We start from the raw sequence: 114,245 nt of genomic DNA, 5'->3' as shown, positions 1-114,245 counted from the left end.
TAATGTCTTTAAATCTATTTGTATTGATGCTCCAGGGCCCATCTAGTTTTTTTTCATTAGGGGAACATTTTGGGGAGCATCACTGAATTAGATAAACAGGGATGGTGGTTAGACTACTAAGGGCGTTGGTGGTTAGGTGGAAGGGAAACTGAATTGAAAATAATGACATATGAGCCTATCATGTGTAAGGTCCATCAATGTAGCAATCGGTAGCAATCCTAGAGACACTAAAATGCGGGCTGTGGGGTAGGGAGGGGGCAGCCCCGCCCCACTTCCGGGTTAGATTCTGTTCCTTTAACCTTAAAAGTTTTAAACAATGGTTCTTTATTTCTGTCTGAAACTTTTTAAGAGATATCGTTATATACCAATATAATACGCAGTAAGACGTTAACTCCTCCTCGTCATGCCGAAGATAGAATTAATCAACTACTAGTCTTTGCGTACGTTGTTGGGCAAACACTCATGGGATATCATAAAACAGAAAACTTCGTAGATTTACAGGTAAAGCCAGATGCAGCTAATAAAAAACGGCTTTGAACCACATTGAGACACAAATAGTATACGCATTGTTTTCTTAATTTAGAATGTGCAACATTAGGTTTTTTGTAATAATGAAATGTGAGGGAAACTCCTTATAAATTTGTCCACTCACTGAGTTTACGTGGCTTTAAAACATTTCGCCTGTACATTTGGTTGCCCTGGCAACTCGAGTCTGACGTCATCGCCCCGGTGCGACCCTGCTGGTGTGCCTTTGATTGGAGGGAAACCCCGTGGATGAGCGGGAGAGATCATCAGCTGTGTGACCGGGAATCAGGAACAACATCGTCTAACGACACTAACAGGTTAGTTCACATTTATTCACTACGGATGATAGCTGACGTTTTCGACGAAAAGTAGTTAAATTTGCACCGTGTGCTTTGGGGGCCCTTTTAATTCTGCATGAATCGTAGCTACCGGGACTGTAGGGGAAGCCAGTGATGCGCCGCCGCTCAGTCATTGTTCTGCGCTTTCTGAATGGGAAACGTTACTGCACATCAACCCGTCTATTTCTTTCACTCGCTGTGTTTAGAAGGCAGCTTTCGGGTGTAACAAATTAGCTTTTGTAAATTAAGCGACCTAAAATTAATTCCTAACGGGCGGAAAACCTACAGCTCTGGTTTGTTTTCCGGGAAGCGAAAAAGGGCGTTCACTTTGGACTGAACTAAGCTAGGCGCTTTTCATTCAGTTTAACTGAATCGGTGGCACCATTGTTTGGCCTTATCTAGCCATCGGCTGCGTTATTAAACTGTTTTCTACGTAAAACACCGAAAATAGAATGCAGGAAGGCTGTTGTTTATTGTCTGTATCCTAGCTGTGCACAGTAGGAGCCCGGTGGGCAGGTGTGTGTGTGTGTGTGTGTGTGTGTGTGTGTTAGTGAGACAGAGAGAGAGAGACGTGAAACTGGGTGGCCGACATTCCTCAAAAGGGTGCAGGTGTCTGGCAAACCTGACTCACTGATGGTGTGATGTTTGACATGCTGGTCTCATAGGTCTGGTGCGTCTGCGTTTTTACAAGGCTGTAAGCTGGTAAGCAGTCATTTGCAAATTTGAGTTTATTGTTGCACTGTAACAGTACTGCAGTTATCCCGAGATGAAGCAAGGGAATTTTAAAATCTCCTAGCTAGTAATTAGCTTAACTTACTTGTGAAATAAATTCAGGTAGTGCAGTGGGTGCCTCAGGGCTCTGATCAGAACAAGATCAATATTGATCATGGGTTACTGTATACACTTCCTGTCCTGGATTTAACCTTAACTTAGAGCCAATAATTCGTTTTTTATGTTGTGTAACCTACAGCTGACATGATTAGGCGAACTGAGACATCACTGACAGAAAATTAATCTGCAACTATTTTCATAAGCGATTTATAATTCTTGTCATTTATCAAACAAATGCTAAACGTTCACTGGTTTCGACTTCAATAAATTGGAGGATTTGCTGCACTTCTGCAACTGTTCTCAGTCATTTTGTTACAGGTTCCATCTAATTTTAAAAGGAGGATTTCCTGCTTCTGTCTCATATGTGGTAGTTAAGTGAATATTCTGGGGTTTTGGTTTGTTGGCCGGGAAAAAACATGCACTTTTGAGTAGGGTTGCTATAGTATGAGATTTTTACAGTATGATAACCTCAAAAGATCACAGAATTATATTAATAATATCATTATTATTTACAGTTACAATGGTCTTTTTAAAGGAATGAAAATAAGTTATTTCCTGGCTGAACTAAAGCTTTATTATAATTTCACAAAATGTACCTATGTCCTGACAAAATCTTTTTTAATGGAAGTATGTATAAAAATTAAATAAAGATGCACAGGCCAGATCCTCCATCCAGTTTCAATTTTCTTTTTAATACTATAGATAAGCCAATGAATATGGTACAATAAATGTCAGTTTTCATACTGTGGTATGTGTTGAAACGGTATACAACTACAACCTTCATTTGAAGACTATAGTTTCTGCTCTGGGAAATTGTGAGGTACATTTTCCTCTTTTGTGGCATTTTAAAGACAAAACAACTTATTGATGTGTCGAGATAATATACAGATTAATCGATAAAGCTGAATCAGCATTCACACTAATTAAAATTATTCACAGTTGCAGCCCGGCACATTATCTTGAATAGGTCACGGTCTGTTTTTTTTTTTTTTTTCTGTGAAACTGATGTCTGTTTTTTTTTTTAGTATTTCACAACATCTTAAATCGTATTATACATGAAATGGATAAGTTCCATTTCTAAATAAGGCAACCAGAAACAATAGGATGTATAATGAAATATTGTGGCCGTACTGCAACCAAGTGTTAAATTCATTGTGCTTTTTTCTGTCTATTAAAATGAATTCGTATGGAGAAAGGCTTCCTGAAGTAAAACCTCTGTACATATAGCCAGGTTCTCTTGTTGTGTTTCTAACCACCTTCTCTTGTTGTATTTCTAATGACTTGGATGCCAAGTGAATTTAGACACCAGTATAAATCAAGTCTGTCCCAAACTGAGTGCAGATGAGCCAAAGCTGGCTGAAACCCAAAAAGCTGGAATGCACACACACCCAAGAGACGTACTAGTGAAAAATAAATGTCCCCAAGCGTTGCGAGAGACTATAGCAAGATTATAGCAGAAAATAATGTGATGCTCACCAATTTACCAAATGTAATATTCTCCAGCTATAAGAGTGTGGTCAAAGTATTTACTCCCTGATGCCTAATTGTTATTTTTTTTTGTATGTTCAAAAGTACGTTTACATGCATACCAGAAACGAGGTTTCTTTGAGAAATCAGGTTATGCTGGAGGGTATGCAGGAAAACGGGTTCACATGCACATCCTTCATTCAGTTTAAAAGATCAAATCCCTTCCCCCTTCCCCATCATGTTGCTCCTCTTTTTCTCCCCTACTTCCTGCCCTCCCCCAACGCTCCTGTCTTCCTAATCTGTCTCCTGTCCCCTTTTGTTTTGCCCTCTCCGACTCCTTTTCCTCTGTCCTTCCTTCCTTAGCCCACACAGGAGCCATGCCAGACAAGGAGGAGCAGGTACAGAAAGCCAAATTGGCCGAGCAGGCTGAGCGCTATGATGACATGGCCACAGCGATGAAGGCTGTTACAGAGGAGGGCTCGGAGCTTAGCAACGAGGAGCGAAACCTGCTCTCTGTTGCCTATAAGAATGTGGTAGGGGCTAGGAGGTCCTCCTGGAGGGTGGTGTCCAGCATGGAGCAGAAGTCTGATGACAGTGCGAAGACCGCACTGGCCAAGGAGTACAGAATAAAGATCGAGACGGAGCTGAATGACATCTGTAATGAAGTACTGGTAAGTAGCAGAGAAGGGGGTAGATAAGTGGAGAGAGTAGATGCTTGCATCGAGATAAATGGATGGGAAGACAATCAGAGGGTGCAACCAAGTGCTCATTATTAAAATGTCAAATGTTGCTTTGTAGAAATCAAAAGTGAAAACTATACTTACAGGGAGAGCTAGCTATAGCTATATACTAGAACCAAAGCATAAGAAAGCAAAAATATTCCAGATATGCTCGCTGACTTCTTGCACTGTTCATGTCATTCGGAGCTAGAGTCTCCATAGTAGTGATTGGGGTTTGAGCTGTAGTATCGAGGTCCCTCCCAACTAGTCACAATGGGGCAATCGAGTTGTTTTGGCTCCACTTTTGTGGTGCTGTCATGTCCTTCTTTATATACAGTCAATGCAGGCATCCAGTTAGAAATATACATAGTTTTTTATATTTTAAAATAATAAAATACTTACTAGAGTTTGTGTGCGACATCATCAATTTGTCTAGAGGACATGCAGGACCAAGACCAAAAACTAATGTACGCATGTGTAGTGGTCCACACAACACAGAAAGAAACAAACAAGGAACCATTTTGGATCCGATATCCAGTTCTTGCAATGCATCCATGTTCGGGGCGCACACAGAACAATGTTCTTCAATGGGAAGCCAGTGAGGGATCATGCCTTTGTTGGCTGTGGTGCCTGTGTAAATGCCAAGGGAATGCTAGGGATTTATCTATCTGGACACCTCAAATTTGAGAATCAAAATGTGGAAATAACTTATTTAAGGATACAATTCAAATGTGTTTGTCACATAGCTGTTCTGAGCATAAAACTACTTGTCTAGTTTAATATTGCTTTGCTTGAGTCACAGTTCTTCTGTGTGAATATCCAATATCTGTGCCACTGATTACCCTCAGTAACCAGGAAAATTTGCATTTTATACAGGCGTAATATAGTGGTTGTGATCGTGTTATGCCTTGGTGTTGCTGGAGCATTCACAATATGTGTAAGACTAGCTAAAGCTTCATGTTTGAAATCATCCTACCACCTAGAATAGTGATGCTTTAAGCAAATTAATGCTCCCTGGCCCAATGGATGTTTGAATATTTATACATCCATACAGATGGATACATCCTGTATTTGCACATTCACTGCCACTCCAAACCTTTGAACTAAAACAGACAACTTCTAAGTGAGTTTCTGTATTTATTTATTTTAAAGATTTCCATTCCTTTCAAACATGCTCCACTATCAACCTGTCACAATTGTTGGGCTCACTCACTCCCATTTAATTCCACAGACACAAACTTTAGAGACCTCTTACACATTTTGAACAAGAGGCTGGGTATTTTGCAAAGTTGTGTGAGAGTATATGGTGGTGGCTGTCTTTAATTTTTATATATTTTTAGTGCATTGCCCCGTTCACAGTGGCTGCGGTGACACCTCCCTCCGTCTCACATTAAGCATATAAGCCCCGCCCAACGTAGCGGCTTGTTCTGTACTGTAGTTTATTCAAAGTTTATTAATTCCAAACATGTCGTGTCCAAATTGCACCAAATGTGACTGCTCTCCCTTGGGTCCGCTGCACCACACCCGCCGTATGTGAGGTTGATTGGATGAATGGTTCACTACATAATCAAAATACTTAAAAACACACTCAAAGATATTCCTGATAAGACAAGAATGGCCTTATTTCTGATATCCTTTTTGTTTCTGAATTTTTTATCTTTTTAATTTTAATCTGAAATCCTGAATCACACTAGGATAACACTCTGTTAATCACAAGACAGACAAAGCAAATATAGTTCTGCTGCTCTGCACGCTATAGTCAGTCAGTATGTTGTCTTCCTTTCTTAAATCTGTTTCACTTATAGTGTTTGTTTTAATTAGTGGCTGGTTTAGGATTTAATTTCCTTAAATCGTCTTTACCTTAGAGAATCAATGCACACGATGGGATGGAGAAAAGACCTAGATAATTGCTGACAATGATAAGGTTAAAGGACTGCAAGAAATGAGCAGCCTGCAACAGTTCATGGCCACAGGCTCCAAAGAAATAGGGGGCAGCATAATAAATCTTGCAATGTCCTCCAAAAATGTAAAACTAACATCCCAAGCTTCCAACCTTGCCTCATCTTATTAACAGTAATGCCAAGTGGCTACAATATGGTGAACTGATGGACACTGTTCCAGGTTTGTGTCGTCCGTTGCTCTAAAGATAGTTTTGGCTAAATAGCCAACATTGGACGTTAACAGTCAAAAGAAACAAAAGAAATGTTGAGTTCAGCATCAAACTGCTAAGCTAGCATAGCAAGTTAGCATGTTCATTTTAGTAGATATCTCACACAATACATGGATGTTTTTGACATAATGTCAGAATTGTTACTACTTAATATTTTGTTGATAATGTTAGTTAATTTTTTTGAATGTTTTAAACTACAAATCTGGCCATATCTTACACATTGCACCATTTTAAAGCTAATATGCTGACTGTTGTCACAAGGTTCAGGTTGCACACTTAAACCGACCTCTCCTGCCCCAGGGGAGAAGCACTGCTGTGCACGGGTTATCTCTCCAAATACTTGTGTCAAAGTTGTTATCTCATGAACTGACGTTTTTATCTGCTGGTGCAGTTGTGTTGAGTTCCACACATTTCAGCACTTATGATTCACACTTTGACTTGCAGGAGCTGCTCGACAAACACCTGATCCCCAGTGCCACGCCTGCTGACAGCAAGGTCTTCTACCTGAAGATGAAGGGAGACTACTACCGCTACCTGGCTGAGGTGGCCACTGAAGAGAACAAGGAGAGTAAGTAAAGCAGACCTCTGTGTGTCCTGTAACAGTTGCAGTCATTTTGGAGTTTTTTTTTTTTCAAATTGCTAATAACCTCTCCATCTATCTCTTGTACAATCACTTGAGGAAATCAGACGGCATCATGCTCAGGGTTCCTGAGCAGTATGCTAGACCCATCAAACATGTTTTTTTTTTAAAAGTTTAATGCTGCCCTCTACTGCTAAAAATGCACGCTGCTTTGTGATCAAGCCCTTTGTTTCTAGTTGCCGTCTGTTGGGAGGATGAGGTGAATGTGTGCTGATTAATGGTCCTTAATAATCTTCTTTAAGATGAGGAGACCAGGCTTGCTTCAGGTTGTGTTCTTTGGTGTTGGACAGAATATAGACACCCTCCTGGTCCCCAAACCTCCTACTGTCAGCCGAAAATGCAGGCGAAGGCTGCCGCTGGGTTGTCATGGCAACAGGAGCAGCACCAGGGTGTTGGCTGAGTCTGGTTTCTTTGGTTGGCTGTGGCAACCTGAACTGCCTGGGAGATGTTTTTTTTCAGTCTCAGATTGTGTTGTAGGTCATACAGTGTCTTTAAGTTGTGTATTTGTAATCCTGTAGCATTAGTGCAATCAACAGGGGGGTTTGTCACCTTTGCTGGGCAGTTCGTAATCCATAGTTTCCAATCTTGCCTTTGGCTGTTAATAATAAACACAGAGGTACATGTACACATGAGACATTGCTCCTCTAAAATGTATTGCCTTTATCTCAACAATTACAGCTAATATTTCTTTTTGAAGAGAATTGTTATCTTGTTTGAGTCGTGTGTTTTTTTTTTTTTTTTTTTTATTTATATTTTTCCTTCTGATTTATTAATAGGGATGGGGATCATTAATTTTTATCGATACCACTATTGATACTTTACTATTATTTAGTGATGGTTATTTGGTAAGTCCAGACCCAACATGCAGGCATGAGGTAGGCCTGCACGGTATGAGGAATATATTCAATGTGCAATAACGTTATATATTAAGATCTCATATCACTTACGATAAATAAACATATATTGAAGGGTACATATTAACTGCCTGGTTGTTTTTAATTTAATATTTTATTTACAGCTAAATGTTGTTTCTAGAGCAGCAACATTAATGTTTACAACAGCAAAGTAACTCAATAACTTTATCTGACATCACTCACAAATAGTGACGTTCAGAAAGAACAACATCAGTCTGTATCAGTCCCTCCTCCTCTCTCGCTGGCTGCAGGTAAGTTACCAGGTAGGAGGAGGAGCGGCTGGTTTGTCTCAGCCAGCAGTTTTTAAGACTACAGATCAGTCTGTGCTCCAGACAGACAGCTTTCTATTTAGCTTGTTTTTAACATTTGGCTAATGCCAAGCTAGCGTTAGCAGTGTTTGTATAAAACATACAGGATGAGATACTGAGGACAGAGATGATTAAATTAACCAGCCACTGTGTGTCTGTGGGTGGGGGGTGATTTTCTTATCCATTGCATTTCAAATTAAATTAGATTTGACACTCGAACGTTACATCATAGCCCGCAAGTCTCGATAGCAGTATCTATAAGCTCAAACCTTATTGATTTTTCGGGTTTTGGAATATTTTGGAACCGGGTCTCGATCCCCATCCCTATTTATTAATCATAATATTAACTTATAGTACTTTTATTGTCTTTTCTGTTTGGGGTTCATGTTGCTGAAATAATCATTTTTCTATTGCAACTCCCAGTGTATTTTGTCTTGTAAAAAAAGCTAAACATTCATGGTTTCCAGCTTCTCAGTTGGGAGGATTTGCTGATTTTTATTGTCTTAGGTGAAAAACTATATTTGTCTGGTTTTTAAACCGTTGGTTGGGAAAAAAGGGAGGGGAATTGTGATGGCTAATGAATAACTGCACCCCACCAGACAGTTTGCCTCACAAGCTGGCTTGGATGTCATGTTTATAGGAGTTAAAACTGTATGCAGGCTGTTTCTGCAGGTTCAATATGTATAAATATTGGCAAGGGTGGCTGTGATTTGTAAGAAATCTGAGAAGCAGTAACATGCACCATCTCTCACACACACACACACACACACACACACACACACACACACACACACACACACAGCTGGTGCACAATGGCACATTCTGTAATCCAGGGCAGTTACAAAGTAATGTGAACAAGAAGTCTTGTTTTTTCCATTTGAAATATCTGCTTCCTTATTGGTCTATCTCCCTATGTGTAGCCATCATCGCCAGCTCACAAGAAGCCTACCAGAAGGCCTTGGATATCAGCAACCAAGAAATGCAGCCTACACATCCCATCCGCCTAGGCCTCGCTCTCAACTTCTCGGTCTTCTACTACGAAATTGTCAACTCACCTGAGAAAGCCTGCAAATTGGCCAAGGAGGTAAGAAAGCATCTTCTCGTGTTTTATTTTGGTTTCTCTTGGATTCCATTTCTGTTTGTTTCGTCTCCATTTATTTGTCCCTTTTAAAAGATGAATTGTCCAGAATCTGGTAAAAGGAATGATATGAGGTGGTTTTAATCGCTGAGGTGTTCATTACGAGACTCCTCCTGCTCCAGTCACTGTACCCATCCAGTCACAAGATGAATGCTGTAGGCCTTCTTTTTTTTTAACCCTAACCAATTAACAATTGCACTGTTCTTTTGAAGTGTCCCAGTACGGTTTGTCCTTTGAATTTTCTTGGCATTGACCTGGATACAATTAGAAATGGCTTTTGGATTTAAATGAGTAGTTTAACATTCTGTGAAATATGATTATTTTCTTTCTTGCCTAGAGTTAGTTGAGCAATTAATTGGAGTTCTTGACAATGAAAACCACAGTCTAACTTTCCTCATTAAAATTAAGCACAGCACAAATGTACCAATTTATCTTGAACCCTATTAATGGCTGCTTGCTATTGTGTTTTATTCATTATACTCATTATTTTGCCCTGACAGTATCAACTTAAATCCATCTCATGTTGGTAAAATTACGCTTTTGGAAACTTGCACACTTGTTTTAAAAGCATTGACGGCTGTCTGTCTCCTCCAGGCCTTTGATGAAGCCATCGCCATGCTGGATTCCCTGAACAGTGACTCCTACAAAGACAGCACCTTGATCATGCAGCTTCTCCGTGACAATCTGACTGTGAGTGTCTCATCTTTATGTCCCTGCATGTTAGTGGCGTCTTACACTCTCACTTTCCACTGTCCCTTGCCTCTACACTGGTTTTGTTTCACATTGATCCTCAAACTCAACGAAATATTTAGAATGCAGAGGTTTTTCCTGTGCTTCTTAGCGGGCACTAATCCCAGTGTCCCCTTGCTTTTATTGCAGCTGTGGATGTCAGACGCCCAGGGTGAAGGCGAGGGTGAGGGAGAGGAGACGGAGCAGGCAGCTGAGAAGAACTGAACTGAACTTCAGAAAGAAAAACAAGACAAACACACATTTTTTACCTCTCACCAGCCTAAGTTGTGTGTGTATGTGTGTGTGTGGTTGTGTTTGCACATACATGCACAGATATGTATGTTTACACTCCACTCACAATGTGTAAAGTACAGTATGTGTGTGTGCAGATACTTAAGTGTGTTAGTTGTATGAGCACCTCCACAGAGAAAGAATGGGATAGATCTTTTTTTATTTTTATTTTTATTTTTGAACATTACTCATTGTGTGAACCAGTGGGTGTTTGTTTTTGTCCATTGGTTTAGTCCAGATGAAATCCCTCCTTTAGATCGAAATCAGCCCCATGCTCGTTAACCTTATTCATTGTAGCAAACTGCTGCTGTTGCAGGAAAACACAAAGAACCTCTAACTGTAATTTTGATAATTTGTATGTTTTTACTTGAACTCAACATTTACGATCTTTGTGACACTTGGGTTGACAAAACTCCTTTTGAAGCACAAACTGTTAAATGAAATAAAAAAATAAATAAAATGGCCACAGTGGTCTGAATTCACTAAATTTTAGGTCTCATCTGACAATATCAGTGATCATATAGATGTCAGAATTGACCTTGATAAAGATCTATTACCATATTGCTTGTATCCATCCCGCCCTGTCAGTGTCCAGTGTAGCAGGTAGTGGTTTTAATGGATGGTACATGTGTCATGGCTCAGTGGGTTGTATGTGCATTCGGGCAGAGGAAAGGTTTTTTGTATGAATGGCCACTTGCGAAAAACTGTAGTTAAACTTTTTAGTTGATAGTTTTTGTTGAGAGGATTACATTCCATTTTGCTGACACCTTTTCACTCTTTGTGAAATGCGTAGAATATAATTTCCTGCAGTTTTCCATAACACATGACATGGTATAGACAGCCTAAAGATAAAGTGAACAACTTGACAAAATGGCTTGATACTGTAACTTTTGATATTTTCTCTTTTCAGTGCAGAGGATACTTTTGCCATGTGCTTTTATGTGACTTTCTACTCTATTTCTATTCAGGGGTGTTTGTATTTTCTTTTTGTGCATTTTATTCCCTTTTGACTCCTGGAATGTATGTGGTTCTCAGTATAGTATGGTGTGAGGGGTTAGCTGTGCTTTGAAACTGGCAGTTTTGCTTAGGTTTTAGCTTGAACCAGGTGGTTTACAGTAACATTTACCTTCCTTGAAAGAACATTGTGAAAAGATAAAACTAAACAGTGCTAATTATAAACTGACTATTAAAATAACTTGGTAGACAGCTACGTTATGACCACTTAGTAGATACAAAGTAGTGCCAGTTTCTTATTTTAAAAAGATGGGATGCAGGATTCCGAATTTGCAAGTTACACTCTTGGGTACATTATTTGGTTATGTGCTTTCATGTAAGTGGAATCAAAACATTAAAATCAAGTGTGCCATTCTCAACGTGTCTATTTGCTCTCTGTACACGTGGAATTGTTGAACACAAAGTGGTTCTACTATTTACCATACCAGCTGGGAGTGGTGTCAGCTGCTCTCACTGCTCTCACAGCTAGGAAATGAGGTCTGTCTCATTCAGGTGAAATGGCTGTTAGTGAGTGTCCTCATGCACACAGACAAGAACATCCTTCATTGAATGCGTTTAAAACTACATCTTTGTATGATCTTTACAATCTTGACTGGTATGTTGGACAGAAACTCATGTATAACCTTAGCAATGAACATATAGTTTAAGTTTAACACTTGAACAACACAATGTAACTCCAAGTCAGTCACACTCCTGTGAAATCAAACTGTCCACTTAGGAAGCAACACTGATTGACAATCAATTTCACATGCTGTTGTGCAAATGAATAGACAACAGGTGGAAATTATGGGCAATTAGCAAGACACCCCCAATAAAGGAGTGGTTCTGCAGGTGGCGACCACAGACCACTTCTCAGTTCCTATGCTTCCTGACTGATGTTTTGGTCACTTTTGAATGCTGGCGGTGCTTTCACTCTATTGGTAGCATGAGACGGAGTCTACAACCCACACAAGTGGCTCAGGTAGTGCAGCTCATCCAGGATGGCACATCAATGCGAGCTGTGGCAAGAAGGTTAGCTGTGTCTGTCAGCGTAGTGTCCAGTGCATGGAGGCGCCATCAGGAGATGTGGAGGAGGCCGTAGGAGGGCAACGACCCAGCAGCAGGACCGCTACCTCCGCCTTTGTGCAAGGAGGAGCAGGAGGAGCACTGCCAGAGCCCTGCAAAATGACCTCCAGCAGGCCACAAATGTGCATGTGTCTGCTCAAACGGTCAGAAACAGACTCCATGAGGGCCCGATGTCCACAGGTGGGGGTTGTGCTTACAGCCCAACACTGTGCAGGACGTTTGGCACCAAGACCACCAAGATTGGCAAATTTGCCACTGGCGCCCTGTGCTCTTCATAGATGAAAGCAGGTTCATACTCCAGCATGACTGGTTTGGCGGTGGGTCAGTAATGGTGTGGGGTGGCATTTCTTTGGGGGGGGCCGCACAGCCCTCCATGTGCTCGCCAGAGGTAGCCTGACTGCCATTAGGTACCGAGATGAGATCCTCAGACCCCTTGTGAGACCATATGCTGGTGCGGTTGGCCCTGGGTTCCTCCTAATGCAAGACAATGCTAGACCTCATGTGGCTGGAGTGTGTCAGCAGTTCCCGCAAGAGGAAGGCATTGATGCTAAGGACTGGCCCGCCCGTTCCTCAGACCTGAATCCAATTGAGCACATCTGGGACATCATGTCTAGCTCCATCCACCAACGCCACGTTGCACCACAGACTGTCCAGGAGTTGGCGGATGCTTTAGTCCAGGTCTGGGAGGAGATCCCTCAGGAGACCATCCGCCACCTCATCAGGAGCATGCCCAGGCGTTGTAGGGAGGTCATACAGGCATGTGGAGGCCACACACTACTGAGCCTCATTTTGACTTGTTTTAAGGATATTACATCAAAGTTGGATCGGCCTTTAGTGTGGTTTTCCACTTCAAATCCAGACCTCCATGGGTTGATAAATTTGATTTCCATTGATGATTTTTGTGTGATTTTGTTGTCAGCACATTCAACTATGTAAAGAAAGGAGTATTTAATGAGATTATTTCATTCATTCAGATCTAGGATGTGTTGTTTTAGTGTTCCCTTTATTTTTTTTGAGCAGTGTATATTAATGTATTCTAATATTGAAGCCAAAATGGCTTTTTGCACCCTCTGAATTATCAGTCCTGAAGGAAAAAACTCACTGTTGAATTGTGGTTTAACATTAAGTTACTGCTTTGAGGATAAACTAACAACATTCTTATGGTAAATACTCTTAATCATTCTCAGCAAAATTATGATCCAAAATTATGATAGCAGCTGAAGAGATGCTTGCTTGAGACTTTGCTATATTGACAAAAGATCAGGGAGATGATTGAAAAACTAGCTTACTTGATAAACATCTTTATTTTCTTTACCTCCCTTGGTTCTGGTGAATTAAAAGTCATAGTTTAGGATGCAGAGTTCTGGTTTGGTTTTAGATAGAAGCATGCGTTTCACCGACAACACTGCCCTCTGCAGATGGCTGTGAAGAGCCATGTTGTGATGCATCTAGATGGAGTGGTAATTGGCTCATTTTCAAGCTTGACACATGACTTGACTCTTTTTAATCTATCTCTACAGAAACCAAGAAAGGATTTGTCTCACATACAGCACACTGCTATATATTTAAAAGTAATTGTAAGCCTATCACATACAATATCAAAGGGGTCTGTCTTCAAGTGGTAGGTCCATTTCAGTTACATTTGTGAGAAATTTAGCTTTGATCAACAGCATTTAAGGACAATAACTTATCCAGTGGGGTGATGTGGCTCTGTGTTTTATTCTCACACTGAGAGCAGCTGATAAGGCTCCCCTATTCTTTAAAATAAGAGGGTACATTTAAAGTATAAGGGCTTTTGTATGTGATGCAATCCTGCATATCACGTTTGCTGAATGGCCAAACATTCTTATCAAACGAAGAATGACCTGCGTGGTGTTACAGTAAAGTGTCATTCCTCCTAAGGCATGACCAGCCCGTGCCCAGTACTGTAGGCTATTCAGCTGTCGGGGTGGTTGTGTGACTATCGGCATTTTCTTCCAGGCTGCTGTAGATCCCAGACACTGCGAAACGGGAGGAATTCAAGTCGTCCCCATACAGCACCTCTAAACAACTGAGTATTGTAGTCAATTTCAGCCTGTAACACTACGTTTTTACATGATTTCATCATCATGCGTACAGCTGTGGTCAACGCCCCCTTGTTGACTTTTTTCCCCACTATACTCGAAAATGATTGGTCCATTTCAGTGACGCAGCCTCCAGTATATATAAGACAACTTTCCCGTTGTTCCCTCCCCCTCAAACCCGGCTGTTAGTGCTGTGAGAGTGCGTGTGTGCTCCTGAGCTCGCTCGGCACACGTTCTATAAAAAAAAATAAAAATATAAAAAAAAAATTCAAAAGCTAAAAAAAAAACCAAAAAATCATTTTTCTTTCTTTTTGTAACAACTCGGTGAAGCTGGAGTAGACACTCGAGGACGGGACGGTAACGTATAAGAAAGGGCTGCCTAACGTTAAATCGAACGATAACGTATATTTTATTTAGTCGACGTGTTAACGTTAACTGGTTCAGAAGCGAGGCCAAGTAACGTTAGATTTGCTTTTTATCATTGTGTGTAGATTTGAGTGACAGTTTTAATCCCACTAGAAGTCGATATTGGTCATTTTAACACATTCATCTTATCCATTTTACTCCCAAAACACTAACAGACAAATCAACGGTTGGTAGCGTTTACCATCAGCGTTCTGCCCCGAACTGACGTGACGCCAGTGGCCGTTAAAGAGCCAAACATTCGTAACGTTACTGTCGCCGAAAACTTTTTTTGCGTTAGGAAATTCAAGCTTCGTCCGAGTACTACTTGCTAGCCTCCACAGCCAACGAGAATGAACCCCAGTGCACCCAGTTACCCCATGGCCTCCCTTTACGTCGGGGATCTGCATCAAGATGTGACTGAGGCCATGCTGTATGAGAAATTCAGCCCGGCCGGAGCTATCCTGTCGATCCGGGTCTGTAGGGACATGATCACCCGGCGTTCCCTTGGATACGCCTATGTCAACTTTCAACAGCCGGCGGACGGTAGGTCATTTATAATACCGACTATAATGTGTGAAAATTAGTGCCTGTTTTAAGATGACAGTCGATGACAAGTGAAAGCTTGCCTCTTCCCACTACACGTGACTGCGGCCGACATATTGTCTGTGGGGTCGCCTCATCTGAACCTCCCCAGCAGTGGCGTAGCAGAAAAGCACTAAAGTTAGGTCCGCTCTGCCCACCCCACCCTAGTAATGTAGCAGTGGACTGCTAGCTGCCAGCTGAATACTCAATGCGTTTTTTCTTTATCTCTGTTATGTCAGGACAACACCCCAACTGTTCAGCCTAGAGCTGACAGAACAGTTTTAATTAAATCTTCCCACAGTGTTTGGCAGTCAGTTTTGTTTTGATATGAATACTCAACTTTATCTGTAGAGATAAAATGGTATGTCACTTTATAAAAATGTTAGGATATGTCAGCCTTTCATGCCCAAGTAGTCAAATATCTACCTCCCACAATACATTTTCTGTGTTCTATGGATATAAACCATAGAAACTCAGTTCTGCATTTGCCTTTTGGTGTTCTTGGGAGTGTTTGTGGGGTGTTTTTTTTTGCTAAAATATATCCTGTTGAGGCTCTTGCACAAAGAGCCTCTTTATCTGCCAAGTATTAGTGGTGGGGCCATATAGATAAAATCCTCTATTTGGTGGTGGATGTCATTTTATATGCTGATAACATTATCAATGTATGATGTGATGTACATTTTCTGAAATTCCATTGAGAAACCAGACATAATGTGTTTTTTTTTTTTTGTTTTTTTTTGTTTGTTTTTAATTCAGGGAATTAAAATCCTGAAAAATATAGGTACCCCATCACTTCAGTACTCCACCAGTTCAGTAATACCATAAAGCAATGGGGGCTTAATATAAAATGACATGTCAGTGTATTGATTAGTCTAGTGACAGTGAATTCTTTAATGTTTTGGGTCACTTTTTGATGACTGACCGGTGACAGCATGGACTTTGGACCATCATTTTCTTGAGCAATGGCCTGGGGAGAATAATGTGTCATAAGTTTGATTACCGCATTGTCTGCTCAAGCAGCTTTGTCAAATTCAGTGCTTCCTCCATAGTAGGTTGCACTGGCCGAAATGGCTGCAACAGTGACTCTGTAGTTCATGGGCCCCACATTTCTTCATCATGGATTCTGGGGATAAATATGTACTACAGACAAAAACAAATTGACCTCAAAGGGACATTTTGCACACCTTGAAGACTAACAGTAATGTAAATATGTTTAACCACCATGACAGCATGGACTGTGGACTATCTTTTTATTTAGAAAGTTTCTCCCGAGACCATTTTTGACATTGTTTGATTTCCAATGACCTTTAAAGTTGGCAACAATTGAATATACAATTCAAAACATTCCCTGTCTCTCTCTGCTGCTCGTGTCACTCTAAGCTCTTCCCACCAAACCCACTGGCACAAGAAGCTCACAGCGAGAGCCTTGCCAAGACCCCAGCCCTCTCACTTTGGACCTTTCCGAAACTAGACCCTTGTCACTTCCACTCCGACAGGGAGTGAACTCTGGTCGAGTCACCATCCAGGCCAAATCGAGTTCCCTAACCTGCGTAGGGTTTAAATACAGCGACAACTTTTGGACGAACTACCCTCTCTCCCCAGCATAAATAGGATCTGACGTTACCGCTGCACTCACTGCTATAATATGTGTATCCAATAAACAACAGTGGTATTAAGATTCAGGATTGCTGTTGAGGAAGTGTGTTTTTTGCAATAACGAAACTGAAAGCATTTGTCTTTCATTTTGTGTTCATTTCGAACATGACTTTATATATTTACGAAAAATAAATATTATATTCTTTTATGAAAAGATTGATATTCATTTTAAAGAAAAGCTTATATATTTGAACCTCTTTAACTTAGCCTATGAAAAATGTTACATTCACAAATACAACATTTCAATACAAATCATATGGGCTACGTTGTTAACCTGTGAATGGTGACGTGACAATGTTAGTGTAGTTTCAAAATAAAAAATCCTACATGTTAATCGGCAAAGTCACATGGAACGCAAATTGAAAGACGGGTCCCCCGTCGTGCAGCAAAGTGTGTTACGCACCTTCAACAAGCCAGCATCGGTGCTGTCTTGGCATTTGAGGGTTTAACAACCCACTACCACTCCGCCCACATGTGGCGGACCCTCCGCATGAACGTGCAAATGGAGTGGAAGTATGTAGGTAGAGGGAGTAGCAAGCAGTTTCGGAAAGGCCCATTGACTCATCTTCTCAGTGATGCCCCTCCAACACTTTGCGTTCCAGGGCAGAGCGTCCCAGGCTTCACAGCTGCAGCATGGTCTAACAGCAGGATGAGAGGCCCCATCTCAAAAGTTATTCCCCACTGTTTGTCATCATACTCATGTAATTGAGCTTGGCTGAGTGAGAACATACGTGTGAGGAGGGGGGCTGCTGCTCCTGGCTCTGATTGGTTGTTTTTAGTCAGGCCAGAGGAACCAGATTTTATTTATTTTTATAGATTATCTGTCTCATGTACTACTGTCAGGATATAGTGACGTTTCAACAAAGATGCCAAACAGTTAAGTTACCTCCTGAACCTAGAAACCCCCTCAAGACCCCCAATATCAACCCCATCTTTTAACATGTGTCATGTCCAGCATTTGAAAATTTAGATATACTAAATAACCTGAACCCTATTCCTGTGTTCCTTCCATCAGCTGAGCGTGCGTTGGACACCATGAACTTTGACGTGATCAAGGGGCGGCCTGTGCGCATCATGTGGTCGCAGCGTGATCCGTCACTGAGAAAAAGCGGCGTGGGAAACATCTTCATCAAGAATCTTGACAAGTCCATCGACAACAAGGCTCTATATGACACCTTTTCTGCTTTTGGCAACATCCTGTCATGCAAGGTAAAGGACTAGTGGCCAAACCAACCTTGTTGTATCCAACCTGAAGCAGGTGGATGGTAAACTGTCATTGCTATAGTATAGTATTGTGAGTGAAGGTAGTGTTTGCATGCGTGTGAAATATGCTTTGTAATTGTCATGCAATATAGAGAACTAACAGATCAATCACCCTGCAGATATGATATGAGAATGATCATATTATTAAATAAATAATGCATGAGTTGCCCTTAAACCAAACAATTTATTTGTATGTCCATTAATATTAGAATTTATTCCCTGAGTAGCTCTGCAACAAACAATATTCATGAGCAGTAATGGCTAAAAATGGGAGCTAGGCTTTTAACAGTCACACAGTTGAAGAAATTCTAAACTTGGTTAATGCAAAAAAACATCACGATAGACAGTCAGTTTAAGAGAGGTGTCTGATATTTCAGGTGTGTTCAAAACGGATAGTTCAGGTTTAATATATTGTTACTGCATGTGTGTGGCTTAAAAGTAGCATGTTTTCTTTCTCAAAGGTGGTTTGTGACGAGAATGGCTCTAAAGGCTACGGCTTTGTGCATTTTGAGACTCAGGAGGCAGCCGAACGAGCCATTGAGAAAATGAATGGCATGCTGCTCAATGACCGAAAAGTGTAAGTGAATGTTTTTAACTAGTTTTTAAAGTGTTTTGGCGCATACTTATGTGTAAAATAGAAAGAGACTATTTGTTGAATGAATTTTTATACCTGGTTTGATTGCACAATGATGCTTGAGCGCTTTCAGCAGTTCCAGTCCATGTTTCTTTGCAATGATGACTGAGTAAACAGATTTGTGACAAATGGATAGTTGCCCTGTCATTTTCATAAGTCATTTGTTCTACAGTGTATTCCTCTAATTAATGTAGTTGATGTGTATTAAAACTTAAAATGTCCATTTCAACACAGATTTGTGGGTCGCTTCAAATCTCGCAAAGAGCGCGAGGCTGAGCTGGGTGCCCGAGCCAAGGAGTTCACAAATGTCTATGTTAAAAATTTTGGTGAAGATATGGATGATGAGAAGCTGAGGGAACTCTTTAATAAATATGGTCAGTAATGTTGTCCGTATTTCAAATATCTCTTTAAAATAACTTGGTCTTTTCCTATAATATACAGTGTTTTGATCATCTGTAGTAAAACATTATGGGCAAAACATGGTCACTAAAGGTTCTAGCTCTTGTCTAGGAAACGCCATGAGTATTCGCGTCATGACCGATGACAGCGGAAAGTCTCGAGGCTTCGGGTTTGTCAGTTTTGAGAGGCACGAGGACGCCCAGAAAGTAAGTTGTACCATCAATTTTCTAGTGACCACCTGGCAATGTCCGCCAGTTTCTTACCTCTGAGTTGACTCTGTTTGCTTGTTCGCTACAGGCAGTGGATGAGATGAATGGGAAGGAGCTGAATGGCAAGCTGATCTACGTCGGCCGTGCCCAGAAGAAGGTGGAACGACAGACGGAGCTGAAGCGCAAATTTGAGCAAATGAAACAAGACCGCATGACCCGCTACCAGGTCAGTTTCCTCTTGTAGTGCAAATTCAACTCATTGTGCCGCAAAATCCGTTATAGCTTGATGTTAATAGAGACTATGCGTTGATGTCACTCCCCCTTCTGGAACACGCTGGACTGAGTGGCAGAACATCTGTTACCATGGCGGCGTTTAGCAAATGGGGAGTAAATTATTTAGATTATTTGCTCAAATTAAAGGCAGTTGGTCTTGACAGTGATCCTTACCAGTGGTCCAGCTCTTCCCCATTTTAGATGTGGTGTTTGTGTTTTTAGCTGATTCAAGCTAACACCGTCTTTCTGCCACTCAGTGAGCGTAACTGCGTTCTGTGACGTCATGCGCATACCCTCTGTAAACCTTCAGTCATATTGTCTGGTCAAGCATATTGAAAGACTGCAGCTTTGTCAAATTCAGTGCTCCCTCCATAGTGGGTTGCACTGGCCAAAATGGCTGCAACAGTGAACCTGTAGGTCATGGGCCCCACATTTCTTCATCATGGATTCTGGGGATAAATATGTACTATGGACAAAACATTAAATTAATATTAAAGGTGTTATGGAAATAAAGTGAGGCAGGTTCAGGTGTGATAAAGAAGTTTAGGAGCTTTTGTTTATTGAGCCCGGCTGGGGTGACCCAGTGCCAGCGTACAACACATGAGCACATGCAACGCCAACGCGAAATCTGAATCTGACATTTCCTGGGGATTTTTATCCTTCCTAGACGTACAGAGATTACTGCTTACACAAGTTAACATAACTCATGTGTGTCATTCAAACCACATGCAACAGTTTTACATAGAACCAGTCAGTCTGTAATGAAGTAAAATAAAGAGAATGAGTTGCCTAACAAATAGATAGGAGTGCATCTTTATCAAGACCATTAGTCAGTCAGTCCACCAAGCAGGCAGAGAGGAGAGTCTGTCTGATCTACTGTTTTGCAGAGTTACTCGCTGTCATCTTTTGGCTTACTTTAGCTCAGCAACTGACCCTAACATGACCTGGGGAAACCTGTGTCATAGTACCCCTACAAAAGGGACATTTTAAAGTCCTTTGCCATTTGATTATTCCTGAATAATATGTAGTGTGTTCAAAAGAAAACACAAAAGCTAACACAACTTTTGTCATATCTTCAGGGTGTCAACTTGTATGTGAAGAACCTTGATGATGGCATTGACGATGAACGTCTGCGAAAGGAGTTCTCGCCATTCGGCACCATAACTAGTGCCAAGGTAGGAACGCTGCTGTTTACTTATCTTCTGTAATGAATAGATTGCTGCGAAACTGCTTCCATTTACCTGTACTGATTCTCTGTGTGTCCAGAATCATTTATTAGTTTCATCTCGCTCTCAGGTCATGATGGAGGGTGGGCGCAGCAAAGGCTTCGGCTTTGTCTGCTTCTCGTCCCCAGAGGAAGCCACCAAAGCGGTGACAGAAATGAATGGACGCATTGTAGCCACCAAGCCTTTGTATGTGGCTCTGGCCCAGCGCAAAGAGGAGCGTCAAGCCCACCTGACCAACCAGTACATGCAGCGCATGGCCAGCGTGCGCGCAGTGCCAAACCCAGTTATTAATCCCTACCAGCCAGCCCCGCCCTCTGGCTACTTCATGACGGCCATTCCTCAGGCCCAGAACCGTGCTTACTACCCAGCTGCTGGGCAGATGGCCCAGCTCCGCCCAAGCCCACGTTGGGCCACCCAAGGTGTCCGGCCACAACGTGAGTATCTTGCCCCTTTTTTTTTTAATGTGTCCTTCTGTCATTGTGTATAATTACTGTCAATTGAAAAGCACCATAAGATGCAGTCAAAAAAAAACCCAGTTGTTTGTACTTGTACATGAAGCCACTATGTTGGTGTGTTCACAGACTTCCAGAACATGCCGGGTGCCATGCGTCCCTCAGCACCGCGTCCTCAGACCTTCGGTGCCATGCGGCCTGCCTCCCAGGTTCCCCGCATGATGTCCACCCAGCGTGTCGGTCAGTCACTTACACTCAATCAATAGTCTAACTGCACAGGAAATGCAGCTCAACTGTATGGCTGCTACTTGTGTCTTTGTGTTGAGGTTTCTGTCCCCCACCTCCTCCTACAGCCGCTCAGACCATGGGCCCCCGACCAGCAAACCCCACTGCTGGAGCAGCCCCTGCTGTGCGTGTAGTCCCTCAGTACAAGTACGCTGCAGGAGTCCGCAACACCCAGCAGCACATGACTGCTCAGCAGCAAGTGACCATGCAGCAGGTAGGATACACATTTCTTTTATAGACCAGGCCTACTGAACTGTTCTGCCCTCCATGGGTGGAAATGGTTAAATTTTGGATGTGCATTTAAAAATGTTCTGGCCACCCCCTCCCCCCCCCAGCCTGCTGTGCATGTTCAGGGCCAAGAGCCTCTGACTGCGTCCATGCTGGCTGCTGCTCCACCACAGGAACAGAAGCAGATGCTGGGTACGTACCATTCATCCCCTGCCTCTCACTGTACCCAGTATGTACAATACTACTTAACCTTAACTTTCTTTCCCCATTTGGACTTAAATCCTCTCCATCTGCCTCTCTAGGTGAGCGTCTGTTTCCACTGATCCAGAACATGCACCCGAGCCTGGCAGGAAAGATCACCGGCATGCTGCTGGAGATTGACAACTCTGAGCTGCTCCACATGTTGGAGTCCCCAGAGTCTCTCCGCTCGAAGGTCAATACTTGGTCTCTATCTTTACTAGTTAGGAGTCATTGTTTAGGACACAGAGGTGAATCTTTTTGGGCGCTTTGAGATGATGACATGGTGTTGCTAACACTGAAGTATTTTCTTTTCCAGGTGGATGAGGCAGTGGCTGTGCTTCAAGCCCACCAGGCCAAGGAGGCCGCACAGAAGACTGTGACAAATACAGCTGGTGTCCAGAGTGTCTGAATCCAAGGTACAACCCATGTTCCAGAGCTGCTTTAACAAGCAGAGTATACTCATCAAAAGCCTTGTTCTTCCAACTGTAACTTTAGATCTACAATTAGTCTCAGGTTTAACATAAGGCCTGTGTGAGGTTTTTTGTTTGGGTTTTTTAAGCAGAACTGCTTGTTTTGGTTGATGGTGACATGAAAGTTGAATGCGAGTTTGAAAATTGCTTGCAAATTGTATGGCAAAGGGGGTTAAAAATAATCACATCCCTCATTATGTTTTTGTTTCGTATTCACAGGAGTGGGGAACCTTGGGACTAGCTTCACCGATGGAGAAAAGAATTAAACAGTGAAAAAGTTGAAAATACACAAAACAAAGTAAAAAGAAGTCAAATAATATATTAAAAATACCATGGAAACAAGTCTCCAGTCAGGCCTGTAATGAACCAGGCCTGGTTTGCTGAGTTAAAGAGAAAATGCAAAAAAAAGAGAAAAAGATAAAATAGAAAATGATCATTTTATGAGGGTTTTAAAGGAGAATTGTGACAAAACAAGATTGAAAGCATTCCTTTTTGCCATTTTATCCCTTTTAAATGTTTGGGCTATAGATGCCTGTTGTGAAATTTCCCTTGACCTTTGCTTGCTTGAATAAAACTTAAAATAATTAAAAATAATCAATTTGTGTCCGTTGTTGGCTGTGAAATTACACATTATCAGAATAAACCTGTTCCCGTCGCTTGTACTAGTGGATGACTCATATGGGTTGATGGCAGATCTATATTGCCGATATCAAAACAAAGAAAAGTCATGTATAACTATCCAACGAAGGTTAAAATCAAGGGCAACTGGACTTGGTTGAAGATACTGGAAGACGTTTTGTCCCTCATCCAAAGGACTTCTTCAGTTCTGACTGACTGGCAGGGAAACTCAGCTATTTAACCTCAGTGGGGTCGTTATCCCGGGTCATCGATACCGCTGGTTCGTTAGTGTTCCTTGTTGCTGTGACGACAGTCGTTAAGACTACCTGTGGCCAAGACTGAACGACCATCGTTGGTATCTTCACCTGAGGTCAATAGGTTACGTTTGTTGAGTAAGTGGGGGATAAGTGGTGGCGTAGACCACCACGCCACCACTTATCCCCCACTTACAATGCTGTCCTTTATCACTTCCTAGGAAACTCAACAAACGTAACCTATTGACCTCAGGTGAAGATACCAACGATGGTCGTTCAGTTGCCCTTGATTTTAACCTTCGTTGGATAACTATGACCTGGATGACTGAGAATCTTCATAGACGTCATGTATAACTGCAATCGGCGAGGAAAATTTGAGTCTAATATACATTACATGGTTATCTTCGCCAGTAACGCCGTGTTTTAGATGGAATGTTGATTAATTAGTAAAATAGAAGTCTACTGTGGGTTATGCTGTAGATTTTAGAATGTGACTGTGTTTAAGGGAGAGTGGGGTACAGTTTGTCAGATGCCAGTAATGGTTTTAGATTAGATTAGCTGTCATTTAGGATGGTAGAAATATGTTCACCACCTTCCCAAAACTCACAAAGGGGTGCGCAAATGTCGTTCCACAGCAGCCGCACTATGATGCCTGCAGATGTGTCTGCATACATTTTTTTTTTGTATATTGGCCTCATGAGTGCCGATATCTGCCGAAGCCAATTATTTTAAAAATGCCAGCTATCAGCCTGAATTATTCGTATCAAGTCATACCAACTTGATCATGAGATAGTGTTTCTGATGCCTAAATCAAAATAATTAAGTACTCCGATTTTAAAGCAGTCAAAATAATAAGCACAAATCAAACACACAAAGTAAACCTGACACTGTGAGGTTGTGTTACAAGTTTTAATTGTGCCTAGGGACAGAGAGATGACAATGTCAATGAAAACAATCACTAAAACACATCTTGAGCTGTTGTACTTCTGCCTGCACGTTCAGGCCAGCCATTAAATGCAAGCAGCTCCATTAACTCAGTCCAGGAAAGAGAAGATGGTGGCGAGGAGGCACTTTTGCATCTTTTGGAAAGTACAAGCTTAGTTGCCAACAGCCCTGACCTGCTCTGTCAGCCTCTGAAAGATGGCCTCCACCTGCTTCTGGAAGTTATCCACCATGGGCTGGATCTGAGCCTGCACGTTGGCAGCCAGGGGCTTGACCTGCTCCTCGACGCTGGTGGCAACAGTCTTCAGCTGCTCCTGGATCTGAGCAGCCAGGGGCTCCAGCTGGGTTTTCTTGTCTGCCATGAAGGTCCTGTAGGGTAGAACGTCATAAATGAACATATATTAAAAAATACAATGCACCTGTTTGACCTACATATCACTCTGTTAGTAGCATGTGTCTTGGGCTTCTGATAAACTGGTAACATTTTGATTTCTTATGCTTGCAAAAGACAAAGTGAGTGCAGGTGGTTCTGTGAGAAAATTGATTTCTTAACATAAGCTTTCACAGTTAGAAATACAAATTTAATATTAAATACTGTACTATTTGCGTTTTGTGTTAAAGGCAGAAAACCCGCCATACATGATTACTGACAGGGATTGACAGGTGGTGGAAGCACTCAAGTAATAGTAATAAGTAAGTAAAAGTAGCAATACTATAAAAATACTCTTGTTACAAGCACATGGTTTTATTTCCTCTCCGTTTGTTTTAGGATTGATTTTATATTCCCATTGATTACTTCCAAGGGTCTGCATGACCTGGCTCCAGATTATATGTCTTTAAATTCCTTTTATTGGAAAGCATACCCTGACTTTAACTGAGCTGCCTATTTATTTTATTGTTTTCATTTTATTTCTTCTTTTATCCTGCTTATTTTAATGTTAATGTACAACATTCACTGTTGTATTTATTTAATCTTTCTCTCTGTGTCCCTGTGAAGCACTTTGTTTAAATAAGTGCTCTATCAATGAAGTTTATTATTATTATTATTAATATAAAATTGACTTCTAATATCAAAACTAATATACCCATTATACAAAAACTTGACCCTGTGACTATTACATATATTATATTAATATTACTCATGCATTACTGTTGTAGCTAGTCAACATGGAGCTAATTTTAACTACTTGATATATTGCTTAGTACTTCAATTTATAATAATGAATCATATTGTATAAAGTGATCATATGTTTTGTATGCAAAATCTTAGGTAAGCGCTTTCCCTCTGAAAGCAGAAATAGAAACTAGCATAAAATGGAAATTCTGAAGTGAAGTACAAGTACCTCAGATTTATTCTTAAGTACAATACTTGAGGAAATGTACTTATTCCACCTCTGCATTTACCTGCATTGACTTTTATGCCTACCTAATAAACATTGAGAGTTACAGTAGAAGTTCCAACTCTTAAATTTACAGACAAGGTCCAGTGTGGTCAGCAGCAAATAGATATTAATCATCCTGCACGTGAGTCATGACTAAACTTTCACTTTATATGTAGAGGTGTTCTCTGTACTCACTGAGCCTGGTTTGCCAGGTCCTGGTTGCGGAGGATCTCGGTCAGCTCCACAGTCATTTTGTTCTTCATCTCCTCAAAATACTGACCGAGCCTTTCAAGATCAGCAGCATCTTGTGCAAAGCTTCCTGTGGGTTCCCAAAGGTCCAAGGGGATGGGGAAAGAGTCAGTAAGTTGTTTTTTACAGCTGTGTGACAAACCAAAATACTTTTACACTCTCAAATTCGGAGAACTTCAAGCAACTGTGTGAAGGTCATACCTTGTGCCAGAGCAAGCACGACGACGGCTGCGATGAGGGAGAATTTCATGGCTGCTGAGTGGAGAAGACCTACAAAAACAAACATTTTCTTATTATTCTGTACGTTAATATAGTCTATGTTCCTCCCTTCATTTTTGCTCTATTGCTGTGTAATCATTCACATGTTACTACATGTGACAGTTTTTTGCCATCATCCTTGAGTTCATCTTTAATTTTTGGGAACAGTGTTTTCAAACTTCCCTGGCAATTAAAATTTTTTAAAACCCAAATACCAAACATTGGCTCTATCCACGAGGCAGTGTTTCATAAAATGTTTCATAAAACTGTTTTTCAGAACTTGATTTCAGGAAGGCCTCCTGCTGCTCAATCAGATGACTCACCAATAAAAGTTCTTCTAGGAATCGCAGCCTGGCTTTTTGTCATGAAGGAATAAAATAAATATTTTTTAGTCTCTATGTGTTTGTCCAAGCCCCACGCACTAACTTGTAAACTGTATCTGGCTTATCAGCGACATCGAGTCAACAGCTACAATAAAAACCTTGTAAGTCAACCTTGAGTTTGAAAGAATTTGGCACAGATACGTATTCTCAAGGTCAGGAATGAACCTCTGTGTTCAAACATAGATGCTGTTTTTTCATAGCTTTCATTCAAAAGTAGAAAAACTCACATGATTTTCAAACTGCTACACCCCAAAGATTGTTTAAAAACTTTTGCATGACATATTGTTGTTGTTTTTTCATAATGTACTAACCCCTTTTTATTAAAGGCTTTTCATTTTTAAACATCCACTTGCCTGGTATTGTATTTTTTTTTATACCACACACAAAATGTAAAAGAGGGCAGTCTTCCTTAAAAAAAAAAAAAAAAAAAAAAACTAATCACTTCAGTTGTGTTTAAAATTAGACTCTTCTGGATAACACTATGCTGCTATGAATTCAGTAAACACATCAGTTCGTCACTTTCTCTTTTGGGTTATTCATGAATTCTTTTGAAAGTTTTTTAAAAACAAAGAAGAAAGAGGAAATTGGCTTGTCAAAGGTAATCCATCACAGTGGTATGGATCACATGTAATTCATTACTAGAGTCACAGTTAAGTTCACATATCAGTTGTACGTTAAGATCGCAAAAACCAATACTGCATTACCACAATTTTAAGAAATGTAAAAGGTCTTCAACATGCAGTGGCATGTGAAGTGTAAAGTACTGCAGATGTCTTCGCAACAATGTGTTACATGATAAATACCACTGTTAAATTTGATTTTGCCATTTTTAAGCCTAGAATGTTTAACTCTGAGTGTATAAAAATATATCATCTTTTTTGTCTTTCTACATGTTTTGAGCTTTGTGTGTTTTCCCTTTACAACCTCTCTGTTGCATTTGGTGACAGTGCTCATAAACCATGAATAAAGACATTAAATTATATTAATAATATCAAAATAGATTGAACGGGATTATACCATTACTTTACATGAAAGTTTAACATTGAATATGTTAAATATATAGTATATATAATATAATTAACTACATAATTCAGAAACCTCAACACCTTCAGGAGCAAATCCTACACATAGCTGGCTATTTTTCTTTAAATGTGTTTAAATGATTCATCAGTTCTCTCATTAATTCTCAAAGTGATTAAATGGCAAATTTTACATTAAAATTTGTCATTTAAAATGTGTCTCAGTGTATGAAAAGCAGTTTAATCCCATAAGGAATGAGATGAACAGAGTTTAAACTCACCTGTATCGCAGGAGAATCTGGATTGGATGGTGCCTTCCTGTAGGACACTCACACTTCTTATAGTCCCGCATGGCAATGCAACCCTGTCACGATGTGGTTCTGATTGGACAAGATAAAAACAACATTATTGGATGTTCGTGTTGTTAAGGGACTCGCGGGGCTGACCCTTACTGCGCGGTCTGCCACCTGGGCCAAACATACCAAAGTTCAACAGTCCCTCTGCTGACTCTCCAACATGAGTGTACATGTTATCATATTGATTAAATAAAACACTTAATCACCAGTAACATCATCACCATGATGACAGTGAGGGCCTGTTTGGGAGAACGTTGGTGTATTGCTACATCAGCTTCAACAGATAAGATAACTGACAGAATGTTGTAAAAATTAATTGTTTTATTTTGGATGCCTTTGTATGATTGTGTTGTAAAGTATTAGTAAAAAGTATAAATTTGTTACTTCTGTTAAGAAAGGTGATTTAAAAATAAAGTTTATAATAATTTCTATAATGGAATCAAATTTATGTAGGTGGTAGTGTGCTTATGTTTTTAGTCATTTACCTTTTAAATGAGTGATGAGGCTTGTATTCATAAATGATAAGGTGCTTTCCACTTGACTGATGATTGATTGAAGTGATGTGTGTTGTTTAAATGTTTAAAAGTCCATCTAGGCTACACGTGCTGTGGTATGTGGCAGTGGCCCATACCTGCCTCAGTAAAAATAAACATTAAATAAAGGAACGAAATGTAAATGTGGCCATAAAATTATAGTTTCATGTTGTAGGAATCTATCACTCCTCTGGGATCATCATAAGATGTTAACAGCATTTAAATTATGCTCCTTTATATTATCCTCCTTATATTAGTCGTCTCTAATCCTTTGAGACGGCTGTCTGACTGTATGTTCATCCACCACTCACAGACTGAAATATCACAACATTTCACAACAAAATTTCTGCAGAGACATTCCGAGCTCCTAGAGGATGAATGTGTCTTACCATTTTGTCTCCAGAAGGTTGACATTTGTATTTTTTAGTGAAGTGTCTCAACAACTATTCAATGGATTGCAATGAAATTGTGTACACACATTCATGTTCCCCTCAGGATGATCATTGTAATCACTTTGGTCATCCCCATAACTTTTCATCCAGCACCATCAAAGATTTCAGGGTTCAGAGCTCACCTGAGCCAGCCCTAACAATAAGCATTATTAAAGAGTAAAGTCTTAAGCCTACTCCTAAATGTGGAAATGGTGTCTGCCCCGGAACTCAAACTGGGACCTGGTTTCACAGGAGAGGAACTTGGGCTCTGGCTCCCATTCTACTTTTGGAGACCATATAGGAACTCTAGTGGCGTAACAAGATACTATGAGCTCTTTATAATATGAAGGTGCCTGACCATTATACTTATAGAATTATACACTTTGTAGGTGAGCAGAAAGAAATATGACCTCTTTTCCGTGTTCTTGTTAGTACAAATGCCGTAGCATTCTGGATCAACTGGAGAGTCTTATGGGTAAATGGTAAGTACTAAGAGTTAAATCTCCTGTTTAAAGAAAAGCTAAAACCTTGTGTTTTGGTTTCTAATTGTCTTAATTTAATGGACAGAAAATTGAAACCAAACAAAACTATTTTCTAAAGAGAAATAAGACTCCCCTGCGATGGACTGGCGACCTGTCCAGGGTGTACCCCGCCTTTCGCCTAATGTCAGCTGGGATTGGCTCCAGCCCCCCCGCGACCCTGTACGCAGGATAAGCGGTTGACGATGGATGGATGGATGGAAATAAGAGTCTTTAGAAATATCTCAGTCAGCTGTCCTTTCAGGGGAAACCTTGTTTGACACTCATTCATGTGGATGTAAACTTTCTACCTTTGGTTTACATCCAACAGGGTGTTATTGTCTATCTTTATGGTTGTTGTAAAGTAATTAGACCAATTCTCAACCCCACTCCACCCTAGTCAGTAATAAACAATTCAAGATGGGGGGGCTAACAGGGAAAACACTGTGGACATAAACGACTCTCCTATGAGTCTCTGTTCATTTAGTGGAGAAAGCCCCGCACCGGAGTTTTAAAAGTCAGATTCTGCCTATAAAGCTTAGATCAAAACCAGATGTGGGAATGTTTTCAGCCAGCGATTATTCTCTCTGTCCTGAGTCTGTTCACCACTGGCCTGGACTCCCCTGGTGGAAACAGATTTGGTTGTTTATGTCTCTCAAATCCATCCTCTAAAAAAACAACAACAAAAAAACAGAGCTCTAGACATGGAACATTCTTTGCTGTGGTATGCAAGGCATGCAGGGGTGACATAGACCTGGTTACTATAAAAATGTTGCAGCAGGAAGAGGTAGTAACAGTTTGGTAGTATAAAATGGGAAAACATAAACATTGCCAACAAAATGTACTTAGTAGTATCAAGGGACATAGTACTCATTATACAGAATTTCCCCTTTTGAGAGTGTTATAATAATCAGCAGCATTTTAATGTTTTGGCTGGTCGAGGTTGAACTAATTTAATCTAGTTTATATGCTTTAAATTGTGTTGGTTGTTTAATTTGTTTCATATTTCATAAAATGATCAAATATTTTTAATCTGTTGAGTAACTACAGCTGTCAGACACCATTTCTCTTCACTAGAAATTACAGTTATACACATATAGTAGAATAAAAATGTGTAATGTTAAAAAAAAACTTACAAGTATTACCAGCAAAATGTACTTGAAGTATCAAAAGTAAAAGCACTTGTTCTGCAGAGAAATTGGCCCCGTGACTGGGGAATATTTTTTAGGTGGAGCTAGTTTAACTGCTTTATATACAGTCAGGTAGTTTAGTCCAGTGAGGTCAGGCCCCTTTCAAAGGGACACGATAAATCTGAGGGACTTGTGAGATGATTCACTGGAGAGAAAAGAAGAAAATGTTCTGCTATACTCAGCTTTTATTATCTTTTTGGAATTTTCTCTAGTATTTTCTATTTTTTTTAAATTTTTTGATTATTTTAATATGTTTCTTTTGGCTTCAAACTGTTATTGAACTGAAACCATGTAAAAGTTTAGAAGGGAAATGTCTTTTTGGTGGAACTACAATTAATGCCAGAACAATGCATTTTATTTTTCAGCTTATCATATGTGTTTTTATGCAAAATTTTTATCTGAAAAGTACTTAGTAACCATAGCTGACAGTTCAGCTCACTGTGATGAACAAAGAGAGGGGAAACCAGTACATTCAGTATATAGGTCAGAGGATCCCTTATTCTGCTTTAGAGTGCCTAGAAGCCTCCTGCATTAAAGTTGTATCCATCATGTTGCTTGGCGTTGCCAAAACCCCCCGAGTGAATTAAATGGCCCTGCTGAGCAGCAAACACACAGCAGCTCATTCAAACTAAGCCTCAGAAAACGACTGGAGAACAACACCAGCGTCCAAGTGTCACTGAGCTGCATAGCTGAGATTATTAACTGTTGTAATGAAAAGAGAGCACGCCCTCCAGTGAGACAAACACTCATTACAATTGCAATATGACTTGTTGATTTTCCCTTTCAGTTGTGTCTGTGTAGGCTTCTTTAAAGCAAACAACGCTGACAGGCCACATCTCATTTGTTAGATCTTAGACTTTTTTTTCTTGGCTTCTGTGAGACTTTCATAGCCAGATATTCAAATGCTCCCTAAGTCCCGTGGCCTCAGACCAGACCACAGAAAGAATGCAAAATTACACAAGCTCCAGAAACTCATAAAAAAACACATTTAGGAAGCACAAGAGGAGGTCCCATTTCCTCTCCAAGGCTTTGTTCTGCACAAAGTTGGTGGTCCACTTACTCAGACATGCATCAGTGTATCTCTATCACTGTTTCAAAGATCAATCACCCGTTTTTTCTCGCCCTCTTATCGAGTAAACTAAGTTGCTCCGCTTCTAAGTTTTAATCACATGCTTCAGGCTGCAGAGTTGGAGCTGTAAACCCACACTGTAGCTGTACTCTCTTGGTGCCAGAGGAAAACAAGAGGAGGCTCAGGTTTCTTGTCCCGATATTTCTCTGACTTTGAATGTTGCCTTAAGGTGCCGTAGAAAATAGCGGAAATATCACAACTGCATGCATATGTTCAAATTTACGCTATAAAGTAAAAGTGGAACGAACTTTTTTTGACATTTCAGAGTTTGCTCTTTAAGCAATTGTATTAAAACTTTATACCTGCAGCCTCTTTCCCCCTTATTGTTCAGCTTTTACAGCACAAGTTCTTACATTTGACTACTGTACCAGGCCTACTACCTACTATATACAAAGGGGAATTGAGTAAACAATTACACCATCAGTTTCTATCAACAATAAGAAAACTGCAACAGAATTAAAATGTCTAGCACAGTTGGTAATTGAATCAAATATCAAAGGTCTGGTTTTACAAATTAGATGAACATGTTAGCAGTACAAACAAGCATATATCAGTAATATCTGGTGAATAACTATTCTGTAGTTTAATTTGCTTGTTTATCATTTTTTAGTGGCACTGCATCTTCCATCACTAACCGGTGACTGGCTAATAATATTCTGTACAACATTAGAAACACCTTTAATGTAATGTAATTCAATCCAACAATATTAATTATTAATTGGCCTAAACAATTGCAATTACTGACTTTTCTGACCTAATGTCAATAAAAACAGGACACTACAAATGTTACAAATTGCACTTGCTAATTGGATTGGATGAAACACCAAAGGTGTAAAATAGTATCAGTGTTGAGGTCAAGGTCAAACTCAAGGCTACTATTGTTGAGTGTAAATTAAATTAATTTGTTTAATGCATAGTAACACAAAATCCCAATTTTTTGCATCAATGGGCTTTACAATATGTATAGTATATGACATACTTTGTCTTTAGACACTCAATTCAGGTAAGGAACTCCACAGACACACACACACACACACACACACACACACACACACACACACACACACACACACACACACACACAACCTGGAATGGAAAAGAAAAGGGATGAAACCTCAGGAAGAGCAACTATTGAGAGATTGCTCTCTCAGGATGAACAGACATGCGACATATATCCCATAAACAGAGCAGACAGAAAAAACAATTGTGAATCTGCAGTGTGGAGAAACAGAATAAGATTAAGAGAAATCTGTTAATTCTGTGTTAATGTTATAATTATGGTGCTGTAAGCAGCATTTTACTGTTATAGCTGCTCAAAGTAGATCTAGTTTAACTGCTTCATATACAGTTTAGTCCAGAGATTCCCAACCTAGGGGTCGGGCCCCTTTCAAAGGGACATGATAAATCTGAGGGCTTTGTGAGATGATAAACAAAGTTCTGCCACACAAAACTTTCTTTTTGGAATTTTCTCCAATCTTTTCTATGAAGGAACATCAGTGGTAGCTGTAGCCAGTGATTCTCCAAAACAGCAGGTCAGATTGTCTCTCAGTCTCCTCTCTTCCTGCTTGGACTACGCAGCTGCCTTGAGAATGATGCACTTCCATTATTCATTATGCATTTTAGGTAACCCAATGTCAACATTATCTTTATTTTGTTTCATTACTGACTGAATCTATGTAAAGTGTTGCATGTGGCTTGAATGACACAAAACATGACTTTATGTTAACTTAGGTAAGCATTAGGGTCTTGATTTGAACCAATAACCACTAGAATCTTCACACATGTATAGATAACCTTATTTGGACACTTCTTTTTGGCACAATCTCTGTTGGTCTATGATGGATAAATATCCCCATTCACCAGACAGGAAATAGCCTATTCTTCAGATTTGGTGTTTGCATTGAAACATGACAAACACGACAATGTTAAAACTAACTGATTAATGGTACACCAAAAACACACAACAGTCACAATAAAGACACAAACAATGACCTGAAATATAATTATTGAGCACACCATTCACAAAAACATAGACACAGTTACAACAACAAAACCTTAGAATAATAGCCTATAATACAAAAATATTATCATATCAGTGTAGTATGTAGATAATGGACAAAAAACACGGATATCAATGACTAAACATGCAAAAAATCTTTAGCTGAGAAGATCTCGCCTACAATACGAGGGGTCCTTGAAGGCACCATTTGACTGACAATCCCGCAGCCTAATCCAGAGAGTGAGGATGCATAGCAGCAGTGATATGTGTCGAATGAACATCGGCTAAGTAGGCTACTTCTTTCTGCTGTGATTGACAAAACCCTGCAGACACTTTGTTCATTCAGCTCTTACAGACCATTTTTGAACCAGAAACCGTCGGGAGTTGATCGCGGTGTAAATTTCCTCCAGACCGGGACTTCGCAGACGTTACGTTGGGACAATGGAATCTAACGTTATCCCGGACAGTATCCGCCCTCAGCGGCTACAGCCAGGGATTGGGTTCGGTTCGGGACCCACCGGGACTCTCCGCTCCTCTCTCCGGCCCGGGGTGACGGTCCCCATCGCGCCGCTGTTGCCCTCCCCGGCCTCTCTGGCCGCTTCGTGCGGGCCTCCTCCGCCGCCGCCTCCGCTGCAGCTCCACAGCCTGTACGGCGGGATCGGAGCGGGGCTGGGGCCGGGGGCTGCCGGCCACTGTAACCCGGGGAACCCGGCGGTGCTGAAGGAGGCGGTGGAGGCTGTGGTCCGCAGCTTCGCCAAACACACACAAGGTTATGGCAGAGGTAATTTCAGCGGCGATTAAGCTCTGTTTAATGTGGAGATGATGGTGTTAATCTGTGTCATGTTGTTCTGGTGATACTTTGGGAGTTTTGAAGAGCAGAAAGCCACTTCAGCTGCGCCATTTGTTTGGAAGTGTATTAGCAGCGGAAAAAAACAGTAGCAACACTCTTGTGTCATGTTTGGCTACATAGTGTCAAATATAACCACTTTATTTTGTTTTACCATGTACTATGGTGATATTCACCTGATGCAGTATCAACGTTATGTTTTAAAGTTTTCCTCTGATATTTACACAGCTATATATATGTGGGGTGAATCACTTCATTAAAGGAGCTCCTTACAAACAATAAACTATTATGCCCCCAAAATTACCAACGTTCAATTTCTCTTGTTTTACATTGGACACTGTAAAATACTGGTGAAAAATATTACAGTATTATACAAATATTATTTTAGCCTACTAACAAAGGAAAGACAGGGGTTTTAGGCTACATACTACTGTCAGCAAATATGTACAGAGAGTAAAGAGTAAAATCTGTTTATCCAGTATTTTCTTATTTTCTTGAGAAAAATTAAGTTTGACCATCTTTTTAGAGATGACCAAAAATGTTTTGTGTCTCATCCAGACTAAACCTCTTAGTAAGTAGTACCACATGGGTACTATGTTAACTTTATTTATAGAAAAATATAATTAAATTCTCACATTGATTGCTGTTTGCCTCATAATAATAGTTACCCACCTTTTTTAAAAGTATTTTTTTATCAGCAAACTGAAAAGACCAAAAAGCTGCTATAATGTTGGCAGTTGGCGCTAATACGAGTATTCCTGTTAATAGGATTTATTTCCAAAAGATTGTCTCCCCATGGTCTCTGACTAACAGCTTCTTCCCTCCTCTATCCCATTTAGGCTACTTAACACGTCAACGCTGGCAGCACCATAAAGACTGGTTTATCAGGGCGATACTTTTGTCTTAATGTTGCTCCAATTTTGTGATTAACTCTTGGGAAGAAAGGGCTGTTACAGAAAAACACGCATTATGGCAATATTTATTTCCCATACATTACATTGTGTTTTGGGTTTTCTTTATTTTTCTCTGTGGTATAGTTATACTTATGCCATAGAAATTATAAGGCTTAAATTTGCATTAAAAACCACTGTGATTTTTAGTCTGAGCTAGCAACATTGTCACGTCATCCTCTCTGTTTTATCTTTCAGGACATGCTCAAAAACTGATAAAAAACAGACCAAAATGTGTTTTCTTATGATCGTTCTGAAACCTTGACATGCTCAAAAATAACTTTGTCAGGGTCTGAATTTGGTGGTGAGCCAACTTTGGAGAAACTACTTTACATTTTCAATAAAATAGAATACATATACTATCCCGTGGCTCATCATACACCTAGAGCCAAGTTAACTGTTGGAAGGATACTTATGATAAAGAATATGTAATCTGTAATACTTTAAAAGTACGTTATGGATTCTTATATCTTTGCTGAAAGTAATATAGAGCAGCTTGTACTTGAATTGGTGTTTTCAATAGCACATATGTTATTACTTTATAATTGGCTAACAACAAGAGAACAGGTTATAGTTTGACTTTTTCTTTACACAGAGTAAGAGGATTGTAGTTTAGGGACTTATATATTTAATGTCAGTATATATCTCGGCTTGTTTACGGAGGCCTCAATAATTGCAAAGCTGCAGCTCTACAACGTACTGATCAGGCTCCAGACTCAGTACGAGAGCGAGAAGCAGGCTGCCCGTGTTCGAATCAAACAGTGGGAGCTCAGCGGGAAAGAGCTGTGAGGTAACAGAAGTCAAAGAGCCCTAGATAATGTTGGCTGCAAACCCAGATGATCATTTCTGACTCAGTCGACCATTTTTACTGCTTTTCTTTGTTGTTGTTTCCCTTTGGAGGGCAAGAATGTAACTTTAAACTCATAAAGTGTAGAGTTGAGAGTGTGTTTCTTTAAGCAGCTCCTCTGGGCTGATGCAGAATTTCCTCTAAGCAGCCACCTAAATATTTCAGGAAAACGCTCTGGCATCCTTGAGATGACCCTCCCCCCCCTCTTCCCTCTCCACCCTTTTCACCTTTGTGTTTAGAGAGGATGTTGCACATCCATTAACTAGTGGCACTTTAAATGCAAACTTAAAGTATTTAGTATTTAGATTTCTAGAAACCAGAATGTTTTTACGTAAGTGGAGGTTTTTCATAAAAGAAAGTGTTGATATACCACAATGTGACGAGGCTGCTTTTATCTCTGTGCCCCGCAGTAAACGTGGTGGAAGCTTTACAGGAGTTTTGGCAGATGAAGCTGACCAGAGGGGCCGACCTGCGGAACGGAGCTCTAGTTGTTTATGAAATGGTCCCATCCAACAGCCCTCCATATGTTTGCTATGTTAGTCTTCCCGGAGGCAGCTGCTTCGGAAGTTTCCAGGTACAGTGTCTGCATGATAACAGGAGTTTTTTTTAAATTCAAATTTTAATAGGGACAAATGGACATCTTTACTCCACAGATACACTGGCTGTCTTTGGCTTTTCTGATTGTATATCTTGTATTTCTGAATGTATCTGACGGCTTATGCATGTTCTCTTCACTGTTTGACAGTTCTGTCCCACCAAGGCGGAGGCAAGGCGCAGCGCTGCCAAGATTGCTCTGATGAACTCAGTTTTCAATGAACACCCCTCCCGTCGCATCACAGACGACTTCATTGAGAAGAGTGTCAGTGAGGCCCTGGCCTCCTTCAATGTAAGTTACGTATAATAAATTTACAGTCAGTCCATAGGAAGCAAAGTAACAGTATATCTGCAGTATAGTACCACATGGACACATGTAAGATATGCAAGTAGTGCATCTGACTTAATATGTATGTATATGTAATACAATTGGCAACACACACATGAATATTTGCAGCACAGTAGATGTTTTGAAAGTTTGCACAACACATTCCAGTAATTGATGTTTTGAAAAGAACATTAAGGAAGATTAGTTTGCCTTGAATTGCCTCCCAAAATCTCACACTTTTTCCAAGGTGGCTTCTGTATAAAATGGTTTACATAGATGTATAGGTCGTAAATGTAAACCACTGAAACTTTTGGACATTCTTCAAGGAAACATACATCACATATTATTATTACAGCCAACCCCCACTACCAAAAAATGTTTAATTCTGTGTACAACACACATTTTAGATATCCTCTCTTCATTATTTTCTCATCATTATATTCACCCAAAAATCCAGTGTTTGCCGAGCTTTTGTGTGCACAAACAATTTTTAATTAACTAGCTGTTGTTGTTTTCAGGGAAACAGAGAAGAGGCTGACAATCCCAACACAGGAATTGGGGCATTTCGCTTCATGCTTGAGTCCAACAAAGGAAAATCCATGCTGGAGTTTCAGGTGCTTAAACTTCTGGAATGTCTGTGTCGTGTAGCATTTTATGCAAAACAAATGCAGACAAAATAGTGTGGAATTAACGTTGGCGAAGTTTGAGCCCAGGTGCTGTCTTTAAGTGTTTTGCATGTGTTGAGCTGGATTTTGCATACATAAAATTTAGATGTAAAGATAGAGACCAAATAAATGTTTTAAAGAGATGTCTAGTTTGTATGCCAATTGCATTCTGGCGACACCCCTCTACAAATAAACAACATTTCGTGTGGATACATCTTACACTCCGATATTCTGCTTATCTTTTACTTATAGCATGGAGCTTGAGGCTAAAACATATTAACCCTGTGTCTAGTAATAGGAAACAGGAAGTCTGAAGGAAGCATGCATTCTTTGCAATACTGAACTTGCTACATATCGAGTGTTCTGAAGCGAGTTTGATGCCTTATTACTGCTGGCTTGGCTGTGTTTGTGCTTCAGGAGCTGATGACTGTGTTCCAGCTGTTGCACTGGAACGGGAGTCTCAAAGCCATGAGAGAACGACAGTGTTCCCGACAGGTACTGTCATATATCTCACAGAGAGGGTTCAGTTATCCAAGCACAGTAGTAGTTTTCATCGCTTTTTCATCAAGTTTCCTAAACAGAGAGTCAAATCTTTCCCTGCATTGCATGACCGGTCCAGACAGATTAAACATTTTCTCTGCTCACCATGAGCGGGAGCCTTGCTAGAGTGCAGGGGTGAGCTGGAAAACAAGCTCCCGAATTCTAACACAGGCTACCTAAAAGATTGATTTTAAAAATAATCTCTGGTTGTCATTGACGTATCTTCAAATTAGGACACCACCAAATTGAGGTTTACTTTCCCAATACCACATCTGATACCTCAACTCAGGGTATCTGCCGATATCGAGTACTGATCCAATACCAGTGCTCTCTTTTTTACCACATTTAAAATCCCGTGGGAGCAGTTGTAGGTCAGGTAACATGAGGCCAGGGACTGCTGTGGTGCTAAAAACTGAGTTGGCAGCCCACTGCGACTAACTGAATGTAATTGAGAGCGGAAACACTGAATCTTTGAAATACACTTCAAGAAGAAACTGTATTTAATGTGGATTGATCGTTTCTGGCGCTGCTTCACTACTTCAGATTGGAAACACGATCCTTTAGCTGAGAGTTTTGCCAGTCATGGACAGAGATTTACTGAAGTCATGTGTTGATCTCGAATTGGTGAGACCACTTAGCTTTCCCTCTGTGACACTGCTGAACTTATTTTATTTGCAGGAAGTGCTGGCTCACTATTCCCACCGGGCTCTGGACGATGACATGCGCACTCAGATGGCTGCCGACTGGGTGAACCGGGAACAGAGCGTGGCGGCCACTATTGCGCAGGAGGTGGCATCGACAGAGCGAGAACTGGAGGACGCCAGGCTGGCGGGCAGAGAACTGCGTTTTTACAAAGAGAAGAAAGACATCCTGATGTTAGCCGTGGGCCAACTCAGTGCAGCCAACACTGCCACCCTGCCCTCGCACTAAACCTACCGTCCATTTTGGAAACATGCCTTCACACTCCATAGGATTCCTGGTAACAGTATTGATCCCTTCATAGATTTAAAGGTGATGTCATCTGAACTTTTAGGTTTCTTGTGTTTTTTTATGACAACCAGGTAATCAGTCCTTTGACTTACAGTATGCACAGCCGTCCATAAAACACACACCTACCGCTATAGCCGTTACCTCTTTGTGCCTCGTGATTACAGGATACAATTACAGTGCTTTAAAAAAAAAACACCTGTAAACGTGCTTGGCATACCAGCTGACTGAGGTTTACATGTTTGTTTATTTCTTTATTTCATACAGTATTTAGTCAAAGAAGACGTACAGAAACACAGCCTGCCTTTCATCAGTGAATGTACAGGACATACGTTAATATGACCCATCAAACCAAACACATTTGATCAGGGTATGGATCATTCTGAAGTTGGTTTCTTTCATGTTTTGGGTGGGTTTACTTGCACATAGTATTTTGGAGTCTGGCAAGTGAAGCTGGTCAAATGTATGGGTCTTTAAACCTTGATGGCAAATACCCTGTGTCCATGAATAATCAGTATATTTTGTCGCCACAAACACAGCAAGAACAGCAAAGAGACAAAAGTATGTGGAAATCCTCAAATGATACCAAAATTTAAATAAGAAATGAAACATACATATTGGCTCATGTAATAATTTGTGGGTACTTGTCAGCAGGAGACTGATTGCTCTGACAGCAGCTCAGGTTTTTGGAGAAAAAAAATCAGATAGTGAACCATCACTAAGTTATCTTTTTTCTTTTTGTTTGTGAAGGCTCCTGACAACTATTTTAGTGTTCATTGATCGCTTGGTGACCATGACACTAGCTGAATGTATATTTTCAGTGTGCTATCAACTAAGGGATCTGTTAAGCGGTGCTGACATTTAGACTATTGAATTACTCTCGTGATACAGATTGTGTTTGTGTCAAGTGGTTCATCTGGAGGAGTTAAGAGGAGTTGTTGCTTTGTTGACTAAAATGTAGGCCCGGGACCTCAGCATGAACACTGTAGTGACTGGAGGAAAAATGTGGAGTTGATGAATGATTCATCATGTATGAGTTATTGTAGTCAATACAAAACAGTACCAGCACTTGTGGTTTATGTTTTTGACGAACTGGAAGTTCGGAACTTTGTTAGCAGTGCTAGTGTGTGTCCACGGGCTAACAAAAATGTATGAAACACGCACTTATCACCTTTCAAATATTTTTTATGTTGAAAGACCTGAATTCGTTTATACTGTAAATGTGATATCTTTATTTTTCTTTATCTATCTAAAAGTATTGAATACATTATAAGCATGAACGGTTTTCAGTGAGTAGTCTTTTAAAGACCCCATGTAATGGAATTGAGAGTTTAATTGATAATGAGAGGCTCTGGTTGGAGGGAACTGTGGGCATTGAGTTATGTGGGTTAAACAGCAGGAGGGCCTGTCTTGCTGGTGGATTGTCAACATCAGAAACTGATTACACAAAATTTTTGGGAGACGGCAAATAGAAAAAAAGAAGAAGAAGCAGAGATGGAATGTGATGGAGCCAGAACCAATTTTATTATTGTATTCTTGTATCTCTTCCCTGGGATCATTGTGCCTTTATGGAAATTGTAACATGCAATAGTTTGACATGTAAAAAACTCAAAACTTTCATTTCATTTTATGAGGTCTTTAAAGTATGTTCTACTCTGCTTTATGATGTTTTTTGTCATTTCATGTAAAGGTTAAAATATAGATTACATGCTATATTACTGTTACAGTACCTTAAAGGAATAGTTTGATATTTAGGGAAATTCTTGTATTTGCTTTCTGGTGGATAGTTAGCTGAGAAGATTGACACCACTCTCATGTCTGCTGTGCATTACATAAAAAGCAGCCAGTTAGCTTAGTGTACCATTAAGACAGAAAGGTTAGCCTAGCCCTGTTGAACAGTAATAAAATTTGCCTACCAGCACCCCTAAAACTGACAAGTTCATATGCTATTTCTCATTTCTTTAATCTGTAAAAACAAAAATAAGTGTGTAAAAATTGCAATTTGCCTATTCATCGAGGGCCAGTAACTTTCTAGAGTCTAAAGTTTACAGTACATATGTAGTGATATCAATCTTTTCATCTGACTCTCCACCAGAAAGTGAATAAACGTATTTCCCAAATTGTCGAACTATTCCTTAAATATGTTACATGACATTAGATTATGAAGGATCTATTAAATCTTACTACCTTTGGTATGCTTTTCTAATCATTATATAGTGTTTGTTTGGTACTCAGCTTACAAAATATGTGTGCAGCACAAGTAGGAAAATGTTTTTTAAATAATGTTGTCTTCTTGGCAAAGACCCTGCAGCTCTCTTCATGAAATACTTAAAATAGGCCTTTGAACTGATACAGTGAACACTTTGACCTCACAGTTCTGCAGCTTGGATACAACCCTGTTAATCTCACATTTCCCTTTTCACTTTGGTTTACGCCTACTCACAGAATCTCATCTGCAGATATGTTTCTGAATTCATTAGTGGTTGTATCGTTCCTAAAAATATACTGATCTACCAGTGCACTCATGCTAAAGCTCAAATATACAGGGATGAGGCTAGAGATCTTTAATTGTGTGTTTTTGCAATTTTCTTCTAATTTAGATGTGTATTGTGTGTGTGATTTTTGAGTTATCTTCTTACAAATGCCTTTGACTTTTCTTTGTGATCATTATCAGTTAAGGCTTTTTTAAACAATTTATTTTTTCCTATCCATTTTATAAAAACACTTTTTTTCCTTTACTTTGATGCATGTGTTGATTAAGTTTTTTTTTTTTTTATATTTTTCATATTCAATACAGTATTGTTTTCTCAAGGCCCTTATTTTATGTATTTTCTATGAGTATTTTATATTCCATGTTTATACTTTTAGTAGATTTATATGATGTAATAAATTTGCTCATACAAATGTTTATTCATTTGTCATACTTATTTCACTGCTTAGTAAAAGAGTGAATATATGAACCTACATAACTTGGATCAAGTAAATGGATAATATTTTTTAATGGTGGTACAAGCATAATTTACACTAATGAAAAAGTAGCTTTTCACAAACAATTTAAGATGAAATTTACACGTTGTATGTTGTATACACAGGGATACATGCTCCAAATCACATTTGGGCTACAGCTGTGTTTTGATGGAGGTAACATGGATTACCCAGGAAATTTATAAAAGAGAAAAAAGATCTTTGCAATTGTTCCAGGCAACACGTGTTAATATTATGACTGCACATGAATTTCTGGTTCCATACTAAAGGTTTTTTTTCAACAGGAACAATACAGATAAACACTGTTACATAAAAAATAAATATTGTAATGCAAGTGATAATACGAATTCAGTATGGGGCATCTAGCTGAAGCTAATTTCCAGCCCCTGACCCTTGTTGAGCTTTTTAATTAAGGTTCAAACAGGTAAATGGATAAAACAACAGAACAGATGATGTGTGGATGATAGCCTTTGTTGTGGATATGCAGTTGAAACACATTCAGTTCAACATAACAAATAATCTTTGGCTTGCTATAATCTCTCACCTCCACAACCAAGCCTAACCTAAATACATATTGTACGAAGAAAATGAAAAATAAAACCACCTTTCCTCTTTCAGTAAGAATAAGCTAATTTCTCAAATAGTTTACTGTTGCGAAATACGAAAGTAAAAGATTATTTAAACAAATGCAGAAATATTTGGAAGGATTCTTTTATTTTGTATTACTACGTCCGCCTCCGGCACACAAACAGGAAGAGGCGGGGCCTCAGTTAAGGACGCTCGCCGTGCGTTGTTCATTTAACATGGCAGCGGGACCAATTTCAGAGAGAAACCAAGGTAACTGCAACATTGTTATACCTGTTTCAGCCTTTTGTTTCGGTCGTTTTTGAATCTGCTTGTGGGTTACACCTCAGCCTGCTCACCTTGTCGTTTTATGAGCGTCTCTGGTCGCCTGTTTTGCTAACAGTTTGTGGTAAAACCGGTCGATCACATGGAAGTGTTCAGTTGTTAGCTTGGCTTCCCGCTAACTTAGCAATTCAATTCATTTATATTTATTTTAATTTCTTACTGTTTTTGCTGCAGAGTAATATATGTGTAGCGTTGAGTTTTGATTGTTCTAAATGTGTCGACTCTTGTTAACATATTGGACGCAGAGAGACACGTCCTTTTGGCTAACAACTAAAGTTAGCTTAGCAAGCTAACAGTATGTGGCACAACTCGGCGATCACTGACTTAACAAATGATCAGACTTTATTTCTGATAGTACCAAGATTTCGGTCTCGCTTAAGGTGCTTTTACACAGCATTTGATATGTAAAAGGACAACATATCAGACTATTAGGTTACTAATTGTGTAATATTATTTTGATATTTTATAAATTGTGGAGTAATCTCAATAGGGTGTTAACTGTCTTTTCCAAAGAACTGAAACGCCACAAGCTTTCATTCAACATCAGTTAGTATGTAGCAAAGGGATCCTATGATCCTATTGCTTTTATGTGTAACTTTAATCTTAGCCACTAGAATGAAGGTTTTTAATATTATTTTGAGAAATGTTTTGTAAACTTCAGGTCGTATAACATCCAAAACTAGTTATAATAAGGTTACATTTCATTTCTCTTCATGAAATACTTAAAATAGGCCTTTGAACTGATACAGTGAACACTTTGACCTCACAGTTCTGCAGCTTGGATACAACCCTGTTAATCTCACATTTTCCTTTTCACTTTGGTTTACGCCTACTCACAGAATCTCATCTGCAGATATGTTTCTGAATTCATTAGTGGTTGTATCGTTCCTAAAAATATACTGATCTACCAGTGCACTCATGCTAAAGCTCAAATATACAGGGATGAGGCTAAAGATCTTTAATTGTGTGTTTTTGCAATTTTCTTCTAATTTAGATGTGTATTGTGTGTGTGATTTTTGAGTTATCTTCTTATAAATGCCTTTGACTTTTCTTTGTGATCATTATCAGTTAAGGCTTTTTTAAACAGTTTATTTTATAAAAACACTTTTTTTCTTTACTTTGATGCATGTGTTGATTAAGTTTTTTTTTTAAATATATTTTTCATATTCAATACAGTATTGTTTTCTCAAGGCCCTTATTTTATGTATTTTCTATGAGTATTTTATATTCCATATTTATACTTTTAGTAGATTTATATGATGTAATAAATTTGCTCATACAAATGTTTATTCATTTGTCATACTTATTTCACTGCTTAGTAAAAGAGTGAATATATGGACCTACATAACATCCAAAACTAGTTATAATAAGGTTACATTTCATCATAGTAAATCATCATTAATTCAATTGCATGTAAAAACGATAATAAATCTCCACTGCAGGCTACCAGACTTATGTAAAAGGAAGAAAAACAAGCAACACATTTGGTATTTATACATGATAAATGGAAGATTAGCGGCAGCAGTCGCTGCCTTTTATTTTGACTGAACCCAAACCAAGGTTAAAGGCTGGACTGAATGAAATTTATATTAAATTCTTATTAATTTTTTAGATGCCACTGTGTATGTCGGCGGCTTGGACGAGAAAGTGTCTGAGCCATTACTATGGGAGCTTTTCCTGCAGGCTGGTCCTGTGGTCAACACACACATGCCCAAAGACAGGGTCACTGGCCAACATCAGGGTGAGTATCTGCTAATATTCTCTAAAACTGTGTTTTCCAAGGTAGCAACATATCAATCAAGGTAAAAAAAAATAAAAAACAGCCCCACTTTTTTTTTTCTGTCCCTGCTGAATTCCTTTTGTAGATAAATATCAATCATGGAGCTAACCCTTTTCACTCCTCCTCAGGTTATGGCTTTGTTGAGTTCCTCAGTGAAGAGGATGCTGACTATGCCATCAAAATCATGAATATGATAAAGCTCTATGGCAAACCAATTAGAGTTAATAAGGCCTCTGCACACAATAAAAACCTGGATGTGGGTGCTAACATCTTCATTGGTAATCTGGACCCGGAGATTGATGAGAAGCTGCTCTACGACACATTCAGCGCCTTTGGCGTGATCCTCCAGACGCCAAAGATCATGCGAGACCCAGACACTGGCAACTCCAAGGGTTATGCTTTTATCAATTTTGCCAGCTTTGACGCATCAGATGCCGCCATTGAGGCCATGAATGGTCAGTATCTCTGCAACAGGCCTATCACAGTGTCCTATGCCTTCAAGAAGGATTCGAAGGGAGAACGTCATGGCTCAGCTGCAGAACGACTCCTGGCTGCACAAAACCCTCTCTCCCAGGCAGACAGGCCACATCAGCTGTTTGCAGACGCTCCGCCACCACCCAGTGCTCCGACGCCGGTCCTGACGGCAATGGGAAGTGGGATGCCCATGCCAGGTATGAATGAAATACTGTTACACAGGGTAGATGTTAAAACATTTGGATGTTCTGTGGCTCCTCTCTTTTGAGTTGCCCATTATTTAACAACCGCTGCAGTAATGTAGAAAATTTTCAACCACTATTCATCAACATATGTGAAAAGATCCCATTAATAATAAGAGTTATGCAATTTAAACATCTAAACACTGAGGTGCAACCTTGCTTGGTTTGGGACTTTAACCTGCAAGCGGCAATGATGTGATGTGAAGGAGGTGGCGTTGTGAAAAACGCAACATTTGACATTTTCAGAGGAAAGAACAGATGCAAATGATTAAAGTGATGAAAGAATTTAATCTTTGAGATAATTGCCAAAATGCAAACTTATTTTTACAGCATCACCTTGAGGTCAGAGAGTATCATTACATGTACATTAGGGGTGGGAGAATTAATCGATTCTTAGATGCATCGCGATACTGACGTGGAAGATTATGAATCGATTAACAAATGTCTAAAAATCAATTATTAAAAGTTAATTATAACATAATGTTGACGGAACGCAATAGGCGGACCTCGCGGGAAGTGCCACGGCCGGACCGTCTGCGAGCGCACACAACAGAGAGACCGGTGTGCCCCTGTATTTGACACCTACAGAATGAATAACCACCCTACTAAAATGTCACACAGTCATTAATATCAATGCGCACGTGATGATTTTAACTCAGACACTGCGAGCATGGTGACACTCGACGCTCTGCAGCTCTATGTGTATCCTGTGTGAGAGGCCGAGCGAGCGGCAAACGAGACAGTGAAAGTTAGCGGAGGAATCTGTTAGCATTAAGTTTCAGTCTGGTAGTAAACGTGCAGCGTAGGTCACTGTGTGTCCGTTGATAAAAGTCTGTTTCCCCAACGGCTGGAAAAGTGAAGGCTGTTAGACCTAGCTAACATCTCCCCTGGAAAAGAGCCGGAGTTTGGGGACAGAGGATTCTGCGTCACAGCCCCCACCCTCTGGACCTCATCCCCACAGAAATGCTCCCTGTCTGGACACTTTCACAAATCTACTAAAAACCCAGCTCTTTACCAAGGCATTAAATCCTGAATGACTTTTTGTTGTTTTGTAACGATGTGTAAAGCGTCATTGGGTCCTGTGAAATGTGCTAAAATATTTATTTATGTAACGTTTAAGCTAAATTAGTAACTAAGTAATATTAATTATCAGCTGTATGTCATTACTAACTAACCTACTAGCCAAGGGTAGAGAACATCAGGTACAAGCTTAGACTAAACTGGTGTACAGCTCTGTCCTGTGTACACAAACCGTAGGCTATATCCTAATAATTAACTTTTATATGTCTGCTTTCAGAGGAGGCTGATGTTAAAGAAATGGACCATAGAGCTGAGGTTAATAAAGTATATTAGGGATGCAAACAAGTCCTTTTAAGCTAATTAGGAGATGTTTCTTTTGGATTTTAATGTGCAAATTAAATGCTTAGTAATTATCCAGGGATCCTGTATAGAAAAAGTGATGCATCGATAATCGTTCTATAATCGAATCGCAGCCCTCTGAATCGTAATCGAATCGTGAGGTGCCCAGAGATTCCCGCCACTAATGTACATGCAACATTTTCTTTCCAAGTTTTAAAGTTCAAGCTGCACAGACTCTTTTTAGCAGAGAAAAATAGGAAGAAAGTGTCACAGGGTCCAAATAAAATAGAAAACTTAAACTCACTATGATCTGAACAACCCCAATTTCTGCAAGTCTGACTTGGTCACATGGGGATTTGAACCCCGGCACTTCAGATCTCCAGAGTAGGTGACTTACTGAGCTACTGGTGAGATCCTGTTTCCACACACCTTCTCACAAGTTGAGTGACGTCACGTGACAGATCTGGATATTTTTCTCAGTTTAAACTTAAACCGCTCACAACAGTCAAAATACTGGTGAGAAAATTCTGGAAAAAAAATCACACATTCTGGCAGTTTTGGGTGTGTTGTCAATTATTTTGGTGGCATTTGATCCAAACTGAGCAAAAAAGAAAATGTTGTGCATACTGTACAAGTTATAGCAAGATACTGAATATCACTGCAGACTCACCATTTGACCAATCTAAAAACCCTTTGAAACAGAATGTCTTTGATGTTGTTGATTTTTGGTAGCATTTTAAGAAAGACTTGTGTAGATATAGGTGTTAATTGAATTAGCATATTCTGAAAAATATAGTGACTGACTTCTGAATTGACCATAGGTTGCAGTGAGGCAAACGTTTGTCACATATCAGTGGATGTGCTGAAAATTTCAGCTCTCTAGGATGTACTGGTGATTTTCTTAGATTTATTGAAGTTTGGAATGAGAAATGTCTAGAAATTTACATTTGTTGTAATAAGCTACGCCCACTCTGAGCAATCAATACCAAATCAACTGAGTAGTGACCCTTGATCGTACAAACCAAATTTTGTTCGAATCTATGCAGCGAATCACGAGGTATAAACTCTAGTGGAAGAACATCCCAGGACTGTTCAGCGAAGCTCGGACCGAGCATCTGAGTCAAGATTGGTTACAATATTTTAAGCCAATTGTGATTTACGGGCATTTATGTAAAATTGTACGTAAAAACACAAGTAAAACTTTATGAGAAAAAAACAGATTGACGTATGAAAATTCCTTTGATATAACTTATGATCAGCGACGTCCGTTGATGATCCTGCCAAAGTTTCAAAAACATAAAGTTGATAGTTATAGTGCCACCATGAGGTCTGTAGCGCTGTAACGTCCCAGTCGATTAATTGGTCGGTACGTTCTGGTTCGACCAAAATTCTGATTGGTCGATTTTTTGCCGCATTCATTTAATCAGTTTTCATTTCATCAGTTTTGCCGCGCTTCATCAGGTGGAAACCACTAATTGCTAATGGGGGTGTTTTCAGAGCACCCCTGTTTCACAGGTAATAGTCTGTCTTAAGAACACCCCCCTTGTTTTTACTTTTTTGGATTAGCCCAACCCCCGGAGGAGAAGAGAGACAGATAAGTAGGCTATAGAAGGTTTGATGCTAAATAGGCCTATTATTTATCTATAATTAACTGTGAGAGTGTTTAATAGTCCGTCTTCTAACATGTCAACAACAAAGACATCGACAGTGTGGAAGCACTTTGTTAAAATTGACAACGGGAAAAAGGTTCAATGCAAAATTTGCAACCAACAGTTTGCCTTCCACAGCTCGATGACAAACATGACGTACCATCTAAAAGCGGTAAACTTATTTGTTTGCGTTAGGTTGCCCTGTCTCTATTTTGAGTAGGCTATATGAACATATCAAAATTCGAATTATTTCAATGTTTTAGTGTAATAATCATTTTATAAATGCAGGCGCATCCATCCATAATGACGTCATCCCCCAGACACACCCAGAGCACACTGGATTTTAAGCCTCCTTTATCATCCAAACGGAAAAATAATATAACGGAAGGAATTGTTAACTTTATTGTTCAGGATATGAGGCCCATTGCTGTTGTGGAGGGCCAAGGTTTTAAGAACTTGTTAAAAGTTTTGGAACCTGGATATACCGTGTCAGCACGCCACACAATCACGCATGCACTAACCGCAAAATATGAGGGACTCAAAGAGAAAGTATCAGAGTTAATACAACACAGCGAGGGACTGAGCTTGACCACAGATATGTGGACATCTCTTAGAATGGAGTCCTATATGACAGTGACTGCCCATTTCATTGATGGAGACTGGAAAGCACAGAGTCTTGTGCTTGAGACAAAACAAATAGAAGAGGCGCACACGGGAATAAACATTGCTGCGCGACTATCTGAAGTTGCTGATACCTTTGGAATTCAAGAAGCAAAGAGAGTTTCTGTTGTATGTGACAACACGGCTAATATGGCACTCTGTGTGGAAACACTAAAGGAATCACATAATTAAACATTAAAGTGGATGTGCCTTTTGTGTTTATTAAGAGCAAAAACTTTAAGTTAATCTATTCGTGTCTGCCGCCGCTCAGCTGAGCGCTCAGCTGCGCTCTGCTGAAATGATCATAGTGTCTAATAAACTTATTATTATAACATATGACAAAAATAATTGTCTAAATGATGTTGCATATTCCTCAACAATTCTTGTGATGATATCACTAGTTGACAAGCAACATAGTACTATTTTCGTAAATCGTAGGCTATGATATTGCGCAGGTGCACGTGACGCATTGCTGTCAGGGTCGACAGACTCATTTAGTGCAAAATAATTAGATAAAAAACGATTTAATAAACTGCAAATAGCCTACTATTTTTTTTTTATGTTTATTTACAATTCATTTAGGCGGACAACAAGGCTACCAAGTACTGCGCACAGTGCACAGCTGACTAATTTAAAAAAAATAATAATTAAGTCATTTTTAGTCGAAAATTTCAGGACTTTAGCCGACCAAGATTTTCTTTGGTTGATTACAGCCCTAGAGGTCTGTGAGTGCCATTTTATTTGCCTGAGTAGTGGGTGGAATTTGCAACCTATCTGGCAATTTTGGTGAGTTTTCGTGCAGCAGTTTTTGCTGTCCAAACACTTTTAGCGGAGAAAAAGAAGAAAGAAAGAAGAATAATGAGAACAAAAACAACAGGGCTCAGGGCACATGCATGTATGCTGAATTAGCAAGGATGATATTAAACAAGAAAAGTTGATCTATAGGAGAAACATATCGGAAAGCAACACAGAATGCCTGAGAGGCTTACTGCATTGTATTTTGTTATAGTTTTATATTTTGTCACCTGAATTTTGTTTCCCTTTACATAAATACCCATTTCCACTTCATGTAATTTGTCTTGTGAGCTAAGTGTCTCATAACACCCCTAATAGTTATAGATTTGATTAGTTGAATGTGGTGAGGATATGAGAGTAGATAACGGGTCTTACTTTCATCAGTAAGTGAAGTTTGATCTTGGGTGATCTCTGTAGCTAAAAGTGAACACGACAGCTGACAAATGAGCCCCCTTTATGAGAAACTAATGAAATTTAAAAAACTGTAACAAAGGCTGAGGTAGGTAGAATACAGACAGGCTGACTTTGTATACTTACAGGATATGAAATGAAAACTTTAAAATATGACCTGTGTCTGTGCAGGCATGCCACCTCCTGGTTTTCCTCCTGTTCCTCCTCCTGGATCGATGCCGCCATCAATGCCCCCTTCAATGTCCATGCCTCCAAATGCAGGGGGACCAGGCCCACAGGCTGGCGGTGGTGGGCCTCCTCCCGGACCACCACCCTTCCCTCCTGCCAACATGCATCCAGGTGATTGATTGTTAAAGTTTAAAATGTTTCCACAGTGGCTGCAAGTGGGAATTTACGCAAAAATATACGGCCAAAGTTTGACCATATTTAATTGGCCTGTGTGTCCACAAATTTCTGTAATTGATGTTAATGGATATCTTCAAGAACTAAAGGAAAGGAATAAGTCTCAGGTACTTGGAATCAGACACTTTCTCATTACAAACTGTGTCAAACATGCCTCATTGTCTTAAACAGGTATGCCTCAGATGCCCATGCCTCCTCCAGCTCCTCCTGGCATGGTGCCCCCACCTCCTGCTCCCCCAGGATCAAATCAAGCACGGGCGCCGCCACCTCCTGGTATGCCCCCACCCCCGCCTATGGGCATGCCACCCAGAGCGCCGTATGGACCTCCCATGGGTAAGCACTGTGGCGTCTCCTCCAGTCTTTAAGTCTCTTCAGCTTACAAATACTACCTCTATTAATTGGGGGAGAAGCAGTATTGTCCGTAAAAGAACAACTGATAACCTTAATTCTACATATCTATGTTCTTGAGCAGAAACAGATTTAATGTTTTCTAGTAATGGAAGCCTTCACTATAGCTGAAAACTACTTCATATAGTGAAGAAACGATTGACAAGAAGCTTTATAAAATCTGTGTTCCTCTATCATAAAAGATGGTCTGCTGATTTAGAGCTCTGTGGATCAAAGAGGGTCAACTGTTTAAGTTTTGGTCCTGATTTTAGGACACTGTCAGATGCCAGCACTATGACTAAAGCTGCTGTTTGCCAAACTTTCAAAACATGAGAGCTGCACCTGTGGAAGGCATGAGTTGATGGCTTGATCTGTATTTTTTTGTTATTTTTTAAAACACTGTAGCGCTACGATTCACCAGACGCTCACTGCACCATTTGACATGCCTCAACACTGATATCATACAGTCTGACACAGATTGGGACCAATACGTTATTAGATCTCGCACAGTTGCTTTGAACTTGTAAGATTAACATACAATTAGGGTTGGGTAATAAAACAATGATAATTAACACATTGTACTCAATAACAATGTAACAAATGGCCAATAAATATTTGATTAAATTCATTTGAATCACAAACAAATTAGCACTTAATTTTTCTATTAAAATTTATTTTGTTGAGGAAAAGGAACTGAAAAAATATTTTATCACAATAGTTAATGTCTACCTCAAATTTGATAAGGGATCCACTGTTTGGCATTAAGTGTTTGTTATGTCCTGACCATAAAGAAAAGTTTAAAAAACACAATTAACCATCTGGTTTCTTCAACTTTCACTCGGGAGCAGAAATCTGCCTTTAAACTTTAATGAAATAATGATATGAATTTTTTTATCATGATATCATTATTGGCCGTATCGCCCAGCCATATGTGCAAATTACAGTTTCAGCCTTATCTGGAGGTGGGTTGCTGGAAAGGCGTACTTGATCTGCATCCAATATTGTGTAGCTAAAATGTTGTAGAGAGTTAAAATCATTTGACAAGTTGGATCTTAATATGAAGTGAAAAAACATGTGAAACGTTTTCGGGAAAAATTGTGAATCTGGTTTCCTAGAATGGAGGAGTGAAAAGCTAGAATATATAAAAAGCTAGAATATATAATAGACAATTGTTTAAATTCATGATTTCGGTAGAGTGCATTTTTTTCATCCCTTTTTGTATAGTGCAGTGTCTCCAAACTGGCCATTATTCACCATAACTCTGATCCCCTGCATATAAGTCTTAAATTTATGAAATACTGTTTACTATGGTTACCTTTGGCTGCGGTGAGACCACATAGTCAACAATAAAGATTTTTATCACATTATGACCCTCTTTCTCTCTCTCAGGTCCACATGTGCCTCCAGGTATGAGAGGGCCTCCTCCTCCCATGCCTCCACCTGGCTACGGTGCAGGCCTTCCACCTCGTCCTCCATTTGGCTTCCAGAGAGGGCCTCCAATGCCTCCAAGGCCCCCCGGTGTCCTGCCCCGCGTTCCTATGAGAGCACCAATGCCACCGTAATCCATCTTAGACTGCAGAAATGGGCTCTCTTTTTGATTTTTAAAAAACATCTTAAGATCTACTCAAGTTTGTTATAGTGAGAATAATTTAACCCCCTGTTTGTATTTTTTTCGGTCACTGTACAGATGAAGACCTTTTGACAAATAAAAATTTTAGTACATGTTTTGGAATGTTCCCTCCCAGACAAATATTACTTCATGATTAATCGTTTTTTGTTTTGTCGCTCAAAAAGGTTAGGATTTGCTTTACTTTATGTGCCCAACAAATGATTCACCTGCAATTTTAGCAGAGACAAAGATTTAGTGTCTGTAGTGCCAAGACAGCACACACCAGTGATGTGTTCAAAATACAAAGGTTTTCCTTCTCAGTCAGTGTATGTGCGTATTTCATGGTAATGGGCGACATGTCACTGTCAAGGACTGACTTATGCTGACTGGATAAAGGGTTGAGGACTTATGGTCAATTTCCTGCTAAGCCCTGCCCTGTGCAAAGATAATTTTGGTTGATGGCGCCGATCTTGCTCATTTGTAATATAAATGTGTCTCAGTCCCTGAGCTTACCTATCCTAAATTTGGTGTTGATAGTCAAAAGCCTAAAAGTATATGTATGTGACCTTTTTTTGCGTTATGCTTGGTAACAAAAAATCCATTATGGTGGGCTTGTGTAAGAAATTTCACGTCAATCGGACTCATTGTGAGGGGTGTGCCTTTTTCAGTATTAGCGCCATCCTCTGGATGCACTTGCATATCATTTCCAGTTATTGTGCCACGTTTCATGTTTCTATTAATTCCAGCTATGTAATATGAGCTGCGGCATAAGGAAAATAATAATAATGGCTCAGTAATAATAAACAGACGCAAACTCAATTATTAATTTCTTATGTCAATAGAGACAGTTTATTGCACGGGTGACGACATCACTGCGAGAGAAGCTGGCGTTTCTTCAGGTCTTGATGCAGTAGAAGATCAAGAATATGGCGCATGGTAACAGGAGTCTGGTGTGCTGGCACGTGTGATGTCAGTGCACACAACTTGATATTCATGTATACAGACAATCATCTGTAATTTGTAAAAAGGCAAATAGATGAAAGAAAGGTATGCGTGCGAGAATATACAAACAGCCTATATATATAGTGTGTATTTTGTATGAAGGGTTTCATTGTGTGCACAAGCCTCTCATTAGCTCAACTGTAGGCCTATTTGGATCGGGGGGAAAGTGTAAATTGTACGAGATTAAAGGCGCATTAGTCCGTGCAAAGCTGGAGGAAAGTGGAAGAAATGGGCGCAGGTTGTGTGCAGACATGCGCCAAACCCCTCCAGATATGAAGGCGTTAATGCGCTCGTGACGGTTTGCATGAGGGGGAGGGGACCCCGCACATCACTAAGTGTGTGAATGGCGTGGGCTTCTCTTCTCCAAACCGCACAGCATCATCAGTCGGTTCACGGCAACAGCCTCGTACGTATCATCACCCTCCTCCTCCTTTTCCTCACCCTCCTCATCACCATCTCCCGGCTGAAGAGGGTCCACGTCGCAGGAATAAAGGTGAGCATGAATATAAAGTGGATAATAAGTAACTGTTCGCGGCTGGTGGCGTTTTATTGCAGTGTGCTTTTAATTTTTGCATTAAGACATCCTGTGGAAGAGACGATGGGCGTGTTCTCCAACCGTTTCTTTACGCAGCAATTAAGATCGATTTTGTGAAACGGGGCCTATCTATAATCTAATTCAAGTCGTGACAAGCTGCTGGCAGCGATTCCTAAGAATGAGCACAGATGTCAGGATGCAGGCGAGCAGACAATCAGCTGCTATTTGTGGCAGATTTGTATTTGAATCCTGTATTTGTGGGCTGTGTAAATTGGCCTGTTAGCGACAAGGCCTTTTTCTTAACATCAGTGAAGACGATTATGACCGGATTGCAGGCTTACATTAGCACATATTCAATCATACTCTTGAATTCACATTTTTGAAAAATAACAATCCTGCAAGACACCACAGGACGTATATTATGATAATGTTGGAAAGAGCATAATATTTTGTCTCTGCACGAAGATTTTTTGTCATTTCTGTGGCGGTCGTCTGCAGTTGTGAACTCTCCCAGTTGCTTTTGCTTGTATGCATGTGATGTGATGGCTATTTTCCCTGCTTGGCCTTGCAAGGAAGTGGATGCTGATTGATTTTTGAAAGAGGGAGGTGAAAAAAAAAAAAAAAAGGGTTGCTCAAACAAGGGAGAAATAACAACATCCTCCTCATCCTCAGACCTGCCTGCTCTCTTCCGCTGACAGGGTGAGATGTGTGTTGCAGGCGGCACTGGGCTGCAGAGATGCTATCAATTTGACAACGGGACAAAATGTTAAAAGTGGGCTTAAAGCCTTTGTTTGTCTCTAACTAGTGTTTGCCTTTACACTTGATTTTCTTTGTGGATCAATCTATCTATCTCTGTAATATGCTTCAATGACCTTAAAGCACATTCATGATTTTATTGAGCTTTATCTACATATTACTTTCTATAACCATAGGACTTTTTTACACAAGACATCTTGACATGTCACATGTGATGTGTCGCGTCACTTGTGCAGGCTGGCTTGCTGTCACACTGTCATGGCTTACAGGGCCATCATTAATGTTATTAGTAACACCTGTGCTTTTCATGCAAGTATTTTCTCTGTGACTAAGGCTGCTAAGGTTGATGTTGGGTGGAGCTACGCGTGCTGCAATTATGACCAAACTAACTAAACTGCAAAAACATAAAGATCTAGTTTGTCTCAGCCTAACAGGTGCAACAACACAGTCACATCAGAGACTTGTCATGTCAGGAAAAGCATAGGAGTTACTAACTAATAAAATTAGCAATGGCTTTGTTCTATTCAAATGTCCCAGTAACCAATGACACACGAAAACACATATTATTTTACACAGGCGTGTGTGTTATGTTTGCAAAGGATAGTGATTACAAGCCTGCATGAGTCCAAGATATTATTAGGTTAGTGTCCTACAGTTTAGCTTGGCCGACCAGGCCTGTGGGGTTTCTTTATCGGTGCCAGTAAATCTGCTTGTCATGCGGACAGTGAAGGATCTGTGGCCTTAGGACTGGAGATGATGTTGAATTAAACATAAACAAATCAAACGAGTGTTGTGCATTGATCAGGATATAGATGCAGATATGGTTAAATACCATGATACCATTAATTGCTCAAATAAACTAAACTACTCTGTTTACGTTAACTTGGCCATTTTAACAACCTAAAACGCATGTTTGTTGACCCCTGACCTCAATATTTCTAAAATCCTGTCTCTGGCCCTATATATACTGTATACCTGGCACATTGAAAGCTATGTCAGCCCGTTATTACCCGTCAGAACTCGTTTCTGAAACAGGGGTCTAAGTGAGCGTGGTGGTGATGTCTCTCGTTCTGTTATTTCACTGCACCCTGAAATCAAAGTGACATGTTGTTTTATTGCATGTTGACCGGAGGCACAAGTGTCTTAATACAGAAGCATATGCATGTGGGTACTGTCAGTGAACTACACGAGCTGGTACCTTATCAATGTTCTTTTTTCAAAAGGAGATACTGCAGCGGACCGGTAAAATGGACATCAATTTTAAGGCGTATTTCTCTCCATTTCAAGCCTCATTTGATTTAGCACACCGCTTCTCTAAATCAGCAGTTGTTCACTTTTGTTGTTCACTCCATTAAGGGCCGTGTACGGCTTGATTTGATACGCTATATACTTATGGGTTTATCGCCAAACCTGAAATTTAATTGCTTAATCTACTCAAATACTTCCATTTTGTTATGGGATGATGACATAAACAGTGAAGGCCTTACAGTGATGTTCTTTTATTCCAAACCAGTGTCTGATCCTTTGGAGCATTATCTCAGTCACATTACATTTGAGTCATGTTCACGTACTGTAGCTCTTCTCCATGAACTTGAACTGAGGCATTCAGGGCATTTCCGCACTAAGAAACATCCATTAAAAACCACTCTCACTATTCAAAGCTTGATGCCTTGCCCTGTAATTGCTGCTCAGACCCACCAGTGATTCAGCAGTGAACACATGCTGGGCAGATATGTAAATTTAAGCGGTATAGTTTGGAAACACACCATTAAAGTCTGGTTAGCTGGTTTGTTGAGCTGAAGAAAAAGATCTGTTCAGAAAGACATAAATACACTATACGTAATTTGTATTTGCTTTGTGTCTTTATGGTCATTTTGTGCCTCTTTGTTGTTGTTTTGTGTATCTTTGTAGTCGTTTTGTGTCTCTTTGTTGTCCTGTTTGAGTCTTTGTAGTGATTATGTGTCTCTTCTAAGTTGTTTTGACTTTTTCTATTCCTGTTTATGTTTGTAGTCATTTTGTTGTTCTTTGTAATTGTGTTTGACTCTTTGTAGTAGTTTTGTGTCTCTTTGTAGTCTTTTTGTTTCTTTGTGGACATTTTGTGTTTCTTTTAGTCATGTTGCATCTCTTAAGTCATTTTGTGCCTCTTTGTGGTTGTTTTGTCTCTTTGTAGTCATGTAATTGACAATTGGAAAATGCCTTTAGAAATGTGCACTAATGCTTTTGAAGGTACTATCGAATGCCTCTCTAGATAACAAAGGTTGCTAATTTCTTTACATTTTTATTTATCTTTACATTTTCTCCTTAGACATAAGACGAGACTGGTCTCAGTTAAGTGAGCCAAGGAGTCAATTCTTCAAATCTACGAGGTGTATCCTGAAAAAACTGAAGTTCCAGCACGCTCAGGTGGCCTAATTCTTTGACCACTTTTGCATCTTGCAAACCTCTTTAAAATGGAGGACGGCTACCAAAACCGGACTGCCATCATAAAAAGTGCCAAAGAAATTGCCAAAGAAGTCAAGCGGCAAGCATCTAAGAAGGTTGGCCGTTCAGTGGATCGGGTGAGTGATGAGTACAGCAGGCGCTCTTACAGTCGGTTTGAAGAGGACGATGATGATGACTACCCTGTGCAGGGAAGCCAGGATGGAGGCTACTACCGTGGAGACAGCCAGGCGGGCAACGACGATGAGGGCGGCCACAGTGACTCGACAGAAGGTCACGATGAGGATGATGAGATCTATGAGGGGGAGTACCAAGGAATTCCCAGGGCTGAGTCAGGCAAGGGCAGCATGGCTGGAGGTCCAGGCTCGGTGAGGGCCGGTGCTCAGCAGTTCAGAGATATCGCAGTGTCCGAGGGCGAGAGGAGGAAGGACCAGGAAGAGCTGGCTCAACAGTACGAGACCATTTTACAAGAATGTGGTCACGGCAAGTTCCAGTGGACCCTGTACTTTGTGCTGGGGCTGGCTCTCATGGCAGATGGTGTGGAGATCTTCGTGGTTGGGTTTGTCCTGCCTAGTGCCGAGAAAGACATGTGCCTGTCTGAACCTAACAAAAGCATGCTTGGTAAGACTCTTTTACAGGTGATTGTGTTTCCTTCTGTTGTACAGGTTCTGGTTTGGCTGTGTCATGATGCATTTTTTTGTTGCTTCAAGAACAAGGCCGTCTCTATATTTTTCTTATTGTCAACAAATCTCCAAAACCAACAATTAATTCATCCTACTAACAAGTATTGGTGTGTCCGAAGCCTGATAGAGCTTATTCATCTGAGCCATAGAATTTTATTGTTCTCCGAAAATCATTATAAACACATCAGTGAGCTACGCCTTTGTAGTGGGCGACATTTTAATGGTAATGAATGACTCAGTAGAGAACTAAATGCGTATTAATCCGCAGCTGAAAATAGACCCCAACAAATACTTTGTTTGTTTTTGAGTAATGTTTCCTAAAAACTACAGTGCCCAGCTGTTAATGAAATTACTTTTTACTACAAACTAACTATATATTTGTTTATATTTTGAAAGTTTATGTCTTTTTCAAGTGATTTAGGAAAAATGAATAATCTCTGCCAGATCTTTACAGAAATGAAAAAGTTTATTACTATTTTTAAACTGCCTGTCTTAAGAGGCCAGCAGTCAGCAGAATAAGCATGAACCTATAAAGCCAGTACTCTAATGGTAGGACTACTATATGGCAGAAATAAAGAAGACAGGACAGGTTAACACTAAATAAAAAAAAGTTCTGCAGTAAAAATATGAATTAAACAATTTCAAAATCAAATGTTTCAACATACACTGACATTTTCTATGTTTGTGTATGTAGTATGTTCCTGTATAGTAATTTAATTTCCTTTGCTCTCTCCACAGGTCTGATTGTATATTTTGGGATGATGGTTGGCGCTTTCCTCTGGGGAGCTCTGGCTGACCGGATAGGCCGTCGTCAGTCTCTTCTAATCTCTCTCTCCATCAATAGTGTCTTCTCCTTCTTCTCTTCCTTCGTCCAGGGCTACAGCACCTTTCTGTTTTGCCGGCTCCTCTCGGGTGTTGGGTAAATTGAAAAATACTGTGTAAAGTGTTGTAACTTTTTCTGATCTGATGTGTCAGTGACTTCACTTTAACGCTGGGTATGTTTTTGTGTAGTGATGTTCTACAGTACAATCAAGCAGGGCCATTAAATTATTTAAATATATTTGCATTTTAAATAATAGTATTTAAATATATTATTCATTTCACTAATATATACATTTAAAATTGTATGCTCTTTTTGCTGTTTAAAAGCTTATTATCAATCAACACACATAAGTAGTGACAAGCTATGATATGAAAATGAGTACCTACAACTCTCCATCTAACAGCTCACTGTAGCTGCTCCTTCTTGTTCCATTACTCCTTTATTTCATGACAAAAAATGCAGAAAATGACAGTTTGCCTTGTTATGTAGACGCATTTTGGATGAAATTTAACAGTTAGTGTCAAGCTCACTAACAAACACATGTTGCATTTTCTGTGACTATTTCATAATAAAAGTCAACTCGTGTTTCGCCAGTTAAATGCTTTTATTGTGAAGTTGCAGCAGTAGAACATCCAGGGCGTAATACTACAGGTGTAATCAACATTTTGTTACCTCATTCGGCAATAGATACAGACATTTATTTATATGACTTCAACCTTCAAAATGTGTAATCTTGTAATCTATCTGAACTGTTATACATCATTGAGTTTAACAGTGGAAGACTAATTCCAGCATATAGTAAAGTTTCTGAACACTTAGAGTTATTACTTCATTAAAAACAGCAGTTTCTCTGGTTTAGTGAAGTGGCAAATTGAGACGCTGGAATCCATTTATAGTCAAATCAATTACTTTCCCTCAGAGCTTCTGTTAGTTAGTGTTGCAGCATGGTGATGGAGTAATGCAAGCAAACAATGTTAAAGCTTTAGTGACCAAACAAAACAACCAGTGCAGTAAATTAAAGGCTGGAGAATCAATGTGTGGTGCCTCCACTTGTAAACAGCTCATTTGCTCTAGTTTTGTATTCAGGAGTTTGAAGAAATTTGCTCACTCGCAGTACTATACTGTGTCTGTCATATCCATAATACAGTTATTTAAAGTAACCAAGTGTATCAGCATGTTATAAAGAGCATGCATATGGTGTTTCAGGATATTTAGGATGCAAAAAATAAACTTACCTCTTATTTCTTTGTAAAAATTTTGTTAATCTTACAACCTAAACTCTGTGGTATCTCTAGATCTCAGCTCTTAAACACAAGGACAGTTCAACTCTGGGCTCAGCTGTTTTCTTATCTTTGCAGGATTGGTGGCTCAATTCCCATCGTGTTTTCCTACTATTCTGAATTTCTGTCCCAAGAAAAGCGTGGTGAGCACCTCAGTTGGCTCTGCATGTTCTGGATGATTGGGGGAATATACGCATCTGCCATGGCCTGGGCTATAATCCCGCATTATGGTGAGTACAGAAAACTATCTCTCAGTTTTTAAGGTTATGGTTATTTACCTTTGCACTGTCCAAGCTAGCCGATGATCCAAAATGACACCACTCATGTCTGTTTGTCTATTAGATATAAAGCTATATCCATTTAGCTTAGCATAAATACTAGAAACAGGGGGAATAAACTAGCCTGATTCTGTCTAAAGGAGTAAAGCTCAGTATATAACTCATTTGTTTGAACTATTCTTTGGCTCTGAGCAGTTGCCAGGTACTGCACCCAGCCAAGAAATATTTCAGACTCACTGCAAAATGATGAATTGTGGTTTTTACACTTTTTAAATGTGCTTCAACAAGATATAAGTGAATTTTACAGGTGCTTGTAGGCAGATTTTATTACCTTTGTTCAGCACTAGGATAGTTGTTTCAAGTGAAGTCTTTATGCTAAGATAAGCTAACCGACTGGTGACTGCAGTTTTATATTTAATGGACAGACATGTAAGCAGTATCAATCTTCTCATCTAACTCTCTGCCAGAAAGCAAAAAAAAGCACATTTTACAAAACTATTCTTTTAAATGTAGATATTTTTGCAGTGTTAACATAATGTTGAGCTTCATTTATGGTAGCAGGGGGAGCTGGCTGGTAAAACCATGCAGGTTTAAGCTTGTATGCTAGCAAGCATATTATACTAATACTATACTGTCTATAATACTAATTCCATACTGTCCTTTTTAAAGATTTATTGTCTGACCATATCTGCACTTGACTTGACACACGTTTGTAGGGCAAAGTTAAAGTGAAATGTGTGAGGTCATTTCTTTGAGTTGGGTTGTTTTCTTTGTCTTCCCAGGATGGAGTTTCCAGATGGGCTCGGCGTATCAGTTCCATAGCTGGCGTGTGTTTGTGTTAGTGTGTGCATTACCTTCTGTTGCAGCCATCTCTGCCCTCAGTGCCATGCCAGAGAGCCCACGCTTCTACTTAGAGGTTAGCAGATGTGCTTGTTGACACTTAGTCTCTGTCATACAGTATTAGCTGGATTTTCTCATATATAAGATGACTTGATTTTACATAATTTCTTCTCCTGAATGTTTAAATTAATGCAAATAAATAAAGACGACAATAGAAGGGTTGTACACAGTTTGACGTTTACTTTTTTCCATACCAGAATGGCAAACATGACGAAGGCTGGATGATTCTGAAGCAAGTTCACGACACCAACATGCGTGCAAAGGGACACCCAGAGAAGGTGTTTTCTGTGAGTATCTCTGAGAAAACGCTGTTAGATTAAATCACATTGTTTTGATCAGCTCACAACCAATACTTCCATTAAAGTCAATGAACATCTTCACAATAGGCAATTCATATGTAGTTTTTTTTAAAAATGAAGTCTGTGGGCATTCTATGCCTTTATTAGATCACGACAGCAGAGAGATGACGGGTAAGGAGGGTCGAGAATGACTCGCAACAAAGGTCACTGGTACAACATCCATTGTATTCTACTAGGTACATAAAAAGAAATTAATTGTCGTTTGATGCAATGAAAACGTGACAAATTAGATTTTCACTATCTAAACAAATAGTCAGGTGTCCCTTTTACTTTATAATCACCCTTCTTACAGATAAGGTCCGTACAAATCTGCCTCCACATTATATTATTTACATTTCTGCATAAAACAATTAAAATATTGAAGGTACACAACACTTAGCATTTTTAAAAAAGCTATATTTTAGCCAAACAAGTTGTGAAAACAGACGGTGGATCAGCTCACTGATGTAATAATGCGACTTTTCCATGTCACAGAGATTGAGACTAACAATAAATGTCAAACAAGTTGTGGCTTTAAATAGAGGTAAAGCATTCAGATTTTAGGGGGAAAGTACCATTGATATTTCACATTGTTGATTTGCTTCATCCTTTACCTCTCACTGCATTATCTGCCTGACATTCCTCTATGGTGTAGCAATGGGGAGAAGTTTCAGGAAGCCTTATCAGAAATTCCACTTGTAGTTGTTCGAAAACATGGTGGTTACCATCATAAGTCATTTCATGACATCTGTGCCTCTTTTATCCAAGGTCACCACAATTAAGACGGTGAAACAGATGGATGAGTTGGTGGAAACTGGCACCGATACTCCAGTCTGGAAGCGCTACAGGCTGAAGATTATGAGCCTCTCCCAACAGGTGAGTGAAGTTAAGCGGGAAAAAACATTCAGGTGTGTCAATTTTTTAATCAGGGGTTTTGTAGGAACAACTAGAGAGGAGATTTGTTGTTGTGCAGGCAGTGCTGAACCAAAACTGTAACTGCATTTTTAAAAGCATGTAATAAAACACCCCTGAGATCATATATGAGATCACTGCTTCATTGTTTTACAGTTATTGTACCAGAGTGTGAGGTTGAATCCTTTTACAGCTTGGGGCATAGCCGTAAAAGGCCTCTCTGGAGCTTGCATCCGTGGAAACAAACAGTATGTAGGTGGCAGCGAGTCCAAGAGCTGCTAAGAAGGTTTAAAATGCCTTCTTTTGTTTTTACTTATGAATTATTTTGTATTCTTAAACTACGTCTGATTTTATGAGTGAATTAAAAGGAAAATCAACAAATGATTACAGCTTTTTTCCCACCCATATTCATCTCTCGCTTTTTGTCTCCTAAAATTGAATTTGGTGAAACAAACAACTAATTTGCAGTTCTTCTAGTTGTTAAAAATTTTTTTGTGTAGATTGTATGTTTGTATTTGACTTTCTTGTGTTTAAACATGTTTTGTCCTTGTGTTGCACATTGTTGCAGCACCACCACTCCAGGCAGAAACTTTACCGGCTTTTGTGCCTGATTTTTAATTTGCATTCAGCCTACGCTCTGCTACACGCCTACACCCTCCAGTTTCTTCTAAATCTGCCACTGCACCACCTGCTTAATGCCTACTGAACAGTTTCCACTCTTGAAGTTGAAATTGAAGTTTTATCTCCTATTAATAAAGTTCATTTGAGCTCTACGAGTTGCGTGTTACTGCTCAGAAATGTAAAGTAAAACATCACAACAACATCAGCTTAAAGTTAACGGCGTGTGCAATGTGTGTCAAAACATAAGTGAATCAGACAATTTAACTGAGAAGAATCTTATGAGGAGTATAAATCTAGTATCCCAAGCTTTCTTTTAAAAAAGCTGTGTGCTTTCTTGTTCACATGTTGCAGATCCGGAATAACATTCTTGCCTGCTTCAGCCCAGAATATAAACGGACGACTTTCATGCTCATGGCTGTTTGGTTTACCATGTCTTTCAGGTAAACTAAAGACTCATAGAACCTTTGCTATATGGTGAATCACATTCACCTTTGAGGCTTATTTCATTTGTCCCTGAACTTTTGCAGCTACTACGGTCTGACGGTGTGGTTCCCAGACATGATCAAGTACATCCAGAAGCAGGAATATGAATCACGCACAAAGACCTTCACCAAGGAACGCGTGGACCACATCACTTTTAACTTTACCCTGGAAAACCAAGTGCATCGCGAAGGACACTACTTCAATGACAAGTAAGTGGTTTGTCAGCAGCAGTTTTTGTTCCTGGACACTTTTTGTTCCTGGACACTCAAAAGTTGGGATAATCAGATTTACATGTGAATGCTAATAAATTCTGAAACAGTACAATACAAAACTGAGAACCTGTGACCTGCTCACCAGGTTCCTCAACCTGAAGATGAAGTCCATGGTGTTTGAAGACTCTGTGTTCGAGGAGTGCTACTTTGAGGACATCACCTCCACACACACCTTCTTCAGAAACTGCACCTTTATTGCAAGTTTGTTCTATAACACAGGTAAACATGGACAGAAAATTAATCGGTGTAGACGGTCAGGATCAGGGAGTTTTAATTGCAGCTTCAACTAATGATTTGTTTGATTACTGATTCATCTAATTTATTTCGTCATCATATAGTCTATAAAATGTCAAAGGGAAGCACTGTGCAGCACCACAAGCACTGAAACCTCAAAGTGAAGTTTTCAAATCACTTGTTTTGTCCAAAAAGTCAAAGATATTCAATTTAAACCTGCAAAAATGCTTCTTTTAGCCACTTAGGGGAAGAAAAACAAGCTGCAGACACAAGAGTGACTTATTATCACCGTAAAATGTTGTTGGTGAACGTGTTAGCAAACGGTTACCTATTTACACATCTAGCAGACAATGAGCAACATTTATTTGGAGTCGTGTTTCTGGCCACACAGCAAATGTTAGTCTAATATTCACTCTGCTTTTAGCTCTGTTCTGGTCACCTCCTGTGGAAACTGCTAAGTGCTCCACTATGTTTACAAACTAGTTGCTAATTGTCTCTCTGCCTGTAGGTGTTGAACAGGTATCGCACAGTGGGTTAATCAGAGCTTTTTGCTGAAAACAGCTGCCTGGAAACCATGCTTATGAGAACAGATTTCTAAAACAGTAAAGTTGTGTTCTGTCAAACCAAAGCAATGAGTTAAAGGACAATAAAATGCTCTGCAGAGCTGAAGGTAACAGCAAAGTCTGGTGATAATTAAATGTCAGCATCTTCTTTAACATTACATATAGTCATTTGATTTTGATCCACTGTTAGTACAGAAATATTGGTTAATGCTGCTGTGTGGTATTAAACTGCAGACACACTGCAATGTAATGATCACTGTACTTTGTTCACACAGCTGCTCAGCAAAAACAAGAATTGTTTGAGATTAAACATGCATTTACAATCGGTTTTTTTGCAACCTAAAGTAAAAATAGAGAGAAGACACAATACAGTGGTTCAGCAGGACTGCAACCATAGAAACATTCTGTTGCTGGTATTCACGGGTTACACTGCGGCAGAGCTGTTGCTGTAGCAGCGTAAACAATTCCAGACCGAACTCTTTGACAGTGGCTTGATGGGATTAGCTGTGAAAGCTTCATGATTAAGGAAAAACAGATGTAAGAGTGTGTTAAACTGGATCGTCAGAACCAAAGCTCCTCGTAGACTCGATGGAAAGACAGAAGCTGCGTTCACCGTCAGACCACACAAACATGAAAAAACTCACTGCTAAACTCATATTACAGCACTTGGCTGCCATTGAACAAAGAGGTATTTCTTGCAGTTTTGCAACATGCCTGTGTTTTGTACATTTGCTGTTGTTGTTTTTTTTAGATGTTTTGCTTCTTGAATGTCAGCTTCTATAGCAAGTATGACCTGCAACTTATTTTATAGTATCAATAGCTTATTTATTTGTGAATGCTTTGTATATAAGCGTGTTACCATGCGCAAAAAAGGAACAAAAAAGATGGAATAACTGAAATCTCCCTTTTGTTTATGTGGCATCTGCAGTCCATGGTGGGTTTTTGTTGTATGGTTTTGATTTCTGCTTGTGCTTTCATCAATCAACATGTCAGCATCTGCCTGGGAAAAGCGGTTTCTCTGCTAACATAAGACTTCACTTCCACAGCAGCAGTGTCTTCTCATCCCTGAAGCCAGCGATACATTCTTTTATGTTTATGTCAATTGTGCATCTAAAATTTTATGATCGTTCAGCACTTTTATGCCTGAGTCCCTTTAATAAAACTGCTAGTTGTTATTGGTATGGAAGCACTTTCAGCAGTGTCATCAGAAAATCTGACCAAGTAGTTTGTGCGGCCGCAGGCAGCGAAGTATAAACAGAGAATCAAATAACTTTTGAGGACTATACCCCAAGGACACCCGGTATTGAAAGACAATGTGACCTCCTCTGACTTTTTCTATATTTTTATTATTTATTTTAAAACGTTGATACTGGTGGTTGCTGTTTTTATGTTTAGTTTCTGCCTGAAAGGAATTTATATTAAAAGCAGCCGGTGACAGCGGATTGATTGTACGGTGACAAATGTCCTGGTTTCTGTTGCAGAGAGATCATTCAATCCCCTCTTTCAATGTTTTAGAGAAACGAATAATTCATGGATTAGGGTTATGTAGGTTTGGTTTCAGAAGACAATGGAGTCCTTAAAAATCTTTAAACAAAAAATACAAATTAACTGCATATTATGTTTTCCATAATAATGACAGGATAAGCAAACAATTATAAATGCTATCAAAATAATTGTATCTTTAAGGCTCTAATAACCCTTTAAAACATTTTTTTTAACCTTTACATATATTCAGAGGAGTTTCACTGAGATGAAATCTCTCTTTCGCAGAAATGTCTTGATCACATTCGCTAAGTGGCATTTAGGCCACCGCTGCCCCTTTACTGCCGTATGTTTGATCGATTTTAACTTACAGCATCTTTTAGGAGAAGCAAATTAAAACATAGATTACATTAGTTAATTACTGAAAGTAAATTTTTCTGATCTGACGTGTGTCTCCCATCCTCCCTTCAGGCTGCATTCAGCCCGAACAACCTTCTGTAAATAAGTCTGTGTGGCATGAGAGGTGAAACCCAGAGCAAATAAAAGGTTTCTTGGAGAGAACGTAGAGCTGTGCAATATGGCCAAAAATGTTATTGCAATAAAATGTTTTGATTGATAATTATCACAATAAATGCCAAATCATTATTTCAACCCCCCTCCAGATAAGTGTGAAACTATAATTTGCACATATGGCTGGGCGATACGGCCAATAGTGGCCAAAAGTCACAATAAAAAATTTCATTACATTTGATATTGATAATTATCCCAATAAATATAAAATTTCTTTAAGGTTTAAAGGCTGATTGTTGCTCCAGAGTGAAAGTTGAAGAAACCAGATACTTGTGGTTTTAAACTATTCTTTATGGTCAGAACATAAACATTTGATGCCAAACAGTGGATCCCTTAACAAATCTGAGGAAAAACATTCAAAACAATTATGATAAAATCTTTTTTCAACAAATATGCATGAATAAAATTAAGTAAAATCTATTTTCAGTTCCTTTCCTCAACAAAATAAATATCTTTATAAAAATAATTAAGTGCTTATTCATTTGTGATTCAAATGAAGTAAATTAAACATTTATTGAACATTGAGGAAAATGATATCACGATAATTATCATTATTATTTTATTGCCCAGCCCCAACAATAACAGTAACACCAGAAGGTGATTTAGATGAATGTACCAACATGTCGACACTTTTTCAACAACTTCTCTATTCTGTCATCTAGATTGTGGCAGATCACAAAGATTTGAAAATTAAACTTAAAAAAAAAAATGAAGCAGACATTTTATCCCCCTCCCCAGTGGAAATGACACCCTTACATTTATGTCAATAAATTCCTCAAGTTTTCATGAATTTCTTAATGTTACATAGCAATAACACTTATTTTTCTGATTTCTGATGAAATCAGATTTGTTCAAATACAGGTTTGTCAACTGTAAACTGATCAACAGCACGTTTCTCCACAACAAGGAGGGCTGCATTCTGGACTTCAGCGACGACTTCAACAATGCCTACATGATATACTTTGTCAACTTCCTCGGCACGTTGGCAGTGTTGCCTGGCAACATTGTGTCGGCTCTATTAATGGACAAAATTGGCCGTTTAAGGATGCTGGGTGGGTAAATCTAATCAATGCACATTATTCACCTATGGCCAGAGAGGCTCTTTAACGTCATGTAACTCTCACCTCTCTCCAAACAGCGGGATCCAGTGTCATATCTTGTGTCAGCTGTTTCTTCCTGATGTTCGGCAACAGCGAATCAGGGATGATCGCACTATTGTGCCTGTTTGGTGGCATCAGCATCGCCTCGTGGAACGCCCTGGATGTGATAACAGTGGAGCTTTACCCCTCAGATAAAAGGTAATGTCAGATGTACCAACTAGTGACCTGTTTTTTAATAACTTTTCATATATTTATAGAAGCACACCTGTTTCCTTTTTATAAAAAAAATCTATATATACACTGAACAAAATTATATATGCAACCATTTTGTTTTTGCCCCCATTCATCATGAGCTGAACTCAAAGATCTAAGACTTTCTCTATGTACACAAAAGGCCTATTTCTCTCAAATATTGTTCACAAATCTGCCAAATTCTGTGTTAGTGAGCACCTCTCCTTTGCCGAGATAATCCATCCACCTCACAGGTGTGGCATATCAAGATGCTGATCAGACAGCATGGGTGTTGCACAGGTTGTGCCTTAGGCTGGCCACAATAAAAGGCCACTCGAAAACATGCAGTTCCATCACACAGATCTTCTTATCTGACCCTCAGCACAAAAGCAAATGACTGTATTAAACAACAATAAATCTACCTAGGAGTACAAATAAAGAACCTGAACCTTTTATGTGAAAAGTTTATAAATCAAAGCTCTCCGTGTGCACAGTTGTGTTCAAAGAAAGACTTTTTTTTGTTTTAGGATTTACTTGATGCTGAAGGTCTATTTCATTGTTTTAAGGAAAATATATTTTGATGACTTCTTCTGGTTGGATTATTATAGAAAGTTGAGTTGTGTTTTAGTATGGAAACCTTATTTTTGTCAGATTTTATTGGTAGTCTTTGAGAGGAAACAAAGCCCTTTGTTTGCAATGGCATGGTATGTATTATTTGAAGGTATTGTCCATTGTAAGTCCATGTGGTGTGGGCACTTGTATCTACATGACACAATAAACAACAACTACCACGAGAAGCCATTATAAGTATATAAAATGTAAGAATTATGTGCTCATAAGTTATGTCAATGGTTCTACAAATAAGAAGGTGTAGTAAAAGAAAACTAAGCATGTCCAAATACAATAATTTGGCACATTAAATGCAGATCAGTTTAAAGAAAGTAATTAGTGATTAGTGTTAAAAATCCTCTTTGTCTCAGTTGCTGAAACTCCTCACTGTGGTTGAGTTTGTCCCTCTTGTGTTCAGGACCACAGCGTTCGGCTTCCTGAATGCCCTCTGTAAGCTGGCGGCCGTCCTGGGCATCAGCATCTTCCAGTCATTTGTTGGCATCACCAAGGCCGTACCCATCATATTTGCTGCTGGTGCACTCGCTGCAGGGAGCTTCCTTGCAACAAAGTTGCCTGAAACACGAGGCCAAGTGTTGCAGTAAAACAAACGACCGGCAGTGGGCAGCAGAGCAAAGCTGGAGTGTGTGTTTGAGAGCCCGAACATCCCTGAGAGCTTCAGCGCTGCCCGTCAAACACCAACAGAACAGACTGCCATCCCCATTGTAAGCCCAGAATCCTTTGAAATGTGGATTGCATCATTCAAAGTCTATACAGAGCCATAGTGATTAAAAGAACAACAGATATAGAAATAGATATGTGTCGTGATAACTACATCTGAATGATGACATGTTCATCAGATCTTTTCCACAGGGTGACGCAATATAAATTGTTGTGTGCAGGAAGGATAAAATGTTAATTTCTGGGAGTTTTCTCTCACCGGCCCACAGATCTACAATATCAAAACACAATTGAGAAGACAGGAATGTCACACAATGAGATGAGACTGAAAAAAAAAGCCATTTATGGGGGAATGGGAAAAGATGTAGTCTATGTATGCAGTGTTTTTCTTCCTCGTCTTGTCCTCTGCCTCAGTGACTCAGTGGGCTTTCAGTGCTGCTTTTTCATTTGCTGTGACATTACTGGTACAATTCACTTCACATTTCCATACAGACTGATGCCTGTGTGTGAGAAAAGTTTTCCGGGGTGAATATATTTTCTCCAAAAATAACCATGACCACTGCCTACTACTGAAGCCAGACCTGCTGAGAGCTTATTTTCTACCAAATAATATTAAAACATTCCAGTGAAGTTTGATTTATTCAGATACAGAGAAAATATTTTTTCCATGTTGCTGCATAAATCTATTCCTTGATTCATAGCCTCAAAACACAGCTGAAGATGCATTTCACTGGATTCTCTGTTGTAAATGGGAATAGCTTGATCCAGCTCCTCTGTGTTCAGTGTTAAACTAATGTGTTTTCCCTCCCTGTTGTTGAACCTTACAACTGTGGCAGTGTGATGATGTTGATGTCTGCAACACAGGAACGTCTGCAGGATGGGTTTTGGTCCAGTCTTAAATGTGAGAGCAGATACTATAGTGTAAATTAGTCGTGCAAGTGTGTTTGAGATTGTGTGAGACAAGAAAAAGTGTCTGATTTATTCCTTTAAATGCCATCATTTCATGCAAATCAATGCAGCCATGTAGACCCTACTTTACTGGTCCAACAGCAGAATGTACAGAACAGCGGCCGCATATTTTTAGAAATATTATAGTAGCTCAGGTGTGGTGAAACGTTTAGACCACTTTTACTGCTTGTATAATGTTTCAGCACCACTCTGCCAAATGACTGTACACCCAAGAAGTCCCATATGCATAGGTGCATTAATTAGCCTTAATATGAAAACAAGTCACAAAACAAGTCATTTAATTGAGTGTGAAAGTTCATTCTTGACCTCGGAAACAGTAGTTTGACAAAAAAAAATGTCAAAGTCCACTTACTAGCTTTTTGTGTGTTTAGTGTTCATAGTTTTCATTGAATGAAAGCTCTAGAAAATATTAAGCTGACCTCAACTTAACATTTTTTGTCAACGTCATTTGGTTGTTTTGTCTTTTTCTGATTGGGCTCAAAACATACAATCAGCACAGTATCCTTTCTTAAAATTGTGTTATACCTCTTAAAAGTCATAATATGACTTCATTACATTCATAAGCACAAATTAAACCAGAAGAATATGTTAAAAAAAAAAGAAAAAGAATGTCCTATTGATCAGGCAATGCGGCACAAAGGGAAAACAGATTGAAAAACACTTTCAATCTAATTTCAGTTTAAGGGTTCATGTTCCTGTCATTCCTTTACTGCATCCAATTCTGGCAGTAAAAGTGAAAAGTTATCACTCATGTATTCCTGTATGATACTGTTTAACCGCATGTAGGGATGACATAAGTACAGAAACAAATTTACCTACTGTGGCTTTCATCTAAATTGGAAACAAATGTTTTAAAGGAAAACTAATTGAGTTCCATTCTTTATACATATCACTACTTTGGTATCATTTCTCCAAAGGTGTACATCAATGTGTGCTGACAATCAGTGAGTGAGTGTGTTGGTGCTGCTGCCCAGTATATTGTTTGACTTAAATGCGTCCTTTGGTGTGTGTGTGTGTGTGTGTGTGTGTGTGTGTGTGTGTGTGTTCAGGATGTTAGAGGCTTTGGCATTATCGGTGTGTTAGCTTAGCCTCTCCCCCGGACTAGACTGTAACTCAAAAACACACACTTCAGAAGTATTGCGGATATTATGGGAGTTCGTGTGACTTCTTGTTTATGTGTGTGAGTGAGAGAGAGAGACTTTAAATGAATAATTCAACATTTGCTTGAGTAAGCATTACCTGAAGTATGCTTACTCACTTTATTGCCCAGAGTCAGATGAGACGATTGCATTTCTGTGCTTTAAGTATGGAGTTGAAGCCAGGAGGCAATTAGCTTAGCTTAGCATAAAGACAGGAAACTGAGGGAAATTGCTAGCTTGGCTCTGTTCAAAGGTAACAATATTTTAATAAATACTCCCAATAACACGCACTTAAAATCACAACTTCTTGTTTTTACATTTTGGTTCTCGTATGGGATTGGCCGTGCCTACCTACCCGCCCGCTCACCTCTCACTGAAAATTATGAACCACAACCATCTGTCTGAAAAGAGCTTTAGTAGACGGGTTTTTGTAACCTTTGGACTGGTTCAGGCTAGCTGTTTCCTCGTTTCCAATCTTTATGCTAAGCTAAGCTAACCGCCTGCTGACTGTAGCTTCCTATTTAGCATACAGGCATGAGAGTGGTATCAATCTTCTCATTTAACTTTTAACAAGAAAGCCAGTACTTCGCCAAAATGTCAAACTATTACTTTAATGCTGTCAAATCTAGAATACATTCTGAAGATCACATATCTCCTTTGGTGTTTGTGTACAAAGTCTTGTGTGTATATGAACAAATGTGACCCGTCTTGTTCATGTTGGAGAGACGGTTTGGATGCTTCGTTCATGTGCAGATGAATGTATGGATGTATGCGTGTGTGTGCGCGCGCTGACTCTAAATCGTCTGTCACATATTTTTCTACTTTTTTCTGTTGTTGCGTTTTCATCCCTGCGATGAATACAGCTCAGTTGGGGACCACGGAAATATATTTACACTATGAGAAGAAGAAAAAAACAACCTCATTGAATATATGCAGTGTAGAATTTAATGTTTTGTTCTTCATAATAGACTCGGGTGCTCTTTTGCTGATACAGTTCAGTGTTAAAAACAAATGCCATCAAAGATAGCCAGAGATCTCTGTTTAGCAATACAGAAAAGGATCTCATCCTAAATTCACAAAGACGACTTCACCCCCTAATCCTTCTGTATCCAACCAATCGTGACGCATGTTTGTATCGTATTGTCTGACTTCTTGGACGTCCTGTATGCCCGCTGTTTTTGTCTAAAGCAAGAACTAGTGTTTTCATTGTTGTATGATCACATAGATTTGTTGCTTGCAGTGATTGTTCTTAATCAAAGTGGGGTTAAATTTGGTGAATCTTGAGTATGTGTTCTGAAAGTAAGTTAGTGGTGACTGTGCTCCCTGTTTACCTAGGTACCCAGGTAACTCTTTTTCATATATATGCCTGAATTTCTGAATAGTCTGAGGAGGATGCTTGTTATTGTGCAATTTATCTTGTCACAGAGGTACAAAATACGGCCGGAAAAAGGGCAATACGCTTAAGCAAAGGGAGATGGAAAAAGTGCATAAACTATGCACAAAAAGTACAATTTGACAAAAACGCGTTTGTCCAAATGAGTTTGTTTGAAAGGGAGAAGTGTGAGCAATAAAGTGGAGGCTTCCCCCAATTCTGAGGAAACATGAAGTCAGTGTGAAATCCAAAAGGACCACGATTTATCAACTCATCAAAAGAGCTCCCTCTGTCAAAATGAAGCTCCTGTCCAAAATGTAAAAGTTTACTATTCAATGTTACTATGTGTAGTATTTTCATATACACACACACACACACACACACACACACACACACACACACACACACACACACACACACACACACACTCTATCAAAAGGATCACTGGTTTAAGTTTTATCTTTGACGGCAGTGATATATATGGTCAAGCACCAGCCTGAAGACTTTTCTAAATGATAGCAGTCTGATGAAAGGATGGAGGACTTTTTATGGCATGGTGTCTGTCTTCTCAACTCTTAAGAGCACACGGATCAGTCCTGAATGAGTCCTGCAGAAAGGACCGACCCATGCCAGAAAACAACTCCTTTATCTGCAAAGAACTTATTGCAAGAATCCTTCGCTGTGGTTTGGACTGAAGGAATTTATGTTAGCGTTTTCTTTGGTTTGACTCTGAGCTGTTTATTAAATGATAAAATGTACTCTAAATGTGAGTTCAATTCAAAAAATCAATGTACTGTGTGTAGAAACTGTAGATGTTTGTACGTGCAAGTTTGGAATTTGTGGAACAAAAGATCAAGGAAAACCATTCCAAAAAAAGTTCAATATGACTCAGAAATCTATTATGTGTTGTCTTTTGTGTTTTGTAAATGAAGACTGAAAATCTTGTTAAGTTCAGTATTTATTACTTCTGGATATTGAGAATATTTTAGTGATGCTGAAAAAGGTGCTGTATTTATTTTATGTGAGAGTTGTTCTTTATGCTGGGATTTGCACTTTTGTGCCATTTATCCAGTTCTATGAAGAAAAAAATATGGAAATAAAATATGAAGAAAGAAAACCAATGTCATGGTCAATTTATATTCAACTCAGAGTTTTTCTTCAAACTTTAAACGTTAATGTCAAATGGGGTTGTACTTTCAACAATATCTTCACTACATTAGCGCCTTGACTGCCTACTAGCTGTGAAAGTGCAATTATGTTGTTGCCTTGTAAGATTACTACTAGCGTAGGAAACGAGAAGAAACTAAATTATGCCACACCAAATCACTTTTTTGTACTTTTTTCTAAACTTCGCTTTTTCCTCATCATACAGTTTTCATGTACATGTAAAAACTTCTGCTAGCTGTCATGTTCATATTGGACGTTGAGATCCTTCCTAACACGTTTCCAGTGTAAGTAATGAGAGACAAAATCCAGTCCTTCTCTGTGCAAAATTACATTTAAAAAGTTTATCAGAAGATAATCTGAGGCTTCAACCAGCTGGGCTAGACAAATTAAGTAGGTATCTACTAAAGTCATTCTATTTAATTAGTTAATTCCTTCGGTTACTGTCCAGGAAACACATGGAAGGAATTGTGTGCCAAAAGGACTAATTTTGGAACGCACTGACTCACTGAGAACATTTCATATTAACTTTATACATTCACCTAAAGGATTATTAGGAACACCTGTTCAATTTCTCATTAATGCAATTATCTAATCAACCAATCACATAGCAGTTGCTTCAGTGCATTTAGGGGTGTGGTCCTGGTCAAGACAATCTCCTGAACTCCAAACTAAATGTCAGAATGGGAAAGAAAGGTGATTTAAGCAATTTTGAGCGTGGCATGGTTGTTGGTGCCAGACGGACCGGTCTGAGTATTTCACAATCTGCTCAGTTACTGGGATTTTCACGCACAACCATTTGTAGGGTTTACAAAGAATGGTGTGAAAAGGGAAAAACATCCAGTATGCGGCAGTCCTGTGGGCGAAAATGCCTTGTTGATGCTAGAGGTCAGAGGAGAATGGGCCGACTGATTCAAGCTGATAGAAGAGCAACTTTGACTGAAATAACCACTCGTTACAACCGAGGTATGCAGCAAAGCATTTGTGAAGCCACAACACGCACAACCTTGAGGCGGATGGGTTACAACAGCAGAAGACCCCACCGGGTACCACTCATCTCCACTACAAATAGGAAAAAGAGGCTACAATTTGCAAGAGCTCACCAAAATTGGACAGTTGAAGACTGGAAAAATGTTGCCTGGTCTGATGAGTCTCGATTTCTGTTGAGACATTCAGATGGTAGAGTCAGAATTTGGCGTAAACAGAATGAGATCATGGATCCATCATGCCTTGTTACCACTGTGCAGGCTGGTGGTGGTGGTGTAATGGTGTGGGGGATGTTTTCTTGGCACACTTTAGGCCCCTTAGTGCCAATTGGGCATCGTTTAAATGCCACGGCCTACCTGAGCATTGTTTCTGACCATGTCCATCCCAGGAGTTGGAAACATGTAGATTTTTCTCTCTCCCACAAACACAGAAAAGTTTCACCTTCTCACATTCTTCATTGCAGGTGCACAGATCCTATATGCTCACAGTTTTGCTACAGTTGCTGCAGTAAATATGGTGCAATGCGAAGTCATGACCAAAATTTGCACATCTGCGAAAAAAGTATATATATTCCAGCAATGAGAGAATATTTTCTTAAAAAACACTTTTAGATTTTTTTTAAGAGTAAAATAATATCTTAGCAAAATGTGGAACAAAACTGATTTCTGCACCTGTAGAGCCAGGAGCATGCACTGTTCAGTGTGCAAAGAACTCTGTTGGCCAATCAAGGAGCTCCTTTGGCCTGTCCGCGTCTGCTTGGAAAGTAACGACATAAAGCTAAATTTGATGGATTTACGGTTAAACAGAGTGAAGAGAGATAGGAATCGTTAATTCTGAAGGACTGCTAACAGTTTGAATCAAGGTGTGATTTGCTGAATAGGATGTATGCACCTGCAATGAAGAATAGGAGAAGGATGACTGAGAGAAAAAAACAAGTCCGCAACTTCTTAAGTATTGTCTACTTTGACTTCAGATTTACTGATACACGTGTTACTATTTTCTACAACTACAAATTCCACTGTCGCAGGTGCTCAGTGTGTTTCATAGATTCAACCCATAGCCTACATTAGTAAAATGTAACATTAAACAGCCAATATATGTACAAGCATGAAAATCAGTGAAGGCATGTTGTGAGTGAACTGATACTTGATAGTCTAACGTGAGCTGCAGGTGACCTAACCAAACCTAAGACCAACGCACCTTTTATTAATCACCATGCTCACTGTACACATGCAAATCAGTAAACCTGCATTTTATGCCACTTGGGGGCAGCAGAATCAAGTTTACATATCGTCACCTTTAAGTAGATATGATGAAGTTTTTAGCAAACAGTTGCTTATTTAAACATCTAGCAGGTACGGAGCAGCAATATCATTGTCATTTGGAGTTGTATTTCTGACCACCTGATGAGGTCCAACATTCTCTCTCTTTCAGCTCCTGAGGGAAATATCTGGCTTTCAAGTTGCCAAATTCTCCACTATGTTCACCAGCTGTCTGTCTGCCCTTTGTTGCTGATTGGGTAGTGTGGACACTGAGTTTATACAGCTACTTCACTGAAATCAGCTGCCTGCTGCTACTATGCTACTATTGGTGAGTGTGAACCAAAACATTAAAGTTGTGGGCTGGACATCTAAACTATGAGCTGAAACTATTATAAAGCTCCGTGAAGCCTATCCCATACAAAAGCTTAACCTATTTTAAAGGGTTTAAAAGTGAGGTCTGAGGGAGAAAAACAATAAAAATAAGATATAAGGTGTAGTCTGATGGTGACAAATCGTTTCCTGAACTCAACAGTGAACTTTTTGTATGCAATATTGTACACGTGTTAGACTGAAAAACCTTCACACTGACCACCAAGACTATAGAATCCAGAAGAAGTTTATTGTTCTTACCTATAATTATTTAGATCACTTTATTTAATAATAAAATACTTCTACTGCACAATAACTACTCCTACTGACAATAATTTCATTCCCATGTCACCCACCTTAACAAGCAAATAAGAGATATTTTATATTTTACTTTATACTTTCCTTATAATGTGTACTTAAACACTCCAAAAGCTAGGGCAGCATTTAAGTATACATGTTTAAATAACCACATCAAATATAAAATACATAGGAAATATAAAATTACAAAAACATGTTTTAAAGGTGCAAACCAAGCGATCTTTTTCAGTTTAAAAAAAAAAGATGAGAACTTGAAACTGAAAACACTGATTCTTGAGATTTTGGCAAAAACATGTCCCACTAAGAAAACTGCTAATTCCATTCCATTTAAATTCCAACATTTTCTTATTTAAAACAACCAGATTTGATCATCTGAGGTTCTTCTGCACAATAAATTGTATGATTTTTTGACAGCCCAGTACCCACAAAATCCATTGTCCTCAGACAAGAGATTTCATTTCAATTTGATAAAAAAGGAGGAAAATTGTATTTTATATGTATATTATATCGGCCAGATGAAAGAGTACAGTGAAAAAACTCTTTAAACCTAGAAGCAGTGAATTTCCAACAATATTTACTCTTATTTTTTCATTTCTCAAAATGTGTCCCAAGTTTTTGTCAACACCGTCAGATATTTATTAAAGAGCAGGCAACTATATGGTCAGCTATATTCCCGAGGACCCCCTTTCCACCCTCCACATTTATTAAATGCAACGGTCAAACAAGCTCCTGTAATTTGCAATTACCAAAGGTGTGGGAGACCACCAAAATCACCACCCATTATGATTGATATGACAATAAATAGTACCATGGCTTGTAATGTTTCATTGACCTCTATTTATGCTATATATCATTCCCCCTTTGTTTCTTCAACACATACTGTAGTTCTACAGTATTTTCTTACTATAATGTATCCCCAATGTCTAAAAATATAAATTCTCCTAATACACCAGACAAAACAGTTAGGGCCGACATACAATTCAACTCAAAAGAAAAGGACAAATTAATAGGCTACAGCCACCACCATCAGCTCTGTGTCACCGGCGTCAGATGGATCTTTCTTTTGTTTTTAAATTTATATGCTTACAATCTGTTCCTACAATGCAGTTGATTTATAAAATTCTTGGTCACTTTGAAATAAAAAATGTATTTTTTATGCCCCAAATTGTTATTTTGTATACTTAATGCTAATGATGAACGTTGCATGACACAATGATTTTAAAGCTCTAAATCATTATAAGACTAAAAAAATAAGATTAACTGGCTTTTTATTGTGTCTGACGGTGTTGACAAAAACTAAATAAAGACAGGCAAAACACACATTTTATGAAAAAAATTACAAAATCAGGAGGTTGCACCAAAATTTTGCTAGATTGGTGAGATCTTGTACAATAAACACATACGTTTAGATTTGTTAATATTACATTTTATTTATTTTCAAAATTAAAACCTCTTTTATCCAAATTCTCAAGAATCTGTGAAAATCAAACCATCAGTGAGAAAGGCTACCGAAGCAGATAAATAAAGTTTATCAAAATAAACTTTATATTTTGACTTTCAGGACAGTGCCTGCAGTTGCGTTAGTAAAGATGAAAACAACACACATCTGATTTCTGATATCAAATAGATGAATGATATAACCTAAATTCTACCAAGATGATTCAGGTGACTGCCATTTTCACAGAGTAGGATAGACTGCAAAGCTGGCAATGCCACAGAGATTATTCTTGTTTCTGGCGATTCGAATGAAACCTTCTTCTCCCCATGCAGTTCCCCAGCTGCAATCACAAAACAACATTCCTCATTTTAATATTGGTCACAAATTTCTTTTCACATGTGGGAGTGACACATTTTACAGGTAAACGTCTGTAAAAGAGACAAATTCACCTGTTTTTCACAAGCCAGAAGTCTTGTCCTCCGTCTGTGCCATAGCCCACAACCAGGACAGCATGATTTATGAACCTTGGATTACAGTTGGGTACATTGTATAGACCTGAAAAATCCATTAGGGTAGTAATATTGAGAAAATAGTAATTGCCAAAATAAATGAACAAATTGACAAAATAATCAGTAGTGTTACTGCTGATATCTGACAGTTAGAAATAATTAATTCCTTGTGTGGTTACTGGTTATTATTATTTAAGTTATGATTTTGGGAATGGCAACCATTTCATCACCCCAATAGCTAAAGTCTTGAATCACCTTAGATTTCAGTCATATATATGGAGCGTAGTGACATTAAAATTTAGTAAAAGATCTAGTTTTGTAAACTATTTCAGTGCAGTGACAATATTTCACTTTTAAGACAATTTAACAGAGCAAATTATGTTTAACTGCAGAGTGGGGTCTTTATTCACTCTGAGAAAATGAGAACTTAGAATAGAAGTTGTATAAAAAATAAATGTCAACGCAAAAGGAACACATACTGCTTTAAGCGTGGTATTTTCCAAAATACCAGTTTTACTTTTTACGGATCAGAATTTTTGAAAAGTTCAGTATTAGATGGAACAGAGAATATCTGCAAAGCCTGAACTATTTTTGGCAACCAAAGTATAAAACATAACATACTATACATGTCATGCTATCATTAAATAGACAGATATGTCAAGCAACTGTTTCATTCCTTACCAGTGTTTAGTTTTCTCAGGAGTGACTCAAACCAAAACCAGGATTCACAGCTGTTGTACTAACCCATCCCTGATCAGCTGACCTCTATTTTCATTAAGTCATATTCAAAGCCTCCTGCCTCACCTCCTCTGTAGAGATGAAAAGACTGCAGCATGGCATTTACGGCCACAGCGACCGGCCCCACTGATGCCACCACAGCCTGCAGAGTCTTCTCATCCCCTTTTGGCAGGATGTGGAAATTAGAGCAGTAGCCAGCCTTTCCTTTGACAGAATACCGACATTTCCCGTTCTACAAATGGAAATGGCATTTACAAAATATATTATGTATCACGATTTAATCAACTGGTAAATATTATGCATGCTTTTTGTCTTAAAGTTTTATGGTTATATAGGCTACCTAAGATTTTTTATGAAGTTTAAAAAAAAGGAAGGAAAGAAGGAAATAAGGAATTAAGTGAGTAAGGAATTAAAGAAGAAAGGAAGGAAATAAAGAAAGAATTGAGTAAGGAAAAAAGAAAGAAAGGAAGTAAAGAAGAAATGGAGTGAGTAAGGAAGTAAAGAAAGAAAGGAAGGAAGTAGGAAATAAGGAAAGAAGGAATAAAGTGATAAAGGCGAGTAAAGAAAAAAGAAGGAAAGAAAAAAGAAGGACATAAAGTAAAAGTAAAAAAGAAAGCAAGGAAGTAAAGACAGAAATGAAGGAAGCAAGGAAAAAAAAGAAGGAAATAAAGTAGTAAGGAAGGAAGAATGACCTTGTGTTCATAGGGGTAATAGCTCTCTGAATCGACGCCTCCGTTGCGGATGATGTAGCTGTAGGATTTTGAGATGTATCCTCCTCTGCAGCCAAGATTTCCAAAGTTGCCGCTGCAGTCCACCAGGTTCTGTGGACTCAGGGGAACAAGGAAACCTGTTCGTTTCTTCATCTGTCCCTCAAGAGCTCCCAAAGAGCTGAAGGCCCAGCAGGACCCACATAACCCCTTTAAAAATAGAGATGTTGTGTTTATTGCCACTGGTTATCAATTAGATGGTACTCTGTTTAAAAGAGCTGTTTGACCTCAAGTCATTGCTTACCTGGTTTTGGACAGGACTGACCAGGCCATTCTTCCTCCAGTCCACACTCTGAGGGATCGATAAGCCACTCACTTCCTTAAAAGTGCTGTTTCTGAAATGAATAGGATCCTCCAGCTTCAGGCTGTTCAGCTTCTCGTTGATTTCATCAGCTGTCTTGATAGAAAACAGAGCTGGTAAATTTATGAAATGCGAATTAAGGAATGTGAAAAGTTAGTGATGACCTCTTCATGGCGGTGCTCTTATCAACGTTACACATTTCAAATGGATATATTGTATGAAGAGTAATCTATTTCACTGTATATTTAAACTGCTGTAAATCAGCAGTTTAAATATACAGTGAAATAGATTACTCTTCATTTATCAGGATACTCTGAGTGAAACACAGTAATCAGATTACTCTCTAGTTATCAGGTTACACTGCGCAAAACACAGTAATCTGATTACACTATCCGGTTACACTGTAAAACACAGTAATCAGATTACTCTCTAGTTATCAGGTTAATAAAAATCAGATTTTATATACACTGAACAAAATTATAAACACACCTCTTTTGTCATCATTCATCATGTGCTGAACTCAAAGGTCTAAGACTTTCTCTATGTACACAAAAGGCCTATTTCTCTCAAATATTGTTTGAAAATCTGTGTTAGTGAGCACTTCTCCTTTGCCGAGATAATCCATCCATCTCACAGGTGTGGCATATCAAGATGCTGATCAGACAACATGGGTGTTGCACAGGTGTGCGTAAGGATGGCCATAATAAAGGCATCTCGAAAATGTGCAGTTTCACTGTATTGGGTGATCCAAAAACCAGTCAGCATCTGTTGTGACCCCCATTTGCCTCATGCAGTGCAACACATCTCCTTTGCGTAGAGCTGATCAGGTTGTTAACTGTGGCCTGTGGAACGTTGGTCCACTCCTCTTCAATAGCTGTGTGAAGTTGCTGGATATTGGCAGGACCTTGAACACAATGTTGTAAATGCTGATCCAGAGCATCCTAACCATGCTCAGTGGGTGACATGTCCGGTGAGGATGTTTTCATCTTCCAGGAATTGTGTATAGATCCTTGCAATATGGGGCTGTGCAATATCATGCTGCAGCATGAGGTGATGGTCATGGATGAATGGCACAACAATGGGCCTCAGGATCTCGTCACGGTATCTCTGTACATTCAAAATGCCATCAATAAAATTCACCTGTGTTCGTTGTCCATAACACATGCCTGCCCATACCATAACCCCACCGCCACCATGGGCCACTCGATCCACAAAGTTGACATCAGCAAACCGCTCACCTACATGACGCCATACACACTGCTGTCTGCCCTGTACAGTGAAAACTGGGATTCATCCCTGAAGAGAACACCTCTCCAAAGTGCCAGACGCCATCGAATGTGAGCATTTGCCTACTCTATTCGGTTACAACGACAAACTGCAGCCAGGTCGAGACCCCGATAAGGACGGCGAGCATACAGATGAGCTTCCCTGAGACAGTTAATGACAGTTCGTGCAGAAATTCTTTGGTTATGCAAAGTTTGTTGCAGCAGCTGTCCGGGTGGCTGGTCTCAGACGATCTTGGAGGTTAAGATGCTGGATGTGGAGGTCCTGGGCTGGTGTGGTTATACGTGGTCTGCAGTTGTGAGGCTGATTGGATGTCCAAATTCTCTGAAACGCCTTTTGAGATGACTTATGGTAGAGAAATGAACAGTCAATTCACAGGCAACAGCTTTGCTGGACATTCCTGCAGTCAGCATGCCAATTGCACACTCCTTTTTGCTTGCGACATCTGTGGCATTGTGCTGTGTGATGGAACTGCACATTTTCGAGTGGCCTTTTATCGTGGCCATCCTTACGCACACCTGTGCAACACCCATGCTGTCTGATCAGCATCTTGATATGCCACACCTGTGAGGTGGATGGATTATCTCTGCAAAGGAGAAGTGCTCACTAATACAGATTTTGACAGATTTGTGAACAATATTTGAGAGAAATAGGCCTTTTGTGTACATAGAGAAAGTCTTAGATCTTTGAGTTCAGCTCATGATGAATGGGAGCAAAAGCAAAAGTGTTGCATTTATAATTTTGTTCGGTGTATATTTATTGTTATTAGGATTATCATGTAATTGGTGTTTTCTTTCTGCTTTAAAAGTTTGTGTTTCTTTAATACCAGAACTGAATTTGCCACAATGGTACACACTGTACTTATATACTGACTGTACTTATATAGCACTCAAAGCGCTTTTCAATAAACACATCACATTCACACACATTCATACTATCTGCAACTGTACATCAACATTCAAACACACAGTCACAGCAATGTGGGGGTCAGTACAATTGCTCATCGACACTTTGACACAACGTTTCAATGCAGATTGGAGGAACTGAGGATGGAACCACCATTATTAGTGGAGGACCCACCCCAACTCCTGAGCCACGGCCTTACTGTACTTCATGAGTGTCCCCGATTTGCCCAGCCATACTGGATTAAATTAATCAGATTGTATAAAGGAAGATTATAGCTGCTCTGTAGGTTAGGGTTTACAATAAGCCACAGAGAGGGTGCTGGTTTAAATGCAGATTAACAGTGTTGGTTAGTGACATTTTTCTTGCACCAGCATAGGTCACTGAGTGTAAAATGCACTCTGCACAGGTGGGCACAGGTTATGATGTCAAGCATATGTCCTCACATGCCCTGGGAGGGAGTGGAGTCCTTTAGGTAACATATTGAAGACAAGTTTGTCATGCTGTTTGTGTCCACCAGAGGTCTCTACATTACGATACATTCTTGTCAGTCTGGATGTTTACTTTTCTTCTGTAATGCTACAGATGGGTCTTTTATGGTCGGCACAAGGCTACTGTTGTTTAGCCTGTTAGTGACTTATGAGTCATGGGATATGTATAATAATGTAAAAGCCAGCCAACAAACTTAAGGTTCAATAAAATGAAACTCTGATTAACATGTAAGGCTAACAATAATCCAAACAATTTACTATAATTAGCTGAGCAAAATAAAGACAATTTGTTGCTAAGGTGTGATGCATGTCATAATTGAAATTACAAATTGGTGAGAAAATAAATATTACATTCCAGACTGTCTGATATAAACAAATCTGTGCAGGAGGGCTCAACATGCACCACAAAAGTGAGAAATGCAGTAAAGATTACCTTGGTGGAAGTTTCTTGATGTTTTCTACGATGACGATGTTATGATTTTTATTATAATTAAAGAATACAACAGTAGTTTGATGTCTTGTCATTAAGCAGCTATAATTTGGAAGTGGTAAGCCGACAGCCAACTTTTTATTTTCCTCATCAATACAGAATTGGGCAGGTCACCTTAAACTAGATATTAAACCAGATATAAAATATGTAAAAGTATCAGTATTGGCAATACCAGCCTGGATATAACTTGGTATCGGATTGTAAAGGAGGTAAGTGGTATTGCACATGACTACTTGGTGGCAGCAGAGGCTGCTAGTTTCTGTTGATCAGAAAAACTACTAAATAGGTTAACATTTCCCTTGTTTTCTGTCTGACTGAGTCAGCTGTCCTGGTTTGAGGGTGGGTCTTGTAAATTTGCAACTGGTTTTGAACAGTATCAGCAGTTTTTCTGTAAACTGTGTTTCTCATTTCCTTGGTATTTGAATGAGCCCTGGACATAGTTTTTGGGTAATTAATGGAATTATTACTTTGGATTTATCTCAGTCAAAGAGTACACTATCTACATTTCTGCTTTGATACAATCCTCTGCAGTTTTGTCCGTTAAAGCCATTTAAATGCTACTGATGAATTACTCCAAACTGTCTGTCAGGATTCAGCACTAGAATATTTAGACGACCAGTTTGCAGAGCAGGAGACTCAGACTGGAGCTTTGGAGCAGATTCCTACCATGTCAGCCAGATGATTAAGTCCCAATGTGAAGCTGTGTTTTCCTGCTGCAGCCTCCTGGTTGTGTCTCAACACCAACTGCATGTTCTTCTCCCACACTGCTCTCCTGAAAACGATCTCGGTCTGAAACACAAACACTGACTGAATGATCTGATGGTGTGTGTGTGTGTGTGATGACAAAAAAGGGAAATTAAAGTTTTTTCCTACATGATTATCATAAACCTTGCTATGTTTGATTTTCCATTCTTCCCACACTTTATTTAAGGCAGATGAAGAGTGGCCGAGGACCAGAAAGACCAAGAGCAGCACAGCACACAAAATGTGCATCCTGCAAACAAACAAAAAACAAAACAATGTAATTCTTACTAGAACTTAATAATAATAGAGTAATATAATCAGTTAGTTGCTGATTTGTTGTTTAAGTCATTTTTAATTCCAGTTTTCCAATTTGTCACTTTTTTTCTCTTTTTTTCCCAGTGGTTGGACAAAATAAGCAATTTGAAGACGTCACGTTAGGTTATGGGAAATTGTGATGGACATTTTCCAGGATTTCATTACAATTTATAGGCTACTTAATTGTAAATGCGAGCTCAAAAATGAAATGCCCCCAGGGACTGATGCTGCCTCTAGATGAACAAGCTGACAAGCGTCCTCGTGAAATCTTTCAGCTGTAGAAAATATTCATATATGCACGTTAATCAACATTAGAGACTGTTAAATGTGCACAGTGCTTGCCTAGTCTAGTCTAAAACATACAACATACAACATAATATATTGCTTTTAAGAGTAAACACAGTCATGATTGCTGATACTCAACTGCAGAGAGCAATGTGCAGCCTGTAAAACTTAAATGTGAAAGCTAGATAAGAATTTAAAAAGCTTCCGGCTGTTTTCTAGCATTGCAGACTTTTTAAAGGCTATGTCAATCTCAAAATGGAGACATTAACCCGTTTCACTGTAATCTCTGAGCTTCTTTCTCAGCATATCTTTTCTACTCTCTGATAGCTCATTTATCCACACGGTGTAGCCATTAGATTTGACAAGCAGTTGATCTCAACTTAGAATATCAGCCAAACAGTCTGAATGCATTATTATATATCTAGAGAGAGAAATAGTTTACATTTACCTTGTTGCAGAATAAAGAGCAGGGCTATTTTGTCCCGGCAAGAAAGTGCACACGTTTTTAACGGACCAGAGAAAACTTCACACTTAAAAGAGGAAGTACAGTTTCCTCATACACACACTGTTGTTTTTTTTGTTACTCAACTCTGTCTTTCAGTGAATCTGCTGTCTGGTTTGTCATGTGAGTCTAATTTACAACCAGCTGCAGTAGCTCAAAATACCCTTCCAGTACCTTAGGTGGAAGTGACAAAACGTACGATAGAAGTACATGTAAATGAAACTGCTTGTGGAGGAAAATACATGTAAAACAAATCAACTTTGGAGAGAGATATTTAGTGAGGAATTGAGAAAGAATGTGGCAAATCCATTGATGATTTGTGATAATGAAACTGTGATAAACTGATGGAAATAGTGTAGTTTTAACCATCTATCACCATTTTCTAGTTCCGTATTAATCACTTCAATACAGAATTTTGTTTGACATTGACACATGGGCTGAGCTTGTTATTTTGCAAGAACATTAAACCACGTTAACACTTGTGCTGACAGAGTCAGACTGAGTTTGTGATGAGAGCTGCAGTGAGTTTGACCTTTGTGAGGAAAAGAAACTTCACAGCATTAAGGTTCTTCACTTTTAGACATACTGGATTTATAAATAGGGACAGTTTCGTTTTTGGGATGGATTGGAGGTTGGGGGTGGTTTAAGCTTCGGTTTATTCTTGGCTAACGTTTGTTGCTTTATTGTGTGGATTCTTGTAAATTCTTGCCCAAAGGTTCCTGTTTGTGTGAGAGGTTGTGGTGTGAAGTTGTAATTGTTGTTTACTTTGCTTTAGTGTCAACCTCCTCCCCCGTGTCTCATATTTACAGCTGCTTCTTTGCGTGGATATGTTAACACATACGGTAAAACAAACAAATAAACAACAACAAAAAGACACAAAATGCACTTTAATCAGGAAAAATCAGTTTATTTATTTCTTTAAATTAAAATGTTTGAATGCAAAGTTCTTGCTGTTGATGATTGTGCCACTGATGGAATATACATTTTTAAATAATGTAATTAAAATTTTTTGTAATGTATAAAAACATATGCAGCTACACTTTCCTTATTAGATGACAGAAAGAACTAAAGAACTGGTGTGCTGGTGTATTGTCTTTGAACAAAACGTGAATAAGTCAGTAGAGACAGAGCGGGTTGTTATTGTTGTTGAGAAACTTTGTGCACCCTGTTGGCCTATAGGTCTTTAAAGGAGTGGTCCAACATTTTGGAAAATGTGCTTATAGACTTTTTTGACAAGAGTTCGATGAAAGATTGTACTTGTACAATGCTTGAATGTTAAATAAGAAGCTACAGCCCACAGTTGGTTAGTTTAGCTTAGCATTAAGATTGGAAACGGGGAAACAGGTTGCCTAGATCCATCCAAATGGTAACAAAGTCTGCCTACTGTATGTGTTGAACTATCTCTTGGCCCAGAGCAGTGTCTTGTCATTGCTTAGAGGTTACAGAGACTTCAGGAAGTTACTTCACCAAGCAAGGAAATAGTCTGACATGTAAGCCCTCTGCCACTGAGAAAAAAGAGAATTTCCCACAAACACTGCAGCAGTCACCACAGCAGGGAGCAGCAATGACGACACACTATGATGATAAAAAGACAGGATATTATGCAATTAGGAGCTCTGATTTGGCCGAGGCTGTAATTGGCGCTATCCTCCTCCTGTTGGACAGAGATTCGCTGATGAACGCAGGCTCCCTGAGGCACCAGATGGTAAGGTCCTGACTCAGCACCGGCTCTTCTTCTGTGGTGATCACGCACCTTTTGTGTCAACACACCTCATAATGCTGCAGCTGAGCAGAATTTTACTCAAATACCTGATTGTTTTTTAAACTCTAATTTAATCTGCAGTGAGTGTTTTGCTAATTAAACAATAAGTTGTTTGAAAAATACAATTAACGAGGGTGTAGTGAACGGCTAAATCCCAAATGTGGAACTGCACAAATAAACTGACATCTGTTATTTTTATGAAGCCTTATTCAAGTCTTTTACAGACATGGGATGAGATAAGAGATCATTCAGTCACAGAGGGGAGAAGAAAACAACGTCGAACCAAACCAAGATAATACTACTGAATTACTAATTATTATTGTGATCCTAGAACCGAATCAGCTGATGTGTTCTAAAACACCATTTGTATGCAATGTCAATGTAAGGAAATGGGACCGCTGAAAAACACAAGGATTCATGCATTTCTATGGATTGTTGTCTGATCATCCATTGAGTTTATTATTGACAGAGAATATGTGTCACTCTTGTTGGACCTTGTGAGGGAAATCTGTGAAATCCAACCCTGCAAGTGTGGCTAAAATTACATTTCATACTTTTGTCTGGTAACCAGCATTTTCTGTGACCCCAAACTACAGTTTAACCTATTGTGGTGAGGTTTAAACTGATTAAAACCACAACAGGTTTTAGTTTCCATATCAGAGCTGCAGAAACATATTCACAGACTTAATCAACTTCCTCACTTAGTAGATCCTTATCCTTTTCTCAGCCTGGTCCCCAATTTCAGCAGTCTCTCTAACCAATCATACTTATACTACTGTACCCTTGGTGTACCCACTACATCCTTAATTATGTAATTCATGTGTAATTTAGCTGTAAAAGTTAAATAAATGTGTGACTATTCATTCATAACTTGTACTGCATAGGCATTGCGCGTTAACCTCTTGTTTTATCTGATTAAATTTTCGTTTCTCTTTAAAACCCCAATTTTTATGTGTCTATTTTTTTTGCCTTAAGTTTCTTTTGTGTGGTGTATTGTATCTTTTTGTCTTACAGTATGTTCAGCACTTTGTCTCCTTGATGTTGAAACGAGCCACACAACTAAACCTGCCTTGCCTTTCTTTGCCGTACACCGTGGGACTTTATATCATCTGTAGTTATTTCCACAATGTTATATTGTTGTGTTCCATATTTCATTATCACTTACATCAATATTAATATTAATGTTGTTGTGTATATGTGACATTTCCCCTCACTTCAGTACATTTTTTATTTCCTGGTTTTGTTTGATGAGGAACAAGCCGAGCTGGGAGTCTGATGTGAACATCAAAAGAGAGAAGCTGGGTGAGTTGCCATATTGGCATTCATTAATACTCACAGCCTAAAGTGACTGGAGTACACATTCAGGGTCATAGCCTACTCAATTGCATGCTACAAAACCCTTCTATGTAGTAATTGTGTCTCATGCGCCTTTTAAGATATGGTTGTTTTTTTTTATTTCACATGCTCCCAGTGCCACCGTTCATTCAAGTTTTGTAAATTTGTCTCAGCGACGTAAGACATAACAGAGTTCACACATTAGGGTTTATTTGAATATATATATATGTGTATATATATATATTTTTTTTTACACATCACACAGTTAATGTTAAGACATGTCAGTATTAAGATCCTGAAAGACCATAAAGCTGAAGAGATATTCCTTTATAAGTGTCTGTGCTTCAATTTATTCCCATCTGGTGTTGCTCCTAAATCTCTGTGTTTGGCTGACCTGTGTGCCTGCCTCCTGTCATCCAGTGCAGTGTGCTGGATCGAGTCCAGGAGCTAGTGCATATAATCCCCCAGCATGCACCAAGCACCCGCGCGTCCAGAGCCAGGTTGTTGTTGCCATGAGGACAGTGAAGCAACAGGGGAACCGAGCTGCAGCAACGCGCTTCCTCCGGAGGTTGAATATTTCAGAATGGGAGGATGAAGCGATCCTCTGATGATATGTCTGTCTGCCTCTCTCACATTCCAGGTTTCATTTGGATGTACTTTTGAGTAACAGACAGTTTGGAGGTGGACCTGATACACCAAAAGAGATGTACTCTGCTCTTTGAATTCTCGTTGCTTGTATCAACAATTTATCCAGAAGCCATTTCAGAAAAAAAACACTTGCTCTCTTGTGTGTTTTTTTTACTGCAAAATTGTGAAAACGGAGCTAGCACAATGACAAGCCCTTCAGACTGAAGAGACGGTGAGTTACAATACTTGATTTTCATTTTGTCCCCCACAAGATTACTGTAATACTGAGCCTTTTATAATACCAGCCATTGTATTTGCGCTCTTGAAGCTGTCAGGCCACAGTAAATAACTGCAATTTCACCTTTTTACGCTATTTTCACTCTCTAGAATGTGCGCTCCCAGAGGAGTTCAGGAGGAGTCAGCCTCCATCATTCACTGCTCTGGGGAGCTGCTGTCATCACCAGCAATGAGACTATACAGTTTTCCCCAGATCCATACCCATAGCTGTGTCGAGATGAAATTACCTCCTTTAAAAATGCGATCTTAAATACAGTAAGAGGTGAAATCACCCTGATTCACTCAGAGTGTGTCTTTATTTGCTGAGATATTAGACTCTCTAGGTGGAGTTTTCTAGGTGACCACAAGTTTAGTGATTAAGTTTAAAATCATGAAGGAACGTCACTACGTCATTATGTCACAGTTGGTCGGTGTGTTTTAGCAAACCATACTTTTATGACCTGTTCAACCTTGGTCATTTTTACAGACTACTTGCTTTGCATGCTCTCATTCTTGTTTTTCCGTTAAAAGCAATGATGTCTGTTTTCATGGTCATATGGCATGTCAGTATAAATTGTTGCAGCAATTATTTTTGGAGTTATGGGGCATTATGTGATTACTGATCACAATCTGACTGTAACGGGGCATTTTATTCCCAGTTACAGTTAATTTTCAAGCAGTGTTATGCAAGAGTTAGACCTGGACATACTGTCCACAAATATATTTTCCTTTTACTTCCCCCTAGTGGTGGATTTAGCAGAGGTTCAAATGAAGTGAGAGCTTTCGATCTCATCTGTAGTGGCAACCATTCCTTGTGACATTTGTCACATTATCATAGTCCCAGGGTTGAATTAAACCCCTCTCACTCTGGATCTGGGCATCAAGAAATAAACTCATAATGTAAAATGTGAAGTTCAGACCTTGTTCTACCTTTTGCTGGAGCCAAATAGGGTTTTTTTGTTTTATTGTTTGCTTTTTTTAAAGTGGCCATATTTGAGGACAAGCACAGATATCACGGGAAATATGTGAATATTACTTATATTAAGTATTAAATCGACCAACTGTTAGCATATTTGTATTGGGTGGCTACACAAACCTTCTTCTTGTGACATTAAACGTTTTATATATCTTAGATGTTGCACCTTACAGGAAATCATGCAAAAGGATATAGACCAAGAGAAAAGCAATATGATCTGTGCTTCACTGGGTCAGATTACTATACCCCTTCAACAAAAAAACTAAATCCTATAAAGTTCAGGGGTTTTGTCCCAAAACAAATTCACATTAGCTATGAGGAATATTTAGTCGTAAAGACCACCAGACTTCCTTGCCAACATTTTGTTGCTAAAGGTTTTTACCTTGTTTTCCAGTTGAATCAGTCTGTGGTATAAATAACAGAATATTAAAGACTGAATGTAATAAATGCCGTAAATATGTGTTCCTCTGACATTATAATTAGCCCAGAGAGAGATGATCTTCATAATAATGGAGGGGACACAGCATTAAGTCTCATGCAGTACAGGTTTAAACTTTTTCCCTATTCCTGCTTTCAAACAGCATTAATAAAACAAAAAAAGATTGGGTTGACAACCTGTTCTTGTTTTTTTTATATATATATTTAATCATTCCTGTTAAAGCTGGCAAGTATCCACAGGACAGGAGCATCTTTGATGGGGGGTGAAAATAGTTTTAGTCTACAACAGCAGCCAGCCTTTATTTAACTATGAGTTAAGTCAAGTTAAGTGTTATCACTGCAGAGAATATCACCCTCAGCATAGGGGGTTATTCTTGGCCTTTGAGAAAAATAATAATCTCAAACTCAAGGCCCACTTACTATCTTTGAGGAACTTTCAACTGCCTCTGTTGGTGGTCTGTAAATTGAGGTGGCTTAGGTGTATATGTGTCAGGGAGATAAAAATAATTTAAACCTGCAAGAACAACAGTTCAAGTGTGAAAACAGCCTGACTGCTTAATGAAGGCAAAGAAAATTGAAAGGAAGTGAGCAAGAAAACTTTATTTATATAACACAACAGAAGTTACAAAATGCTTTACAGGAAGAAGACAAGATAAGAGAGGACGGTCAAGAAGAGAGAGGAGACTATATATATAGTTAGAGTTATTTGGCTTGTCCGAGGCTGTTTCAGGATGGATGACACCATTGATACCTCTGTAGCTTATGGTCTTGGATTATTGCAGCACTATAAACAACATAAATATTTAAACAGAAAGTCATTGACATTCACGGTTTGAGAAAGATGATTCAGCATCACCATCTGACAACCCTTCCTTAGATTTCTGTCTTATTTCATCTTCAGTATCTGTAAGTCTACAAAGAGAGGACCCTCTGTGAGCAGCTGTCTGGTTGTGAAAATCAACTTCCTGTCAACCAAAGTCACATTTCTCCCATTTTTACTGATGAGATGTCAGTAAATATGACCCCTCTCTCTCTCCTTTCACAGCTGTCTCTCTAACTCTCTCACACACAGGCAGGCCACCAGATGTTTGAAGGGATTGGCGTCCACCGATGGCTGTGCTGGGGAGCTCTCTTCCTGTTGGCTGAGAGGGTGTCATTAAGTTCTGAAACTCCCTGCCGCCCACAGCCCTGCCGCTGTACAAATATGCTGCTGGAGGTGAACTGCTCTGACGGCCAATTCACCACAGTGCCCGACGGTCTCCCACAAGACACTAAACTACTAAACTTAACACATAATAAGATCAAGACTTTGGTGCATCAGCAGTTCCAGACTTTGACACGGCTTCTGGACTTGGATTTGAGTGACAATATTATGGTAATAATTGAAGTGGAGGCGTTTCTCGGCTTGCAAAGTCTGATAACTCTGCGTCTCGCTCGCAACCACCTGAAGATTATTCCTGTAGGAGCGTTTGCTGGTTTGCCAAAACTGAAGTTGCTAGACATAAGCGGCAATGAGATCCTTGTTTTTCTAGATTTTACCTTCCGTGGCTTGGCTGCTCTGCAGTTTCTTAAAGCAGTGGGTAACGACTTTGTTTTCATCTCTCATCAAGCTTTCACTGGCTTAACCAGTCTGCAAGAGCTGCACCTTGACGGCTGCAACCTCACCGCTGTGCCGACAGAGGCACTCACACAGCTTGGTGGGCTGAGAAGTCTTCATTTTCACAGACTGGGCCTCACCACGCTGCCAAACTACTCTTTCCGTCATCTAGAGCGTCTCAAGGAACTTGTCATTTCTCATTGCCCCTGGCTGGAGACTCTGTCAGGAAACAGTCTCTTCGGCCTAAATCTTACATCCCTCACCATTATACACTCTAACCTCAGTGCTGTCCCGTACATCCCTTTGCATCATCTTGTATATCTTGTATATCTTGACCTTTCTTTTAATCCAATCACCTACATTCATGGGAACCGGCTTGGAGACTTGCTCCGGCTCCAAGAGCTCCGTCTGGTGCGGGGATCATTGCTATGCATTGAAATCGGAGCCTTCAGGGGCTTAGCACATTTCAAATTGCTTAATGTGTCTAGAAACCTCCTCACCACACTCGAGGTGGGAGCTTTTCATTCAGTGGACACCCTAAAAACTCTGGGACTTGATAACAACCCACTAGTGTGCGATTGCCGTTTGCTGTGGGTTGTGCGAAGACGACTACATCTGGACTTTGGTGAAAATACGCCGACTTGCACTACCTCGGTCCAGTTGCAAGGCTGGAATTTCCTAGACTTTACTGAAGCTGAGCTCCCAGGCCTGCTCGCATGTCAGCAGCCTCGAATTCTGAACCGCAAACCTCAAGAAGTGAGAGTAGATCAGGGACACACGGTGGTGTTTTATTGCAGTGCTGAAGGTGACCCTCTGCCATCTGTCACCTGGCTAAACCCACAGCTAAAACCTTTATCACCCATTGGTAGAATACGAGCTCTTTCTAACGGCTCGCTGGAGGTTCGCTATGCTCAACCTCAAGATAGTGGCACTTATCTTTGTGTGGCATCTAATGCGGCAGGAAATAACAGCCTATCTGTCAGCCTGCATGTCCGAGGCTTTCCATCATCTTCTAAAAACCCCTTTCTTCTTAATGGCTGGTTTGCCTTTCCCTCTGCCTCTCCAGGTGTAAATGAAAATGAGCAACTCCCATTTGATGTCAAGACGTTACTGATAGCTGCAACCATTGGATTTCTCTCATTTTTCAGCTCTGTGAGCATATGCTTCATCTTTATGTTTTTCTGGAGCAGGAGTAAAGGGCAAATAAAGCACACGGCCACAATAGCATATGTGCCACGAAGCACCATGTCAAGTAGTAACGGAGGGACAGGGAACTATATGGAGACAGGCAGGTTCACAATGAAACTAATATGAGTTATACAAGTTTAAAACTTATATATATCCCCAGTTGGTTTGACTTGGTACATTAAGGGCTTATAAATTGCAAAATGTAACTTCTCAATTTAAAGTATTGAATTTTGCATGTTAACTTGTATCCAACAGCGGCTGTTGATTAATTCATTTAAATGTGAGCATGTTAGCAAGTGCTTATGTTGCTTACATACAGTACATAGCGCTAGTATCGGTCCTTCAGACATTAAGATGATTTAAAGTTACATTTAGGAACATCTAACCAAGAGATACATCATTTATGAGCTTTATTTTTCATGCCTCATGTCTCTTTTATGAGACAGAAGCTCCACTAAAACATAGTCTGAATGTAAAGCAACCAAAGTAAGCAAGATTTAACAAGCATAATGCATGTGATATGTAGAGATGTAAATTCTTCAGTTAATTGTTTGTTGCTTATATTGCCCTGGTTGAAGTTTAGGCCTATATATAGAAGCAAGGACTTAGTTTATAGGTTCGCCTGGTTGACAAATGGTTTATTTGTTTGTTTTGTTCATTTGGTTTCTGAAGAACTGATTAAATAGTAGACTTATTCATTAAAATACTCATTATTAACATGATGGATGATAGCTATGAGATAACTAGAAGATATAATAGGAATGTTATCCTTATATTAAGGTTAATGTACACAAAACTTTCATGTATATAGAATGTAATTTCTACTTAATTTGATTTTTTTGCTTGTATTCTAATATTGTCAAATTAATGTACTCGTTATTTTATGGATGGTGTGGAATGTATGTTTTTTCCTTTATACATTTGCTTTCTAAAAAACATAAAATAAAGTGATTGTGCTTTCAAATAAAGTCACTTTACATTTTTTGTTTGGTTCTTGGTCCGAAATATAAATGGGTAACATAAGTAGCAGAATGCATTGTGTTTGCTATGTGAGTGTTTTCACTGTGCACAATTTAAAGTAATGTTTCACATCACCAAATAAAGTCACATAACACTTCAACACTGTTTTAATTTGAACATAAACTCTGGGTAAATCTGTAGCAGTGATCTGCTAAAAAAGGACCATATGCGTAATGTTTTCAGCCTTTTTGTTGTTGGATTTAGAAATTAAATTGATATAATGTACAACCTCATGGAGAAAAGGTTCAAAGTCAGGTGTTTTGCTGCTGTATTTACAGTTGTCATTACAACTAATTACATTAATTACAAAGTAGTAATTTGTAAGGAGCAATTGGATGCAGTGTGAACTGTTGGTGCCACTAAAACTTACACACTGAACCTTTAAGTAAAAGCAGTGTAATTATATCACTTTGTGTCTTTGTAAAGTTAATTTCTATTATAACAAGCCGATAAACAAGACTTACAATATGATACTGTTCATCACAACTGCCAAAGAGAACTTGTAGATATTGTATAAATATTAAGTTAACAGCAATTTCATTTTGAACATAGCGCTGTAACGTGGCTGCTCTGTCTGCACAACGTTAGCCCGGAAGTACATCAACTGCTCCGGATGTGTTGGTAAGCTAACAGAAGGCAGCGGCTAATGTTAGCGGTTAGCTGTGTTTTTAGCTTGTGTTACCACAGTCATCTAATAAGGAACCGTTTTCAGCACATTAGCGTGGCTTTAAAGCTTATTCATATCTTTAATAATTATGGACACCAACAGATAAGTTAATTGAGTCAGCGCAGCGAGTAACGACGAGGTAGAAGAGGTCCCCCAAAACAGCCTATCACGGTTAAGCTAGCACAACACTAGGTAGACACCTTCCTAGCCAGACGTGAACGTTAGTTAACAATATTTATAAATTACAGCCATGACACTGGCAGTTGGCCGAGAACCCAGAAAAACTGCGGGTAATCGCATGTCAAAATTACTGGATGCTGAAGAAGAGGACGAATTCTACAAGACAACTTATGGAGGCTTCAACGATGTGAGTATCTTAACCAAACTGATAGAGTGAGCTAATATTAAGTTAGCTCCCAGCTAGCTTTAGCTTGTCTCATGAATGCAGATTGAATTAACGGTTTCATTATTACCCAAAAGGGACACATTGTCAAATATTAGCCTGTAACTGACCTACAGGTCTCCTTCACAACTGAAACATATTCCTGGGGGATTTGTTTCTAAGGGACCTTGTTTGATTGTTTAACTTACTTAACGTTAATTAGCACGACCAGTCCTAGTCTGACAGGGACAGGCATCCAAAACCCCCAAAATATTTTAAAGTTTTTATGCGTCGATTGATCGAAATAATTACCCAGAAACAAAAAATATTTATCTGTCAATTTAATCAATATGAGAAGCAATTTGTTTTCTGTATGCAATATTTATAAGTAGCCTAAATAGGTAAAGTAGTTCATTTGTTTGAGACAAGAGTTGTCTCATATTTAGTCTTCCCTCGTTGATGTAAGTGGGGTGCAAAAAATCTTACAATCATCCCAGTGTAACAAAATACAATTCAACAGTGATGCTAATCAAACCACAAAGTTAAATCAATGGCTCAGTTAAACAGGGTTTTTGTATTTTTTGCGAAATTTACCTAATAGTCTGGCAATGGAAGGTGTGTTCATGTACATTGCAAAGTCTCAGCTGCATTTGAAGATATGCCAATTCAACTGTATAGACGATGTAGATGATATTTAAGGTTGTGTTCATCATGAGCTTTTCAGAAATTACTCTTCAGACTGCAGGTTTGAGAGACTTTGAAAAATATCCATTGTTTGCCTGTGTTCCTCAGTTTTGTGAGTAAAGGCTTGTCAAGTGTGCTCAAACCCATAGTAAGAGGAGAAAATGCATACAAACTCTAAAATTCAATAGATTAACAGGACCTCCAGCATGGAACGGATACACCAAAGGAGTCTACAAAATGTGTCTTTAGTTAAGGCCTGCATCAGCTCTGTTCTTCAAATGCACCACACCAGTGTGATTCATCCAATACTGTGACCATCCAAAATATCCTGGCCCAGTCCATCTTAACACCTAACAACTTTGTGAAAGCCGGATGAGAGTGCCAGCCTTTCCTGCGTCACACTCAAAGAGAGAAGAAAGGCTCTAAAGACTTTGGGCCATATTGTGTGTCAGAACATTACACTCTATTATTTGATATTGCGGGCACTTAATTTAACGCTTACATTTGAAGATACTGATTTGTATCCTCAATTTGCAGTCTAGCTAAGAACAGCTGCTGGTTCAAGGGTCAACTTGTGTAGGGGGTTTGGCAGCGGCAGCTCTGGCAGTTGTGACGTTAGTCTTGGCTGAGGTTGACAAAAGCAACTAGATCTCAGCTAAATCATAGACAAATCCTTTGACGCCTCAGTCATTTGCGCTGGCACTTTAAAAAATTTTTTTTTTTAAACAGTGTGACCATGGCTGTGCACATACTTAAGTTTCATGGCTAGTTGAACTTATAATGTCTGTCAAGTATTTTCAACTCGTGACTGATGTTGGTCTTTGTCACTACAGTTTGTTTATGTTTGCATATGTTGTCATGGTTTTCATGTCATAATAAAATACCTTTGCAGATTTTCTCTTATCTGTGCACTTTAAGAACAGATTATTTTTCTTATGCTGCTTTGGAAGCTTATGAGCTAATTTCCATGTAGCTTAAAATGACCCACCTATTTATTTGTGAATTTGATTACCTTCCATCATAGTTTATGTTATTGTACATAAGGCGTTGGTATTATTTTGTCTAGCCCTTGTAAATACACTCCCTGAGACTGGCTGGTGTATCATGTGGATTTGTTTGATGTCAACACAAACACATAAAGCTGCCTCTCTGTATGTGTTCAAGTTGTATGTGAGTATTCGAAATAAAAATAAACCCGCTTGTTGTAAGATTCTCCTTCACTAAATCTCATAGCTTAATGGTGCCTTGCTCAGCATACAGTGGGGAGAACAAGTATTTGATACACTGCTGATTTTGCAGGTTTTCCTACTTACAAAGCATGTAGAGGTCTGTAATTTTTTATCATAGGTACAGTTCAACTTTGAGAGACAGAATCTTAAACAAAAATCCAGAAAATCACATTGTATGATTTTTAAATAATTTGCATTATATTGCATGACATAAGTATTTGATCACCTAACAACCAGTAAGAATTAATGACAGACCTGTTAGTTCTTCTTCAAGAAGCCCTCCTGTTCTCCACTCATTACCTGTATTAACTGCACCTGTTTGAACTCGTTACCTGTATAAAAGACACTGTCCACACACTCAAACCTCTCCACAATGGCCAAGAGCAGAGAGCTGTGTAAGGACATCAGGGATAAAATTGTAGACCTGCACAAGGCTGGGATGGGCTACAGGACAATAGGCAAGCAGCTTGGTGAGAAGGCAACAATTGTTGGTGCAGTTATTAGAAAATGGAAGAAGTTCATGATGACGGTCAATCTCCCTCGGTCTGGGGCTCCATGCAAGATCTCACCTCGTGGGGCATCAATAATCATGAGGAAGGTGAGGGATCAGCCCAGAACTACACGGCAGGACCTGGGCAATGACCTGAAGAGAGCTGGGACCACAGTCTCAAAGAAAACCATTAGCAACACACTACGCCGTCATGGATTAAAATCCTGCAATGCACGCAAGGTCAAGCCAGCGCGTGTCTAGGCCTGTCTGAAGTTTGCCAGTGACCATCTGGATGATCCAGAGGAGGAATGGGAGAAGGTCATGTGGTCTGATGAGACAAAAATATAGCTTTATGGTCTAAACTCCACTCGCCATGTTTGGAGGAAGAAGGAGGATGAGTACAACACCAAGAACACCATCCCAAACGTGAAGCATGGAGGTGGAAACATCATTCTTTGGGGATGCTTTTCTGCAAAGGGGACAGGACGACTGCACCGTATTGAGGGGAGGATGGATGGGGCCATGTATCGTGAGATCTTGGCCAACAACCTCCTTCTCTCAGTAAGAGCGTTGAAGATGGGTCGTGGCTCGGTCTTCCACCATGACAACGACCCGAAACACATAGCCAGGGCAACTAAGGAGTGGCTTCGTAAGAAGCATCTCAAAGTCCTGGAGTGGCCTAGCCAGTCTCCAGACCTGAACCCAATAGAAAATCTTTGGAGGGAGCTGAAAGTCCGTATTGCTCAGTGACAGCCCCGAAACCTGAAGGATCTGGAGAAGTTCTGTATGGAGGAGTGGGCCAAAATCCCTGCTGCAGTGTGTGCAAACCTGGTCAAGAACTACAGGAAATGTTTGATCTCTGTAATCGTAAACAAAGGTTTCTGTACCAAATATTAAGTTCTGCTTTTCTGATGTATCAAATACTTATGTCATGCAATAAAATGCAAATGAATTATTTAAAAATCATACAATTTGATTTTCTGGGTTTTTGTTTTAGATTCAATCTCTCACTTTTGAAATGTACCTATGATTTAAAAATTACAGACCTTTACATGCTTTGTAAGTAGGAAAACTTGTTCTCCCCACTGTATATGCATATCACAGAATTTAACTTAACTACACTAACCTAGTTAGCTTCACAATTGTGACAAAACACCTGTATAAACTATAAATGTATAACAAATAGTCTAACATTTGGACATATAGAAACATATAGAAAATCTTGGGGGCAGTTTTGCCTGTCGTACTGACACACCGAAGGTTATTGCATTAATGTGTAATTTATTCTATTGCATAAAGTTTTGGCTAAATTATGCCCTTTTGTTACCTTTCAGGAATCAGGAGATGACGAATATCATGGAGAACATTCGGACACAGAGGATGAGGTAGACAGCGACTTTGACATTGATGAAGGTGACGAGCCAGACAGCGACCAAGAGGAGGATGCGCCTCGGAGAAAAAGTCGGGTCGTCACCAAAGCTTATAAGGTAGAAACAATTATTTCAGGAGCTATCAGACTTTAAACTAAGCTCCTGCATTTAATTATCTTCATCAGTCTACATTCATACCTGAGGTACCTTTTTTAAATGGCAGTGCAGCATAAAATGACATGTTCTTCTTGTGATGGATGAGTATGTTGGTGATGGATTCACAACATGAACACAGAATGAACCGTTCCATTTTTCCTCTCAAACCAAATGTACTAGTATTTGGCTGCCAGCTTGTTTTTTTACATTATCCTGTGAAGTATTTTCCTGAGCACATATGTCACCACACTTGTGGCTGTGGAATTAGACCACCATACATTATTCACAAGCAGGCAACTTTTTGAAATGTTTGGACTCATTTTGTTGGTTCATCATACATAGATTTTTTGTTAATAGGCTTTTTGTCTTTGCTTAATCCAAGGAACCTATAAAGGTGGCAAAACCCAAACCCAAAAGACCCTCTGAGGAACAGAAGAAGACTGAAAAAACTAAAGTGGAGCTCAAAAGGAGGATTCCACTAGAATTCCAAGATTTTGGCGAGAGTAAGATTGGTACAGACGCCCACAAATGCCTACACATTGTTTTCCAATACCTCCCCATATGAACATATTTCTAATATGAATAATATTTGAACAGGATAGTTCGTCTTTAAGGGTGTTTCAGCTGTGTGCTTTAATTGCTCTTTAGCTCGGAAGTCTGTGCGACAGTCTACCAGTGAACACACCCGAAAGACTAATCTGCGCCTGCAAGAGCGTCAGGATGCCCCTCGCAGACGGAGAGGTGCTCACCGTGACCGGCCCCTTACCCAGGAAGAACTGCTGGCTGAGGCCAAAATAACCGCTGAGATCAACATTCGATCTTTAGGTAAGAACACGTTGGTCAGGTTACTCAAATGTAAAGAGAGTTTTGGTTCTGAAATTATCCTAGGTAGAAGGTTATTGCAAGTACTTATGCTCGAGTTTCAGTACACAGTATTATGTTACAAAGATGACTAACACGATCATATGTCTGACTTTATCTGTATGATTTCTGTCTTTACATTCTTCCTCTAAAATAAGCCACATAAATGTTTTAGAGGGGTTTTCTTAGAAATATAGCAAAAGTCACACACGTCATTGCACAGACAGAAAATAAATGACAATATAAATAGTAAATATATTGTACACCAATTTAATAAGCCGAAGGATCCTGAAAATTCCAGGAAGTTGAACAGCTTCCTCTAAACAGATATTGGGCCTGGTTTAGTTTGTCCATAACCTCTCCACAACAGCTGTAGGAGTGTCAGCCTATGAAAATGCTTTGTGACTATATGAGACACAAGTGACGTGTCTGATGATGATATGAATAGAAATTTAGTTTAGTTTTTTTGTTGGAACAGATGTTTCTAGCGTTACTAGTAGTATATACATGAATCAATGTATAGCCCATCTGTTTGGCAAAGAGATGCTCAAAATCATAGTAAGTAGATATTATATAGTGATTCATTTTACTGGTGATTACTAAATAAGTCATGAATATGAATTTACCAATATCTTGTTTCAAGTTGTTTCACTTAATGACAATACACTTGAAATGCTCTGTGTGTAGAGAACTATGAGCGTCTGGAGGCGGACAAGAAGAAACAAGTCCACAAGAAGCGGCGTTTCGAAGGACCAACCATTCGTTACCATTCAGTCCTGATGCCACTAGTCTCTCACTCAGTCCTAAAAGAAGAAAACGTGGATGTTGAAGGGTACTTATGATCTACTACTGGACAGAAACGATTTGGCAGATAGGATGCTGACCTCTCTGAACCATTGTACTTTTTTGTCTGCTTCAGTTTGCATTGGCTTTAAATATTTAATCTAGGGCTGGGCAATAAAACAATAATGATAATAATCACAATATAATTTTCCTCACTAACAATATAACAAATGTTCAATATATCGTCAATAAATGTTTGATTTCATTCATTTGAAACACGAGCAAGTTGGCACTTAATTTTTCCATTAAGATATTTATTTTGTTGAGGAAAAGGCACTGAAAAAATATTGTCTGACCAAAAATCAGCCTTTAAACTTGAAAGAAATAATGATTGGACATTTATTGTGATAATTGAGTATGAATTTTTTTTATCGTGATAACATTTTCGGCCATATCGCCCAGCCCTGATTTAATAATTTTTAGATGTCATATAACAAAACATTAAGTGCTCACGATTAGTACTAATATCATGTGGCAACAGTTTGACCCAAACCAAAAATTATGATAAAAAGAAACCTTGAAAATACTTGCTGCCAAAAAGGCAAATCTTACATCGACCAACAGAACATTTATATAAAAATAGTAATCTGTCATTTTCCCATCTTGCAAAGGTTGGATCAGGACGTCCCTCAGACTGCACCACAAAATCCCACCACACCTTCCCAGCAGCCTGCAGGAGGCCTGTGCTCCCGTACTTACATAACATTCAGTGACGACGAAGCTTTCGAGATGGCCTTTCCACGCAGCGCCCAGTTAAGTCCTCAGCTGCCCGTCCAGGAGGTTTGTCCTGTCACCCACAAGGCCGCACTGTATAGAGACCCTGTCACTGATATACCTTACGCTAACACACGAGCCTTCCGCATCATCCGAGAAGCGTACCGTAAATACGTGGCTGCTCATGGATTTCCAAACACTTCAGGAGGTGTGACCGGACTCGACTCGTCAGCAGCGAAGAGTGCCCGCCAGAAAATGGTTGTCAAGCAAAGTGCTGTGGGAACATAGATTGTTTTCGAAAAACAATTTAGGAAATAAGCCTGTGCTTTTTTAAAATATATTAGTTAAGTTCGAGTGACTTCATTCACTGACAAAAAAAACCACAACCAGCTGCTGTTCAATTTTTTGACTGGGCGACATAAAATTACAAGAAGTAAAAGAACTTAATAAAAAACAAACATTACCAAAAGCAAATGGGTTGGTGCATTTACTTAAACTGCATAAGAGTCTTACTTGTGTTGTGTCTGTGTATAGACATTCATTTTGTACATTAATACCTTGACAAATCCAGTTTGAGTGGATTTAAAACTACAGATTGGTTTGGAAGCAAAGTAGGTCTCCATCTACATAGCATTTAGATTTTTTCTTTAAAAAAATGCCTATTTTACTGTCAAGATATCTTGTTTCTTCAAATGTACATATTTGTCAACAAAAATAAACGTGAAACATTTTCATATTAACGATTCCTATTAACACGTCTCACACATCCAACAACAGCTGCACAGAAAGGATGACTGGGGAGCAGCACACTAAAAACAACTTATTGTTATCAATCTGTAGTTATGATTTACAGCATGTATCACCCTGTCCTCATAATGAAAGTAATTTCATCTGTAATGCCCTGCACCACTTCAAATCCATCTTGAATCTACCCATATGGTGGGATTTTTGTGTCATCAAAACTAGTTTACCCAGAAGACAAATGACTAATATTCAAATCTTCACATTTAGTCCAGCCTGCTTAATGAAATTGCAGGAGGCAGTTTTGGGAAAACTGGGCCCAGGAGTGGATCTGGCAAGTTGTCGTCATGACAGTTTTAATTTATCAAAGCATTCAAAGCTGTTTTTCTTCCCTACTATTGTTCATTGCTAAATTTTAGCAAAACAGGCATTCAAATATGGAACTCTTTGTATGGGTTGTTATTGACAGCAAACATCTGTTTGTTCTACTTTTAATGTTCTTATTTCTTCTTTCTTCCTGTTAAGTTTGACCCTTTAGATGCAGATTTCCACTAACTGCTCACCACCTCACTGTGTAGACAATGGGTGATGCAAGAAATCTGTGTAATGCCAGTCACATAAATCACATTACAGTATCTGAGAGAGCCACCTGGCCAATTTACAAACATTTTTTACATGTTGAGCTGGTCGTGTAGCTATTATAAAAGGTGTTGACTATGGCTCGGGTCTCTCAGTGACTAATACAGCTACGTTGATCCTTTCAGGACCTCAAATGAGGTTTTCTGTAGTCATTCTCTCAGGGTACAATAACAGAGTAACCCTGAACACCACTGAGTGTTTGACTAATGTGGCCGCCCTCAACCCCTCACACAGTGAACAAGAATTGTTTTTCAGCCACAGCATGGCAGTTTTGACTTTCACACTTTAGCCGGGAACATCAACGATGAGGGTGCCGGCGTCACGGCCGAGCGGTGAAGCCAACCTTGAAATCCTTTTGGAGTTTCAGGTACAAATCCTGGCGATCCTGTCTTCATGTCAGTTTAGCCCCTCAGCAGATGGCTCAAGCAGAAATTTTACCTTTGCATGACAGCGCCCACAATTTTGTTTTGACGTTGCTGCCAAAAAAGATCATGTTGCACTCAAGCGGATTTTCTCCTGCTGTTCCTGTAATGTCCTGATGATGTTGAGCAGATCATCTCGCTAAGCAGCAAACCACATCTTTGTTCTGTGTCATCAATAACCAGGTCGTGGACCACAAAAGAAAAAAAGCTCGAGCTTCATTTGAAGTCCTTTACCTGTCAGCTGGTCTTTGATTTTTTTTTTTTTTTTTTTTTTTTTTTAAAAACAGAAATAAATTCCACATGCATGATCTCATCCTACCACTTCCAATATCCTGTAAAACCTGAACGCTGTTGGTTGATAAAACAAATAATCTGATGGTGAATGGTGGAAGTTGTTTTTACAACTGAAAGTAGAACCAGAGCAACTGATTAAGACAGATGGATTTTAGATGTGACAAGATTAGATGATTGATCAATTACTTTATTGGGTGAAATGTAACAGCCAATTTTAATACAATTTTGGTAATCTGTTTGTAACAAAAAAATTTGTTAAACTGCATTTTAGGAAATTGAAATTTTGTTTCCATTTTCTAATTTTATAAAGCGATTCATCAGAAAAATAAGGGTAGAGCAGTTGGTTAATCAAATTGTTACAATTAGAGAGCTGTTCACTGCATTCGGACATTTTGATCAACTGAGAAAAGAATCGACAGATTAATAAATAAATCTGCTTCGCTTCCCAGGCTGTCAGATGGTCTCTGTCATGATAAAAACAATGCTGGGGAAGTGAAGAGCAGAGGCAGATCGGCCACCTGGAAGTTTTCCTGGTGGGCCGTTCGACAGCTTACTCTGTATTTGTCATTTGCTGAGTTGACGGTGACAGACTGATTGTACTTTGTATTAATCACAGACTGCCTAAATTAACATGGAACCACCAGAAGACCAGACAAAAAAATCCCCTCAGACTGATGTGAACAAATGCCACAAATTGATTAATTTTGTTTGGTTTTTGGTAGCAGAATGAATGAGTATTAGCGTTGGCAGTTAAACAAGCAGATAACAAAATGAGTCCAGAATAGGATGAAAGGAAGGGTGGCTAAAAAAAGGAGCGGTGGGTGTAGACACTTTGTCTCAAATAATTTCACATGTCTTTTTATGGCTATAATTGAGCACACTTTGCACGCATACTTTGTCCACACAATAACGCCCCAAGTCAAGCTGTATTCAGCACACTGGTGTCTCCGATTTACAAGGACACCGATTTTCAAGAACGTGTTGCACAAAACCACGTATTAAAGATTTTTGAGTTGCTATGGTGTCACTTTACGTTAACGCCAGTGACAGCAGGAACTAGATTTTAGGGAAAGGGCATTTATTCTATCATGCCTTTTTAATTCTGTCAACCTCAATACTTGTTCTTTGAAAGCAACTGCTGCCCACACACTGTGCCACTTGCTTTAGCGAAGAAGGGAGGAAAAAAACAACACATTAATTCAAAAAAACAAGTTATCCCTTAAAGCGATGGTGATGAATTCAGTGTCAGGCTAAGCCCAGTGTCTCTTCTGGATAGTCGGATATAACGGATGCAGTCAAAAATATTTAGCCGGTAGTGTTGTAGAAGCATTATATTTCTCATATCATCTGCAACAACAGAACACTGAGAGCTTTGTCTCCCACATACTGCACAGTGCATATGGTACCAATTGGAACAGTCTTCAGAAAAGGAAGAGAGGGAACTGCATTATCACTCGTTCTAGTGTGGTAGTTGCCATGGAGACAAGTGTAGGTGGTGTACCGTGCTGTACTCTGTGCTGTACTCCTTCCCTTGTCCTCTCCCCTCTTCTGTTGCCCACCCTCTCTGTTCTGCTATCTGCAACATCCACGTAACTTTCATTCCTTCATATTCACTCAAACCCTTCTGCTCGGTCTTTGTATCCTGCCGGATTTGTTTTTTCATTGAGCAATTCATTTCAGTTAGAGCCCCACACTCGCATTAAATGTATAGTCTGTCGTTTAAAAAAAAAGCAACAAACTGACAGAGCGTTAAACTGGGTTGAGAGCGTTTAAGGCTCTAACTGTTTGTGAATTCAAAAGGTTATATTCTTCAAGTTTTTTGACATAGCTTGGCTAATGTAGCATTTTCTTCATATTCTTTGAATTTTTTGTTTAGATCCCTCAAATTGTCCTGGATTATTCTTTATTCCATAAACTAGTTTCTTGCTGACCATCTAAGTTCTTGTATATGCTTTGAGTCAATCTCTTCTTTTTGCAGACCAGCTATTCTCTTATCAGTTTCCATGGAGATGTGTGTGTGCGTGTGTGTGTCTGAGAGAGAGAGAGAGAGAGAGGGTTGAGAGTGAAAGAGTGGCGATGTGTCATTTCCAGTTTATGCTTTTGTTGTATATTTTTGAAGACTGCATGTGCCGTCCAGTGTCCCAAGTCGGTCTTTGATGCTCAGTATAGTCGGCCATGTTTGCGTGTCCCCATTTGGTTTTGTCAAATCTTTCTTTGCTTCTTTGCTCTTGTTTGGTGTAGCTGGATTATATACTTTAAATCCCAAAAAGATGATCATAGTAAAACCTGAACAAACTCCCAAGTTAAACCTGGGAGATAAAAGAAAATGTGCAGTGGTTCTAGTGTAACCAACATAGTGTAAAGTACAGCCATGTCACAGTCTATAAACGAGTCTATAATCTGTTTTCTGTTTTAGTGCAGTTCATCCTGTTTGTGTATTTTTAACAGTTCCAACCTTTTAATGATTCATTCAGAGGATTATTACCATTTAGAAAAAAAGGATACATTATACACATCTCAGTTTTTTAACCATTTTATATCCACAATTTACGACCCCCCTCGTTTGTGATATAGCAACAGCAGATAAAAAAAAGAAAACGAACCAGGTTACACCTTCTTTATGAGGGATTTACGTAACGCCGTCTTTATATATGCCCACGAAATGATCTATGACACATCAAGGATTTAACAATTAGCAATACACTTTTATGTAACATGTTTACATAGCAGATATCAAAATATAAATGCTTTGAAGCAGAACAATAGCTGGTGCCTCCACACTTCTGCACCATTATGGACGCTGTTCGTTGGACTGTCTGGCATTTTTTCAGTGACCAGAATAAAACTGATTACAGACTATTAAAATACAAATGAGTCACCCACAGGCTTTGATTACTCCTGTGTATGGGCTATTGGGTTTCTTTTATCACAAAAACATCGCTGAGCACCTTTTAAAGGATATGTTCATATTTCTTCAAGTCTGTCTTAAAGCAAAACTCACATAGCCATTATGTGAGTTGAAAGGCTTATTGTTTTTTATTAGTCCTGCTCTGCTCTTTAATTGCTGTGAAGTAGTTCCTTTCTTGGACTAAAGCAGAAAAAATCCAGTCCTCATCCTGTGCAAAAATGTATTCTAAAGTTCAGCCAAAGCTATATGAGGTTCAGCAGCCTGAGTTAGTCAAATCAAGTGTGTATCTTCTAAAGTTACGGCCTTTTTAGTACAAAATTGCATTTTTGTGTTACTATACCTCCACTGCAGCTCAGCAGGGAAATACTGTCCAAACACAAAGAGGGAATTTCGTACTAAAGTCTGTAACTTTGGAAAATACCTTCTTCGTTTGGCAAACTCAGACTGCTGAACTTTTTATATCAGCTTAACTGAAAGGGACACGCCACTGCTGCTATATATGAGGATCAGTTTACTTGTCATGGGGAGCACTATGGTTGCATCATTTCTTTTCTCTAGCTCTGGTGGGAGTTTTCCAAAGTTTGGGAAACCCTGGTGATGTCATAGTTATGTCACTGGTGTTATCTGAATTTAGGCGTATAGACTGATAATTTGTAAAAGAAAGCCTAGGTTGCAAACTGACAGAGTTTAAAAGACATAGGCGTTTACCAGACAAGTCTAATGTGGCATTCAGACCAAACACGAATTTTCTCCTCACGTGAGTATATTCGCTGCAAGTGTTTACACACAATGCGAGAAGGCGATTTTAACGCGATAACATGAATAAACACAACTTGCCATTACTACAGCTGTATGAACCTAAAGTAAACATTTTGCTGTGATTAAATGGCAATAAACGGATCAAACTGATGCCGAAATAACTACAACATGAGGCAGATTTGTTAAACATATGAAATCATGCTTTGTCAGGTCTGTCAGCAAGACAGCAGGACAACAACTTCTAAAATGTTTGTTTTCTGAATGGAGTTTGGATCGATCAGGGCTATTCTATGCTAACTTGGTCACAGTAAAGCACAATGATAGCTGCAGTAAAGTTACAGACACGTTTCCTTAACTCACCAGCTAGTTTATCCTCCTCGCATTCTTTTGTCCAAGTAATGTCCGACAGAGCTAACGACGCTAACAACAACACTGGAACCAGATGTGCACGGAAGCTAGCTGCTGAGAAGCTGAAGATAAATCAACGTTGTAATCCCAAAAACTAAAGTAAAAAGCTAATTTAATAAAAGCAGTTTACTCCGAGCTCCTCCCGCGAGTAAACGGTGTAGTTGTTAGAGCATAATCCAGTCCGACTACAGGGGTTTATTTGTGCAATAGTTGTAGCGCTGCTGCCTGCTCCTCTCCCCCAAGTTTAGCAGCTCTCAGTCGGCCAGCAGATTTTCAATCTCCCGCTCTGCCCGGCCCTCTCCACACATCGCTCTGAAGCCATTCAACTCACGCGAATTCCTTCACGTCGCTTCGCGCCGCCTGACAGGAAATCGCGGCTCTACGCGTCTTTGCGTGGACTGTGTATGTATACTCACCACCTGAAACGCTCAATTCGCTTTTGGTCTGAAAGCACCATAATGGAAGGATGCTATTCAGTTGCAAAATCGGCACGTCACCCGGCAATGTGCTTTTGTTGGCCAGTCAAATACATGCAAATGCACGGTGGATTACCTCATAAGGTGAAAAACGTATTTCTACAGTTTCCCTCGCAGTTGCTGCAATGAAGGAGAAAATCGGCGCTGCCGTGAAAAAAAAAAGGCTGCTAAGCAGTGTTTTGGAGTTATGTTAACAGATTTGTTACACAAACTGGACCAACACAGCCCTTTTTGATGTTTTAAAGATGTGGTATTTATATTATTTATTTTTGGCTTTCCCCCTCTCCTTTATTGAGTTATATACCTTTTTTTGTGCATGTAATGTTTGCAAAGTGAAAAAGCCCATCCCAAAGGGAGTTCCCATCTCCCACAGAAAATTCTGCTCTGAACTGCTTGAAAACAGCTCAGTTTGTAGTCCAGACGTTTCCCTTTCATCTCTGTGACGACACAGGGATGAAAGCAAAATGCGAGTCATATAACGCCAAGTGGCTAGTCCGACAAGCCCTCAAAAACACTGGTGGAAAAACACTGAGCTGCAGCACACAGCTTTCCTCTCCCTTCCAAACACTAGCGACCCTCCAGGCAGTCAATGGACATAAAGTTGTTATTGTGATGTAGAGACAGAGCTCACTTAAAACTTTATGGTTGAAAGATACTTTTGTTACTCTTGCTCCAGTCTATGTTGCTAAGCTGGTCGGCAACATGCAGGTGAAACGAAGCAGTGTTTACCGGCTTCTCATTGGCCCGCCCTTCTCTGTTCTGATTGGCTATTGTGCAGGTGCAATTCCCAACAAAGATCATTTAGAGACAAGATGCATCACTCCAGAGCTAAAACAAAGCCTTCACACACAGAGTGAAAAGAGGAGCTGCAGCAATGTGCAGTATAACAAAAATATGGTGTTTTTTGAAAATTAAACCATGTAAACCTGCTCTGGTACAACCCCTAAATAGGATTTTGAACCTGAAAATGAACATAATACCACCTCTTTAATGCAGGGCTGATTTCAGTCTGAATGCCCACTAAAAGTCTGGACATCTCCTTATCTGCTGCTCTGATTTTGATCAATATTTGCAACCAGTGTGAACAGGAGAAATTATTATAACTACCAATAACCTATATGTAAATCAGATCTATCCATGGCCAGATTAGTCTGCGAGGGGCATCATGCCTATGCAGAAATATTACAAATTAATTCAGGAATATGAATCATGTAAGCACAGTATCCACTGAAATAATTAATTAATCATAAATCTACATTGTGAATCTCTCGGGGCCTCATGATTGGGTACTAAAGCGGGGTATCTCATCATGTCGATTGTGCATAGTATGACACTGCCCAACAAAATTAAGTGAACACATACATCACACATCAGATGACGTTACAACTGTCAATGGAAATCAAAAATCGCCAACCGATTGAGGGCTGGGTTTGAAGTCACACTGAAAATCAGAGTAAAGAAATTGAAATCACAGGCTGATCCAACTTGCGTGACTTTCATCACGGCAACTAATGATGTGACTCAGTAGTGTGTTTGGCCCCCACATGCCTGTTTGCACTCCCGACAACATCTGGGCATACTCTTGATGAGATGTCGAACGGTGTTCTGGGGGATCTCCTCCCAGACCTGGATCAGGGCATCAGTAAGCTCCTGGACAGTCTGTGGCATTACTTGGTGGCGTCGGATGCAGGTTTCATGATTCTCAATTAAATTCTGGAAAACAAGAGGGTCAGTCAATGGCAGCCTTTGTCACTGAGTAACTGCCTACACTCTGGCCACTAGGGCTGCAACTAATGATTATTTTCGTAGTCGACTAATCGGTTAATTATTTATTTGATTAGTGAACTCACAATTATTTTTGTCACCCCCTAACCCTAATTAAACCATTTAACTAATTAAATATCTTTCAAGTGATCTCCAACACACAGCCCAACTACGCTACCATTAAGTGAAGAAGGTTTACTATTCAGAATGAACACCAGTATCAATGGCAGAGGGAAATCAGAGAAGACAGCGTAGACTACTCCTATAATTCACTGATTAACGTGTTTGCTAACACAACTAAACTAGTAAAAACAAAAAAACATTAGGCTGTTAACCTTTTTCTCAGGATACTGTTGGCTAGCATGTGGAGGTCTGTGCAACCATCCAAGAATATGGCTTCCCAGACCATCACTAACCCACTCCCAAACAAGCCATGCTGGATGATGTTGCAGGCAGCATAAAGTTCACCACAGCGTCTCCAGACTCTAACATCTGTCACGTGTGCTCAGTGTGGATCTGCTCTCATCTGTGAAGAGCCAATGGTGGACCAGCCAATTCTGGTGTTCTCTGGTGAATACCAATCAAGCTGCATGGTGCTGGGCTGTAAGCACAGATCCCACTTGACGACTCTGACCCTCATTGGACAGTTTGCACAGAAACAGGCACACCAGTAGCCCGCGGGAGGTCATTTTGTAGGGCTCTGGAAGTGCTCCTCCTGTCCTCCTCGCACAAAGAAGCAAGTAAGGCTGCTACCTGCAAAACCATTCCCTTTTTGGGGTTGTCTTGCTGTTGCCTCTGCAGTGCACCTGTTGTCACTTTAATTTGCACAAAAACAGGTGACACTGATTCACAATCGCTTATGCTTCCTACCTGGACAGATTTATATCCCCAAGGTTTAATTGACTTGATTATACTGTTATGATTAGCCAATAGTTTTTGGAGCAGTGTATTTTCCAAAACAAGTTACCAGTGACCACATTCCTACAGAGGGATCTTGTTACCAGAAATATGTAATGCCAATGGCCAGCTGACACACAATAAGCTGATTTTACCATCCATTTTGCCACTAGTCTGCAGCCGCTGAGAGCAAAGTCTTAATAAAAAGTTGTTTACCTGAAATATTACTTTGAATAGGCTATGTTCTGACAGGTCCCAAAACTATAAAAAGCATCGAATTCCCACTCAATGTCGGCTAAAAATAAGCTGAATTAAACATTTTCACCTTTGTGCAAACTTGAGCCATAATAAAAGCGCAACATCCCTTCTTTAAGAGACGAGTCTGTGTGATAAAGGAAGCACACTATATTAAAGTAACTTAAATGAACTTTGTGAACCTCATTCCCACCGTAATTATTCGGCGCAGTGGGCGGCCAGCCGTCATCCTTTGGTTTTATTTTCGGCTGTTACAAACTCCAGAGATGGTGAGCCTACAGCGCGAGGCGGACTCGCCTGCCTTTGAATGCGTTGGTTTCTGTTTCTGTCTATCTTACGCACTATCTCCGCCCTCAAGGGAGAGACTTCTCCATTTACCGAGCACCTTTTTTCAGGCACCGCCGTTAGATCAAAATTAGGTGTGACGGACTGCAAGAGAGCAAAGGACACCGCATCAATTTGGAACCGGATCCCCCCCCCCCCTGCTGTCCCTCCTCCCCTCCTTATGAATTTCTGGATTATGGGGACGTCGTTATGCCACACAGACGCTTTCCAAGATTAAATCACCGGAGCTGGAAGCAAAGGAGCACGTCAAAAAAAATGTGCATGAATCAGATATTGCTCAGATGCTGCTGCACATCTCCGGGATTTCGCCTGTAAATACCTCTGGGATGTTTATTTTTATGCTTTTGTGCTTTTAATGCGCGCGATGTGCAGTAGGTTCGTGTGCTGCCCAGAGTTGGCATAGCCCACCTTGATTATTATCTTCATTTTAATATTAGTAATCGGCATGATTAATGTGCAGCGTGCAGTAGCCTACTTATAACCATACAGAATCCGCGCTGTATCGTTGATCTCTGTAGAATGTTAATATAAGTGAAAAACGAGGAACTAATTGGCTCTGTGGATCGTTAGACCAAACGCGCTAACAGGAGTTCATATTATTCCCTATATTAAAGCGACGCAGGGGCTGTTTGAAGTCACATGTGCCCAGACCAAACAATTAAGATGACAAAAGCCGTCCTCAGAAGAGATTCTCTTTATTACCGAGGAAACTGCATTGGGATCACATCTCTGTTCCTGGATTGTAATAGAGTTGGAGGACAGGGAGCAGAGGAAGAAGAGAGGGAGGAGAAGCAGAGGAGAGCTGCTGAGCTGCACAACAGAGCCACTGCTGATAGGCAAGCTTTGGCTTCAGTGATGGACTGAGCTGACGGTGACGGGACCCCTGTGACAGCCAGCTTCACTGCTTCCTTCACACTTTACAAAAGGCATGTATGGACACACTGCAGCATAGGCGAGAACAGGAGGAGCTGCCCACCTTGAACACAACAAATTGGCCCTAATGATTAAATTACAACTATCTTCTCTCAAAGAGGACAACACTGGCCTTTCATTTGAAAACCATCTCTCAGGTCTGCACAAACTGATTCTTCCTTGGTCCCCAAAAAAGCAAGTAAACCTGGAACCTCAGTCCCTTCCCAAGTGCCCTGGAAACCCACCGGATTCAATCCGCAACTGCAGATGTAACTAAGCTGCTACGATTTCGTCACCAGGAAGTCCTGTTTTTTTGGGTGAGTTTTGTAAATGTGTGGGCAGAAAGTAGAGTGACATACACACAAAATATCTATCCCATCTCACAGTGACGTATTAGTGACAGCTGACCTGGAGAGGCTCACTAGTTGAGGTGTTTGAGCTGAGCGTCCCCCTTACAGC

At 39.5% G+C, this 114,245-nt stretch overlaps 10 protein-coding genes and 2 non-coding genes across 19 annotated transcripts in view; 10 read left to right on the top strand and 2 right to left on the bottom strand.

Annotated features, from left to right (window-relative positions):
• Window positions 1-689: 689 nt before the first annotated feature.
• On the top strand, window positions 690-11,443 carry LOC119907055 (14-3-3 protein beta/alpha-like). 2 transcript variants are annotated; one of them, XM_038724608.1, is made up of 6 exons: window positions 690-842; window positions 3,525-3,832; window positions 6,495-6,618; window positions 8,833-8,996; window positions 9,645-9,740; window positions 9,930-11,443. In XM_038724608.1, exons 2-6 carry the CDS (start codon window positions 3,539-3,541, stop codon window positions 10,002-10,004), a joined length of 753 nt encoding a protein of 250 aa, XP_038580536.1. In that variant the 5' UTR covers window positions 690-842; window positions 3,525-3,538; the 3' UTR covers window positions 10,005-11,443. The 2 variants fall into 2 exon arrangements, with proteins under 2 accessions (XP_038580536.1, XP_038580537.1); XM_038724609.1 differs by lacking the exon at window positions 690-842 and adding an exon at window positions 1,437-1,565.
• Window positions 11,444-14,967: 3,524 nt separating this feature from the next.
• On the top strand, window positions 14,968-23,128 carry LOC119907164 (polyadenylate-binding protein 1). Its single transcript, XM_038724801.1, has 14 exons — window positions 14,968-15,160; window positions 17,871-18,064; window positions 18,580-18,695; window positions 18,987-19,126; window positions 19,263-19,357; window positions 19,449-19,586; window positions 20,713-20,808; window positions 20,930-21,293; window positions 21,441-21,551; window positions 21,665-21,810; window positions 21,932-22,016; window positions 22,127-22,257; window positions 22,381-22,480; window positions 22,754-23,128. Exons 1-13 carry the CDS (start codon window positions 14,968-14,970, stop codon window positions 22,471-22,473), a joined length of 1,902 nt encoding a protein of 633 aa, XP_038580729.1. The 3' UTR covers window positions 22,474-22,480; window positions 22,754-23,128.
• LOC119908204 lies at window positions 16,215-16,351 on the top strand. The gene has a single exon (XR_005445231.1). It is a non-coding gene; the product is annotated as a small nucleolar RNA SNORA5 (small nucleolar RNA).
• On the top strand, window positions 19,975-20,111 carry LOC119908205. Its single transcript, XR_005445232.1, has one exon. It is a non-coding gene; the product is annotated as a small nucleolar RNA SNORA5 (small nucleolar RNA).
• A 1,173-nt stretch (window positions 23,129-24,301) lies between the features above and the next one.
• LOC119908127 (type-4 ice-structuring protein LS-12-like) lies at window positions 24,302-28,019 on the bottom strand. 2 transcript variants are annotated; one of them, XM_038725884.1, is made up of 4 exons: window positions 27,921-28,019; window positions 26,181-26,249; window positions 25,926-26,049; window positions 24,302-24,717 (listed from the first exon to the last, which is right to left on the bottom strand). In XM_038725884.1, exons 2-4 carry the CDS (start codon window positions 26,227-26,229, stop codon window positions 24,504-24,506), a joined length of 387 nt encoding a protein of 128 aa, XP_038581812.1. In that variant the 5' UTR covers window positions 26,230-26,249; window positions 27,921-28,019; the 3' UTR covers window positions 24,302-24,503. The 2 variants fall into 2 exon arrangements, with proteins under 2 accessions (XP_038581812.1, XP_038581810.1); XM_038725882.1 differs by lacking the exon at window positions 27,921-28,019 and adding an exon at window positions 26,561-26,621.
• A 6,016-nt stretch (window positions 28,020-34,035) lies between these two features.
• Window positions 34,036-42,461, top strand: lix1l (limb and CNS expressed 1 like). The gene is made up of 6 exons (XM_038724005.1): window positions 34,036-34,576; window positions 36,850-37,013; window positions 37,185-37,325; window positions 37,880-37,975; window positions 38,444-38,521; window positions 39,245-42,461. Exons 1-6 carry the CDS (start codon window positions 34,237-34,239, stop codon window positions 39,494-39,496), a joined length of 1,071 nt encoding a protein of 356 aa, XP_038579933.1. The 5' UTR covers window positions 34,036-34,236; the 3' UTR covers window positions 39,497-42,461.
• A 795-nt stretch (window positions 42,462-43,256) lies between these two features.
• Window positions 43,257-53,535, top strand: sf3b4 (splicing factor 3b, subunit 4). Its single transcript, XM_038724003.1, has 6 exons — window positions 43,257-43,375; window positions 45,060-45,188; window positions 45,356-45,898; window positions 50,989-51,156; window positions 51,391-51,552; window positions 52,996-53,535. The coding sequence occupies exons 1-6, from the start codon at window positions 43,342-43,344 to the stop codon at window positions 53,166-53,168; spliced, it is 1,209 nt and encodes a 402-aa protein (XP_038579931.1). The 5' UTR covers window positions 43,257-43,341; the 3' UTR covers window positions 53,169-53,535.
• Window positions 53,536-54,543: 1,008 nt separating this feature from the next.
• On the top strand, window positions 54,544-74,601 carry LOC119906693 (synaptic vesicle glycoprotein 2A-like). The gene is made up of 13 exons (XM_038724002.1): window positions 54,544-54,710; window positions 57,814-58,568; window positions 59,369-59,549; window positions 60,812-60,963; window positions 61,794-61,927; window positions 62,109-62,198; window positions 63,018-63,125; window positions 64,134-64,222; window positions 64,310-64,474; window positions 64,623-64,756; window positions 68,232-68,438; window positions 68,525-68,684; window positions 69,745-74,601. The coding sequence occupies exons 2-13, from the start codon at window positions 57,959-57,961 to the stop codon at window positions 69,926-69,928; spliced, it is 2,214 nt and encodes a 737-aa protein (XP_038579930.1). The 5' UTR covers window positions 54,544-54,710; window positions 57,814-57,958; the 3' UTR covers window positions 69,929-74,601.
• A 2,894-nt stretch (window positions 74,602-77,495) lies between these two features.
• On the bottom strand, window positions 77,496-86,445 carry ctss1 (cathepsin S, ortholog 1). Of its 2 annotated transcripts, none has more exons than XM_038724000.1 (8): window positions 86,298-86,445; window positions 85,379-85,499; window positions 85,172-85,294; window positions 81,281-81,433; window positions 80,962-81,186; window positions 80,336-80,501; window positions 79,472-79,577; window positions 77,496-79,362 (listed from the first exon to the last, which is right to left on the bottom strand). In XM_038724000.1, exons 2-8 carry the CDS (start codon window positions 85,496-85,498, stop codon window positions 79,263-79,265), a joined length of 993 nt encoding a protein of 330 aa, XP_038579928.1. In that variant the 5' UTR covers window position 85,499; window positions 86,298-86,445; the 3' UTR covers window positions 77,496-79,262. The 2 variants fall into 2 exon arrangements, with proteins under 2 accessions (XP_038579928.1, XP_038579929.1); XM_038724001.1 differs by having other exon boundaries at window positions 85,394-85,499.
• A 1,467-nt stretch (window positions 86,446-87,912) lies between these two features.
• On the top strand, window positions 87,913-95,518 carry LOC119906691 (leucine-rich repeat and immunoglobulin-like domain-containing nogo receptor-interacting protein 1). 2 transcript variants are annotated; one of them, XM_038723999.1, is made up of 3 exons: window positions 87,913-89,415; window positions 89,869-90,307; window positions 90,463-95,518. In XM_038723999.1, the coding sequence occupies exon 3, from the start codon at window positions 92,850-92,852 to the stop codon at window positions 94,674-94,676; it is 1,827 nt and encodes a 608-aa protein (XP_038579927.1). In that variant the 5' UTR covers window positions 87,913-89,415; window positions 89,869-90,307; window positions 90,463-92,849; the 3' UTR covers window positions 94,677-95,518. The 2 variants fall into 2 exon arrangements, with proteins under 2 accessions (XP_038579927.1, XP_038579926.1); XM_038723998.1 differs by having other exon boundaries at window positions 87,915-89,415; window positions 92,838-95,518.
• A 665-nt stretch (window positions 95,519-96,183) lies between these two features.
• On the top strand, window positions 96,184-103,435 carry vps72a (vacuolar protein sorting 72 homolog a). 2 transcript variants are annotated; one of them, XM_038725311.1, is made up of 6 exons: window positions 96,184-96,604; window positions 100,357-100,509; window positions 100,931-101,060; window positions 101,197-101,373; window positions 102,097-102,241; window positions 102,864-103,435. In XM_038725311.1, exons 1-6 carry the CDS (start codon window positions 96,488-96,490, stop codon window positions 103,252-103,254), a joined length of 1,113 nt encoding a protein of 370 aa, XP_038581239.1. In that variant the 5' UTR covers window positions 96,184-96,487; the 3' UTR covers window positions 103,255-103,435. The 2 variants fall into 2 exon arrangements, with proteins under 2 accessions (XP_038581239.1, XP_038581241.1); XM_038725313.1 differs by having other exon boundaries at window positions 96,185-96,604; window positions 100,931-101,051.
• A 9,406-nt stretch (window positions 103,436-112,841) lies between these two features.
• The window catches only part of LOC119907381 (ras/Rap GTPase-activating protein SynGAP-like), a 44,132-nt gene continuing 42,728 nt past the window's right edge, over window positions 112,842-114,245 (top strand). The window contains exon 1 of one of the 3 annotated variants that reach the window (XM_038725129.1): window positions 112,842-114,103. The gene's annotated coding sequence lies outside the window, so the exon portion shown is untranslated. The remainder of the gene's footprint in view (window positions 114,104-114,245) is intronic. The other 2 variants (XM_038725132.1, XM_038725130.1) reach the window with 2 other exon arrangements.

The sequence above is a fragment of the Micropterus salmoides genome, unplaced genomic scaffold (genome assembly GCF_014851395.1).
Source record: "Micropterus salmoides isolate LMB-PRFRI ecotype aquatic unplaced genomic scaffold, ASM1485139v1 Ms_hic_scaffold_17, whole genome shotgun sequence".
NCBI lineage: Eukaryota > Metazoa > Chordata > Actinopteri > Centrarchiformes > Centrarchidae > Micropterus > Micropterus salmoides.
Note: the sequence above shows the minus strand (reverse complement) of the source record. Positions and strands in the feature narration are given on the sequence as shown.

What these genes read in the sequence shown, in the direction of transcription:
- LOC119907055 (XM_038724608.1), top strand. Translation starts at nt 3,539, where the DNA reads ATGCCAGACAAGGAGGAGCAGGTACAGAAAGCCAAATTGGCCGAGCAG. An exon ending in ACATCTGTAATGAAGTACTG is followed by an intron (nt 3,833 to 6,494) that starts GTAAGTAGCAGA and finishes TTTGACTTGCAG; the next exon opens with GAGCTGCTCGACAAACACCT. An exon ending in CACTGAAGAGAACAAGGAGA is followed by an intron (nt 6,619 to 8,832) that starts GTAAGTAAAGCA and finishes CCCTATGTGTAG; the next exon opens with CCATCATCGCCAGCTCACAA.
- LOC119907164 (XM_038724801.1), top strand. Translation starts at nt 14,968, where the DNA reads ATGAACCCCAGTGCACCCAGTTACCCCATGGCCTCCCTTTACGTCGGG. An exon ending in CTTTCAACAGCCGGCGGACG is followed by an intron (nt 15,161 to 17,870) that starts GTAGGTCATTTA and finishes TCCTTCCATCAG; the next exon opens with CTGAGCGTGCGTTGGACACC. An exon ending in GCAACATCCTGTCATGCAAG is followed by an intron (nt 18,065 to 18,579) that starts GTAAAGGACTAG and finishes TCTTTCTCAAAG; the next exon opens with GTGGTTTGTGACGAGAATGG.
- LOC119908127 (XM_038725882.1), bottom strand. Translation starts at nt 26,603, where the DNA reads ATGACAAAAAGCCAGGCTGCGATTCCTAGAAGAACTTTTATTG. An exon ending in TCCTAGAAGAACTTTTATTG is followed by an intron (nt 26,250 to 26,560) that starts GTGAGTCATCTG and finishes TTGTTTTTGTAG; the next exon opens with GTCTTCTCCACTCAGCAGCC. An exon ending in CGTGCTTGCTCTGGCACAAG is followed by an intron (nt 26,050 to 26,180) that starts GTATGACCTTCA and finishes GGGAACCCACAG; the next exon opens with GAAGCTTTGCACAAGATGCT.
- lix1l (XM_038724005.1), top strand. Translation starts at nt 34,237, where the DNA reads ATGGAATCTAACGTTATCCCGGACAGTATCCGCCCTCAGCGGCTACAG. An exon ending in GCTGCTTCGGAAGTTTCCAG is followed by an intron (nt 37,014 to 37,184) that starts GTACAGTGTCTG and finishes ACTGTTTGACAG; the next exon opens with TTCTGTCCCACCAAGGCGGA. An exon ending in AGGCCCTGGCCTCCTTCAAT is followed by an intron (nt 37,326 to 37,879) that starts GTAAGTTACGTA and finishes TGTTGTTTTCAG; the next exon opens with GGAAACAGAGAAGAGGCTGA.
- sf3b4 (XM_038724003.1), top strand. Translation starts at nt 43,342, where the DNA reads ATGGCAGCGGGACCAATTTCAGAGAGAAACCAAG. An exon ending in AATTTCAGAGAGAAACCAAG is followed by an intron (nt 43,376 to 45,059) that starts GTAACTGCAACA and finishes TTAATTTTTTAG; the next exon opens with ATGCCACTGTGTATGTCGGC. An exon ending in GGTCACTGGCCAACATCAGG is followed by an intron (nt 45,189 to 45,355) that starts GTGAGTATCTGC and finishes ACTCCTCCTCAG; the next exon opens with GTTATGGCTTTGTTGAGTTC.
- LOC119906693 (XM_038724002.1), top strand. Translation starts at nt 57,959, where the DNA reads ATGGAGGACGGCTACCAAAACCGGACTGCCATCATAAAAAGTGCCAAA. An exon ending in GGCTATAATCCCGCATTATG is followed by an intron (nt 60,964 to 61,793) that starts GTGAGTACAGAA and finishes TTGTCTTCCCAG; the next exon opens with GATGGAGTTTCCAGATGGGC. An exon ending in GGACACTACTTCAATGACAA is followed by an intron (nt 64,475 to 64,622) that starts GTAAGTGGTTTG and finishes CCTGCTCACCAG; the next exon opens with GTTCCTCAACCTGAAGATGA.
- ctss1 (XM_038724000.1), bottom strand. Translation starts at nt 85,498, where the DNA reads ATGCACATTTTGTGTGCTGTGCTGCTCTTGGTCTTTCTGGTCCTCGGC. An exon ending in ATTACCCCTATGAACACAAG is followed by an intron (nt 80,502 to 80,961) that starts GTCATTCTTCCT and finishes TTCCATTTGTAG; the next exon opens with AACGGGAAATGTCGGTATTC. An exon ending in TTCTGGCTTGTGAAAAACAG is followed by an intron (nt 79,363 to 79,471) that starts GTGAATTTGTCT and finishes TTGTGATTGCAG; the next exon opens with CTGGGGAACTGCATGGGGAG.
- LOC119906691 (XM_038723999.1), top strand. Translation starts at nt 92,850, where the DNA reads ATGTTTGAAGGGATTGGCGTCCACCGATGGCTGTGCTGGGGAGCTCTC.
- vps72a (XM_038725311.1), top strand. Translation starts at nt 96,488, where the DNA reads ATGACACTGGCAGTTGGCCGAGAACCCAGAAAAACTGCGGGTAATCGC. An exon ending in CTTATGGAGGCTTCAACGAT is followed by an intron (nt 96,605 to 100,356) that starts GTGAGTATCTTA and finishes GTTACCTTTCAG; the next exon opens with GAATCAGGAGATGACGAATA. An exon ending in TCGTCACCAAAGCTTATAAG is followed by an intron (nt 100,510 to 100,930) that starts GTAGAAACAATT and finishes GCTTAATCCAAG; the next exon opens with GAACCTATAAAGGTGGCAAA.